Below are 144,179 nucleotides of genomic sequence, written 5' to 3' on the forward strand. Positions count from 1 at the left end.
CGCCGCCGCCACCCTGCTGGCGGCGGCCTGTGCGGCGGGGCGAGGGCGCTGCCCTCGCCTACAGGCGGCACGCCCGCTGGCGGCGATGCCGCTGCTGGTGGGCGCCCCCTTCGGGCGCCGCTGCCTCCGCAGGTGGTGCTGTCCCGCCGGGCGGCCGCCCCTGTGGGGGGAGTTCCGCCCGCGGGAGCAGCGGTGGCAGACGCCGCTTCCTTTCGGCGGCAGGCGCCGCTGCCCTGCGGCGCCTCTGCCCGTGGGTTGCTAGCCCCGCCGGCGGCAAGCCTGCTGCAAGCAGGCCGCCGGCCGGCTGCTGCAGGCACAGCGCTTGCGCATGCGCAGGCGCTGTGCTGCCTGGCTGCGGCTGCGGCTGCCGCTGCAGGTGGCTGCAGGCATGCAGATCGAGGGCAGCAACTGTTGCTGCCCTTCCTCGCTTTTGCGTCAACGATTTTGACGTCAAAATTCTTCCTAAACACAATACACGCAGTTCAAAACCAATCATTCGCACGAACAACCTGGCTCTGATACCACTGTTGGGAAATCATTGGGGGGCGACATCATATGCGCAGCGGAAGAACAAGAAAACAAAAATCCCTGATTCCCAAAAAGATGTTCGTTGTCGTGCGAAGATTGGTGCGCAAAAATCCGCAAAACACAAAACTGCGTATAGAGATTATGTTACCTAGGGAGATCGTATATCCCTGTTTTCTTGCAGATCCTTAGGAGAGGGTGAAGGAGGTCAAGCGTCCTCCTCTCTAGCGGTGATCCACACAGCAGGGTTGCGACGACGCTCCTCAAAACTCGAGGCCTACTCTGAGGTGGAGAGGGAGAGAAGAATAGGAAAGGCAAGCAAAGACTCTAGCCTATGAGGCTGTGAATCCCTCCTATTTATAGAGATCCCATGTCAAACCCTAATGGGTCCTTCCCTAGTGGGTATTGGATCTGCATCCAATAAGACAAGGGCTCCGTCGGATATCTCATATCCGAACCTCTACTCATCGCAATGCCTACCATATGTGTGTGACCCTCTAGGCCTAATATCGAGCTGGCCGTGAGTCATACCTGTCAGAACTCCTTATGACTGAGTGAATTATTATCTCTGTAATAATTCACTTGACTCATCGACTACGGACGTACTAGGCCACTACGCCGTAGTCCCCAGACGATACAGGGGAATCCAATCCATTGGACCTGTCTGTCCTCAGTTACCATGTACCTATAGTCCCTCATCCATCTAATATCCCAGAGACCGTATATCGAGCATGGTGCTGTCAGACCCATACGGTTTCTACTCGAGTCTCGCTCTAATCGGATTCTCCCGGAGAACTCTTTCTCTCTCAACCCGAATGACCCTGGCCAGGGATTTGTCTGAGCAAGAACACATAGGATATTCCTCTCATGACACCGAGAGTGGATGATCCTCTATTGACACTCAATAGCCCTCGTAAGGTCGACTACCACTCCCAATGACCAGTTGTACTAGATCTGGGAACAGCCAAACCTATAAGAGTGGTATCAAAGAGTGGAGCACTCATACAGGACATCCTTGGTGTCTCAAGTCTAAGGACCAGATACACCACTAGGACTACGGAATCGCTGTCTGACAATAAGGCATCATCAACCATCCAGCATTTCGTAAGCGGATCAATCAGTGAACTCATTCTCCAATGAGCACCTGTACTGTATCCCTAGTGTCCCTACACGAGCAGCTATGAGACCAGCTGCATCCATCATATGGACGGGTATACAGCACACCAGTCTATCCGGTTATCACGATGTCCTTCTCGAGTAACCTATGACCGGGATTATTTAGGATATGTGTTTAAAAGTGAATCGATCTCATTATCGTGATCTCATCAGGATCCGATTCCCATTGCACAAATCCAAGGACATCACAATATATGTATGCATTTATGCAATAGTTATAAAGTGATATACGCCAAAATATAATAAGCAAAAAGATTATGCATCAAGTCACACGTGCCATCACTCACGTGATTGGCTTGCTGGGCACCTATGACTAGCAAGATTAGTGGATCTCTATTCAATAATCTCTCATTGGCTCTTATTGGATCTCAATCATAGGATCCAATAATTCATAGGCTTATTGGATATCCATTAAGATAAGGGCTCCGATGGATATCTCATATCTGATCCTTTACTCGTCGTAATGCTTACCATGTGTGTGTGTTAGGACTCTAGTTAGGAGAGTCCTAATTGAGAGGGATATTCATGTAAAATCTACCTAAGCCGACCCTTATTAAAGAGGTGAAGAGGTCGGCTAGGGTTAGGAGGTTGATTCTTAGAGAAGAATTAAGAGTTGTAAAGGAATATGAGTCTTGAGTAGGAGTTCTATTAGGAGTTAGGGTCAGCCATGTATTCTTCCTTTTTTTATAACAATAGATAAATCTTTTTTGCAGCCTTTGAGCAACAACTAGGAGGGAGGAACCCCTATAGAGTTCCAAGGAGGTCGATCCCCTAAAGAGATCAACCCCAAGTTTAGAATCTGCAAGGGTTCTACCACCTGGTATCATAGCACTATTCTTGGTATTTCGCTACCCTTCCACATCCATCCATCAGCCCTATACAGCCACCCAAAGCAATTCTCACAATTGCTTAAAAGGTCGTCGCCAAATTCCGCTGTCATCTCCATCATCGCGGATCATCCTTTGATCTCCCCGTGAATTGTAATAGGTTCTAGTTTCCTACCTTACTACTACTGCAATTTAGTTATCCTTATTTTAAAATATAGCAGATTGGACATAAAATATAAGTAGTTTATATTGAGAATATTTTGACAAAACTAAAAGTAAATCTACTATTAGGAAGTGTCCAAGCTATCATAAAAATTTTGTAGAGATTTGGATAGAAAAACATAGTATCAAGATCAAAAAAGCAGTGGTATACGGCTGAAATTTTACAGTACAGATTTTCAAGTATAGCAAATTAGACATAAAAGATCAATAGTTTATATTGAGCATTTTTTAACAGAACCAAAGAAAAATTTGCTGTTAGGAAGTGTCAAAGCTGTCATAAAAATTTTGCACAAATTTGGATAGAAAAAATGTAGTAGCAAGATCAAACAGACTATGCTACGCGGCTGGAATTCTGCAATGTATCTTTCGTCGTAGAGATGAAAACTTTATGACGAAAAGTTTATGCAGCAATATAGTATTCATACAGGACTGTGATGTAGTGGCCTAGTACATCCGCAATCGATGAGTCGAGTAAATTATTATGAAGATAATAATTCATTGAACCAGAAGGAGTTATGATAGGTATGACTCACGGTTAGCTCGATATTGGGCCTAGAGGGTCACACACATATGGTAGACATTGCGACGAGTAAAGGTTCAAATAAGTCCGATATCAAAGAATGAAGTATTCATACAGGACATCCTTGGTGTCTCAAGTCTAAGGACCAAGTACACCATTGGGACAACGAAATCGTTGTCTGAAAATGAGATATCATTAACCATCAAACATTCTGTGAGCGAATCAATCAGTGAACTCATTCTCCAATGAGCACCTACATTGTATTCCTAGTATTCCCACACGAGCAATTATGAGACCAGCCACCTCCATAAAATGTTTGGGTATCTTGTATACTAGTCTGTCCGGTTATCTCGATGTCCCTCTCGAGTAACCTATGACCAAGATTATTTAGGATCTATGTTTAAAGATGAATCGGTCTCATTATCATGATCTCATCACGATCCGATTCTCATTGCACAAATCCATGGATATCACAATATATTCATGCAATAGGCAATATAAAGTGATAAAATACTAAATAATAATAATAAATAAAAAGACTGTGCCAAGTGACATGTGTCATCACTCACGTGATTGGCTTGTAGGGTACCTATGACTAGTAAAATCATCTTGACTTGAATGAGCATATTGAAGAACCTATTTGTCAAGGACTTAGGAATTTAAAGTGCAAGCACTAAGAATCATCCCCACATTTAATGAGTCTTATCAAAAGGTTAGGGGATCGATATTGTAATGAGAGAATACCTCAACTATAAAGCATATGAAGTGTTGCAATCATGAAGCATCATTAACTCAACACCGATCAAAAATCACTTTTAAAGAAGAAGAGGTGAAGCTCAACCTTAGCACAATAATGCTCTCATCGTTTTTATCTGAATGATAAATGATTTAGTCAAAAGGATCATGATTGACATAAGTAGTTATATTAAGATATTTTATTTTAATATCTTCTCAAAGATTAGTTTGACAACTAATGATCTTGCCTCGATGTCCTTCTTATCCTTGATGGAGTTAACTAGCAACTTAATCTTCTCCTAACATTTCTACCCTCCATGAAATGTTCACGTTAGACCCTTGTGAAGTGACGAGATTCTTTATGGTCAATATCCCATCAACCTACAATGGTATCATTGGTCCACATACGTTGAATTGACTATGAGAGATGGTGTTGACTATAAGATATCTATCGAAGCCTCTATCTTATTGAATATCCAATAAGCCCATAAATTATTGGATCCTATGGATGAGATTTAATAAGAGCCGATGAGAGATTATTGGATAGAGATTCACTAATCTAGGAGGCTTGGGTAGTTGGATAGAGATCTAATACCCAATATGATAGGATCCATTAGGGTTAAGTTGACAAAAGACCTCTATAAATAGGAGAGAACCAAAGGATCATAAGCTAGAGCTTCTCTTGGTTGCCATCTCCTATTCTCCTCTCCCCTTCTCCTCCTCAGATAGTAGGCCTGGAGATTTAAGAAGCATTATCGTAGCCCTATTGTGTGGATCATTATTAGAGAGGAGGACACTTGACCTCCTTCATCATCTCCTATAGATCTGCAGGGATTTAGGGATATTCAATCTCTTTAGGTAAAATATAATCTTTCATATATGTATAATGAGGAGCTCAAGTTCACCATCACTTGAGCTTATGCTCGAGTGGTCTGCGATTGTTCTTAGTTCGAAATCCTTCCTGTTCTTTGGAAGGTTGTTCTCAAATTCGTTTTGTGCACTTCATAGATTATCTTAGCTTTCATCTAAGGTTAATCGATTGAGGAATTCATCTCTAAAAATGATTTTGAGTTACTGTAAATTTTCGTCGTAAACTACTGAAATTTTTCGACGAGAATTCTGCTATCGCAACTTGTACCAATTTTCTTGCTGTTACTGCCAAAATTTTCTTGATTAAATTATACATCCTTGATGTCATAAAAACTGAGATTTTGCTGTCAATTCCCTCCTTAAATTTCTCAAGTTTTTGGTAGAAATTTCATCGAGAAACTACTGTTTCTTCAACGATAATTCTGCTCTTACAAGACAACACAATTCTGCAGCAAACTTCCACCGATTTCTATCAAACCTTTGCTGCCATCTACTACAGATTTAAAACTTTCATCCAGAGCCCTAAAACTCCACTAAACCATACCCTTAAACTGCACCTAAAACAGCCACAAAACAAGCCTAAACCGCAGCCTACATCCACCAATCCACCAACCCTTTCGACCATCACTTCTCTCACCCTATACATGCCTTTAATCCGAAAACAAAAGAGAGATCTTAACATCACAGATTTGGAAGCATATACTATGGCATTTAAGGAGGCAATCAATGCTAAATTCGAAACCTTCAAGGCACAAATGGAAGATAAGATTCAGACTCTCTTTACCGAACTCAGTTTGGGCCGACCACTAAGCTCGAAGAAACCACATCAAGGGGAGAGCTCTAACCAATCGCACCAAGCCCAAAGAGATGACTTCCAAGAGAGAGGAGGCTCTATTACTGATCCTAGCTATCCATGCATGAGGATGGATTTCCCTAGGTGGGAAGAAGGAGACCCGATTGGTTGGATCTCATAGGCAGAGCGATATTTTTGGTACCACAAAACCACGGACACATCTATGGTAAAAATTACAGCTATACATCTTGAAGGAGATGCCATATAGTGGTTTGACTAGTTTGAATACACTCATGAAGTCCTCTCATGGGGACAATTCAAAGAAGGACTACTGATCCGCTTCAGACCAACCAATTACGAGAACATTGACGGATAACTAGCAAAGATCCAGCAAACCTCCACCATTCAAGAGTACCAAACCAGGTTTGAAAGGTTATCTAATCAAACTCATGATTGGTTTCAAAAACAACTATTGGGGACCTTTATTGAGGGCCGAAAGCCAGAGATCCGGGGAGAAGTTTAAGTGCGACGACCGTACACACTTATGGCAGCCATCTCTTTCGCACGATTTCAAGTGGAGCGATTGAACCATAAAGCCTGGAGGACTAGGGTTGCTCACCAATTAGCAATACTGAAGCCCTCAGCCCCCCCTACTATCAACCGAGTCCTTGCACCAAAAAGTTTGACAAGAGAAGAACTCCGGGAGTGATCTGCGAAGGGGTTATATTGGCATTACGACGAGCCGTGGAGTCATGAACATCGCTGTAGTAAAGGGAGACTTCTTATGATTGAACCAGTAGAAGAAGAGGCCATTGAACATCTAGAAGAGAGTCTTAAACATGAATTAGAAGATGCAGAAGAAGAGCCACAACTGACCGAAGTTATGGTACATGCACTAGCTGGCTACTCAAACCCGCAAACGATGAAAGTTGGAGGCCTTCTCAAATAACAACCGATCACTATTCGCATCGACACGGGAAGTACTAATAACTTACTAAACAATAAGGTTGCTGTCTAGATGGCCTTACCTATCAAGAATTGTAGTAGGTTTGACGTTAAGGTTGCCGACGGATGGATTTTGAAGTATGATCATAGGCTCCCGCAAGTGAAACTTTTGCTGCAGGACCAAGAGATAATTACATATTTCTCCCTCCTCCCTCTTGATGATCATGAGGCCATGCTTAGAATTGAATGGTTGATGACATTAGGTGATATTTCCTGTAATTTTATGAAACTAATTATGAAATAGTGATACTGTATAGGAAACGTGGGGGCGACGTAACGAGGATTTGCACACAACAAATGGAGAAGGTTTTGCATAAAGTATGCAGCAGCTTTTTGGTACAACTTAAGCAGAAAACTAAGGGAGAGCTAATAGAATTTGAAGATCCAAATCTACTTCCTTTGCTTACTGATTTTTTAGATATATTTGACGAACCACACAACCTACCTCTTACCCGTCAGCATGATCATTATATAACGATTCTTCCAAGCAAACCTCCAGCAAATACTCGGCTATATCAGTATCTATATCTCCAGAAGGATGAAATAGAAAGGATTGTAAAAGAGATTCTCAAAACAGGAGTTATTCGGCCAAGTTACAACCTCTACTCCTCACCGGTGCTACTTGTACGCAAGAAGGACGGAACATGGCGAATATGTGTTGATTACCAAGATCTCAATGGCACAATCATCAAGGATAAATACCCTATTCCAGTAGTAGATGAATTGTTAGATGAAAGGGAGCACAAATCTTCACAAAGCTGAACCTTCGATCCGGGTATCATCAAATATGAGTGTGCGAAGAAGACATACCGAAAATCGCCTTTCGAACACACAACGACCACTACGAATTTTTGCTTTCTTCAACAAAAGGTGGAATATCTTGAGCATATCATATCAGATGAAGGTGTGATAGTGGACCCCTCCAAAATAGAAGCAATGCAGAACTAGCCAACCCCGAGGAACATAAACTTGCTACGTGACTTTCTCGGTTTAATAGGCTACAACCGCAAGTTCATGAAAAACTATGGAAAGATCAGTGCACTACTCACTTCTCTATTGAAAAATGATACCTTCTAATGGTTGGACAAAGCCTTCCCAGCCTTCGACAAACTTAAGGTAGCCATGACGACGATACCGGTGCTAGCGCTACCAGATTTCAACTGACCCTTCATCATTAAGGCCGATGCATCTGGAGTCGGAATTGGAGATGTTCTCATATAAGATAGTCGACCACTCACATACACTAGCATGGCATTGTCTCCCTCCTATCAAAACATGTCAACATATGATAAGGAGATGCTCGCCATTGTGCACGAAACAACGAGGTGGAGATCATACTTGATCGGGCGATGCTTTCAAATCAAGATCGACCATAAAAGCCTAAAATATTTCTTGGAGCAGAAGATATCTTCCCCCAAGCAGCAAAAATGAGTAACAAAGCTTCTTGGATATAATTATGAAATAACTTACAAAAAGGGGAAAGAGAATGTTGTTGCAGATGCGCTTTCACGGCTACCTAAGCAAGCTACATTTTTGGTCATTTCACTTTCGACTAGTGACTTCCTTGAGGATATTAAAAGGGAATGACAGGAAGATCCAAAGACTAGTAAGATCATAAAAAAATTAGAGGAAGCACCAAGCTCTGTGACTCATTACAATTGGGACTTAAAAGAATTATGCTATAAGGGACACATTGTGCTTGTAACAAATTCTACTTGCATCTTCACGAGCAAATTTTGGACAAAGTTATTCCATATGCAGGGTACTAAATTGAAAATGAGTATGACATATCACCCATAAATCGACGGCTAGATGGAAGTTGTAAATAGATGCTTGGAGACAGCTCAAAGCCACCCATCAAATATGACTACCTAAGGAGAACTCCAGACCCAACCAAGTATAATTATTAATCGACGGATTATGACTCGACGATGATGACCCACTACTGATGTACTAATACAGTGGGTGAACCTATCAACATAAGATGCCACTTGGGAGAACTATGACGACTTGAAGATCAAATTCCCAGAATTCATGAATCATCAGCCTCAAGGACAAGGTTGATTTGAAGAGGGTGGGTCTGTTAGGACTTTAGCTAGGAGAGTCCTAATTGAGAGGGACATTAATGTAAAACCTACCTAACCTGAACCCTATTAAAGAGGTAAAGAGGTCGGCTAGGGTTAGGAGGTTGTTGTTAGGATCGAGAGCACTAAGAGGGGGGGGGGTGAATTAGTGCAGCGGATAAATTTCAGCGATTAAAAACGAAAGCTGCGTTCATTTGATAAAAACTATTTTGATGCAAAAGCCGATTCTAAGAATACTTATGATTAAGTACAGTTTATGTCTTAAACACAGTTTGCGTCTAAGCGTAGTTTACGCAGTTTGCGTCTAAATGTAGTTTGCGTCTAAATGCAGATTGCGTCTAAGCGCAGTTTGCGTCTAAGATCAGATTGCGTCTAAGCGCAGTGCAGTTTGCGTCTAAACGCAGTTTTACGTCTAAACACAGTTTTACGTCTAAACGTAGTTTTACGTCTAAACGCAGTTTGCGTCTAAGCGTAGTTTTACGTCTAAACGTAGTTTTACGTCTAAATGCAGTTTGCGTCTAAACGCAGTTTTACGTCTAAACGTAGTTTTACGTTTAAAAGTAGTTTATGTCTAAAACACAGTTTTAAAGGGATCTGAACTTAGAAACTTCGTTCGTAAAAGCGCAGAAGATAGTTTTGCAGAATCAAAACGTAAACGTAAACTATAACGTATGAAAACACCGATTTACGTCTGAATGCAGATTCGGAAAGATCAGCACTTAGAAACTTGTTCGTAAAGGCGCAGAGAGCAGTAGCTATGTAGGAGGTTTGCAGTAATGATAAAGTGCTCAAAATAAACGCAAACCAGAGATTTAGAGTGGTTCGGTCAGTCTTGACCTACTCCACTTTTGGCTTCCTCCACCGACGAGGTCACCGACGTCAACTAGAGGCCTTCCTTCAATAGGTGAAGGCCAACTGCCCTTTTACAGATTCACTCCTTTTGATGGGCTCAGGAGACAACCCTTACAGGACCTTTCTCTCCTCTCTTTATAACTCAAGACTTGAAGAACAGAAAGAGGAGAACTTTAGGACTTTACACAAATTTGAGCTCTTAGAATCACAGAAAAGATCAAGAATTCGGTGTAGGTCTGTATCTTTTCAGTGCTGAATGGGTGGGGTATTTATAGGCCCCAACCCAATTCAAATTTGGAGCTCAAAACGATCAAATCCCGGAATTCCGGGATCAGGCGGTTGTACCTCCTGACTAGAGAGGTTGCACCGCCTGGCAGAGCTCGAAGACTGAGCCCAGGCGGTGCCACCTCTTGACTGAGGCGGTTGCACCTCTCTGCCAGAGCTCGAAGACCGAGCTCAGGCGGTGCCACCTCTCTGTCAGGGAGGTTGCACCGCCCAGTCTAGCTCGAAGACTGAGTTCAGGCGGTGCCACCTCTCTGTTAGGGAGGTTGCATCGCCCAGTCTAGCTCGAAGACTGAGCTCAGGCGGTGCCACCTCTTGGCTGGGGAGGTTGCACCGCCCAGTCTCGCTGGGAGGCTTAGCCCAGGCGGTGCCACCTCCTGGCCTAGGCGGTTGCACCTCCTGGTGCAATCAGGGTCCGAATGGTTAGCTCCATTCGGCCCAATTTCAGTCTTTCAGGGGCCCAATTGCCCCAAGATTAAGCTAATGGGATCACCTCCCATTTTCCAACTTAATCAGTGTGCTAACTACGATTAGATCTAAGACAATTTCTGCAGCTTTGCTTCGGTGCGTCAATCGCTTCTTCCGGCGAGTTTCCGGCGAACTTCCGTCGATCATCCGATGAACCCTCGGTGATGCTTCTGCGGACTTCCGACAAACTCCTGGACTTTGCGACAATCCACTTGGCGAGTTCCAACGAGCTTCGCTTGGCAAGCTTCTGGACTTCTCGGATATGTTCTCGCAGAACCTCCGACGACCGTCCGAACTTCCGTCGAACTCTCGAACTCCCAACGTGATCATGATCTTGACTCCGGCACAACTCCTGCTGCTTGTCTAACTTTCATCGTAGTTAATCCTGCACACTTATCTCAATACATAGATTAGACAACAAATGACAATTGACTTCATCATCAAAATCCGAGATTCAACAATCTCCCCCTTTTTGATGATGACAATCAATTGATAATGGAGTTATCCTTAACTCCCCCTGTCTATATGCTATAGTTGAGATAAGTCAACCTTGAATTCAAGACCTAAGAATTCAAGTGACGTATTGATAAGTTAGATCAGTTAAACTTATCAATACTCCCATCATGATACTCATCATGATGTATCACTTCAAAGATGATGTCAAGGCTTGACATACATCATCAAGTTTGTATGATTGTGTTTGTAACTATTCATCATGTAGTTTGAACATTATCATATAAAGCTATGAAGCACTATTACATGATGCACACATTTGAAATATTCTAGCAAGTTTTGCATTTTCTTCACATGATAAGATATCAACTCAGGGCATAATGCAAACTTTAGCACATGTTCATATATCTCTTGGTGATGCAAGGATGGCACAACCATAGCAGTGTTTATAGCATCACATAGCAGTGTTTATAGCATCTCTCATAGTATTTCTAATCATGGCAGTGTTTATCAATTCATATATCTCCCCCTTTGTCATCAACAAAAAGCATAGTAATTATGATGCCAGGAAAATAATAATAGCAAGCTTATAGAGGAATTTTACATGGATTGCTTTAAATACTTCTTCCCCTTTTTGTTATAATCAATTGTCTATGTAAAGATTTTGCAGGATGGAATACATACACATGAATCACTTCATCAAATCTATTTCAGAAACTTATTTCTCATGAAGGTGTACGAGAAAATCTGTTTTATAGCATTCGAATAAATAAGATGCATTCGGACAAGATTTTGTTGCAGATTTTCACATATAATCATAGAAACATGGCAATCAAGTGATTTGATCATTCAATATAGTCCGAAAAATAATTTTAACAAATTTATCTATTCGGACACATCAACATTCCTAATTCTCTTCGAATGAAATCAAATTGTTCTTCACTTAGAGGTTTTGTAAAAATGTCAGCTAGTTGATGTTTAGTATCAATGAACTCTATGGTTACGTCATGATTAGTGACATGATCTCGTATAAAGTGATATCTAATATCAATATGTTTTGTTCTTGAGTGTTGTATAGGATTCTTAGTTAAGCATATTGCACTCGTGTTATCACATTTAATGGGAATATCTTTAAGATTAACTTTGTAATCTTCTAAAGTGTTTTTCATCCATACAACTTGTGCACAGCATGCACTTGCTGCAATATATTCAGCTTCGGTTGTTGATAGAGCAACCGAGCTTTGTTTCTTAGATGACCAGGAAACAAGGGCATGTCCTAAAAATTGACATGATCCTGATGTGCTTTTTCTATCTAGTCTACAGCCAGCGAAGTCCGCATCAGCATAAGCTGTTAACTCAAAATTTTCTGATTTTGGGTACCATAATCCTAGATTTGTGGTTCCATTAAGATATCTAAGTATTCTTTTAACTGCTTTGAGATGAGATATCTTAGGGTTTGATTGAAATCTAGCACAAAGTCTTACACTGAACATGATGTCTGGTCTGGTGGCAGTGAGGTAAAGTAAACTTCCTATCATGCCCCTATAAGTTTTTTGATCAAAGCTTTCTCCACTTTCATCAATTTCTAACTTAGTGGAGGTGCTCATAGGAGTGTTACTAGCCTTTGAGTTGTTCATATTAAACCTTTTTAATAAATTCATGGCATATTTAGTTTGACTAATAAAGATGCCATTGCTTAGTTGTTTGATTTGTAAACCTAAGAAGAATGTTAATTCTCCCATTAAGCTCATTTCGAATTCAAGACTCATAGTTTTAGCAAAAGATTCACAAAGAGATTCATTTGTAGAGCCAAAGATGATATCATCAACATAAATCTGAACAATGAGAAAATTATTTTCAAAATTCTTGATAAACAATGTAGTATCAACCTTGCCTTTTGTAAAGTTATTTTTGATAAGAAAAGAACTAAGTCTCTCATACTAAGCCCTTGGGGCTTGTTTTAAACCATAGAGAGCTTTAGTTAATCTAAACACATGATTAGGGAGACTATTATTTTCAAATCCAGGAGGTTGTTCAACATAAACTTCTTCGGAAATAAAGCCATTTAAAATAGCGCTTTTAACATCCATTTGAAATAACTTAAAATTATTACTACTAGCGTAGGCAAGGAGCATCCTTATGGCTTCCAATCGAGCCACAGGTGCGAAGGTTTCTTCGTAATCGATACCTTCTTCTTGGTTGAAACCTTTGGCCACTAATCTAGCCTTGTTTCTAACCACGATACCATTTTCATCTTGCTTGTTTCTAAAAACCCATTTAGTACCAATTACTAAATGGTCATTTGGCCTAGGAACAAGCGTCCACACCTCATTTCTCTCAAATTGATTCAATTCATCTTGCATTGCGATAATCCATGAATCATCTTTCATGGCTTCATCAACACATTTGGGTTCAATTTGGGAGAGAAAGGCGGCGTTGGCACAAAAATTTTTAAAAGAAGATCATGTTTGAACCCCCTTTGATGTGTCTCCTAATATTAGCTCCTTAGGATGAGCATCTACATACTTCCAATCCTTGGGTAAGGATGTTTCGGAAGTGGATGCATCCAAGTTACTAGTTGGAGAAGGGGTTTCATTTAAATTTAAGGAATCAAAATTAACATCATCATCAAGATCATTTGTCTTAATTTCGGAAATCTCATTGAAAACAACATGAATGGATTCTTCAATAATTAAAGTTCTTTTATTGAAGATACGAAAAGCTTTAGAAACCGAAGAATAACCAAGAAAGATTCCTTCATCGGATTTAGCATCAAATTTTCCTAAGTTATCCTTTTCATTTAAGATAAAACACTTACACCCAAAGACTTTAAAATATGAAACATTGGGTTTTTTGTTATTCCATAACTCATAAGGAATTTTGGTGAGTAAGGGTCTTACTAGTACTCTATTCAAAATATAGCATGTAGTGTTTACGGCTTCGGCCCAAAAGTATTTGGGTAGGCTGTGTTCATTCAACATGGTTCTTGCTATTTCTTGTAGATTTCGATTTTTTCTTTCTACTACCCCATTTTGTTGAGGATTTCTTGGAGTAGAGAAATTATGGTTATATCCATTGAGTTCACAGAATTCTTGGAAATCGTGGTTTTGAAATTCTCCACCATGATCGCTTCTTATTGACGAAATCATAGAACCCTTCTCATTTTGAACAAGTTTACAGAACTTGGTAAAATATCTAAAGCATTCATTTTTTTGTTTTAAGAAGTAGGTCCATGTATATCTGCTATAGTCATCAACAATGACAAAGGCGTATTTGCTACCTCCTAGACTTGATGAAGAGATTGGTCCGAACAAGTCCATATGGATCAATTGTAAGGGCCTAGAGGTGCTTATTTGATTTTTAGTCTTGAAACTACCCTTAATCTGTTTACCTAATTGGCAAGCATCACATACATTATCTTTGATGAACTTGATATGAGGAATTCCTCTTACAAGTTCTTTAGATGATATTTGAGTGATTAGTTTCATGCTAGTATGACCTAATCTTCTATGCCATAGCCAAGCATCCTCATTTAAAACCGAAAAACACATTTCATTACACAAATCATTGATGTCAATAGTGTATATGTTATTTTGTTTTAATGCAATCATATACATATTTTTATGGGGTTTTTCAATGATACAAGCATTAGATTCGAATTTAACAATGTATCCTTTATCATATAATTGACTAATGCTCAAGAGGTTATGTTTTAAACCATCAACTAACAAAACATCTTCAATAAAGAAGTTGGATTTGTTACCTATGGTTCCTTTGCCAATGATTTTACCCTTGTTGTTGTCTCCGAAGGTAACATAGCCTTCATCTATGCTAGTGAGCTTAGAGAATTGAGATGGATCTCCGGTCATATGCCTTGAGCGTCCACTATCAAGGTACCATCTCTTGCTCCTAGCTTGGGATGGTGTGGGTTTCTACAAGAAAGGATAATTTTTAGGTACCCATTTGCTTTTGGGTGCCTCAAAGATAGATCTACATTGTTTATCATGTTGCATAGAGTTTATCATGGTTCCTTTAGGAACCCAAATCAATTTATTTGGACTAATTTTCTTGAATGGACAATAATGTGTCTTGTGTCCAATTTTGCAACAAAAGTTGCATTTTGCTTGGTGTTGAACATGTAAGATGGAGCCTTTTATAAAAGTGGTTGGATTTAGGTGAGGACTTCTCACAAATCCAATTCCACTTCTTTTTGGAATGTGACCCTTGTTTGCAAGGATCATGTTCAATGACTTGCTACCAACCTCGAATTTCTTCAAGGTGTCCTTGAGTAGCAAGTTTTCTTTTTGGAGAGTTTCTAAATCATGACATTTGATACATGAATTTAAACTATCATGATGTTCAACTTTTAACTTGTCAAACTCACAAGTAAGACTGTCATGCACCTTTTTCAGCAATTTGTATTTTCTACTGATACTCTTGCATTCATCAAATAGGTCATTGAAAGCATTTAATAATTCATCGAAAGATAAATCAGGATTTAATGAATTCGTTACCTCCTCTCCGATAGCCATTAAGGCGTAATGAGCAACTTGCTCGGTGTTGGACTCCTCTTCCTCAGATGCGCTCGAATCATCCCATGTTGCTTTGAGCGCCTTCTTCTTTGTTGTTCTCTTTTTGGCTTGGGGACAATCACTCTTGTAGTGTCCCGGCTTTTTGCACTCATAGCAAAATAACTTGATCCTTCTTGGGTTCAAGTTTATTTTTAGTATCATTCTTAAACTTGTTTCTTTTAATGAATTTTTAAAATTTTCTAGTTAGAAGTGCCAAGTCATCGTCACAGTCCTCATCACTTGAGTTTTCTCTCAAGTGATCTTCCAAAGTTCTAAGTGCCATATCCTTCCTGTTCTTTGGAAGGATGTCTTCTTGCTCTTCATGAGCTTTGCAAGTCATCTCGTAGGTAATTAATGACCCAATTAGTTCTTCAAGAGGGAAGTTGTTTAAATCTTTTGCCTCTTGAATAGCAGTGACTTTAGGATCCCAACTCTTAGGAAGGGATCTTAGTATCTTATTTACGAGCTCAAAATCCGAAAATCTTTTTCCGAGTCCTTTTAGACCGTTGACAACATCCGTGAAGCGGGTAAACATGTCGCCAATAGTCTCACTCGGTTTCATCCGAAAAAGTTCAAAAGAGTGTAACAAAAGATTGATTTTTGACTCTTTCACTCTACTTGTGCCTTCATGAGTCACTTCGAGTGTGTGCCAAATATCAAATGCAGTTTCACAAATCGAAACACGATTAAATTCGTTTTTGTCAAGTGCGCAAAATAAGGCATTCATAGCCTTTGCATTAAGAGCGAAAGCCTTCTTTTCCGAATCGTTCCAATCGATCATTGGAAGAGAAGACTTTGAAAAACCATTCTCAACAAGATTCCAGAGTTCTACGTCCATAGAAATAAGGAAGATCCTCATTCGGGTCTTCCAATAGGTGTAGTCCGTCCCATTAAACATGGGTGGACGTGTAATGGAATGGCCCTCTTGGTTTCCGACGTAAGCCATATCTCTTGGATTTTAATCCGTTTGAGAGTTAACCGGGCTCTGATACCAATTGTTAGGATCGAGAGCACTAAGAGGGGGGGGGGTGAATTAGTGCAGTGGAAAAATTTCAGCGATTAAAAACGAAAGCTGCGTTCGTTTGATAAAAACTATTTTGATGCAAAAGCCGATTCTAAGAATACTTATGATTAAGTGCAGTTTATGTCTTAAACACAATTTGCGTCTAAGCGCAGTTTACGCAGTTTGCGTCTAAATGCAGTTTGCGTCTAAATGCAGATTGCGTCTAAGCGTAGTTTGTGTCTAAGAGCAGTTTGCGTCTAAGATCAGATTGCATCTAAGCGCAGTGCAGTTTGCGTCTAAACGCAGTTTTACGTCTAAACACAGTTTTACGTCTAAACGTAGTTTTACGTCTAAACGCCGTTTGCGTCTAAGCGCAGTTTTACGTCTAAACGTAGTTTTACGTCTAAACGCAGTTTGCGTCTAAACGCAGTTTTACGTCTAAACATAGTTTTACGTTTAAAAGTAGTTTACGTCTAAAACACAGTTTTAAAGGGATCTAAACTTAGAAACTTCGTTCATAAAAGCGCAGAAGATAGTTTTGCAGAATCAAAACGTAAACGTAAACTATAACGTATGAAAACACCGATTTACGTCTGAATGCAGATTCGGAAAGATCAGCACTTAGAAACTTGTTCGTAAAGGCGCAGAGAGCAATAGCTATGTAGGAGGTTTGCAATAATGATAAAGTGCTCAAAATAAACGCAAACCAGAGATTTAGAGTGGTTCGGTCAGTCTTGACCTACTCCACTTTTGGCTTCCTCCACCGATGAGGTCACCGACGTCAACTAGAGGCCTTCCTTCAATAGGCGAAGGCTAATTGCCCTTTTACAGATTCACTCTTTTCGATGGGCTCAGGAGACAACCCTTACAGGACCTTTCTCTCCTCTCTTTACAACTCAAGACTTGAAGAACAGAAAGAGGAGAACTTTAGGACTTTACACAAATTTGAGCTCTTAGAATCACAGAAAAGATCAAGAATTCGGTGTAGGTCTGTATCTTTTCAGTGCTGAATGGGTGGGGTATTTATAGGCCCCAACCCAATTCAAATTTGGAGCTCAAAACGATCAAATCCCGGAATTCTGGGATCAGGCGGTTGTACCTCCTGACTGGAGAGGTTGCACCGCCTGGCAGAGCTCGAAGACTGAGCCCAGGCGGTGCCACCTCTTGACTGAGGCGGTTGCACCTCTCTGCCAGAGCTCGAAGACCGAGCTCAGGCGGTTCCACCTCTCTGTCAGGGAGGTTGCACCGCCCAGTCTAGCTCGAAGACTGAGCTCAGGCGGTGCCACCTCTCTGTCAGGGAGGTTGCACCGCCCAGTCTAGCTCGAAGACTGAGCTCAGGCGGTGCCACCTCCTGGCTGGGGAGGTTGCACCGCCCAGTCTCGCTGGGAGGCTTAGCCCACGCGGTGCCACCTCCTGGCCTAGGCGGTTGCACCTCCTGGTGCAATCAGGGTCCGAATGGTTAGCTCCATTCGGCCCAATATCAGTCTTTTAGGGGCCCAATTGCCCCAAGATTAAGCTAATGGGATCACCTCCCATTTTTCAACTTAATCAATGTTCTAACTACGATTAGATCTAAGACAATTTTTGCAGCTTTGCTTCGGTGCGTTAATCGCTTCTTCCGGTGAGTTTCCGGCGAACTTCCATCGATCATCCGATGAACCCTCGGTGATGCTTCTGCGGACTTCCGGCAAACTCCTGGACTTTGCGACGATCCACTTGGCGAGTTCCAACGAGCTTCGCTTGGCAAGCTTCTGGACTTCTCGGATCTGTTCTCACAGAACCTCCGACGACCGTCCGAACTTCCGTCGAACTCTCGAACTCCCAACGTGATCATGATCTTGACTCCGGCGCAACTCCTGCTGCTTGTCTAACTTTCATCGTAGTTAATCCTGCACACTTATCTCAACACATAGATTAGACAACAAATGACAATTGACTTCATCATAAAAATCCGAGATTCAACAGTTGTTTCTTAGAGAAGAATTAGGAGTTATAAAGGAATAGGAGTCTTGAGTAGGAGTCCTATTAGGAGTTGGTTAAAAGTAGGAGTCTTGAGTAGGTGTTCTATTAGGAGTTAGGATTTAGAAGCCCTATAAATAGATATGTATTCCTCCTCTTTTGATAAACAATAGATAAATCTTTTCTGTAGCCTTTGAGCAGCAACTTGGAGGGAAGAACCCCTATAGAGTTACAAGGAGGTCGATCCCCTAAAGAGATCAACCCCAAGTTTATATTATGCAAGAGTTCTAATAGTGTGTGACCCTCTGAGCCCAATATCGATCCTGGTTATGAGTCATACCTATCAGAACTTCTTCTGGCTCAGTGAATTATTATCTTCATAATAATTCACTCGACTCACTACGGACGTACTAGGCCACTATGTCGCAGTCCCTAAACAATACAAGAGATTCCAATCTTTTGAACCTATCTATCCTCGGTTACTATATATCTATAGTCCCACATCTATCTAATACTCCAAAGCCCATATACCGGGCATGATACTATTAGCCCTATACAGTTTCTGCTTGAGTATCGCTCTATTCAAATTCTCTCGAAGAACTCTTGCTCTCTCAATCTAAATGACCTTGGCTAGGGATTTGTTTGAGCAAGAACACATGGGATATCCCTCTCATGACACCGGGAGTGGATGATCCTCTATTGATACTCAATAGTTCTTGTAAGGTTGGTGCGACTCCCAATGACCGTATGTACTAGATTTGAAACTTCTAAGCCTATAAGTATGGTATCAAAGAGTGGAGTACTCATATATGACATCCTTAGTGTCTCAAGTTTAAGGACTAGATATATCATTTGGATGACAGAATCACTGTTTGATAATAAGATATGGACTTTTATCTTAATTTACTCCCACTATTTTTTTGGCGAGTCACGCGATACCCTCAGCACATGAAACGAAAGTCTCTGGTAGACTTATAGTGGGGTTCGGGATCCAATCATCATCTTAGTGTAACCTCGAGGGACTCAACCAATCACACTAAGCCCAGAAGATCAGCAACTCTTACCGATCATAACTCCTTATGATTCCCATCCTGTTCGGCCTTCGAACCATCATGGCCTCGAGGGACTTGACTAACCATGATATTCAGTTAAGTCAATACCTTTATTAAAAGATGAGTCTGATTTGATGATATACCCTCGAAGGACCCGACCAAGCATACCATGTCCTTAGGTCACCGGTGACATCTCTATGTTGTAGGCAAGATAATGAATCACGACATAGGTGAGCCTCGAGGGACTCGACCAACTCAACCTATATTGGGATCTGGTCCTTACCTATAACGATGGAAGGCCACTTGGGTTAATCTAATTTGATTCGATCTCCTAATTTAACGTGTCACACACATATATATTTAATATATACATACATTGCATGCAAATATATATACATATCTAGTAGGTATATAATCAATCACACATCATATGAGCAATCATACTAGATGATTATGGACCACATCCTAATATGATCAAGCTTGAGCCAGTGAGCTTGATCACTCACATCAAGATCTATATGTGCAACAACGTATCTCCATGCCCTGTGATCATCCATCTCGTTATCGTCGGTTCCATCGGCATCTCGATGCATCTTCATGCGTTGCGATCGTCCGTCTCGGTCTTGTGGGTTCTACTATCACTTCTACGCTCCCACTGTGCCTTCTTATGTAATTACAACTTAATCATAGCATGCAGACCCAATAGTAAACAAGAAATAAATTGGATGATCGTAGGCCCCAATAAGAATAATAATCATATCACATGTACACACACATCACACGATCCATGATCATCCATCCACATCATACATCACATGTACACATCACCATGTAAGTTTACTAGATAATAATAATTAATTAAACTATTTTAATTAATTATATGTAGTATTTTTGGAACACTACCATAGGGTGCCCCACATGACAGGTTCCCCATATGGCAGGTAGTTCATTCTTAAGCAAGAAAATCATATCATATAGAGACTGCCCAAAAATCAAGAATCCTAGGCCACTAGATTGTCTTGCATGCTTAGAAAACCCTAGCCACCAAGTAATCCCTTGCAACCAGGAAAATATGGTTGCAGGGCTGTCATGGGCTGTAGGTGTTGAATCTCGGATTTTGATGATGAAGTCAATTGTCATTTGTTATCTAATCCATATGTTGAGATAAATGTGCAGGATTAACTATGATGAAAGTAAGACATGCAGCAGGAGTTGCACCGGAGTCAAGACTATGATCACGTTGGGAGTTCGAGAGTTAGATGGAAGTCCGGATGGTCATCGGAGGTTCTACGAGAACAAATACGAGAAGTCTAAGAGTTTGCCAATAAAAGCTCATCGGAACTCGCCAAGTGGATCGTCACAAGTCCAGGAGTTTGTCGGAAATCCGTCGGAGCATCGCCAAAGGTTCGTCGGAAGTTCATCGAAAGTTCGCCGGAAGCTCGCAAGAAGAAGCGATTGACGCACTGGACCAAGCTGTAGTAAATGTCTTAAGAAATGTCTTAGTTACCATGTAGATTAAGTTAGGAATGGAAGGTGATCCCATTAACTTAATCTAAGGGAAATTGGGCCCTTAACAGACCCAAATTGGGCCGAATGGATCAACCCATTTAGACTAGAATTCTTGCTATGTGGTGGCACCACTAGGGTCGGCGGTGGCACTGCCCAGGAGAAGGTCTCCCAGGAAAGCTGGGTGGTGCAACCGCCCTAGGCAGGCGATGGCACCACTTGGGCTCATTCTCCGAGAGAGACTGGGCGGTGCAACCGCCCCTGACAAGCGATGGAACCGCTTGAGCTCGGTCTCCGAGCTTTGCTAGGTGGTGCAACTGCCCGAATCATGTAGTGGCACCGCTAGGGCTCAGTCTTTGAGTAAGATTGGGTGGTGCAATCGCCCCTGTCAGGCGGTGGCATCGCCTAGAGGCTTAGTCTCCGAGCTGCCAGGCGGTTGTACCGCCTCAGTTAGGAGGTGGTACCGCTAGGACCCCAGAAATCCGGGAAAAGATATTTTTGAACTCCAAATTCAAACTAGTTTGGGGCCTATATATACCCCACCCTTTTCTGCATAAAAGGGCACCGAAAATCCAATCTTACTCTATGATTTTTAGAGCTCAAAAGTATTGTAAAGGCTAGAAGTTCTCCTCCCTCTTTTTCCAAGTTTTGATCTTTCAAGAGAGGAGAGAAAAGTTTGTAAGGGTTGTCTCCTAAGCCCGTCAAAAGGAGTGAAACTGAAAAAGGGTGGTTGGCCTTTGCCTATTGAAGGAAGGCCTTTAGTGGACGTCGGTGACCTCGTTGGTGGAGGAAGCCAAAAGTGGATGTAGGTCAAGATTGACCGAACCACTCTAAATCTCGGTTTGCATTTACTTTGAGCATCTTATCTTTATTGCAAACCTCCTCAATAGCTTACTACCTTCTGCTCATTTACGAACGTATTTCATAGTTAAGTATTTTTTGAATCGGCGTTAAGACGAAAATCGGTTTTATTGTACGAATATCATATTTCAGTTTGCGCTTACATTCTGATTTCTATCTTAACTGCAAACTGCCTTCCTAACTTTTCTTCAAATACGTTTCCATAAGCTTTCAAAGTTATTATCTGCATGAAATGATTTTTATGTCGGAATCGGATTTCAACGTACGAACGCAGTTGTAATTGTAATCGTCGAAAGTTTTCCGCTGCACTAATTCACCCCCCCCCCTCTTAGTGCTCTTGATCCTAACAATTGATATCAGAGCCGGGTTAACTCTCAAACGGATTAAAACCCAATAGAGATGGCATACGCCGGAAACCAAGAGGGCTACTCTATTACACATCCACCCATGTTCAATGGGATGAACTACACCTATCAGAAGACCCGAATGAGGATCTTCCTTATTTCAATGGATTTTGAACTTTAGAATCTTGTCGAAAATGGATTTTTGAAGTCTTCTCTTCCAATGATCGATTGGAATGAATTGGAGAAGAAGACTTTCGCTCTTAATGCAAAGGCTATGAATGCCTTATTTTATGCGCTTGATAAAAATTAGTTCAATCGTGTTTTGGTTTGTGAAACCGCATTTGATATTTAGCATACACTCGAAGTGACTCACGAAGGCACAAGTAGAGTGAAAGAGTCAAAAATCAATCTTTTGATACATTCTTTTGAACTTTTCCGATTGAAATCAAGCGAGACTTTTGGCGACATGTACACCCGTTTCACGGATGTCGTCAATGGTATAAAAGGACTCGGCAAAAGTTTTTTGGATTTTAAGCTCATAAATAAGATTCTAAGATCCCTTCCTAAGAGTTGGGACCCTAAAGTCACTGCTATTCAAGAGGCTAAAGATTTAAACAACTTCCCTCTTGAAGAACTAATCGGGTCATTAATGACCTATGAAATGACTTGCAAGGCTCATGAAGAGCAAGAAGACATCATTCCAAAGAATATGAAGGATATGACACTTAGAACTTTAGATTACCACTTGAGAGAAAACTCAAGTGATGAGGGCTGTGACGATGACTTGGCACTTCTAACAAGAAAATTCAAAAAATTCATTAAGAGAAACAAGTTTAAAAGTAACAAAAAATAAACTTGAACACAAAAAGGACCAAGTTATTTGCTACGAATGCAAAAAGTCGGGACACTACAAAAGTGATTGTCCCCAAGCCAAGAAGAAAACATCAAAGAAGAAGGCGCTCAAAGCAACGTGGGATGACTCGAGCGCGTCCGAAGAAGAGGAGTTCAACACTGAGCAAGTTGCTTATTACGCCTTAATGGCCATCGGAGAAGAGGTAACAAATTTAATTGATACAGATTTATCATTTGATGAATTATTAAATGCCTTCCATGACTTATTTGATGAATGTAAAACAATTAGTAGAAAATATAAATTACTGAAAAATAAGCATGATAGTCTTGTTAACAATTTTGATAAATTAAAAACTGAATATCATGATAGTTTAGCTCAATGTGAAAAATGTCATGATCTAGAAACTCTCCAAAAGGAAAACTTGCTACTTAAGGACACCTTGAAGAAATTCGAGGTTGGTAGCAAGTCTTTGAACATGATCCTTGCAAACAAGGGTCACGTTCCAAAAAGAAGTGGAATCAGATTTGTGAGAAGTCCTCACTAAAATCCAACCACCTTTATAAAAGGCCCCATCTTACATGTTCGACACCAAAGCAAATGCAACTTTTGTTGCAAATATGGACACAAAACGCATTAGTGTCCATTTAAGAAAATTAGTTCGAATAAATTAACTTGGGTTCCTAAAGGAACCATGATAAACTCTATGCAACATGATAAATAATGTAGATCAGTTTTTGCGGCACCCAAAAGTAAATGGGTACCTAAAAATCACCCCTTCTTGTAGAAACATACACCATCAAAAGCTAGGTGCAAGAGATAATATCTTGCTTTTTGGGTACTCGATATTCATGACTCGAGATCCAAAAGAACACGTAATGCTCTCTAGCCTAAATAGTAAAAAGAGGATTAGAAAATTAATATTGCAGAGTGATACTAATACAATCCTGTTTAATCCCTCAGATTTTGAAACTCATAATTCTCCCTTCACATACCCTCTGGATTTCTGAACTCATCGAATTGATTTCTTCTTTACCTTCATATCCAACTATATCATGAACTTACGTCTTGCAAGCAAAGTTTGTCATAAACTTGCGAAGCTTACCAACTTGGATAATAAGTCATGAATGTTGGGAAATCTTGGGGGCGACATCACATGCGCAGCGGAAGAACAAGAAAACAAAATCCCCGATTCCAAAAGAGATGTTCGTCGTCGTGCGGAGATTGGTGCGCAAAATCCGCGAAACTTAAAACTGCATATAGAGTAGATTGTGTTACCTAGGGAGATCGTATATCCCTGTTTCCTTACAGATCCTTAAGAGAGGGTGAAGGAGGTCAAGCATCCTCCTCTCTAGTAGTGATCCACACAGTAGGGCTGTGACGACGCTCCTCAAAACTCCAGGCCTGCTCTGAGGTGGAGATGTGGAGGAGAATAGGAGAGGCAAGCAAAGGCTCTAGCCTATGAGGCTTTGAATCCCTCCTATTTATAGAGGTCCCCTATCAAACCCTAATGGATCCTCGCCTAGTGGGTATTGGATCTGCATCCAATAACCCAAGCCTTTTAGATTAGTAGATCTCTATCCAATAATCTCTCATGGGCTCTTATTGGATCTCGTCCATGGGATCCAATAATTCAGGGGCTTATTGGATATCCAATAAGACAAGGGCTCTGTCGATATCTCATATCTGAACCTCTACTCATCGCAATGCCTACCATATGTGTGTGACCCTCTAGGCCCAATATCAAGCTGGCTGTGAGTCATACCTGTCAGAACTCCTTCTAACTCAGTGAATTATTATCTTTCTAATAATTCACTTGACTCATCGACTACGGACGTACTAGGCCACTACGCCGTAGTCCTCAGACGATACAGGGGAATCCAATCCATTGGACCTATCTATCCTTAGTTACCGTGCACCTATAGTCCCTCATCCATCTAATATCCCAGAGACCGTATATCGAGTATGGTGCTGTCAGACCCATACGGTTTCTACTCGAGTCTTGCTCTAATCGGATTCTCCCAGAGAACTCTTTCTCTCTCAACCCGAATGACCCTGGCTAGCGATTTGTTTGAGCAAGAACACATGGGATATTCCTCTCATGACGCCAAGAGTGGATGATCATCTATCGACACTCAATAGCCCTCGTAAGGTCAACTACCACTCCCAATGACCAGCTATACTAGATCTGGGATAGCCAAACCTATAAGTCTGGTATCAAAGAATGGAGCACTCATATAGGACATCCTTGGTATCTCAAGTCTAAGGACTAGATATACCACTAGGACTACGGAATCGCTGTCTGACAATAAGGTATCATCAACCATCCAGAATTTCGTAAGCGGATCAATTAATGAACTTATTCTCCAATGAGCATCTGTACTGTATCCCTAGTGTCCCTACATGAGCAGCTATGAGACCAGTTGCATCCATCATATGGACGGGTATATAGCACACGATTCTGTCCGGTTATCACGTTGTCCCTCTTGAGTAACCTATGACCGAAATTATTTTCGTGATCTCATCACGATTCGATTCCCATTGCACAAATCCAAGGACATCACAATATATATATATGCATATATGCAATAGTTATAAAGTGATATATGCCAAAATATAATAAGCAAAAATATTCTGTATCAAGTCACACGTGCAATCACTCACGTGATCGGCTTGCTGGGCACCTATGACTAGCAATCTCCCACTTGACCTAAAGCCATTCACCTATGTGTCTGATCTCCATCAGACCCCTGTGACGCTCAAAGATAATCTAAGACAACGACTTTGTTAGTGGATCTGCAATGTTATCTTGGGATGGAACTCTTTCCACTACTACATCTCCTCGGGTTACGATCTCTTTGATAAGCTGGAATCTTCTCAGAACACTTCTGATAAGACCCGGGTTCCCTTATTTGAGTAATCGCCCCATAGTTGTCGCAATATAAGGAAGTCGGCTTCTCGCTACCCGGCACGACTCTCAAATCTGTGATGAACTTCTTCACCCAGACTCCCTCCTTTGCTGCATCTGATGCAACAATGTACTCCGCCTCTATGGTCGAGTCAGCAGTAGTATCTTGCTTGGAATTCTTCTAGCACACTGCTCCTCCATTCAAGGTATACACATACCCTGAATTTGACTTGCTATTATCAATATCAGACTGAAAACTTGAGTCTGTGTAGCCTTCAACCTTAAGGCTACTACCTCCATATACTAGTAAAAGATCCTTAGTCATTCTCAAGTACTTAAGGATACACTTTACTGCTTTCAAGTGCTCCAAGTCTGGATCCACCTGATACCTGCTCGTGACACTCAAAGCATGCGCTATATCAGGCCTAGTACATAGCATGACATATATGATAGACCTTATTGCTGAGGCATAAGGTATCATATCCATGTTCGCCCTTTCTTCTAGAGTTTTTGGGGACATACTCGTAGAAAGCGATATCCCATGTCTCATCGGTATGAGACCTCTATTGGAATTTTCCATGCCAAACCTTTTGACAATTGTTTCTATGTACCTAGACTAGGACAAGCCAAGCATCCTTTTGGATCTATCTCTATAGATTCGAATCCCTAAGATATAGGATGCTTCCCCTAAGTCCTTCATGGAGAAGTGTCTAGATAACCAAGCCTTTACTGTGGATAGCATTCCTACGTCATTCCCAAGGATCAGGATGTCATCCACATATAACACCAAAAAGGTGATAACGCTCCCACTTACTATACACACAAGGCTCATCTTCGTTTTTAACGAAGTCAAAAGATCTGATTGCATCATCAAATCTTATGTTCCAACTTCGAGAAGCTTGCTTTAGTCCATAAATGGATCTAAGCAACCTATACACCTTATCTAGGCAGTTCTTGGACACGAATCCCTCAGGATGCATCATATACACCTCCTCCTCAAGGTTCCCATTGAGGAATGCAGTTTTCACATCCATCTGCTAAATCTCATAATCATAGTGTGCTGCAATACCCAATAGAATTCTGATGGATTTTAGCATTGTTACGGGTGAGAAGGTTTCGTCATAGTCAATACCTTGCCTTTGACGATACCCCTTAGCCACTAGCCTTGCTTTATAGGTCTCTACCTTTCCATTTACTCCAATCTTTTTCTTAAAGATCCACTTGCAACCGATGGGTACAATACCTTCGGGTCTATCAACTAGGTTTCAAACCTTGTTGAAGTACATAGAATCCATCTCAGAATTCATGGCTTCTTGCCACTTCCAGGAGTCTATACTCATAATAGCCTCCTCATAGGTCTGAGGATCAATATCCTCAACATCCTCTCCTCTAATATGTCCCACATATCTCTCAAGAGGATGGGATACTCTATCAGACCTATGTAAAGTTGAAACTTGTGTATTAAGTACTTGAACAGACTCGGGCTATAGAGTGGTGCTTGAGCTTGGTTCCCCAACCTCGCTCAACTCTATCATGCTCCCACTATCTCCGCCAAGAATGTGTTCCTTCTCAAGGAATACTGCTCTCTTAGCTACAAAGACCTTTTGGTCCTCTAGATGATAGAAATAATACCCATAAGTTTCCTTGGGGTATCCCACAAATTTGCATCGCTCTGTCCTTGATTCTAACTTATCGGGGTTGTGTCTTTTAACGTGGGCAAGGCAACCGCAAATCTTAACAACTTTAAGATCAGGCTTCTTCCCTTTCCATATCTCATATGGTGTAGGCACTACCGACTTAGTTGGAACTCTGTTCAGAAGGTAAGCTACGGTCTCTAGGGCATATCCCTAGAATAAGATGGGTAGGTCAGCGAAACTCATCATGGACCGTACCATATCTAACAGCATACGATTCCTCCTTCCAGAGGCACATAGAGCTGAGGTGTATAAGGAGGTGTCCATTGGGATAATATCCCATGGTCCTTGAGGAACTGAGGAAACTCTGTACTTAAGTACTCACCTTCTCAATCTAATCGAAGAGTTTTGATACTCTTTCCAGTCTGGTTCTCTGCCTCATTCTTATACTCTCTGAATTTCTCAAAGGCCTCGGATTTGTACTTCATTAAGTACACATATCCATTCCTTGAGAAATCATCAGTAAAGGTAATGAACTAGGAGTAACCACCAATGGCATGAGTTGACATGGATCCACATACATCACTATGTATGAGTTCCAACAACTCAGTGGCTCTCTCTCCAATTCCACTAAATGGAGAGTTGGTCAGTTTTTCACGAAGGGAAGGCTCGTAAGTTGCATATGACACATAGTCGAATGGATCTAGATATCCATCATTTAGCAACTTTTGAATCCTTCTTTTATGGATGTGACATAGTCTACAATGCCACAAGTATGCACTGTTCATCTCATCTCATTTCCTCTTGGACACAGTTACATTCATGATATGTGGAGTAGTGTCTAGCATAAACAAACCTTTATGCAATATTCCTCTCGCCAATCTCCCCTCGGCTTTGCTAGAATTTACACTAAATTGTAGATGTGATAAGCAATACTGGTATCAAATACCAATGCACTATCACAAAAATCTGACAATTGGAGATTGATCATGAATGTACCTGAAGCTTCTCCAAGCTTCTATTCGCCCTCTCTGCATGGTACTCTTTGTAGTTCCTCTTCTAATGCCCATCTTTGTTATAGTGAAAACACTGGCCTTTGTCCTCTGTTGGGTCTTTCTTAGCAACCTTTGCTTTACATGGTCTGCCCTTACCCTTTCCCTTTTTAAGGAACCTTTCTGCTTTCCTTTTCTTTCTGGTATCACCAGTGTAGAGAACTGACTTCTCTTTCTTAATAGTACTCTTTGCCTCCCTCAACATTTTGAGGAGCTCTAGGAGAGTCACCTCAAGCTTGTTCATATTAAAATTCATTATGAACTGTAAAAAGTAATATGGTAGGGACTAAAGCACAATGTCTACACACAAGTTATCCTCTAGGACCATTCCTAGACCTGTGAGTTTCTCTATCCACTCAATCATCTTTAGGATATGGTTTTGAACCGGTGTCCCCTCAGTCATCCTAGCGCGGAAGAGGCTCTTGGATATCTCATATCGCTGAGTCATTCCCTGTTCCTTAAACAATATACAGACATGTAGGAGAATAGATCTGGCATCCATCTTTTCATGTTGTCTCTGTAACTTAGGAGTCATAGAGCCCAACATATAGCATTGAGCAAGAGTGGAGTCATCAATGTACTTCACGTAGCGAGCGATCTCATCCTCGCTTGCCCCTTCTTCGGGCGCAGGCATCACTGTATCAAAGACGTACACGATTTTCTCTGCCGTGAGAACAATTCTCAAGTTACAGAGCCAATCCGTATAATTTGGACCAGTGAGGCGGTTGACATCAAGTATGCCACGTAAGGGATTTGAAAGCGATATTTTTCTAAAAATAAAGATGCAGAAGAAATGAATAACATGCAGATTTTGCAAGAAATAAACTATCAAGATATGGACTTCTATCTTAATATGCTCCCATTATTTTACTAACGAGTCACGCGACACCCTCAGCACATGAAACGGAAGTCTCCGGTAGACTTCTAGTGCGGATCAGGATCCAATCAGCGTCTTAGTGTAACCTCGAGGGACTCGACCAATCACACTAAGCCTAAAAGGTAGGAAACTCTTGCTGATCACAACTCCTTGTGATTCCTGTCCTGTTCGGCCTCCGAATCACCATGGTCTCGAGGGACTTGACCAACCATGATGCTCGGTTAAGTCAACACATTCGTTACAAGATGAGTCTGATTTGATGATATACCCTCGAGGGACTCGACCAAGCAAACCATGTCCTCATGTCACCGGTGATATCTCTATGTCATAAGCAAGATAGTGAATCGTGATATAGGTGAGTCTCGAGGGACTCGACCAACTCAACCTACACCGGGAATCGGTTCCTACTTATAATGATGGAAGGCCACGTGGGTCAATCTAATTGCCTCACGTTTACTGACTTAATATTATCGAGAGAGATGTTTCTATGATTTGGTCTCCTAATATGATATGTCACACATATACATATTTAATATATATCTACATCGCATGCAAATATATATATATATTTAGTATGTGTATAAGCAATCACACCAGATGATCATGGACCACAACCTAATGTGATTAGGCCTGAGCCAATAGGCTTAATCACTCACATCAAGATCTATATGTGCAATGGTACATCTCCATGGCCTGTGATCGTCCATCTCATCCTCATCGGTTCCGTCGACATCTTGATGCATCTTCATGCATCGCGATCGTCCGTCGCGTGGGTCCCGCTATCGCATCCACGCTCCCGCTGCGCCTCCTCATGTGATTACAACTTAATCATAGTGTTAGAACCCTTACAAATTCTAAACTTGGAGTTGATCTCTTTAGGGGATCGGCCTCCTTGGAACTCTATAGGGGTTCCTCCCTCCAAGTTGCTGCTCAAAGGCTGCAGAAAAGATTCATCTATTGCTTATCAAAAGAGGAGGAATACATGGCTATTTATAGGGTTTCTAAACCCTAACTCCTAATAGGACTCCTATTCTAGACTCCTACTTCTAACCAACTCCTAATAGGACTTCTACTCAAGACTCCTATTCCTTTACAACTCCTAATTCTTCTCTAAGAAACAACCTCCTAACCCTAGCCGGCCTCTTTACCTCTTTAATAGGGGTTGGCTTAGGTAGGTTTTACATGAATGTCCCTCTCAATTAGGACTCTCCTAGCTAGAGTCCTAACAAACCCGCCCTCTTCAAATCAGCCTTGTCCTCGAGGCTGACGATTCATGAATTTTGGGAATTTGATCTTCAAGTCGTCATAGTTCTCCCAAGTGGCATCTTCTGTTGGTAGGTTCACCCACTGTATTAGCACTTTAGTAGTGGGTCGTCGTCGTCGAGTCACGATCCGTCGATCAATAATGGTACTTGGCTGGGTCTAGAGTTCTCCTTGGATAGTCATTTTTGGTGGGTGGCTTTGGGCTGTCTCCAAGCACCTATTTACAACTTTTGTCTGGCCTCGATTTGTTGGTGATATGTCATACTCCTTTTCAATTTAGTACCCTGCATATAGAATAACTTTGTCCAAAATCTGCTCGTGAAGATGCAAGTAGAATTTATAATAAGCACAATGCGTCCCTTATAGTGTAATTTTTTTGAGTCCCAATTGTAATGAGCCACGGAGCTTGGTGCTTCCTCCAAATATTTTATAATCTTACTAGTCTCTGAATCTTCCTACCATTCCATCGTAATATCCTCAAAGAAGTCGCTGGTCGTAAGTGAAACGGCCGAAACTTCAGCTTGCTCAAGTAGCTATTTTTGCTGCTCAAGGGATGATATCTTTCGCTCCAGAAAGTACTTGAGGCTTTTATTGTCGATTTTAATTTGAAATCGTCGACCAATCAAGTAGGGTTTCCACCTCGTTGCTGCGCGCACAATGGCGAGCATCTCCTTATCATATATTGATTTATTTTGATGGGAGGGAGATAATGTCTTGCTAGTGTATGCGAGTGGTCGACCATCTTGCATAAGAATGGCTCCAATTCTGACTCTAGATGCATGAGCCTCAATAATAAAGGGTCGGTTGAAATCTAGTAGTGTTAACACTGGCGTCGTTGTCATGGCTGCCTTAAGTTTGTCGAAGGAAGCGGAGGCTCTGTCCAACCATTGGATGACATCTTTTTCTAGTAAGGAAGTAAGTGATGCATTAATCTTTCTATAGTTTTTCATGAACTTGTGGTAGTAGCCTGTTAAACCCAGAAAGCCATGTAGCAATTTTATATTTCTCGGGGTCGGGCAGTTTTGCATTGCTCCAATTTTGAAGGGGTCCACTGCCACACCTTCCTCTGATATGATATGGCCAAGATATTCCACCTTCTGTTGAAGAAAGCAAAAATTCATGGTTGTTGTGTGTTCAAAAGGTGGTTTTCCATATGTCTTCTTCGCACGCTCGTATTTGATGATACCCAGATCAAAGGTCCAGCTTTGTGAAGATTTATGATCCCTTTCATCTAGTAATTCATCTACTATTGGAATAAGGTATTTGTCCTTGATGGTTATGCCATTGAGAGCTCGGTAATCAACACATATTCGCCTTGTTCCGTCCTTCTTGCATACAAGTAGCACCGATGAAGAGTAGAGATTGCAACTTGGCCAAATAACTCCTGTTTTGAGCATCTCTTTTACAATCCTTTCTATTTTATCCTTCTGGAGATGTGGATACTGATATAGCTGAGCATTTGCTGAAGATTTGCCTGGAAGAATCATTATACAATGATCATGCCGACGGGTAAGAGGTAGGTTGCGCGGTTTATCAAATATATTTAAAAATTCAGCAAGCAAAAGAGGTAGATTTGGATCTTCAAATTCTGTTGGCTCTCCCTTATTTTGCTGCTCAAGTTGTACCAAAAAGCCGCTGCATGCTTTATGCAAAACCTTCTCCATTTGTTGTGTGTAAATCATTGTTATGTCGCCCCCACGTTTCCCGTGCAATGTCACTTGTTTCTCCTTACTGTAAAATTTCATAATTAGTTTCATAAAATTCCAGGAAATATCACCTAATGTCGTCAACCATTTAATTCTGAGCATAGCCTCATGATTGTTAAGAGGGAGAAGGAAGAAATCTGCAATTATCTCTTGGTCCTACAGCAATAGTTTCTCCTGCGGGCGCCTACGATCACAATTCAAAATCCGTCCGTCGGTGACCTTAACATCAAACCTGCAGCGATTCTCGATAGGTAATGCTATCCGAATAGCAAGCTTACTATTTAGGAAGTTAGTAGTACTGCCCGTGTCGATGAGAACAGTGATCGGTTGTTGTTTGAGAAGGCCTCCAACTTTCATCGTTTGCGGGTTTGAGTAGCCGGCTAGTGCGTGTACTATAACGTCAATCGGTTGTGACTCTTCTTCCGCATCTTCTTTATGTTCAAGGTTCTCTTCTGAATGTTCAAGGACCTCTTCTTCTATTGGTTCAATCATAAGAAGTGTCCCTTTACTACAGCGATGCTCACGGCTCCACGGTTCGTCACAATGCCAACATAACCCCTTCGCATATTGTTCCCGAAGCTCTTCTCTTGTTAACCTCTTTGGTGTAGGGACTCGGTCGATAGTAGGGGGGGCTGAGGGATTCAATATTGCTGGTTGAGGAGCGACCCTAGTCCTCCGAGCTTCATGGTTCAATTGCTCCTCTTGATGTCGTGCGAAAGAGATAGCTGCCATAAGCGTGTACGGTTGTCGTGCTTTAACTTCTCCTCGGATCTCTGGCTTCAAGCCCTCAATGAAGGTCCTCAATAGCTATTTTTGAGACCAATCATAATTTTTATTAGATAACCTTTCAAACCTGGTTTGGTACTCTTGAATGGTGGAGGTTTGTCGGATCTTTGCTAGTTGTCCATCAATATTCTCGTAATCGGTTGGTCTGAAGCGAATCAACAGTCCTTCTTTGAATTGTCACCATAAAAGAACTCCATAAGTATGTTCAAACTAGTCAAACCACTGTATAGCATCCCCTTCAAGATGTATAGCTGTAATTTTCACCATAGATACATCCACGGTTTTGTGGTACCGAAAATATCGCTCCGCACACGAGATCCAACCAATCGGGTCTCCTTCTTCCCATCTAGGGAAGTCCACTCTCATGCGTGGATAGTTGGGGTCAGTCATAGAGCCACTCCTCTCTTGGAAGTCATCTCTTCGGGCTTAGTGTGATTGGGCAAAGCTCTCTCCTTGATATGATTTCTTCGGGCTTAGTGGTCGGCCCAATCTGAGTTCAGTAAAGAGCGTCTGAATCTTATCCTCCATTCGCGCCTCTAAGGCTTTGAATATAGCATTGATTGCCTCCTTAGATGCCATAGTATATGCCCCCAAATCTATGATATTAAGATCTTTCTTTTGTTGTTGGGTTAAAGGCATGTATAGGTTGAGAGAAGTGATAGTTGAAAGGGTTGGTGGATTGGTGGATGTAGGCTGCAGTTTAGCCTTGTTTTGTGGCTATTTTGGGTGCAGTTTGAGGGTATGGTTTGGTGAAGTTTTAGGGCTGTAGATGAAAGTTTTGGATCTGTGTTAGATGGTAGCAAAGGTTTGATAGAAATAAGTGGAAGTTGCAGCAAGTATGCGTTATCTTGTAAGAGTAGAATTGTCATCGAAGAAACAACGGTTTCTCGACGTAATTTTCACCAAAACCTTGAGAAAATTGAGGAGGGAATTGATAGCAAAATCACAGTTTATATGACAGCAAGGATATCTAATTTAATCAAGAAAATATCTGTAGTATAACAGTAAGAAAATTGGTGCAAGTTGCGATTGCAAAATTGGTGCAAGTTACGAAAATTTGCAGCAATACAAAATCGTTTTTAGAGATGAATTTCTTAATAGATCAATCTTAGATGGAAGCCAAGATGATCTATGAGGTGTATAAGAAATTTCATTAAAAAAAAATTGCAAATAGATGGGTTAAGGCAACAATATGCGGCTAAAATTTTCTACAGCACAGATTTTTAAGTATAGCAGATTGGACGTAAAAGATCAGTAGTTTATATTGAGAATTTTTTGATGAAACCAAAGGAAATTCCATTGTTAGGAAGTGTCAAAGCTATCATAAAAATTTCTTAGAGATTTGGATAGAAACAACGTAGTATCAAGATCAAACAAACAGTGCTATGCGGTTGAAATTTTACAATGCAGATTTTCAAGTATAGCAGATTAGACGTAAAATATCAATGGTTTATATTGAGAATTTTTTGACAAAACCAAAGGAAATCTGCTGTTAGGAAATGTCAAAGATGTCATAAAAATTTCATAGAGATTTGGATAGAAAAAACACAACAGCAAGATCAAACAGATGATGCTATACGGTTGGAATTCTGTAATGTATCTTTCGTCGTAGAGATGAAAACTTTATGACGAAAAGTTTATGCAGCAATATAGGAATAATTTTTTTTGTGATTTTCAAATAAGGATAACTAAATTGCAGCAGCAGTAAGGTAGAAAACCAGAACCTGTTGCAATTCACGGGGAGATCAATGGATGATCAGTGGTGGTGGAGATGACGGTGGAATTTGGCAACGATCTCTTAAGCAATTGTGGGAATTGCTTTGGGCGGTTGTGGAGGGTTGATGGATTGCTGTTGAAGGGCAGCGAGACGCCAAGAACGTTGCTCTGATACCAGGTGTTAGAACCCTTGCAGATTCTAAACTTGGGGTTGATCTCTTTAGGGGATCGGCCTCTTTAGAACTCTATAGGGGTTCCTCCCTCCAAGTTGCTGCTCAAAGGCTGCAGAAAAGATTCATCTATTGCTTATCAAAAGAGGAGGAATACATAACTATTTATAGGGTTTCTAAACCCTAACTCCTAATAGGACTCCTATTCAAGACTCCTACTTCTAACCGACTCCTAATAGGACTTCTACTCAAGACTCCTATTCCTTTACAACTCCTAATTCTTCTCTAACAAACAACCTCCTAACCCTAGCCGGCCTCTTTACCTCTTTAATAAGGGTCGGCTTAGGTAGGTTTTACATGAATGTCCCTCTCAATTAGGACTCTCCTAGCTAGAGTCCTAACACATAGGCACACAGGCCCGACAATAAACGAGAAATATAATGGAGGCTCGCAGACCTCAATAATAATAATCACAAGTACACACATCACACGATCCATGATCATCCGTCCACACATCATACATCACATGTATAAATAATCATCATCATGTAGGACTACTAGATAATGATAAAAATAATAATCAACTAAACCTTTTAATTAATTAATATTTTATGAAATCAGGGACATATAGGAAATTTCTGAATTCATAGGGGTATTTTCGTAATTTGGATAAAGGACAAAAACTAGAATTTCTCAAATTCAAAGAGGCAAAACTATCTTTTTGCCCAAAAACCCTAAGCCCCTCTCCCTCTTCATTGCTGCTGCTGCCGTCGCCACCCTGCCGACGGCAGCAGGTGCAATAGGGCCGGGGCGCCGCCCCCGCAGGTGGGCGCCCCCGTGGGTAGCGCTGCCCCCGCGGGCGGTTTTGCCCGTGAGGCAGCGTCTGCAGGCGGTGCTGCCTCGTCGGGGTTTTGCCACTACTCTAGCGGTGCTGCCTCGTCGGGGTTTTGCCCGCGGGAGTAATGGCCACAAGCATCGTTGCCTTGCGGCGCGTCACCCCGCGTGACCAATGGTCGCAAGCGTCGCTGCCCTACGGTACCTCTACCCGTTGGCTGCCAGCCCCGCCAACTACAAGCCTGCTGCAGGCACAGTGCTTGCGCATGCGCCGGTGCTGTGCTACCTGGCTGCGGTTGCCATTGTAGGTGGCTGCAGGCACACAGATCGAGGGCAGCAACTGTTGCTACCCTTCCTTGTTTTTGCATCAACGATTTTGACGTCAAAATTCTTCCTAAACACAACACACGCAGTTCAAAACCAATCATTCGCATGAACAACTTAGCTCTAATACCACTGTTGGGAAATCTTGGGGGCAACATCACATGCGCAGCGGAAGAACAAGAAAAAAAAATCCCCGATTCCCAAAGAGATGTTCGTCGTCATGCGGAGATTGGTGCGCAAAATCCACGAAACTTAAAACTGCATATAGAGTAGATTGTGTTACCTAGGGAGATCTTATATCCCTATTTCCTTACAGATCCTTAAGAGAGGGTGAAGGAGGTCAAGCGTGCTCCTATCTAGCAGTGATGCACACAGCAGGGTTGCGACGACGCTCCTCAAAACTCAAGGCCTGCTCTGAGGTAGAGAGGGGAAGGAGAATAGGAGAGGCAAGCAAAGGCTCCAACCTATGAGGCTCTGAATCCCTCCTATTTATAGAGGTCCCCTATCAAACCCTAATGGATCCTGGCCTAGTGGGTATTGGATCTGCATCCAATAACCCAAGCCTTTTAGATTAGTGAATCTCTATCCAATAATCTCTCATGGGCTCTTCTTGGATCTCGTCCATGGGATCCAATAATTCAAGGGCTTATTGGATATCCAATAAGACAAGGGCTCCGTCGGATATCTCATATCTGAACCTCTACTCATCGCAATTCCTACCATATATATGTGAACCTCTAGGCCCAATATCGAGCTAACCGTGAGTCATACTTGTCAGAACTCCTTCTAACTCAGTTAATTATTATCTTTGTAATAATTCACTTGACTCATCGACTACGGACGTACTAGGCCACTACGCCGTAGTCCCCAGATGATATAGGGGAATCCAATCTATTGGACCTGTCTGTCCTCAGTTACCATATACCTATAGTCCCTCATCCATCTAATATCCCATAGACCGTATATCGAGCATAGTGCTGTCAGACCCATACGATTTCTACTCGAGACTTGCTCTAATCGGATTCTCCCGGAGAACTCTTTCTCTCTCAACCTGAATGACCCTGGTCAGGGATTTGTCTGAGTAAGAACACATGGGACATTCCTCTCTATGTCAAGAGTGGATGATCCTCTATTGACACTCAATAACCCTCGTAAAGTCGACTACCACTCCCAAAGACCAGCTGTACTAGATCTGGGACAGCCAAACCTATAAGTCTGGTATCAAAGAGTGGAGCACTCATACATGACATCCTTGGTGTCTCAAGTCTAAGGACCAGATATACCACTAGGAGTGCGGAATCGCTATTTGACAATAAGGCATCATCAACCATCCAACATTCCGTAAGCGGATCAATTAGTGAACTTATTCTCCAATGAGCACCTGTACTGTTTTTCTAGTGTCCCTACATGAGCAGCTATGAGACCAGCTGCATCCATCATATGGATGGGTATACAGCACACCAGTCTATCCGGTTATAATGATGTCCCTCTCGAGTAACCTATGACCGGGATTATTTAGGATATGTGTTTAACGGTGAATCGATCTCATTTTCGTGATCTCATCACGATCCGATTCCCATTGCACAAATTCAAGGACATCATAATATATATATGCATATATGCAATAGTTATAAAGTGATATATGCCAAAATATAATAAGCACAAAGATTCTGTATCAAGTCACACGTGCCATCACTCACGTGATTGGCTTACTAGGCACCTATGACTAGCAATGAACTTGTCTAAAATTGTGTACGACATTTAAAGTAGAATATGCGCATCACAAGATCTATCTTGAATGTACGAAATTTCTCATCTTAAAATGGAAACTCTTACATAATTACGAAAGTAAAGTTGAGTGCTCCACAAATGAAAACTCTCCTCAAGTTGAAAACATCCAAATTAGACCATACAACCCCCAAACAAGTGCTCACCGCCTATAGGTGGTGGCACCGCCCAGCTAGCGGTAGCACCGTCGGTTGTCACGGGTTGCAAGCGGTTGCACCGCCCCAGCCAGTGGTGCAACTACCCGCAATCTTGCCCCCTTTTAAACCGAGCTAGGGCCGGTGGTGAAACCGACCCCAACTCACTCCCTTCCCCTCTTTACACCACCAAAGCTTCTCCACCTCCATTTCTCCCATCTTAGCATCCCAAATACTCCTCATTTCAAAGCAAAAGATCAGCAATCTCTCCTTCTCTTAAGGTATTCTCTAAGAAGCCTTTAAATTCTGTTTTTGAGTCATTTACTCTTGCTCATTACTATCTTCTTAAATAGTAGTAGTTATGGGCTCTAGAAGATCCTCTAGGGACAAAGGGAAGAGGAGATTGAAGAAGACTTTGATCTTATCATTTTCGATTCAAAATATCATGTTGAAAAATTTTTTTCCTTCGAATTTAGAAGAGTCAATAAGGGAAAACATGTAGATCTAGATGAACTAAGAGACTTAGAGACAATCCAATGGTTTGCAAACTTAGATCTACTCCCAATTTTACAAATTAGTGAACCCATATATCCAAGACTTGTTAGATTGTTTTACAACAATCTACAAGTAAATGAAGAATAAAGAGTGTCTACCTATCTCTTAGGATAACACATCTCAATTACGAATATATTCATTTGTGACATGATAGGCATTCCCGTAAAAAATATAGGTCTTTATTTTAGAGGATCGTGGGATAATGAAACAGTTGGGACAACATATGTTGAAGCCATAGGAACAATTTTCGGTAATCCCAACTTAGTGATAGTTCCTAAAAGCTGTGAACATCTACTACCACTAAATACTAAGGTACTTCATCATATCATAACTAGCCTCATTCTCCCTAAACAATACCACCATGATGAAGTAAGTCAAATGGAATTAGGAACCATGTATTGGATCGTGAAAGGACATAACATCTATTTTGGTTACCTTATCCAACAAAATATGATAGAACTATTTAAGAAAGACATGATGCTTCCATATGGTAGTATAATCACTAGAATACTTAAAGCCTACGATATTCTAATACCACCCGACGAAGAAGTGATGAAAGTAGACAGGTTTAGCATAATAAATAAAAATCTACTTCACCGATTGAGATGTTTTTATAGAAACGATAATTGGGTTAGAATGCCTAGAAGAACCGATCCCCCTCAACCTGAACCAAAATCCGAAACACTAGTCTTTAGGGGTACTCAATCTCCTTTGATCTGTCCCTTTGAGGAAACACATCCATTTGAGCAAGCTCCTACATCATCTATCGAAGACATTGGGATTCAGATGGATCGATTTGAACAAAGACAAGATCGGCTTGAACATCGACAAGATTAAATCCTATTTGAGATATAGCAAATTCATCGACAATTTGACTCCTTATTTAGGCATTTTAATTTTCCACCTCCTGAATAAACTTGTATATGTGGACACAATCACCTCTTGTTGTAATAATTACGTTGGTGTAAACTCTTTATGTTACTCACCTTGATCACAATGCCTTGATGACTACAAAACTTTGATATGGTTACTTCATGTATTAATTGGTGAGAATATGCAGGTTACGTTGCTTAATCTTATTACTCATTGTCGGATTTCACGTTGAAATTCAATGTTTCTATAATGCCTACTTTGAAAACCTTGTGTCTTGGTTTCCATGATAAATATGATTTAAGAAAGTAATATAGCCATGAAATTGATGTGTCATTTCCATGATGTTAATGTGTCATGATATTACCATGATGTTGATGTATTGCCATGATGTTAATGTGTTATTATATTGCCATAATACTAAACATCAACTATATGATATTTTTAAAACCTCTAAGTGAAGAACAATTTGATTTCATTAGAAGAAAATTATGAATGTTAATGTGTCCGAATGCATAAACTTGTTAAAATCATTTTTCGGACTTTATTAATTGAATGATCAAATCACTTGATTGCCATTACATGCCTAAAATTACATGTTGGAAATTATGTTTTTTGGATATAAAATTTTTCATAATAATGAGCATGTTTTGTCTTCATGATTGTATTTGAAAATCTATAGTATAGTCTTGTCCGAATGCATGATAGTGTTAATTTCATTTTCGGATTCTCTTAACTAGTGGTATCCTAACAATCGGATTTTCTCGATACATTATCTTTTTCTGAACTTAATAAGCATATGTTATATCAAGTTTGATTCTCATCATTGATTTTTGACATATGAAATCAACTAGCAAAAACATCTCTCATACACTTATCATGTGAAAAATATTTTTTTGAGAAATGGATTTGATAAAATGATTCCTACTTGTAAATTCCTTCTTGAAATATGGATGCTAGTGTTTTTACTTGCAAAGATTTGTTTTACATACATATCTTGATCCTGGTAAAAATGGAGTATGATTTAATCTCTCATCGATTTTAACTTTATTCAAAGTAAACTCACAAATAGCTGGTATCACAAATAGCCTTCCTCCTTCATACAAAAAGATAATAACAAATAAAAAGGAAGAAGTATTAAAAGCTATCTCCATGTCATATTTTCCTTGAGATGTTTGTATAATTGGTATCCTATCACTCACTATTGGAAAATGACATGAATCTAGTTATGGCATGAATAAATACCGCACTTATACTTAAAATTTGCTTATATCGTTCTCCTTTTTGTTGATGACAAAGGGGGAGAGATATATGAATTGATGCTATGAGTATTGATGCTATGATTATGCCATGCTTGCACCATCGAAAATATATGAATTGATGATAACTATGATTGTCATATTTGCATTATGCCATGTTTGCATCATAATTTTACGTGTTGATATCTTACCATGTGATTAAATGCTACGATTGCTAAACACTTGAAATTTTTGCTTTACGTTATGATATCAAAAGCTTAAATTGTAAATTTACATGTTGATATCTTATGTTGAACTGCTACCATCATTCATATTTGAAATGTAAAACTTGAGAATGGATGTCAAGTCTTGACATCATTTTCTATAAGATACATCATGATAGGAATCATGATGGGAGTAATTGATAAGGTTAAGAGTTCTTAACTTATCAATAAGTCTATTAAATTCAAAGGCCTTGAATTCAAGAATGACTTATCTCAAGTACGGCATATAGATAGGGGGAGTTAAGGTTAACTCCGTTACCAATTGATTGTCATCATAAAAAAGGGGGAGATTATTGAATCTCGAATTTTGATGATGAAGTCAATTGTCATTTGTTATCTAATCTATATGTTGAGATAAATGTGCAGGATTAACTATGATGAAAGTAAGACATGCAGCAGGAGGTGCGCCGGAGTTAAGACTATGATCACGTTGGGAGTTCGAGAGTTCGACGGAAGTCTGGACGGTCGTCGGAGGTTCTGCGAGAACAAATCCGAGAAGTCTAGGATCTTGCCAAAAGAAGCTCGTCGAAACTCGCCAGGTGGATCGTCGTAAGTCTAGGAGTTTGTCGGAAGTCCGTCGGAGTATCGCCGAAGGTTCGTCGGATGTTCACCGGAAGTTCGCCAGAAGCTCGCTGGAAGAAGCGATTGATGCACCGGAGCAAGCTGTAGTAAATGTCTTAAGAAATATTATAGTTAGCATATAGATTAAGTTAGGAATGGGAGGTGATCCTAGTAACTTAATCTGGGGGCAATTGGGCCCTTGACAGACCTAAATTGGGCTGAATGGATCAATCCATTCGGACCAGAATTCTTGCTAGGTAGTGGCACCGCCAAGGTCGGCGGTGGCACCGCCCAAGAGAAGGTCTCCTAGGAAAGCTGGGCGGTGCAACCACCCTAGGCAGGCGGTGGCTCCGCTTGGGCTCAGTCTCCTAGCAAGACTAGGTGGTGCAACCTCCCTTGTGAAGCGGTGGCACCGTCCAAAGGCTTAGTTTCTGAGCTGCCAGGCGTACCGCCCTAGTCAGGAGGTGGTACGGCCAGGACCCTGGAAATCTAGGAAAAGACATTTTTGAGCTCCAAATTCAAACTAGTTTGGGGCCTATATATATCCACCCTTTCTTGCATGAAAGGGCACCGAAAATCTAATCTTACTCTGTGATTTTTAGAGCTCAAAAGTGTTATAAAGGCTAGAAGTTGTCCTCCCTCTTTTTTCAAGTTTTGATCTTTTAAGAGAGGAGAGAAAAGTTTGTAAGGGTTGTATTTTAAGCCCGTCAAAAGGAGTAAAACTGTAAAAGGATAGTTGGCCTTCGCCTATTGAAGGAAGGCCTCTAGTGGACGTCGGTGATCTCATTGGTGGAGGAAGCCAAAAGTGGATGTAGGTCAAGATTGACCGAACCACTCTAAATCTCGGTTTGCATTTACTTTGAGCATCTTATCTTTACTGCAAACCTCCTCAATAGCTTACTGCCTTCTGCTCATTTACGAATTTGTTTCATAGTTTAGTATTTTCCGAATTGGTGTTAAGATGGAAATCGGTTTTATCGTACGAACATCATATTTCAGTTTGTGCTTACATTATGATTTCTATCTTCACTACAAACTACCTTCCTTACTTTACTTCAAATACGTTTCTGTAAGCTTTCAAAGTTATTATCTGCACGAAATGACTTTTATGTCAGAATCGGATTTCAACGTACGAACGCAGTTTTAATCGTTGAAAGTTTTCCGCTGCACTAATTCACCCCCCCACTCTTAGTGCTCTTGATCCTAACAGCAGGTGCCCCATGCGGCCATAACTCATGGCCACTTGCACAACCCTTGTGGCCAAGAAACCCTGGCCGCTAGGGGTGCCCCTTGTAGCTAGGAAACCTAGCTGTAGGGGCTACCATGCAGTAGGTTGAGGGCAACCATGTTGCTCTCGTTCCTGTTGCTCTTGGCCAAGCCAAGAGCAACAAATTGGTGCTCTCAACCAAGACTGCAATTTGCCTTCGGCCCTATCTAAACACCTCTTAACAACAAGAAAAAGTGAAGTATGTTGAATCTCATATTTTGATGATGAAACCAATTGATAATTATATTTATGTTTTAATTTGCGTTTTGAGTGATGTAGGATGCTTCGATCAGGATGAGACAATTAAAGCCAAAAAAATCATGTTGTGCCGGAGGAACATGTCAGTGTTAGGATCGAGAGCACTAAGAGGGGGGGGGGTGAATTAGTGCAGCGGAAATCTTTCAGTGATTAAAAACGAAAGCTGCGTTCGTTCGATAAAAACTATTTTGATGCAAAAGCCAATTCTAAGATTACTTATGATTAAGTGCAGTTTATGTCTAAACACAGTTTGCGTCTAAGCGCAATTTACGCAGTTTGCAGTTTGCGTCTAAATGCAGACTGCATCTAAGCGCAGTTTGCATCTAAGCACAGTTTACGTCTAAACTCAGATTGCGTCTAAGCGCAGTTTGCGTCTAAGCGCAGTTTGCGTCTAAGCACAGATTGCGTTTAAGCGCAGTTTGCGTCTAAGCGCAGTTTACGTCTAAAATCAGATTGCGTCTAAGCGTAGTGCAGTTTGCGTCTAAACGCAGTTTTACGTCTAAACACAGTTTTACGTCTAAACATAGTTTTACGTCTAAACGCAGTTTGCGTCTAAACGCAGTTTTACGTCTAAACGTAGTTTTACGTCTAAATGCAGTTTGCGTCTAAACGCAGTTTTACGTCTAAACGTAGTTTTACGTTTAAAAGTAGTTTACGTCTAAAACATAATTTTACGTCTAAACACAGTTTGCGCAGTTTACGTCTAAACGCAGTTTTAAAGGGATCTGAACTTAGAAACTTCGTTCGTAAAAGCGTAGAAGACAGTTTTGCAGAATCAAAACGTAAACGTAAACTGTAATGTATGAAAACACCGATTTACGTCTGAATGTAGATTCGGAAAGATCAGCACTTAGAAACTTGTTCGTAAAGGCGCAGAGAGCAATAGCTATGTAGGAGGTTTGCAGTAATGATAAAGTGCTCAAAATAAACACAAACCAGAGATTTAGAGTGGTTCGGTCAGTCTTGACCTACTCCACTTTTGGCTTCCTCCACCGACGAGGTCACCGACGTCAACTAGAAGCCTTCCTTCAATAGGCGAAGGCCAACTACCCTCTTACAGATTCACTCCTTTTGACGGGCTTAGGAGACAACCCTTACAGAAGTTTTCTCTCCTCTCTTTACAACTCAAACTTGAAGAATAGAAAGAGGAGAACTAGCAGTTGTGAGCTCTAAGAAACATAGAAAGATAGCAAGATTTCGAGTGTGTGTTCTTTGCTTTCAGTGCTGAATGGGTGGGGTATTTATAGGCCCCAACCCAGTTCAAATTTGGAGCTCAAAACGATCAAATCTCGGAATTCCGGGATCAGTCGGTTGCGCCTCCTGACTGGAGAGGTTGCACCGCCTGGCAGAGCTCGAGGACTAAGCCCAGGCGGTTGCACCTCTCTGTCAAGGGCGGTTGCACCGCTTGAGTCTGGCTCGGAGACTGAGCCCCAGGCGGTGCCACCTCTTGACTGAGGCGGTTGCACCTCTCTGCTAGAGCTCGAAGACCGAGCTCAGGCGGTGCCACCTCTCTGTTAGGGAGGTTGCACTGCCTAGTGTAGCTCGAAGACTGAGCTCAGGCGGTGCCACCTCCTGGCTGGGGAGGTTGCACCGCCCAGTCTCGCTGGGAGGCTTAGCCCAGGCGGTGCCACCTCCTGGCCTAGGCGGTTGCACCTCCTGGTGCAATCAGGGTCCGAATGGTTAGCTCCATTCGGCCCAATTTCAGTCTTTCAGGGGCCCAATTGCCCCAAGATTAAGCTAATGGGATCACCTCCCATTTTCCCACTTAATCAATGTGCTAACTATGATTAGATCTAAGACAATTTCTGCAGCTTTGCTTCGGTGCGTCAATCGCTTCTTCCGGTGAGTTTCCGGCGAACTTCCATCGATCATCCGATGAACCCTCGGTGATGCTCCTGCGGACTTCCGGCAAACTCCTGGACTTTGCGACGATCCACTTGGCGAGTTCCGACGAGCTTCGCCTGGCAAGCTTCTGGACTTCTCGGATCTGTTCTCGCAGAACCTCCGACGACCGTCTGAACTTCCGTCGAACTCTCGAACTCCCAATGTGATCATGAACTTGACTCCGGCGCAACTCCTGCAGCTTGTCTAACTTTCATCGTAGTTAATCCTGCACACTCAAAACAAAAACTTCGATCGAGACAATTAATCCTAAGCAATTAACCAAGTTGTCCGGCATGTCATTGGTCCCTCGACGCTTCGTCCGATTCTTCGGCGCATCGTCCTTTCCTGCGGCCTATTGCCCAATCGGCCAATTGGCTCTGCAACTCCGATATCCTTGGCACAGTACCCGCTCTTCTTGGCCCGATGCCCGAGTCCACGGCCCGAAGCCTTCTGTCGATACGTCGACCGATCCACCGGCCCGACGTCCAATCTTCTGACATGTTCCTCCGGCACAACATGATGTTCTTGCTTTAATTGTCTCATCCTGATCGAAGCACCCTGCGTCACTCAAGACGCAGATTAAATCATAAACATATATCAAGTATTTTCATCATCAAAATACGAGATTCAACAATCTCCCCCTTTTTGATGATGACAACTACTTGATGACGGAGTTAAACTTAACTCCCGGAGTTTAAACAAACTCCCCCTATCAATATGCCATATTGATAGAAACTCTTAGATTCAAAAATCTAAGCAACATGTCATCATAAACGGAGTTAACCTTAACTCCCAGAGTTTAAACATACTCCCCCTATCAATATGCCATATTGATAGAACCTTGAATTCAAACTGAATTCAAGTCATTGCAATATTCATCATGAATACTTACAACACGTTATCATGAACTTATGCATAAACTTATGCATGTCATGTCATCAAATACTTATGCATGTCATGTCATCAAATACTTCTCCCCCTTTGTCATCAACAAAAAGGAGAAGTACCACAATCAAGTGTTTGTGATATTGGTTCAACTCATTGCATGAAAAACATAATATCAAGTTTTATCATCATGCAGTTTTGAAGCCGGAAAATTTAGCAAATGTTACATCATGCTTAGAACATTCAAGCTATCAAGTTTTGGATATGCAAGTTTTACAGCATAAAAGATAGCACTTTTATAACATGCAAGCTAGCAATGTTGCAACATTTTAGAACTTGCAAGCTAGCAATTTAGAGATGTTCAAGAAGGCAACTCTTGCTTCTTGAAATATGCAAGTTGCAAGCTAGCAAATTTTTACGATATGCAAGTTTTGCTTCTTGAGATAGGCAAGATAGCACTTTTGCAATTTTTGTTTGGCAAGCTTGTGATGTTTCAAGATAACAAGCTCTTTCTTCTCTTTTGAGAAGTGTCATTTTTGCTTTTGTTGCAAAGTGCAAGCTAGCAAAATGCCAAACTAGCAAGAGATAATGTTTTACATGAGGCAAGCAAACAATTTGGCAAGTGTTACATTTGCATCTTCTCTTTAGATGTGCAAGAAAATAAACAAGTTTTTGCATTTTCTTGACATTTCAAGCTAGCAATTATCGGTGATGTTCAAGATAGTAATTTCTTCTCTTTTGTAATTTTTGCCTTTTTCTTGAATTGTGCTAGCAATCTATCTCCCCCTTTGTCATTGTCAAAAAGAAGGGAAAAACCCTTTACATCAATTTCTAAATCATGACAAAGGTAAGTAATCATTCTTATTTGTGCATCATTATAGTTTCAATGCACAAATTCATTAACATTACATTTCATTTTTTTATGCATGATACCGAAAAATCAATCATCATCATGAGCATATCAAACATGATATTCAAGCATTCATGATACATCATTTTGGCAACATAATCATAGATATTCAAACGATGGTATCTAAATGTCAGAATTCATTACATCCTATTATGCATGATCATTGACTCCTCATTTGTATTTCATGCATTATTTCATTTCATCTCATAAGCAATATCAAGAAGAGTTATTGGATGATGAGATAAATATTTTATGAATACACGGAATATCATAAGTGTTTCATGTATTCATATTATCACATGAAGCATATTATCATTTTTAAGATTCATAACATGAATAACGTTATTACTATTTCATCAAAATCAATTTCGAGATTCACACAATATCATGAAATCATTAATCTCGATAAGATGGGAAAAGCATTTTCTTTTTAAATGATTCTTTTAACACATCATAAAAAACTCATTCATAATTCAAGTGATTTACAAGATATCATAAATGAATTTATCACTTGTATTTCATCAAAATCGAGAACTCTAGAGATAGAAAATGATTGAAGCATTTAACATGATTGATGCATGATTCATATTTAAAGTGTATCTTATGTCATAAATACGAATCAAGCATTTGTCAAATCTGAAATCATCCTCAAAATTACATTCAATAAATTCATGTATGACAAGCATAGATTTATTGAAAAATTAATAAGATAGAGGATTACATTTCAAGTGTTCATCAATTGTAGCATTTCATCATATGGTAAGATATCAATGCGTAAAACTGTGAAGCAAGATTTTGTTTGATATCTTGATACAGGGCATGATGTACACATTTCGAATATTTTAGCAAGTGTAGCATTGCATCACATGGTAATATATCAGCTCGTATGATGCAAATTTTTGTTTGATATCTTGATACAGGGCATATAGCAATGATAGCAATCATATATTTCTTGGTGATGCAAGCATGGGATAATCATAGCATAGTGTTTATAGCATCAATTCATATATTTCTCCCCTTTTTTTTTAAGTGTTTCATCTTAAGTGATCGATTTCATGTTAGCATGCCTTTTCATTTATGTCAAATGAAAACATACATCAACATTTAGGATCGTGAAATGAATTTCATCATAAAACCATCAATCACAAAAATCATCATGTATAACTTTAAAATCTCAAATCTTTATTCTTATGTCAAAATCATACATCATATTTAACAAACAAAGACAATGAAAAATATCAAGCCTTCCAGACAAAAGCCATGTATCGTCATTGAAAAGCAATATGAAAATCATCAAAATATACATTCTTGCTTCTCAAGCACATAAATAAGATTTAATCTCACTAGGTGTACAATCATTAGATTTCTATCTTGCATTAACATAAGACATGCAATTTTCATTATCATTTTCAAAATTACAAGCATGATCATATTTTTGCATTTTCATTATTAAATTATTAAAAATGTAATTTTCAAGAAAATTTAAAGAAAAAGAAAAATGCATCATGAAAAACATCATGTAATTTCGAAGTAAATTAAAGGCATTTTGATTACCTTAGCGTCGAAAGGCGTAAAGGCGTAGTTTGCCACCTCGCCTTTGTTGATTTTCTCCTCGTCTTCAGAGGAGCTCGATTCATCCCAATTTTTGTTCTTCTTCTTGCGTTCAAAGCAAGTAGTTCCGTTCTTTTTACTTTTTAATTTTTGTTTCATTTGTAGTTTAAGTTCACCATCACTTGAGCTTATGCTCGAGTGGTCTTCAAATGTTCTATGTCCCAAATCCTTCCTGTTCTTTGGAAGGTGGTTCTCAAGTTCTTCACGTGCATTGCACGTCATTTCATATGTGATCAATGAACCAATTAGTTCTTCAAGTGGAAATTGGTTCAAGTTTTTCGATTCTTGAATAGCAGTTACTTTTGAATCCCAAGTTTTAGAAAGTGAGCGCAAAACTTAGTTAACGAGTTCAAAATCCGAAAAGCATTTACCAAGTGATTTTAAACCATTGACGACATCCGTAAAACGGGTGTACATGTCAACAACGGTTTCGCTTGGTTTCATATGAAAAAGCTCGAAATCATGCAGTAAAACATTAACTTTCGAGTCTTTGACTCTACTAGTTCCCTCGTGCGTGATTTCAAGAGCGCGCCAAATATCGAAAGCCGTTTCGCACAAAGAAACCCGATTGAACTCATTTTTGTCCAAAGCGCAAAATAAGGCATTCATAGCCTTTGCGTTTAAAGAAAAATACTTCTTCTCTAAATCCGACCATTCATTCATCGGTTTAGAGGGAAGTTGAAAACCGTTTTCAACGATATTCCATAAATCCAGATTTAGAGAAATCAAGAAAACTCTCATTCGAGTTTTCCAATAAGTGTAGTCCAATCCGTTAAAGAACGGTGGACGAAAGACCGAAAAGCCCTCTTGAAGAGCCATTTCTCTCGGGTGTAAATCCAAAATGAGAAATACCCCGCTCTGATACCAATTGTTAGGATCGAGAGCACTAAGAGGGGGGGGGTGAATTAGTGCAGCGGAAATCATTCAGCGATTAAAAACGAAAGCTGCGTTCGTTCGATAAAAACTATTTTGATGCAAAAGCCAATTCTAAGATTACTTATGATTAAGTGCAGTTTATGTCTAAACAAAGTTTGCGTCTAAGCGCAATTTACGTAGTTTGCAGTTTGCGTCTAAATGCAGATTGCGTCTAAGCGCAGTTTGCATCTAAGCACAGTTTACGTCTAAACTCAGATTGCGTCTAAGCGCAGTTTGCGTCTAAGCGTAGTTTGCGTCTAAGCACAGATTGCGTTTAAGCGCAGTTTGCGTCTAAGCGCAGTTTACGTCTAAAATCAGATTGCGTCTAAGCGTAGTGCAGTTTGCGTCTAAACGCAGTTTTACATCTAAACACAGTTTTACGTCTAAACGTAGTTTTACGTCTAAACGCAGTTTGCGTCTAAATGCAGTTTTACATCTAAACGTAGTTTTACGTCTAAACGCAGTTTGCATCTAAACGTAGTTTTACGTCTAAACGTAGTTTTACGTTTAAAAGTAGTTTATGTCTAAAACACAATTTTACGTCTAAAAACAGTTTGCGCAGTTTACGTCTAAACGCAGTTTTAAAGGGATCTGAACTTAGAAACTTCGTTCGTAAAAGCGCAGAAGACAGTTTTGCAGAATCAAAACGTAAACGTAAACTATAATGTATGAAAACACCGATTTACGTCTGAATGCAGATTCGGAAAGATCAGCACTTAGAAACTTGTTCGTAAAGGCGCAGAGAGCAGTAGCTATGTAGGAGGTTTGCGGTAATGATAAAGTGCTCAAAATAAACGCAAACCAGAGATTTAGAGTGGTTCGGTCAGTCTTGACCTACTCCACTTTTGGCTTCCTCCACCGACAAGGTCACCGACGTCAACTAGAAGCCTTCCTTCAATAGGCGAAGGCCAACTACCCTCTTACAGATTCACTCCTTTTGACGGGCTTAGGAGACAACCCTTACAGAAGTTTTCTCTCCTCTCTTTACAACTCAAACTTGAAGAATAGAAAGAGGAGAACTGGCAGTTTTGAGCTCTAAGAAACACAGAAAGATAGCAAGATTTCGAGTGTGTGTTCTTTGCTTTCAATGCTGAATGGGTGGGGTATTTATAGGCCCCAACCCAGATCAAATTTGGAGCTCAAAACGATCAAATCCCGGAATTCCGGGATCAGGCGGTTGCACCTCCTGACTAGAGAGGTTGCACCGCCTGGCAGAGCTCGAGGACTGAGCCCAGGCGGTTGCACCTCTCTGTCAGGGGCGGTTGCACCGCCTGAGTCTGGCTCGGAGACTGAGCCCCAAGCGGTGCCACCTCTTGACTGAGGCGGTTGCACCTCTCTGCCAGAGCTCGAAGACCGAGCTCAGGCGGTGCCACCTCTCTGTCAGGGAGGTTGCACCGCCCAGTCTAGCTCGAAGACTGAGCTCAGGCGGTGCCACCTCCTGGCTGGGGAGGTTGCACCGCCCAGTCTCACTGGGAGGCTTAGCCCAGGCGGTGCCACCTCTTGACTGAGGCGGTTGCACCTCTCTGCCAGAGCTCGAAGACCGAGCTCAAGCGGTGCCACCTCTCTGTCAGGGAGGTTGCACCGCCCAGTCTAGCTCGAAGACTGAGCTCAGGCGGTGCCACCTCCTGGCTGGGGAGGTTGCACCGCCCAGTCTCGTTGGGAGGCTTAGCCCAGGCGGTGCCACCTCCTGGCCTAGGCGGTTGCACCTCCTGGTGTAATCAGGGTCCGAATGGTTAGCTCCATTCGGCCCAATTTCAGTCTTTCAGGGGCCCAATTGCCCCAAGATTAAGCTAATGGGATCACCTCCCTTTTTCCCACTTAATCAATGTGCTAACTATGATTAGGTCTAAGACAATTTCTACAGCTTTGCTTCGGTGCGTCAATCGCTTCTTCCGGCGAGTTTCCGGCGAACTTCCGTCGATCATCCGATGAACCCTCGGTGATGCTCCTGCGGACTTCCGGCAAAGTCCTGGACTTTGCGACGATCCACTTGGCGAGTTCCGACGAGCTTCGCCTAGCAAGCTTTTGGACTTCTCGGATCTGTTCTCGTAGAACCTCCGATGACCGTCCGAACTTCCGTCGAACTCTCGAACTCCCAACGTGATCATGAACTTGACTCCGGCGCAACTCCTGTTGCTTGTCTAACTTTCATCGTAGTTAATCCTGCACACTCAAAACAAAAACTTCGATCAAGACAATTAATCCTAAGCAATTAACCAAGTTGTCCGGCATGTCATTGGTCCCTCGACGCTTCGTCCGATTCTTCGGCGCATCGTCCTTTCCTGTGGCCTATTACCCAATCGGCCAGTTGGCTCCGCAACTCCGATATCCTTGGAACAATACCCGCTCTTCTTGGCCCGATGCCCGAGTCCACGGCCCGAAGCCTTCTGTCGATATGTCGACCGATCCACCGGCCTGACGTCCAATCTTCTGACATGTTCCTCCGGCACAACATGATGTTCTTGCTTTAATTGTCTCATCCTGATCGAAGCACCCTGCGTCACTCAAGACGCGGATTAATTCATAAACATATATCAAGTATTTTCATCATCAAAATACGAGATTCAACAATCAAAAGATTGGACGTCGGGCCGGTGGATCGGTCGACATATCGGCAGAAGGCTTCGGGCCGTAGACTCGAGCATTGGGCCAAGAAGAGCGGGTATTGTGCCAAGGATATCGAAGTTGCAGAGTCAACTGACCGATTGAGTAATAGGCCATAGGAGAGGATGATGCGCCGAATAATCGGACGAAGCGTCGAGGGACCAATGACATGTCGCACAACTTGGTTAATAGCTTAGGATTAATTGTCTCAATCAAAGTTTTGTTTTACATGTGCAGGATTAACTATGATGGAAGAAAGACATGCAGTAGGAGTTGCGCTGCAGTCAAGACTATGATCACATTGGGAGTTCGAGAGTTCGACGGAAGTTCGGACGATCGTCGGAGGTTCTACGGGAACAAATCCAAGAAGTCCAGGAGCTTGCCAAAGAAGCTCATCAGAACTCACCAAGTGGATCGTCACAAGTCCAGGAGTTGGTCGGATGTCCGTCGGAGCATCGCCGAAGGTTCATCGGATGTTCACTGGAAGTTCGTCGGAAGAAGCGATTGACGCACCGGAGCAAGTTACAGTAAATGTCTTAAGAAATATCGTAGTTAGCATGTAGTTTAAGTTAGGAATGGGAGGTGATCCCATTAACTTAATCTGGGGGCAATTGGGCCCTTGATAGACCCAAATTGGGCCGAATGGATCAACCCATTCGGACCAGAATTCCTACTAGGTGATGGCATCGCTAGGGTCGGCGGTGGCACCGCCCAGGAGATGGTCTCCCAGGAAAGTTGGGCGGTGCAACCGCCAAGGTCAGGCGGTGGCACCGCCTGGGCTCAGTCTCCGAGCGAGACTCGGCGGTGCAACCACCCTTGTCAGGCGATGGAACCACCTAGAGGCTCAGTCTCCGAGCTGCCAGGCAGTTTTACCGCCTTAGTCAGGAGGTAGTACCACCAGGACCCCGGAAATCCGAGAAAAGATACTTTTGAGCTCCAAAATCAAACCAGTTTGGGGCCTATATAAATCCCACCCTTTCCTGCATGAAAGGGAAACCAAAGACACAGAAAATCCAATCTTACTCTGTGATTTTTAGAGCTCAAAAGTGTTGTAAAGGCTAGAAGTTTTCCTCCCTCTTTTCTTCCAAGTTTTGAGCTTTCAAGAGAGGAGAGAATTTCTGTAAGGGTTGTCTCCTAAGCCCGTCAAAAGGAGTGAAACTGTAAAAGGGTGGTTGGCCTTCGCCTATTGAAGGAAGGCCTCTAGTGGACGTCGTTGACCTCATCGGAGGAGGAAGCCAAAAGTGAATGTAGGTCAAGATTGACCGAACCACTCTAAATCTCGGTTTGCATTTACTTTCTGTTCTCTATCTTAACTGCAAACTGCCTCCATAGCTTTACTTTAACTACACTTCGCCTAATCTAAGTTAAAGCAATTTTCGAATCGGCTTATATACTGAAATTGCTTTTATCGTACGAATATCGTTTTAAATCGTCGAAAGTTTTCCACTACACTAATTCACACCCCCCCCCCTCTTAGTGCTCTTGATCCTAACACAGCACAGATTTGAAAAATACAACAAAAAAATCATAGCAATCGAGCAAAACAATTTCAACGTGATTGAACCCAACATACTCAGTTTAAAAACTACTCTTTTGCATGAGCAACCTGCATTTGATATCACTATTGGGAAATTTAGGGTGATATCACATGTGTAGTGGAAGAAGAGAAAAAACAAGATCTCATAATTCTTATAGAAAAAATGATTTCATCGACGTGCAAAAGTTGGTGTGTAAAAACTGACGAAACCGAAAAAAATTACGCATAATAGATTTACCTAGGGACATCGTATATCTTTGAAAATCAATAGATTTTTGGGAGAGGATGAAGGAAGTCAACTATCATTCTCTCTAACGGTGATCTATGTTTGGACTGAAATCAGAACCAAGAGGGGGGGTTGAATTAGTACTTACGAAAATATTACATCGAATTGAAAATTTTGTTTCAATCTAAACTCGCATCAGAAATGCATTAATCATAAAGAACGTGTGAAGGGGAGTAAGCAACCAAGTAAATAAGCAATATGAAGAAAAGGCAGAATAGAAATGAAAAAGTAGAGATCACACCGGATTTATAGTGGTTCGGTCATTGTGACCTACCTCCACTACCGATTCCTCTTCTGTTGAGGCCACCAACATCCACTAACGGTCTTCCTTCAATGGGTGAGGACCAACTACTCTTAAAACTCTATTCTCTTTTTGACAAGCTCAGGAGAGAACTTTTATACCCCCACTCACTCCTCTCTTAAACAGAATTCAACACTTAGACTAGAGGAGGTGAATTCTCATAAGATTTGTTAGAACCCTTATAGATTCTAAACTTGGGATTGATCTCTTTAGGGCATCAGCCTCCTTGGAACTCTATAGGGGTTCCACCCTCCAAGTTGTTACTCAAATGTTGTAGAAAATATTCATCTATTGCTTATCAAAAGAGGATGAATACATAGCTATTTATAGGGTTTCTAAACCCTAACTCCTAATAAGACTCCTACTCAATACTCCTAATAGGACTCTTGAGACTCTTACTTAAGATGCCTATTCCTTTACAACTCCTAATTCTTCCCTAAGAAATAACCTCCAAACCCTAGCCGACCTTTTCACCTCTTTAATAGAGGTCAGCTTAGGTAGGTTTTACATGAATGCCCCTCTCAATTAAGACTCTCCTAGCTAGAGTCCTAACAGACTCGCCCTCTTTAAATCAGCCTTATCCTCGAGGCTAATGATTCATGAATTCTGAGAATTTGATCTTCAAGTCATCATAGTTCTCCCAAGTGGCATCTTCTATTGGTAGGTTCGCCTACTATATTAGCACTTTAGTAGTGGGTTGTCATCGTCGAGTCATAATCCATTGATCAATAATGGCACTTGATTGGGTCTGGAGTTCTCCTTGGGTAATCATATTTGGTGGGTGGCTTTGGGCTATCTCTAAGCACCTATTTACAACTCCCGTTTGGCCGTCGGTTTGTGGGTGATATGTCATACTCCTTTTCAATTTAGTAACCTGCATATGGAATACCTTTGTCCAAAATTTACTCATAAAGATACAAGTAGAATTTGTCACAAGCATAATGCGTCCCTTATAGCATAATTCTTTTGAGTCCCAATTGTAATGAGCCACGGAGCTTGGTGCTTCCTCTAATTTATTTATGATCTTGCTGGTCTTTGGATCTTCTTCTCATTCCCTCTTAATATCCTTAAGGAAGTAACTAGTCAAAACTGAAATGGGCAAAAATTCAGCTTGCTTGGGTAGTCATGAAAGTGCATCTGCAACAATATTCTCTTTCCCCTTTTTGTAAGTTATTTCATAATCATATCCAAGAAGCTTTTTTACCCATTTTTACTGCTCGGGGGAAGATATCTTCTGCTCCAAGAAATATTTTAGACTTTTATGGTCGATCTTGATTTGAAAGCATCACCCGATCATGTACGATCTCCACCTCGTTGCTGCATGCACAATGTCAAGCATCTCTCCTTGTCATATGTTGACATGTTTTGATGGGAGGGAGACAATGCCTTGCTAGTGTATGTGAGTGATCGACCATCTTGCATAAGAATGTCTCCAATTCCAACTCTAGATGTACCGACCTCAATGATAAAGGGTCGGCTGAAATCTGGTAGCGCTAACACCGACATCGTCGTCATGGCTGCCTTAAGTTTGTCGAAGGCAGCGAAGGCTTTGTCCGACCATTGGAAGGTATCATTTTTTAGTAGAGAAGTGAGTGGTGCACTGATCTTTCCATAGTTTTTCATGAACTTGTGATTGAAGCCTATTAAACCGAGAAAGCCACGTCGCAATTTTATGTTCCTCGAGGTCGGCCAGTTATACATTGCTCCAATTTTGGAGGGGTTCACTACCACACCTTCCTATGATATGATATGCCTAAGATATTTCACATTCTGTTGAAGAAAGCAAAAATTCATAGTGGTCATTGTGTGTTCAAAAGGTGGTTTTCGGTATGTCTTCTTCACACACTCATATTTGATGATACCCAGATCAATGGTCCAGCTTTATAAAGATTTGTGCTCCCTTTTATCTAGCAATTCATCTACTATTGAAATAGGGTATTTTTCCTTAACGGTTATGCCGTTGAGAGCTCTGTAATCAACACACAATTACCATGTTCCATCCTTCTTTCATACGAGAAGCACCGGTAAAGAGTAGGGGCTGCAACTTGGCTGAATAACTCCTGTTTCGAGCATCTCTTTTACAATCCTTTCTATTTCATCTTTTTGGAGATATGGATACTGATATGGCAGAGTATTTACTAGAGATTTGCTTGGAAGAATCGTTATACAATAATCATGCCGATGGGTAAGAGGTAGGTTGCACGGTACGTCAAATATATCTAAAAATTCAGCAAGCAAAGGAAGTAGATTTGGATCTTCAAATTCTATTAGCTCTCCCTTAGTTTGCTACTCAAGTTGTACTAAAAAGCCACTGTATACTTTATGCAAAACCTTCTCCATTTGTTGTGCGCAAATCATCGTTACGTCGCACCCACATTTCCCGTGCAGTATCACCTGTTTCCCCTTAGTATAAAATTTCATAATTAGTTTCATAAAATTCTAGGAAACATCACCTAATGTCATTAACCATTCAATTCTAAGCATGGCCTCATGATCATCAAGACGGAGGAGGAAGAAATATGTAATTATCTCTTGGTCCTGCAGCAACAGTTTTACTCACGGGCGCCTACGATCATACTTCAAAATCCATCCGTCGGCGACCTTAACATCAAACCTGCTACAATTCTCAATAGGTAAGGCCATATGGACAGCAACCTTACTATTTAAGAAGTTATTAGTGCTGCCCGTGTCGATGAGAACAGTGATCGATTATTATTTGAGAAGGCCTCCAACTTTCATCGTTTGCGGGTTTGAGTAGCCGGCTAGTGCATGTACCATAACTTCAGTAGGTTGTAGCTCTTCTTTTGTATCTTTTTCTTCATGTTCAAGGCTCTTTTTTAGATGTTCAGTGACCTCTTCTTCTACTGGTTTAATCATAAGAAGTCTCTATTTACTACAGCAATGCTCACGGCTCCACGACTCATCACAATGCCAACATAACCTCTTTGCAGATCGCTCCCGAAGTTCTTCTCTTGTCAAACATTTTGGTGCAGGGACTCGGTTCATAGTAGGGGGGGCTAAGGGCTTCAGTATTGCTGGTTGGGGAGCAACCCTGGTCCTTTGGGCTTCATGGTTCAATCGCTCCTCTTGAAATCACGCAAAAGAGATAGCTGCCATAAGCGTGTATGATTGTCGTGCTTTAACTTCTCCCCAGATCTTCGGCTTCAAGCTCTCAATGAAGGTCCCCAATAGCTATTTTTGAGACCAATCAAGAGTTTGATTAGATAACCTTTCAAACCTGGTTTGGTACTCTTGAATATGGAGGTTTGTCGGATATTTGCTAGTTGTCCGTCAATGTTCCTGTAATCGGTTGGTCCGAAGTGGATCAACAGTCCTTTTTTGAATTATCACCATGAGAGGACTTTATGAGTATGTTCAAACTAGTGAAATCATTGTATGGCATCCCCTTCAAGATGTATAGGTATAATTTTCACCATAGATGCGTCCGCAGTTTTGTGGTACCGAAAATATCGCTTCGTGCACGAGATCCAACCAATCAGGTCTCCTTCTTCCCATCTAGGGAAGTCTACTCTCATGCGTGGATAGTTGGGGTCAGTCATAGAGCCTCTCCTCTCTTGGAAGTCATCTCTTTGGGCTTGGTGCGATTAGTTAGAGCTCTCTCCTTGATGTGATTTCTTCAGGTTTGGTGGTCGGCCCAAACTGAGTTTGGTAAAGAGAGTCAGAATCTTATCCTTCATTCGTGCCTCGAAGGTTTCGAATTTAGCATTGATTACCTCCTCAGATGCCATAGTATATGCCTCCAAATCTGTGATATTAAGATCTCTCTTTTGTTATCGGGTTAAAGGCATGTATAGGTTGAGAGAAGTGATGGTTGAAATGTTAGGATCGGAGCGGCACTAAGAGGGGGGGGGTGAATTAGTGCAGCGGATTAAAACTTCGATTTTAATCAAAATCTTTCGTACGTTAAGAATGAAACTTGAGAAATTTAACTTGAAGGCGTATTCTTAAAGTTGCGCAGCAAGAGTAATAAGGAACTAAAGCAGTAAGAAGATTTGCAGTAATGTAAATGACAATAATAAAAAGCAAACCAGAGATTACGCCGATTTTTAGAGTGGTTCGGTCAAATGACCTACTCCACTTGCGAGGCCCCTCTTCGATGAGGCTCCCACCTTCCACTAGCAAGTCTCTTGAAATGGAAGGGTAAACACCCCTCTTACAACCTTTTACAAGCAGCTCAACCTCTTACAAATTTTCAATAAGAAAGAAGGAGGAGAACTCTCTAGCAAATTGAAAACAAGACTTGCTAAGACTTTCTAAGACTTTTCTCTCAATCAAAATGCTTCTCAAAAGTTGTAACCTCAGCTGAGATTTGAGGGGTATTTATAGGCCTCAAGAGGATTCAAATTTTGGGCTCCAAAATTTGAATTCTCTTAGGGTTCCCGGTGCTGGCGGTTCCACCGCCCAGCCAGGCGGTGCCACCGCCCAGCGCTCGGGTGCTGGACGGTGCAACCGCCCAGCCAAGGAGGTGTCACCGCCCAGCACTCGGGTGCTGGGCGGTTTCACCGCCCAGCCAGGCGGTTCCACCGCCTGGCTTTCCGATTCATTGGTTTGGCTTATTTTTCGCCCAAACCAAATTTGACTTTGGGCCCAGTTGGCCCCTAACCAGGATATAGGATTATCTCTTAATCCTAATCCTAATTACAGGTGAACTACATAAAAAAAAAAACATCCTAAGCAAGTTTTTTAACCGCGAACGTCGAGTCTTGTTCCGGCGAGCTTTCCGACGAACTTCTTCCGACGGACTCCCTGCAAGCTCCCAATCTTTGTGATGACTTTAACGAGTAGCCGAGCCTTCTTGGTGATCTCCGCGAGCCTCCGACGATTTCTTCGGCGAACTTCCGACACGTTCCCGATTTCTTCTCGGACGGTTCCGGCAGCATCTCCGATGATTCTTCGGTCTCTTAAACGTCCATCGAGCTCGACTCCGGTATCCTTGCTTTATGTTTTCTGATTATCGTAGTTAATCCTGCACACTTAACTCAATAATATGGATTAGATCAATTAACCCACCAATTGATTATATCATCAAAATCCGAGATTCAACAATCTCCCCCTTTTTGATGATGACAATCAATTGATGACGGAGTTAAACATAACTCCCCCTATCTATATGCCATATTATGAGAAAACGAAAAAACACTTGAATTCCATCCCATTGGATTCAATCATAACCCGATAAGTTCTAATCGTGGAACTTTATCGTTATCCTCATTAAACAATAGTGAGTACGAAACTTCGATGAAAATCATAAGTTAAATGATACGGGACGAGTTTTGCTACGATAGAAGATAAAGATTTTCAATATAAATTTCATGATATCAATCTTGTGATATTTTCAAGGATTTGCAAGTCATATAAGACATTCATATCACAAATTCATATTAGCCATGCTATCGTTCTGGTGTAAGTCATCACTTCTCCCCCTTTGTCATCAACAAAAAGAGACAAGCCAGCTAATTGATGATCATAGAAAAAGGTTTAGCATTTATCAAAGTTCTTCATTCAAATTTTCCAGAAATAGTTTGTCCAAAAGACATCATCATCTATGCAGATTAAGACAGTAGTTATCTAAAGGAAAGATCAGTTATCGTACAATCGATGACAAACATGAACTTGTTTTTTAACAGCAAACAGGACAGAATAAAAAGATACATCAATTTAATCCTTAGGAGGTAATCCACAGTGCTGATACATGATATCTATTTTTTCATTCATCTGTCGTAGTGTCTTCAAAATTTCAACTTGTTGATTCTGAATTTGTTTTTGCTGTGATTTGATCTGAGATAGCTCCGCCATAATGATATCTTCAGAGGAGGAAACAGGAGCTGAAGGTGCTGCTCCAAAGGGACTAGGAGGAGGAGATTCATTTCCCATAAGAATTGGTGTTTCGGGTTGTTCTATTGGTATAGGAATTGGATCCGTCCTTCTAGGCTGCCTAACCCATATGCCATTGCTAAAAGTGCACCTAAGTTTTTTTAGCAGGTTTTTATTATGTTATATCGATCATTTTGAATAGATTCTTCATCGGGTGGAATGCAAATGTCATAGGTATGAAGAATTCTAGTGATTAACCTCCCATACGGCAATATAGTATCCTTAGTCATAATTTCCTGCATGTGTTGGCGAATCAAGTACCCGAAACAATTATGCTGACCTGTCATAATCCAATACATGGTTCCTATCTCTAATTGACTTACTTCGTCAAGATGAAATTGTTTGGGGAATATGATGCTCGTGATAATGTGATGAAGAATTTTAGAGTTGAAAGGCATTAAGTGTTCACAGCTCTTGGGTAGGAAGTCAAGGTTTGGATTTGCAAAAATTGTTTTCACGGCTTCGGAATAGGTTGCTCCTATTTTTTTGACGTCTCATTTACCTTTAAAATAGCATCCCCTATCTTTTTCAGTTATGCCAATTAGCTCACAAATGGTGCTGTCAAAAATTCTAATGGGTGTTCCTAGAATGTAAGTGCTTAGGCTATCATTGTCTTCATATAGGTTGGTATAGAACAATCTCACTAACCGTGGATAGATTGGTTCATCTATTTGTAGTAGAGGTAGAGCTTCTAGTTGAGCAAACCATTTAATTGGATCTAAGTCTTCTAGTTCATCCAAATCAATGTATTTTCCCTTATGGACACATCGTGTTTCAAATTTTGGAAAGCTAAGGGCTACCTCTTTTGATCTAAAAAGGTCATGGTTATATGAATCTCCTTGAATCCTTATTCCTTTTGATCTCTTTGGAGCCATTTTCTAGACAGGATGATGATACCAATTGTTAAAAATAAGCAAGAGAAAGAGAAAAGAAAGGAGGGATTTCAAGAGTTACCTTGTGGAGATTATGTTGAGAGATGGAAGGCTTGGACCACCAAGAATCCTTCTCCAATGTTTCTAAGAGTTAGAATGAGGGTTAGAGGAAATGGGAGTGGGTTTTGAGAACTCTCTCTTCGGGTTGGGGGCGGTGTCACCGCCGGCCCTAACCCCTTGGGTTAATAAGGGTCGCTCGGTCGGTGCCACCGCCAAACCGAGCGGTGTCACCGCCTGGCGCCCGAGCGCTCAGGCGGTGCAACCGCCAAATCTGGCGGTGCCACCGCTGGCATCCCGTGGAGGAAAAAATTTTCTTCCTCACCCTCCCCTTTTTTTTTTGTTTGCTTCCCTCAAGATAATAAGTTATACTTTAATGGATCATTTTGAATTGAAGAAGAAATCAAATCCATAAAAGAAAGGAAAAGAACGAGTCATTTTTCGTGAAGCTCATTTTAGGGACAATTTAACATGCCTAATTCCCTTCTAATGAATTCAAATTGATCTTCGTTTAGAGCTTTTGTGAATATATCTGCTAATTGATGCTTTGTGTCAATGAATTCTAGAACAACATTATTGTTAAGGACATGATCGCGTATGAAATGATGCCTAACGTCGATGTGCTTAGTTCTAGAATGCTGAATTGGATTTTTAGTAAGACATATGGCACTAGTATTATCACATTTTATGGGAATATTTTTAAAGTGAATTCCATAGTCTTCTAATGTATTTTTCATCCAAATGACTTGTGCACAACATGCACTTGCAGCTATGTATTCGGCTTCTGCCGTAGATAGTGCAACTGAATTTTGTTTCTTGGAAGTCCAAGAAACAAGTGCATGTCCTAAAAATTGGCATGTTCCGGATGTACTTTTTCTATCTATTCTGCATCCGCCAAAATCGGCATCCGCATAGGCTATTAAATCAAAATTTTCAGATTTTGGATACCACAATCCTAAATTTGAAGTTCCTTTAAGATACCTAAATATTCTTTTAACACTCTTAAAATGAGATAATTTAGGATTAGATTGAAACCTAGCGCAAAGTCCTACACTAAACATAATATCCGGTCTAGTCGCAGTGAGGTAGAGTAGACTACCTATCATTCCCCTATATGTTTTTTGATCGAAACTTTCACCATTTTCATCCATATCTAACTTAGTCGCAGTACTCATAGGGGTGTTTATTGCTTTTGAATTATCCATGTTAAATCGTTTTAACAATTCTAATGTATATTTGGATTGGTTAAGAAATATACCATCACTAAGTTGTTTGATTTGTAATCCCAAAAAGAAAGTTAATTCACCCATTAAACTCATTTCAAATTCAAGACTCATACATTTGGCAAATGATTCACATAGTGATTCATCCGAAGAGCCAAACACAATATCGTCAACATAAATTTGCACAATAAGAAAATTATTTTCAAAATGTTTAATAAACAATGTAGTATCAACCTTGCCTTTGGTAAAATTATTTAAAATAAGAAAGGAACTAAGCCTTTCATACCAAGCTCTAGGAGCTTGTTTTAAGCCATAGAGAGCTTTAGTCAATTTGAATACATGATTAGGAAGAAGAGAATTTTCAAATCCGGGAAGTTGTTCGACAAATACTTCTTCGGAAATAAAACCATTCAAGAAAGCACTTTTAACATCCATTTGAAATAGTTTAAAATTATTACTACTAGCATAGGCAAGGAGCATCCTTATGGCTTCTAATCGAGCCACGGGAGCGAAGGTTTCTTCGTAATCGATACCTTCTTCTTGGTTGAAACCTTTGGCCACTAATCTAGCCTTGTTTCTAACCACAATACCATTTTCGTCTTGCTTGTTTCTAAAGACCCACTTAGTACCTATGACTAAGTGGTCACTTGGTCTAGGAACAAGCTTCCATACCTCATTCCTCTCAAATTGGTTCAATTCTTCTTGCATTGCAATGATCCAAAAATCATCTTTTAAGGCTTCGTCAATGCATTTAGGTTCAATTTGAGAAAGGAAGGCGGCGTTAGCACAAAAATTTTTGAAAGAAGAACGAGTTTGAACCCCTTTTGATGTATCTCCTATAATTTGCTCTTTTGGATGAGCATCTACATACTTCCATTCTTTTGGTAAAGAAATTTCGGAAGAAGATGCATTCAAATGGCTATTTTGAGGAGAGGGTTCATTTAAATTCAAATTATCAAAACCAAGATCATCATCAAAATCATTTTTCTTTAAATCGGAAATTTCATTAAAAACTACATGAATAGACTCTTCAATTACTAAAGTTCTTTTATTAAAAACCCGAAAAGCTTTAGAAACGGAAGAGTAACCAAGAAAGATGCCTTCATCGGATTTAGCATCAAATTTTCCTAAAGCATCCCTTTCATTTAAAATAAAGCATTTACAACCAAAAACTTTAAAATAGGAGATGTTTGGTTTTTTGTTATTCCATAATTCATAGGGAGTTTTGGATAAGGATGGTCTTATTAGGACTCTATTCATAATGTAGCAAGCCGTATTTACAGCTTCGGCCCAAAAGTACTTAGGTAAACTTTGTTCATTCAACATAGTTCTTGCCATTTCTTGTAGGTTTCTATTTTTCCTTTCAACTACTCCATTTTGTTGAGGATTTCTTGGAGTTGAGAAGTTGTGATTGTACCCATTACTTTCGCAAAAATTTTGAAAGTCACGGTTTTGGAATTCACCACCGTGATCACTCCGAATTGATGAAATCATGAAGCCTTTTTCGTTTTGAGTGAGTTTACAAAATTTAGAGAAACACTTGAAGCAATCACTTTTGTGAGCTAAGAGATAGGTCCAAGTGTATCTAGAGTAGTCATCCACAATCACAAAAGCATACTTGCTTCCACCTAGACTTGTTGTATCAATTGGTCCAAATAAGTCCAAATGGATCAATTGTAATGGTCTAGTAGTGCTAATTTGATTTTTTGGTTTGAAGCTTGTTTTTATTTGTTTGCCTAGTTGACATGCATCGCATACTTTGTCCTTAATAAACTTTAAATTTGGAATTCCTCGTACTAATTCTTGAGATGAGATCTTAGATATTGTTTTCATGCTTGCATGGCCTAATCTCCTATGCCAAAGCCAAGCATCATCATTTACGACGGAGAAGCACATTTCATTACTTAGTTCATCAAGATTGATGGTATAGACATTATTTTGTTTTAAAGCAATCATAGTCATGTTATGATTTGGTTTTTCAATAATGCACATATTTGATTCAAACTTAACGATATAACCTTTATCGCATAGTTGACTTATACTTAAGAGATTGTGTTTCAATCCATCAACTAGTAAAACATCATCAATGGAAAAACTAAATTTGTTACCAATAGTTCCCTTGCCAATGATTTTGCCTTTGTTGTTGTCTCTGAAGGTGACGTACCCTTCTTCTTTGCTAGTGAGCATAGAGAAATGAGATGGATCTCCAGTCATATGTCTTGAGCATCCACTATCGAGATACCATCTCTTACTCCTAGCTTGTGGGTTTTTCTACAAAAGAGGATGATTTTTAGGTACCCATTTGATTTTGGGTGCCTCAAAAATTGACCCACTAACTTTGTTATTTATTATCGAATCCTTTATAGTTCCTTTAGGAACCCATATTAATTTTTGTGAACTCATTTTCCTAAAAGGACATTTGTAGGCAATATGTCCGGATTTGCAACAGAAGTTGCATTGCATATAAGAGGAAACATGTAATGTAGGTCCTTTTATGAAAGTGGTAGGATTTTGATGTAATCCTTTTACAAATCCAATTCCATTTCTATTTGCGATGTGACCCTTGTGTGCAAGGATCATATCTAATCCTTTGCTACCAACCTTAAACTTGTTTAAGGTTTCTTTAAGAAGCAAATTTTCATTTTTTATTGCTTCTAAATGCTCACACTTAGAGCATGGAGGAGTTTGAATATTATCAAACTTATCTTGTAGCAAAGCATGCTCTTTCTTTAAGATACTTAACTTCTTGCTAACAGTTCTACATTCATCAAATAATTCATGAAAAGCGATAGAGAGTTCTTCAAAAGATAAATCTTCATTAAGTAAATCACATACCTCTTCTCCTAAAGCCATTAGCGCGTAATGAGCAACTTGCTCGGTGTTGGACTCCTCTTCTTCGGATGCGCTTGAATCATCCCACGTTGCCTTGAACGCCTTCTTCTTTGATGTCCTCTTTTTGGCTTGAGGACAATCGTTCTTGTAGTGTCCCGGTTTTTTGCATTCATAGCAAATCACTTGGTCCTTCTTTTGTTCAAATTTATTTTTTGTATTATTTTTAAATTTGTTCTTTCTTAAATATTTTGAAACTTTTGAGTCAAAAGTGCAATGTCATTGTCACTGTCCTCATCACTTGATGTTCCTTTCAAGTGGTCTTCTTGTGATTTGAGTGCCATATCCTTCCTGTTCTTTGGAAGGGGGTTCTCGAGCTCGTCATGAGCTTGACATGTCATTTCGTAGGTCATTAGAGACCCAATGAGTTCTTCAAGAGGGAATGCTTTAAGGTCTTTGGCCTCTTGAATGGCCGTAACTTTTGGATCCCAACTTTTAGGGAGGGATCTTAAGATTTTAGTTACTAGTTCAAAGTTAGTAAAATCTTTACCAAGAGCTTTGAGTCCATTGATGACATCCGTAAACCGGGTGTACATGTCTCCGATGGACTCACTTGGTTTCATTCGGAAAAGTTCGTAAGAGTGCACAAGGATGTTGATTTTGGACTCTTTCACTCGGCTAGTGCCTTCATGAGTGACCTCAAGAGTTCTCCAAATATCAAAAGCCGAATCACACATTGAAACACGATTAAATTCATTTTTGTCTAGTGCACAAAACAAGGCATTCATAGCCTTTGCATTTAAAGCAAAAACCTTCTTCTCCGATTCATTCCATTCGCTCATCGGAAGAGAAGATTTTTGAAATCCATTCTCGACAATAGACCAAAGCTCAAAGTCCATAGAAATGAGGAAGATTCTCATGCGAGTCTTCCAATATGTGTAATCCGACCCATTAAACAAAGGTGGTCGTGCAATAGAATGGCCCTCTTGCATGCCGGAGTAAGCCATCTCTCTTGGGTATTAAACCAAATATGAGAGATAACCTTGCTCTGATACCACTTGTTAGGATCGGAGCGGCACTAAGAGGGGGGGGGTGAATTAGTGCAGCGGATTAAAACTTCGATTTTAATCAAAATCTTTCGTACGTTAAGAATGAAACTTGAGAAATTTAACTTGAAGGCGTATTCTTAAAGTTGCGCAGCAAGAGTAATAAGGAACTAAAGCAGTAAGAAGATTTGCAGTAATGTAAATGACAATAATAAAAAGCAAACCAGAGATTACGCCGATTTTTAGAGTGGTTCGGTCAAATGACCTACTCCACTTGCGAGGCCCCTCTTCGATGAGGCTCCCACCTTCCACTAGCAAGTCTCTTGAAATGGAAGGGTAAACACCCCTCTTACAACCTTTTACAAGCAGCTCAACCTCTTACAAATTTTCAATAAGAAAGAAGGAGGAGAACTCTCTAGCAAATTGAAAACAAGACTTGCTAAGACTTTCTAAGACTTTTCTCTCAATCAAAATGCTTCTCAAAAGTTGTAACCTCAGCTGAGATTTGAGGGGTATTTATAGGCCTCAAGAGGATTCAAATTTTGGGCTCCAAAATTTGAATTCTCTTAGGGTTCCCGGTGCTGGCGGTTCCACCGCCCAGCCAGGCGGTGCCACCGCCCAGCGCTCGGGTGCTGGACGGTGCAACCGCCCAGCCAAGGAGGTGTCACCGCCCAGCCAGGCGGTTCCACCGCCTGGCTTTCCGATTCATTGGTTTGGCTTATTTTTCGCCCAAACCAAATTTGACTTTGGGCCCAGTTGGCCCCTAACCAGGATATAGGATTATCTCTTAATCCTAATCCTAATTACAGGTGAACTACATAAAAAAAAAAACATCCTAAGCAAGTTTTTTAACCGCGAACGTCGAGTCTTGTTCCGGCGAGCTTTCCGACGAACTTCTTCCGACGGACTCCCTGCAAGCTCCCAATCTTTGTGATGACTTTAACGAGTAGCCGAGCCTTCTTGGTGATCTCCGCGAGCCTCCGACGATTTCTTCGGCGAACTTCCGACACGTTCCCGATTTCTTCTCGGACGGTTCCGGCAGCATCTCCGATGATTCTTCGGTCTCTTAAACGTCCATCGAGCTCGACTCCGGTATCCTTGCTTTATGTTTTCTGATTATCGTAGTTAATCCTGCACACTTAACTCAATAATATGGATTAGATCAATTAACCCACCAATTGATTATATCATCAAAATCCGAGATTCAACATGAAAGGGTTGGTGGATTGGTAGATGTAGGCTGCGGTTTAGGCTTATTTTGTGGCAGTTTTGGGTGCAGTTTAAGGGTGTGGTTTGGTGGAGTTTTAGGGGTATGGATGAAAGTTTTAGATCTGTAGTAGATGGCAGCAAAGGTTTGATAGAAATCAGTGGAAGTTTGCTGTAGAATTATGTTGTCTTTTAAGAGCAGAATTATCGTCGAAGAAACAGGGGTTTCTCAATAAAATTTCCACCAAAAACTTATGAGATTTGAGGAGGGAATTGATAGAAAAATCTCAGTTTATATGACAACAAGAATGTCTAATTTAATTAAGAAAATTTTGCCACTATAATAGCAAGGAAATTGGTGCAAGTTGCGATAGCAGAATTCTCGTCGAAAAATTTCAGCGGTTTGTGATGAAAATTTACATCAACACAAAATCATTTTTAGAGTTGAATTCCTTAATAGAATAATCTTAGATGGAAGCTAAGATGATCTATGAAGTGTATACAAAATTTTGTTCGAAAAGGATTACAAATAGATCAGTTAAGGCAACAATATGTGGCTGAAATTTTCTACAGATTTTCAAGAATAGCAGATTGGACGTAAAAGATCAGTGATTTATATTGACAATTTTTCAACAAAACTAAAGAGAAATCTACTGTTTGGAAGAGTCAAAGCTATCATAAAAATTTTGTAGAGATTTGGATAGAAAAAACGTAGTAGCAAGATCAAACAAACTGTGCTTTGCGGCTGAAATTTTACAGTGCAGATTTCCAAGTATAGCAGCTTAGACGTAAAAGATCAATAGTTTATATTGAGAATTTTTTAACAAAACCAAAGGAAAATCTGCTATTAGGAAGTGTCAAAGCTGTCATAAAAATTTCGTAGAGATTTGGATAGAAAAAATGAAGTAGCAAGATCAAACAATCTATGCTATGTGGCAGGAATTTTGCAATGTATTTTTCGTTGCAGAGATGAAAACTTTGTGACGAAAAGTTTATGCAGCAATTTTGGAATAATTTTTTTTTTTTGGATTTTTGAATAAGGATAACTAAATTGCAATAGTAGTAAGGTAGGAAACCAGAACCTATTGCAATTCATGGGGAAATTAAAGGATGATCTACGGTGGTAGAGATGACAGTGGAATTTAGTGACGATCTTTTAAGCAATTGTGGGAATTGCTTTAGGCATCTATGGAGGTCTGATGGATGGCGTCGAAGGGTAGTGAGATGCCAAGAATGCTGCTCTGATACCAGGTGTTAGAACCCTTATAGATTTTAAACTTGGGGTTGATCTTTTTAGGGGATCGGCCTCCTTGGAACTCTATAGGGGTTCCTCCCTCCAAGTTGCTGCTCTAAGGTTGCAGAAAAGATTCATCTATTGCTTATCAAAAGAAGATGAATATATGGCTATTTATAGGGTTTCTAAACTCTAACTCCTAATAGGACTCCTACTTAATTAAGACTCCTACTCAAGACTCCTAATAGGGACTCCTACTTAAGACTCCTATTCCTTTACAACTCCTAATTCTTCTCTAAAAAATAACCTCCAAACCCTAGCCCACCTCTTCACCTCTTTAATAGGGGTCAGATTAGGTAGGTTTTACATGAATGCCCCTCTCAATTAGGACTTTCCTAGCTAGAGTCTTAAAAAGATTACAATAGTATTTTCCCTTATTTTTGTTCTTAATTCTTATATTTGCTGAGCAGAGATGAGAGGGATATTTATAGGCCACAAATGAATTCAAACTTGGAGTCAAAAAGTGTCTTATCCCCGATTTTTGAGGTACTGACGGTACTATCGTCTGACACTATGACACTTGGCAGTACCATCGCCTAGTCTAGCAATACTACCACTTGACAGAGCCTTAGAGACTAGGCTCTAGTGGTGTCACTGCCTGACAAGGCGATACCACTGCTTGACAGTATTAACTACCGATAGTATCTCCACCCAGACCTCTAAGGAGGTTGAGCCTTAAGCGGTTTCATCGCCTACCTTGGGCGGTGCCATCGCCTGACGTGTCTTCTATTAGGATCAAGAGTCGGCACTAAGAGGCGGGTGAATTAGTGTAGCGGTAAAATAACGTCGGTTTAAAAATTCATTGCGATAAAAACTGATTTCGACGAAAATCGATTTTGGAAGCTTAATAACTTGGAAGCATATGGAAGCATAGTGACTAAGTAAAGTAGTTTGCAGTATATAAATGGTAAGAATAAAATGCAAACCAGAGAACACAGCAGTTTTAGAGTGGTTCGGTCAACGTGACCTACATCCACTTTCGGCTTCCTCCTCCGACGAGGTCACCGGCGTCCGCTAGAGGCCTTCTTTCAATAGGCGAAGGCCAATCACCTTTTATAAACCTCTTCTCCTTTTACCGGGTTTAGGAGATAACCCTTACAAGCACTCACTCCTCTCAAACTATTCTAACACTTAGACTCAAAGAGGAGGATTCTCACAAGAGATTACAATAGCGTTTTTCCCTCTTTAAATTCTAACCAGGGATGAGAGGGGTATTTATAGGCTTCAAGTTGATTCAAACTTGGAGCCTAAAACTTTCCCATCCTGAGTTCCCCAGGCACGGGCGGTACCACCGCTTATGCTGGGTGGTACCATCGCCCAGTGTTAGTTTGACACTAACATTGCCCTAGGTGGTACCACTGCCTAGGGGGTAGTGCTGGGTGGTACCACCACCTAAACTGGCAGTACCATCGCCTGGCACCCTGCTAGGGGCAGTACAACTGCCCAAACTGACGGTACCATCGCCTAACACAGTCTCTAAGACTATGCCACGACGATGAGACTTCTTGGAGCATTGTTTGGGCCTCTTATTGGGCCCAACATAGTTCTTACATGGGCCTAGCTGGCCCCTAATTAGGTTGGCCGAAATCCAAGCCCAAGTACATGTTAACTACGAAATCCTAAGACATTTGCTAAGCTAAACAAGTCCCTATGTCTATTCTTCCGGCGATCTTCCGGCGAACTTCCGACGATCTCTCGGCAATGTTCTGGCGGACTCCTGGGAAGCTCCTGGACTTCATGATGATCTTCTTGGTGAGTTCCGGTGAGCTTCTCTAGCAAGCTCCAAGACTTCTCGACTGGTTCCACCAAAACTTCTTATGAACGTCCGGACTTCCGATGAACTCTCGAGCTCCCAACGAAGTCGCTTCCTTGACCCCAGGACTTCATTTTGCTTCATGCCTTGCTATCATAGTTAATCCTACACATATAAGACACACTTTGATCTAGACAATTAATACTAAGCATTAATCAAGTTGTCCGGCATGTCATTAGTCCCTCGACGCTTCGTTCGATTCTTTGGCGCATCGTCCTCTCTTGCGGCCTATTGCCCAATCGGCCAGTTGACTCTGCAACTCCGATATCCTTGGTGCAATATCCTCTCTTCTTGGCCCGATGCCCGAATCCACGGCCCGAAGCCTTCTGTCGATACGTCGATCGTTCCTCCAGCCCGACGTTTAATCTTTTAACATGTTTTCCCCCAGCACAACATGATTTTTCCTACTTTAATTGTCTCATCCTAATTGAAGTATCCTGAGTCACTCAAAACATAGATTAAAATCATAAACAATTATCAATTGGTTTTATTATCAAAATACGAGAATTAACCGGTTCGGGTCACTGAATGGGCATTTCTCTTAACCCAAATCCTTTGGGTCTATCTGTCCTTAGTTACTATGTATCTATAGTCCCTCATCTATCTAATACCCTAGAGACCATATATCGGGTATGGTATTGTCAGGCCCATATAGTTTATACTCGAGTCTCATTCTAATCAGATTCTCTCGAAGAACTCTTTCTCTCTTAATCTAAATGACCATAGCTAGGGATTTGTTTAAGTAAGAATATATGCGATATTTCACTCATGACAAGAGCAGATGATCTTATATCGACACTCAATAGCCGTCATAAGGTTGGCTACCACTTCCAATGATCGGTTGTGTTAGATTTGGAACCTCTGGACCTACAAGTCCAGTATCAAAGAGTAGAATACCCATACATGACATACTTGAAAACCTAGGGAAATTGTATATCCTTGAAGACCTATATATATGTGGAAGAGGATGAAGGAGATCAATTACCATTCTCTCTAGTGGTGATCCATGTTAGGACCGAAATTAGCACTAAGAGGGGTGGGGAGTGAATTAGTGTTTATAAAAATATTACGTCGAATAAAAAATTTTGTTTTAATTTAAATCCGTATCGAAAATGCATTAATCATAAAGAATGTGTGAAGAGGAGTAAGCAGCCAAGTCAATAAGCAACATGAAGAAAAGGAATAATAGAAATGAAAAAGTAGAGATCACAGTAGATTTATAGTGGTTTGATCGTCGTGACCTACATCCACTACCGATTTCTCTTCCGTCGAGTCCACTAGCATCCATTAACGGTTTTCATTCAATGGGTAAGGATCAACTATCCTTACAACTCTATTCTCCTCTTAACATGCTCAGGAGAGAACTTTACACCCCCACCCACTCCTCTCTTAAATAGAAATCAACACTTAGACTAGAGGAGGAGAATTCTCACAAGATTACAATAGAGTTTTCCCTTATTTTTGTTCTTAGTTCTCGTGTTTGCAGAGCAGATATGAGAGAGATATTTATAGGCCCCAAATGGATTCAAACTTAGAGCCAAAAAATGTCTCAACCCCGATTTCCGGGGTACTGGTGATACCACCGCCAGTATTGGGTGGTACTACCGCCTGACACTCTGACACTAGGCGGTACCATCACCTAGTCTGGTAGTACTACTGCTTGACAGAATCTTGGAGACCAGGCTTTGATGGTATCACCGCTTGGCAGCATTAACTATTGACGGTACCATCGCCCAAACCTCCTAGGAGGCTGAGCCTCAAGTGGTTCCACCACTCACCTTAGGTGGTGCCATTGCTTGACGTGGCTTCGGGTCACTCAATGTGCATTTCTCTTAGCCTAAATCCTTTGGAACTATCTGTCCTTAGTTACCATGCATCTATAGTCCCTTATCCATCTAATACCCTAGAGACTATATACTAGGTATGGTACTGTCAGGCCCATATAGTTTATACTTGAGTTCTAATCAAATTCTCCCGGAGAACTCTTTCTCTCTCAATCCGAATGACGCTAGCCAGAGATGTGTCTAAGCAAAAATACATGGGATATTTATCTCATGACACTAAGAGCAGATGTTCTACTATTGACACTCAATAGCCCTTGTAAGGTTGGCTACCACTCCCGATGACCGGCTGTGCTAGATCTATAACCTCTAGACCTATAGGTCTGATATCAAAGAGTGGAGTACTCATATAGGACATCCTTGAAAACCTTGGGAGATCGTATATTCCTAAAAAGCTATATATTTGTAGGAGAGGATGAAGGAGGTCAAATATCCTTCTCTCTAATGGCGATCCATGTTAGGACCGAAATCAACACTAAGGGGCGGGAAGGAGGGGGGGGGAGGGGGGGGTGGTTACTAGCGGTACCACCGCTAGTACTGGGCGATACTACCGCTTGATACTCTGATACTAGGTGATACCATCACCCAATTTGGTGGTACTATCGCCTAACAGAACCTTGAAGACTGGGCTCTAGTGGTATCACCGCTTGATAGGGTGGTACCACTACTTGGCAGCATTAACTGCCGATGGTACCACCGTGTAGACATCTTGGGATGTTGAGCTTCAAGCGGTTCCACCACTCACCCTAGGTAGTGCCATCGCCTGACGTGGCTTCGAGTCACTGAATGAAATTTCTCTTGGCCTAAATCATTTGGACCTATCTATCCTCAGTTACCATTTATCTATAGTCATTCATCCATCTAATACCTAGAGACCATATATTGGGCATGGTACTGTTAGGCCCATATAGTTTATGCTCGAGTCTTGCTCTAATTAGATTCTCCCAGAGAACTCTTTCTCTCTCAATCTGAATGACCCTAGCCAGGGATTTGTCTGAGCAAGAATACATGAGATATTTCTCTCATGACACCGAGAGTGAATGATCCTCTATTAAGACTCAATAGCTCTCGTAAGGTTGGCTACCACTACCGATGACTGGCTATGCTAGATCTGGAACCTCTAGACCTATAAGTCCAGCATCAAAGAGTAGAGTACTCATACAGGACATCCTTAGTGTCACAAGTTTATGGACCAGATACACCATTGGGATGACAAAATTACTGTTTGACAATATGGCATCATCAACCATCCAACATTCCGTAAGCAAATCAATTAGTGAACTTATTCTCTAATGAGCACCAACACTGTATCCTTAGTGTCCCCACATGAATAGCTATGAGACTAGCTACATCCATTATATGGACGAGTATACAACACGCTAGTTTGTCCGATTATCTCGAGTAACCTATGACTAAGATTATTTAAGATATATGTTTAAAAGCAAATCAATCTCATTATCGTGATCTCATCATGATCCGATTCCTATTTCACGAATCCATGGACATCACAATATATTCATGTAATGGTCAATATAAAGTGATAAAATACCAAATAATAATAATAAGCAAAAAGATTGCGTGTCAAGTTATACGTGTCATCACTTACATGATTGGCTTGTAGGGCACCTATGACTAGCAGTCTCTTAGAATTTTCCATGCCAAACCTTTTGATGATGGTGTTTATGTACCTGGACTAGGATATGCCAAGCATCTTCTTGGATCTATCGAGATAGATCCGAATTCTTAAGATATAAGATGCTTTCCCTAAGTCCTTCATGGAGAAGTGTCTAGATAACCAAGCCTTTATTATGGATAGTATTCTTACATCATTCCTAATGATCAGGATGTCATCTATATATAACACCAAGAAGGTGTTAGCACTCCCACTTACCTTTCTATACACACAAGGCTCATCTTCGTTCTTAAAGAAGTCATAAGATCTGATCGCCTCATCAAAACTTATGTTTCAACTTTGGGAAGCCTGCTTCAGTCCACAAATGGACCTAAGCAATCTACACAACTTATCTAGGTAGTTCTTGGACATGATTCATTAAGGCTATATCATATACACCTCATCCTCAAGGTTGCCATTAAGGAATGTGATTTTCATATCCATTTGTCAGATCTCACAATCATAGTGTGCTGCAATAGCCAGCATAATTCGAATGGATCTCAGCATAGTTACGAGTGAGAAGGTTTCATCATAACCAACACATTGCCTTTGATGATACCCCTTAGCCATTAGCTTACTTTATAGGTCTCTACCTTTCTATCTACCCCAATCTTCTTCTTAAAGATCCACTTGCAACCAATGTGTATAATACTCTCAAGTGCATCAGCTAGGTTCCAAACCTTGTTGGAGTATATGAAATCAATAATAGAATTCATGGCTTCTTGCCACTTCTCGGAGTCTATACTTGTAATGCATCCTCGTAGCTCCAAGGATCAATATCCTCAATGTTCTCTCCTCTAATATGTCCCACATATCTCTTAGGAGGATGAGATACTCTATCGGACCTACATAAAATTAGAACTTGTATGTTAAATACCTAAATAGACTCAGGCTGTGAAGTGGTGCTTGAGTTAGGATCTCTAACTTCACTCAACTTTATCACGCTCCTACTATCTTCGCCAAGAATGTGTTCCTTCTCAAGGAACACCACTCTCTTGGCTACAAAATCCTTTTGGTCCTCGAGATGATAAAAATAATACCCAAAAGTTTTCTTAGGGTATTCCACATCCTTGTATCGCTCCATCCTCGATTTCAACTTATCTAGGTTGTGCCATTTAACGTAGGCAGATCATCCCCAAATCTTTACAACCTTAAGATTAACTTCTTCCATTTCCATATCTCATATGGTGTAGATACTACCGACTTATTTGGAAATTTGTTTAGAAGGTAAGCTACGGTCTCTAGGGCATATCCCCATAATGAGATGAGTAGGTCGGCAAAGCTCATCATAGACTGCACCATGTCTAATAATATATGATTCCTCCTTTCAGATACACCATTGAGCTGAGGTGTATAAGGTGTCCATTGGGATAGAATCCCATGGTTCTTGAGGAACTAGGTGAACTTTGTACTCAAGTACTCACCTCCTCGATCTGATCGAAGTGTCTTGAAACTCTTTCTAATCTAGTTCTCCACTTCATTCTTATACTCTTTGAATTTCTCAAAGGTCTCGAACTTGTACTTCATCAAGTACACATGTCCATACCTTGAGAAATCATTAGTAAGAGTAATAAAGTAGGAGTAACCACCTATGACATGAGTTGACATAGGTCCACATACATCACTATATATAAGTTCCAGTAGCTTAGTGGTTCTTTCTCCAGTTTCACTAAATGAAGAGTTGGTCAGTTTTCCACGAAGGCAAGGCTAGCAAGTTGCATATAACTTATAGTCAAATAGATCTAGATATACATCATTTAGCAACATTTGAATCCTTCCCTCATAGTTGTGACCTAGCCTACAATGCCACAAGTATGCACTGTTCATTTAATCTTGTTTCCTCTTGAATACACTTACATTCATAATGTGTGAAGTAGTTTCTAGCATAAACAAACTACTAAGCAATGTTCCTCTCGTGATAATCTCATTATCTAATAATATTGAACAATCATTATTTTTAAAAACTAATTTATATCCATTAACTGTCAAACATGAAATGAAAATAATATTTTTGATAATAAAAAGAATAAAATAACATACATCTACTGTAATAATGTGTTAGGACTGTAGTTAGGAGAGTCCTAATTAAGTTTTATTGAAAGGGACATTCATGTAAAATCTACCTAGCTGACCTCTATTAAAGAGGTGAAGAGGCCAGCTAGGGTCAGGATTAGTTGGGAGGTAGCTTTTTATAGTATGAGTCTTATTAGGAGTTGGTTAGAAGTAGGAGTCTTGAGTATAAGTCCGATTAAGAGTTGGGGTTTAGTGTTATGACTCTAGCTAGGAGAGTCTTAATTAAGTTTCATTGAAAAGGGCATTCATGTAAAATCTATCTAGCCAACCCCTATTAAAGAGGTGAAGAGGCCGGCTAGGGTTAGGGTTAGATGGGAGGTTACTTCTTAGAGTAAGAGTCTTATTAGAAGTTGGTTAGAAGTAGGAGTCTTGAGTAGGAGTCCAATTAGGAGTTGGGGTTTAGAAGCCCTATAAATAGTCATGTATTCATCCTCTTTTGACAAGCAATAGATGAATATTTTTAGTAGCTTTTGAGCAGCAACTTGGAGGAAGGAACCCTAATAGAGTTCTAAGGAGGTCGATCCCTTAAAGAGATCAACCCCAAGCTTAGAATCCACAAGGATTCTAACACTTGGCATCATAGCAGCATTTTTGGTGTCTTGCTGCCCTTCCACAGCCATCCATCAGCCCTCCACAGCTACCCAAAGCAATTCCCACAATTGCTTAAAAGATCATCGTTGAATTCTGTCGTCATCTCCACCATTACTGATCATCCTTTGATCTTTCTATGAATTGTAATAGGTTTAGGTTTCCTACCTTACTGCTGCAGAAATTTAGTTATCCTTATTCAAAAATCCAACTATCCATCAGCCCTCCACAGCCACCCAAAGTAATTTCCACAATTGCTTAAAAGATCGTCACTGAATTCTGCCATCATCTCCACTACCATGAATCATCCTTTGATCTCCCCATCAATTACAATAGGTTATAGTTTCCTACCTTATTGCTACTACAATTTAGTTAACCTTCTTTAAAAATCCAAAAAAAATTATTCCTATATTGTTGCATAAACTTTTCATTGTAAAGTTTTTATCTCTACGATGAAAGATGCACTGCAGAATTCCAACCACATAGCACAGTTTGTTTTATCTTGCTACTACATTTATTTTGTCCAAATCTCTACGAAATTTTTATGACAACTTTGAAACTTCCTAACAGTGGATTTTCCTTTAGTTTCATTAAAAAATTTCCAATATAAACTATTGATCTTTTATGTCTAATCTGCTAGATGCACTGTAGAATTCTAACCGCATAGCACAGTTTGTTTGATCTTGCCACTGCATTTTTTCTGTCCAAATCTTTACAAAATTTATATGATAGCTTTGAGATTTCCTAACAGTAGATTTCTCTTTGGTTTTATCAAATGATTCTCAATATAAACTATTGACCTTTTACGTCCAAACTGCTACACTTTAAACGTAAAAATCTGTTGTAGTACCTTTCCGTGATCCTAAATTTTTCCGAACCTTCCACCACCCCATGCCATTAACCCATCAACAGAAAAAAAATATGGACATCTCTGATCTATAGGCATATGCTATGGCTTCTCAAGATCCATTTGATGCCAAATTTGAGGCATGGAAATCTTGGATTGAATCATGGCTTGAATTACGCTTGGAGGACAAATTGCGCATTTTATTTGTAGAATTCAAAATTGGACAACCGCTGAGTCTAACCAAATTTCAACAAGGAGAGAGTTTAGAAAGGCCTCTAGAGAAGAAGGGAAAGCCCTCGGACATGCTTCAGTGATGCATAAGGGTGGCTTCCCACGATGGGAAGAAGGAGACCTGGCGGGGTGGATTTCGCGCGTCGAACGTTACTTTCGCTACTACCGAATGTCGGATGATGCTATGGTGAAAATTATTGTCATCCACCTTGAAGGAGATACTATTCAATGGGATAATTGGTTGAAATACAATCATGGGGCTTCGACGTGGAATAAATTTAAGAATGCATTGCTAAATCATTTTGGACATACGAAGTATTAAAATATCGACGGCCACCTCACAAAGATTTGACAAACCTCTATGATTCAAGATTACCAAACTAGGTTTAAGAAGCTATCCTATCATACTCGTGATTGGACTAATCATTAACTGCTAGGAACATTCATCGAAGGACTCAAGCCAAAGATAAATGGGGAAGTTAAGGCGCGGTAGCCCCATACCGTAACAGCTACGATTTCTTTCACCTGAATACAAGAAGAACGACTCAACCAAGATGCTTGAAGAATGAGAACTTCTCCTCGGCCCACGACATATAAACCTCCTTCTGCTCCCCACTGTCTTTCGCTGCCAAAAATATTGACAAGAGAAGAACTACGTGACAAGAGAAGAACCATGATCATCGCTGCAAAAGGGGCCGCCTCCTAGTGATTGAACCTCTTGAAGACATAGAGGAGGAGGTCCAGGAGCATCATGAGGAAGAGGTCATAGATGAAGAACAGCAGCCGGTCGATATTATGATGCATTCCCTTGCCAGTTACGTGTTAGTACCCTAGCAGATTCTAAGCTTGGGGTTGATCTCTTTAGGAGATCGACCTCCTTGGAACTCTATAGGAAGATTCATCTATTGCTTGTCAAAAGAGGATGAATACATGTCTATTTAGAGGGCTTCTAAACCCTAACTTCTAATAGGACTCCTACTCAAGACTCCTACTTCTAACTAACTCCTACTCTAAGAAGCAACCTCCCAACTAACCCTAACCTTAGCTAGCCTCTTCATCTCTTTAATAGGGGTCGGCTAGGTAGGTTTTACATGAATGCCCCTTTCAATAAAATTTAATTAGGACTCTCCTAACAAGAGTCATACCAGACCCTATTCAAATCACCCTTATCCTCAAGGCTGACGATCCATGAATTCTGGAAATTTGATCTTGAAGTCGTCATACTTCTCCCAAGTGGCATCTTCTGCTAGTAGATTCACCCACTATATTAGCACTTCAATAGTAGATCTCCGTAGCCGAGTCACGATTCGTTGATCAATAATACAACTCGGCTGGGTCTAGAGTTATCCTTGGGTAGTCATATTTGGTAGATGGCTTTGGGCTGTCTCATTTTGTCCCAGCTTAAGCTTTAAACATGACACATGGAAGCTTGGATGGATTTGAGAGTTGGCGGGTAAGTCTAATCTCTATGCTACTACTCCTATGCGCTCCAAAATTTGGTAGGGTCCATAGAACCGAGGTGAAAGCTTCATAGATGCTTTGGTCTGGATTGATATTTGCTTGTATGGCTGGAGCTGTAGGAAGACTCAATCTCCTACTGAAAATTCTCTTTCACCTTTGTGTTGATCATATTCATGTTTCATCCTTGCTTGAGCTTTTCCTTGTTATGAGGGAAGCCCTTCGATGAAGTCCATCGATATATCAGTCCATATTGAGTCTAGGATGGGTAAGGGTTGTAGCTTTCCAGGTCTTGCCACTGTCTCGCCTTTATGTTATTGACATACATCACATTGTGCCACAAATTTAGCAATAATATTTTTCATCCCTTCTCAATAAATTTTTTTCTTAATTCTCTTATAGGTTCTAAGGAACCCAAAGTGCCTAGCCATAGGTGTCGAATGCATCTCTTAAAGGATGGTCTTTATGCAAGTAGAATTTGGCACAAGCACAATACGTCCTTTATATCATAATTCTTTTTAGTCCCATCTATAATGAGCCACGGAGTTTGGTGCTTCCTCTAATTTTTTTATGATTTTACTGGTCTCCGGATCTTCCTACCATTCTCTCTTAATATCCTTAAGGAAGTCACTGATCGGAAGTGAAATGGTCGAAAATTCAACTTGCTCGGGTAGTTGTGAAAGCACATTTACAACAACATTCTCTTTCCCCTTTTTGTAAGTTATTTCATACTCATATCTAAGAAGCTTTGTTACCTATTTTTACTACTCGGGGAAGATATCTTCTACTCTAAGAAATATTTTAGGATTTTATGATCGGTCTTGATTTGAAAGCATCGCCTGATCAAGTAAGGTCTCTATTTGGTCACCGCATGTACAATCGCGAGCATCTCCTTATCGTACATAGTCATCTTGAGATGGGAAGGAGATAATGTCTTATTGGTATAAGCAAGAGGGTGACCATCTTACATTAGTATAGCACCGATTCCGACTCCGGAGGCATCGGCTTCAATAATAAAAGTCATGCCGAAGTTAGGTAGCGCTAGTATGGGCGTTATCGTTATTGTGGCTTTAAGTTCGTCGAAGGTGGTGGTGGCTTTGTCTGACCATTGGGAAGCATCTTTTTCTCAGCAAAGAAGTAAGGGTCACACTGATCTTTCCATAGTTTTTCACGAACTTGTAGTAGTAGCCTGTTAAACTGAGAAAGCCGCATAGCGATTTTATGTTCCTCGGGGTCGGCCAGTTCCGCATTGCTTCAATTTTGGAGGGCTCCACCGCCATACCTTCCTCTGATATAATATGCCCAAGATATTCCACCTTATATTGAAAAAAGTTGTACTTCAATTTTTTGATAAAAAGAGCATGTTCTCGTAAAATCGTCAAAACAAGTCGTAAGTACTGAAAATGACTTTCAAGAGAAGGGTTGTAAATAAGGATATCTTCGAAGAAAACCAGCACAAACTTATGAAGATAATTCTAAAAAATATCATTCATTAGGCTCTAGAAGGTGGAGGGAATATTGGTGAGACCAAAGGGCATTACCAAAAATTCGTAGTGGTCGTTGTGTGTTCGAAATCTGATTTTCGGTATGTCTTCTTCGCGCACTCATATTTGATGATACCTAGATCAAAGGTCTAGCTTTGTGAAGACTCATGCTTCCTTTAATTTATCAAGCAATTCATCTACTACTAGAATAGGGCATTTGTCCTTGATGTTCATGCCATTGAGAGCTCGGTAATCAATGTACATTCATCATGTTTCGTCCTTTCGTACGAGGAGCACCGGTGAAGAGTAGGGGCTGCAACTTGCGTGAATAACTCCTGTTTCGAGCATCTCGTTTATAATCCTTTCTATTTCATCCTTCTGGAGATGTGGATACCAATATGACTAAGTATTTGCTGGAGATTTGCTCGGAAGAATTGGTATATAATGATCATGCCGATGGGTAGGAGATAGGTTGTGTGGTTCATCAAATATATATAAAAATTCAGCAAGCAAAGGAAGTAGGTTTGGATCTTCAAATTTTTTTGGCTCTCCCTTAGTTTGCTGCTCAAGTTGTACCAAAGGACCGCTACATGCTTTATGCAAAACCTTCTCCATTCGTTGTGTGCAAATCATCGTTATGTCTCCCCCACGTTTCCTATATAGTATCACCTGTTTCCCCTTACTATGAAATTTCATAATTAATATCATAAAATTTCAGAAAATATTACCTAATGTCATTAGTCATTTGATGCTGAGCACAGTCTCATAATCATTAAGAGGGAGGAGGAAGAAATATGTAATTATCTCTTGATCCTATAGTAATAGTTTCACCAGCGGGCACCTATGATCACACTTCAAAATTCGTCCGTCGACAACCTTAACATCAAACCTGCTACAATTCTAAATAGGTAAGGCCATCTAGATAGCAATCTTGCTATTCATAAAATTATTAGTGCTCCCGGTGTCAATAAGAATGGTGATAGATTGTTGCTTCATAAGTCCTCCCACTTTTATCGTTTGTGGGTTCGTGTGTCGATAAAAATTGCATGGGATGCTGAGATCTATTGTAAGTGACTGTGATAGGGTCTTCATAAGCATATTTTGGATATAGTTATTCCAGATGTAGGGAACTAAATTGAAAATGAGTATGGTATATCATCGAAAAACCGACGGAAAGACTAAAGTGATGAATAGGTGCTTGGAGACATACCTCATATGCTTCACCAGTGACTAGCCAAAAGAGTGGACAAAGTGGCTTCCCTGGGCCGAGTGATGGTATAATACAACTTATCATTCATCCATAAAATATACTCCCTATGAGGCTATGTATGGCTGACTTCCCCATGTGATCTCAAAATATATGTTGGGCAACTCTAAAGTAGAACAAGTAGACAGGGAACTATAGGACAGATAAAATGCCGAAGTTACTAAAAGAAAATATCACTACAGCCCAAGTAAGGATGAAACAAAAATATAATCAACACAAAGGCGAAATAAAATTTTCAGTAGGAGATTGGGTCTTTCTACGGCTCCAGCTATATAAACAAACATCAATCCATACCAGAGCATCTATGAAGCTATCATATCAGTTCTATGGACTCTACTAAATTTTGGAGCGCATAGGAGCGGTAGCATACAGATTGGACTTACCCGCCAACTCTTGAATCCATCCAATCTTCCATGTGTCATGTTTAAAGCTCAAGTTGGGACAAAACGAGATAGCCTAAAGCCATCTACCAAATATGACTATCCAAAGAGAACTCCAGACCCAATCGAGTGCTATTATTAATCGACGGATCGTGACTAAACGATGACGACCGACTACTGAAGTGCTAATACAGTGGGCGAACCTACCAGTAGAAGATGTCACTTGGGAGAACTATAACGACTTGAAGATCAAATTCACAAAATTCATGGATTGTCAGCCTCGAGGACAAGGCTGATTTGAAGAGGGAGAGCCTATTATGACTCTAGCTAGGAGAGTCCTAATTAAATTTTATTGAAAGGGGCATTCATGTAAAACCTACCTAGCTGACCCCTATTAAAGAGATGAAGAGGCCGACTAGGGTTAGGGTTAGTTGGGAGGTTGCTTCTTAGAGTAGGAGTCTTATTAAGAGTTGGTTAGAAGTAGGAGTCTTGTGTAGGAGTCCTATTAGGAGTTGGGGTTTAGAAATCCTATAAATAGTCATGTATTCATCAGCTTTTGATAAGCAATATATAAATCTTATTTGCAGCCTTTGAGTAGCAACCTGGAGGAAGGAACCCCTATAGAGTTCCAAGGAGGCCGATCCCCTAAAGAGATCAACCCTAAGTTTAGAATCCGTAAGGGTTCTAACACTTTCTATCAAAGCAGCATTCTACATATCTCGTTGCCCTTCCACAGCCATCCATCAACCCTCCACAACCCCCCAAAAAAATTCCTACAATTACTTAATAGATCGTCGTCGAATTCTATCGTCATCTCCACCACCGTAGATCATCCTTTGATCTCCCCATGAATTGTAACAGGTTCTGGTTTCCTACCTAACTACTACTGTAATTTAGTTATCCTTATTCAGAAATCCAGCCATCCATTAGCCCTCTATAGTTGCCCAAAGTAATTCCCACAATTGCTTAAAAGATCATCGCTGAATTCCATAGTCATCTCGACCACCGCGGATCATCCTTTGATCTTCCCATGAATTGCAACAGGTTCTGGTTTTGTTAGAACCCTTGCAGATTCTAAGCTTTGGGTTGATCTCTTTAGGGGATTGGCCTCCTTGGAACTCTATAGGGGTTCCTTCCTCAAAATTACTGCTCAAAGGCTGTAGAAAAGATTCATTTATTGCTTGTTAAAAGAGGATAAATACATGACTATTTATAGGGCTTCTAAACCCTACCTCCTAATATGATTCCTTTACAACTCCTAATGCTTCTCTAAGAACAACTACTAATAGGACTCTTACTCAAGACTCATATTCCTTTACCACTCCTAATGCTTCCCTAAAAAATAATCTCTTAACCCTAGCTAGCCTCTTCATCTCTTTAATAGGGGTCGACTAGGTAGGTAAACATGAATGCTCCTCTCAATTAGGACTCTCCTAACTAGAGTCCTAACAGACCCGCCCTCTTTAAATCAGCCTTGTCCTCAAGGTTGGGATTCCATGAACTTAGGAAACTAGGTCTGCAGCTCCTCATATGATTCCCAAGTAGCGTCTTCAAGTGGTAAATTATTCCAATACATTAGTACTTCAGTAGAGGGATGTCGACGACGCATCATGATCCTGTGGTTGAGGATGGCTTATGGTTGGGCTTAAATAACTCCATCCTCAATGGTATTGGGCAGTTGGATCTAGGGTGACTAGTGTGCTCCCTACTTGGGCTTCAAGCATGACACATAGAAGACAGGGTAAATTTTGGCATCTTTAGGCAATTTAAGTCTGTACGCCACGGCTCTAGTACACTTTGTGATTAGATTGGCCCCATAAAAATGTGGGGATAGCTTCATAGAGGCTTGATTGTTGATGGAGAGTTACTTGTATAGCTGTAGGCGAAGCTAAACCCAATCTCCTACTAAAAATTTTCTTTCGCTTCATCGTGTGTCGGCTTGCTGCTTCATTCTAGCTTGAGTGATTGAGAGATTATCCTTTAATAGTCGTAGGAGTTTGTCCCTGTTAATCAATTTTTGGTCGACCTGATCTACCTTAGTCGAGCCAATTATATACTTTGGAATCATAGGGACCGGCCGACCATATAGTGCTTCATAAGGGGCACATTTGGTAGATGAATGATATATAGTATTATACCACTATTCAGCCTAGGGAAGCCATTTCGCCCACTCCTTTGATGGGTCACTAGCGAAACACTGAAGGTACATCTCTAAACACTTGTTTACTACGTCTGTTTGGCCGTTAGTTTGTGGATGATACGCTGTGCTCATCTTGAGTTAGGTGCCTTGTAACTGAAATAACTCAGTCCAAAATTTACTAGTGAAGATCCTATCACGATCACTTACAATGGACCTTAGCATCCCATGTAGTTTAATAATATTTTCTATGAAAATCTAGGTAATATACTAGCAGTAGTGTAGGGATTTCGCACAGCACAAAAATGAGCATATTTCGTAAGTCGATTAAATACCACGAGAATTGTGCTTTTACCTTTGGAAGGTGGCAGCCCTTCGATGAAGTCCATGGAGATGTCAGTCCACACCGAGTTTGGTATGTGTAGTGGTTGTAGCTTTCTTGGACTTGCCACTGTTTCACTCTTGTGCTGTTGACATACATCACATTGTGCCACATATTTAGCAATAATTTTTTTCATCCCTCTCTAATAAAAATTTTGCTTCACTCTTTTGTAGGTTCTCAGGAATCCAGAGTGCCTTGCTGAAGGTGTGGAGTGCATTTTATACAGGATGATTTTGATGCAAGGGGAGTCAGGTATAAGCACAATGCGACCTTTGTAACGTAAATCTCTCGAATCTCAAGTGTAGTGGCTATTACACTTGGATCCTCTAATTTTTTTATGATATTGCTGATCTCTGGATCCTTTTTTTATTCTTCCCTAATGTCCTCAAGGAAACTGGTGGTAGGAAGGGAGATGCCTGAAAACTTAGCTTGCTCAAGTAGCCGTGTGAGTGCATCTGCAACAACATTTTCTTTCCCATTTTTATAAATAATTTCATAATCAAATCCAAGAAGTTTGGTTACCCATTTTTGCTGCTTAGGAGATGATATCTTTTGCTCCAAAAAGTGCTTGAGGCTTCTATGGTAGGTTTTAATTTGAAATCGCCGACCGATCAAGTAGGGTCTCCACCTTGTTACTTTGTGCACAATGGTGAGCATCTCCTTATCATATATTGATATATTTTGATGAGAGGGAGATAATGCCTTGCTGGTGTATATAAGTAGTTGACCATCTTGCATGAGAACGGCTCCAATTTCGGCTCTAAATGCGTCAACCTCAATGATGAAGGTTCGATTGAAATCTTGTAGTGCTAGCACTGGCGTCGTCGTTATGGTTGCCTTAAGTTTGTCGAAGGCAGTGAAGGCTTTGTGCGACCATTAGAAGATATCTCTTTTTAGTAGAGAAGTAAGGGATGTGCTGATCTTCCTATAGTCCTTAACAAATTTTCGGTAGTAGCCCGTTAGTCCAAGGAACCCACGCAGTAATTTCACATTTGTAGGTTTCGGCCAGCCTTGCATTGCTTCAATTTTTGTTGGGTCTATTGCCACTCCTTCTGATATTATGTGCCCAAGGTAGTCTACTTTTTTCTAGAGAAAACTACACTTTGGCTAATTAACAAAAAGAGTATTCTCCCGAAGGATCGTCAAAACAACCCATAAATACTGAAAGTGAGTTTCAAGAGAAGGGCTATAAATGAGAAATATGATAAAAAAATGCCAGCACAAATTTATGAAGAAAGCTCTAAAAAATATCATCCATTAGAATTTGGAAGGTTGAAGGAGCATTAGTGAGTCTAAAAGGCATTACCAAGAATTCATAATGGCTGTTATGTGTACGTAATGTAGTTTTTGGAATGTCATCTTTATATACCCGAATTTGGTGGTAACCGGATCGGAGGTCCAACTTCGTGAAGACTTGAGCTCCTTTTAACTCATCAAGAAGTTCATTCACTATTGGTATTGGGTACTGATCCTTAACGGTGATGCCATTTAAAGCTCGGTAGTCAATGCACATCCGCCAAGTTCCGTTCTTCTTGCATACAAGTAGCACCGGTGAAGAATAAGGGCTGCAACTTGGCCGAATCACCCCTGTTTCAAGCATCTCCTTTACGATCTTTTCAATTTCATCCTTCTAGAGGTGAGGATATTGGTATGGCTGAGTGTTTACTGGTGGCTTGCCCGGAAGGATTAGAATCCAATGGTCGTGTTGCCGAGTAGGAGGAAGACCACGCGGCTTAGCAAAAATATCAGCAAATTCAGCAAGCAATTGGGTGAGATTTTGATCTTCAATTTCTATTTTCTTCCCCTCTGGTTGCTGTTGGAGATGCATCGAAAAGCCACCATTTACCTTATGCAAAACTTTCTCCATTCGTTGGGTCGAAACGGTGGTTACGTTGCTTCCGCGCTTCCCACATAGGATGATCTGTTTGCCTTTGCAGTAGAATTTCATAACTAATTTGGAGAAGTTCCAAGAGACATCACCTAGCATCATCAGCCATTCTATGCCAAGCAGGGCCTCATATTTTCTTGGTCTTGTAGTAATAGTTTCACCTGCAGACATCTTTGGTCGCACCTTAGGATTCTTCCGTCGGCGATCTTTACGTCGAACTTCGAACTTGTTGCAACCTTCGATGTGGAGCATCATCCAAGCAACAACCTTACTATTTAGGAAGTTATTAGTGCTGCCTGTGTTGATGAGAATAGTGATCGGTTGTTGTTTGAGAAGGCCTCCAACTTTCATCGTTTGCGGGTTTGAGTAGCCGACTAGTGCGTGTACCATAAAGTCGGTCAGTTGTGGCTCTTCTTCTGTATCTTCTTCTTCATGTTCAAGGTTCTCTTTTGGATGTTCAATGACCTCTTCCTCTACTAGTTCAATCATAAGAAGTCTCCCATTTTTACAGCGATGCTCGTGGCTCCACGGCTCGTCGTTGTGCAAACATAACCCCTTCGCATATTGCTCCCAAAGCTCTTCTCTTGTCAACCTTTTTGGTGTAGGGGCTCGGTTGATAGTAGGGGGGGCTAAGGGCTTCAGTAATACTAGTTAGGGAGTGACTCTAGTCCTCCAGGCTTCAAGGTTCAATCACTCCTTTTGAAGTCGTGCGAAAGAGATGGTTGCCATAAGCGTGTATAGTTGTCACGCTTTAACTTCTCCCCGGATCTCTAGCTTCAAGCCTTCAATAAAGGTCCCTAATAGCTATTTTTCAGACCAATTATGAGTTTGATTAGATAACCTTTCAAACATGATTTGGTACTCCTGAATGGTGGAGGTTTGTCGGATCATTGCTAGTTGTCCGTCAATGTTCTCGTAATCGGTTGGTCTGAAGCGGATCAGCAGTCTTTCTTTGAATTGTCGCCATGAGAGGACTCCATAAGTGTGAGTGTGTTTAAAATAGTTAAACTACTGTATGGCATCCCCTTCAAGATGTATAACCATAATTTCCACCATAGATGCGTCCACGATTTTGTGGAACCGAAAATATCACTCCGCGCACGAGATCCAACCAATGGGTTCTCCTTCTTCCCATCTAGAGAAGTCCACCCTCATGTGTGGATAGTTAGGATCAGTCATAGAGCCCCCTCTCTCTTGGAAGTCATCTCTTTGGGCTTGGTGTGATTAGTCAGAGCTCTCTCCTTGATGTGATTTCTTCAGGCTTGGTGGTCAGCCCAAACTGAGTTCGATAAAGAGGGTCCGAATCTTATCCTCCATTCGTGCCTCGAAGGCTTCAAATTTAACATTGATTGCCTCCTCAGATGCCATAGTATATGCCTCCAAATCTGTAATGTTAATATCTCTCTTTTGTTGTCAGGTTAAGGCATGTATATGTTGAGAGAAGTGGTGGTTGAAAGGGTTGGTGGATTGGTGGATGTAGGCTACGATTTAGGCTTATTTTGGATGCAGTTGGAGGGTGTGGTTTAGTGGAGTTTTAGGGCTATGATGGTAGTGGATGAAGGTTAGGGAAAAAAGTTTTAGATCTATGGCAGATGGCAGCAAAGTTTTGACAGAAATCAGTGGAAGTTGCTATAGATATGTGTTGTCTTGTAAAAGTAGAATTGTCATCGAAGAAACAGCAGTTTCTTGATGAATTTTCAAGTAAAAACCAAGATATTTTAGGAAAGAATTTGATAGAAAAATCTTAGTTTATATAACAGCAATGATGACTATTGAATCTCAAATTTTGATGATGAAAGTCAATGTTAGGATCAAGAGCACTAAGAGGGGGGGGTGAATTAGTGCAGCGGAAAACTTTCGACGATTAAAACTGCGTTCATACATTGAAATCCGATTCCGACGTAAAAGTCATTTCGTGCATATAATAACTTTGAAAGCTTACGAAAATGTATTTGAAATAAAGTAAGGTAGGAAGTTTGCAGTTAAGATAGAAATCGGAATGCAAACTGAAATATGATGTTCATAGGATAAAACCGATTTCCAACGTAAAACCGTTTTTGGAAACTTAACTTGAAAGTGAGTTTGTAAAATAGTGTAGCAAAAGTAAAGAGGAAGTAAAGCACATATGGAGGTTTGTAGTAAGGTAAGCAACAAGAATAAATGCAAACTAGAGAGCACCGCAATTTTAAAGTGGTTCGGTCAATCTTGACCTACATCCACTTTTGGCTTCCTCCTCCGACGAGGTCACCAACATCCACTAGAGGCCTTCCTTCAATAGGCGAAGGCCAACCACCCTTTTACAGATTCACTTCTTTTGACGGGCTTAGGAGACAACCCTTACAAAATTTCTCTCCTCTCTTAAAAGATAAAAACTTGGAAGAAAAGAGGGAGGAGGACTTCAAGCCTTTAACAACACTTTTGTGCTCTAAAAATCATAGAGTCAGATTGGATTTTCGGTGCCCTTTCATGCAAGAAAGGGTGGGGTATATATAGGCCCCAAACTAGTTTGAATTTGGAGCTCAAAACTGTCATTTCCCGGAATTTCGGGGTCTAGTGGTTGCACCGCCTAACTGGGGTGGTTGCACCACCTGGCAGAGCTCGGAGACTGAGCCTCTAGGCAGTGCCACCGCCTGACAGGGGCGATTGCACCTCCTGCTAGAGCTCGAAGATCGAGCTCAGGCAGTGCCACCGCCTAACTAGGGCGGTTGCACCACCCAGCCAAAGCTCGGAGATCGAGCTCAGGAAGTTGCACCTCTATCAAAGGCGATTGCACCGCATAGCCAGAGACTAAGCCCTGGGCGGTGCCACCACCGACCCAGGCGGTGCCACCACCGACCCAAGCGGTGCCACCTATGGCAAAGTAATCTGGGTCCGAATGGGCTGATCCATTCGGTCCAATTTGGGTCTGTCAAGGGCCCAATTGCCCCAAGATTAAGTTAATGGGATCACCTCCCATTTCTAACTTAATCATTGTGTGAACTACGAATTTCTTAAGACATTTACTACAACTTGCTCCGGTGCGTCAATCGCTTCTTCCGGTGAGCTTCCGTCGATCATCCGATGAACCGTCGATGATGCTCCTGCGGACTTCCGACAAACTCCTAGACTTGCGACGATCCACTTGGCATGTTTTGATGAGCTTCTTTTGGCAAGCTCTTGGACTTCTCGGATTTGTTTCCGCAGAACCTCCGACGACCGTCCGGACTTCCATCGAGCTCTCGAACTCGCAACGTGATCATAGTCTTTGACTCCAGCTCAACTCCTGCTGCATGTCTTACTTTCATCATAGTTAATCCTGCATACTTATCTCAACATATGGATTAGATAACAAATAACAATTGACGTCATCATCAAAATCCGAGATTCAACAATCTCCCCCTTTTTGATGATGACAATCAATTAATAACAGAGTTAATCTTAACTCCCCCTATCTATGTGCCATAATTGAGATAAGTCATTCTTGAATTCAAAGCCTTTGAATTCAAGAGACATATTGATAAGTTAAAATCATTTAACCTTATCAATACTCTTATCATGATTCTCATTATGATGTATCTCTCTGAAAATGATGTATGATGTCAAGGCTTGACATTCATTTTAAAATTTCAAATGTGAGTGATGGTAATGATAGCAATTCATCATATGGTAAGATATCAACATGTAAAATTTTGAAGTAAGATTTTGATATCTTAATATAATGCTCACATTTCAAGTATTTTAGCAATCATAGCATTTCATCACATGGTAAGATATCAACACGTAGGACTACGATGCAAGTTCTTGATATCTTAACATGATGCAAATATGGCATATTGCTAATATGGCAATCATAGTTATCATTAATTCATATATTTTCGATGATGCAAGCATGGCACAATCATAGCATCAATTCATATATCTATTTTTTTTTTAACATAATATGGCATTTATAGCATCAGTTCATATATTTCTCCCCATTTGTCATCAACAAAAAGGAGAACGATATAAACAACTTTTAAATATACGTGTGATGCCATATATAGGTTTCATGTCATTTATCTATATAGAGTGATAGGAAAAACATCTCAACATGACATGAAGATTATAGAGTAAAAACTTCTTCCTTTTTATTTGTTATTATCTTTTTGCATGAAGGAGGAAAGTCATTTGTGTAATTCAAATAGATAGGTTATTAAAGCATGCTTTACAAGGATCAGGATATTTATGTGAATCAAATCCTTGTACATAAAAATATCTTCCTTTTATAAGAAGGAATCATCAAATATATTTCTCAAAGAGAATATTTTTCACATGATAAGTCTAAAAGATATGCATTTGCTAGATGATTCTATTTGTCAAAAATCAATGATGTGAATCAAACTATATTTGTCATATGTTTATTAAGTCCGAAACAGAATAATGTATTCATGAAATCCGATTGGAACTGAAAATTTAACACTTTCATACAATCGGACAAGACTATACAATCATGAAGATATGCTCATTGTTATGGAAATTTTTGTATTAATTTCTAACATGTTATTTTAGGCATATAATGGTAATTAAGTAATTTGATCATTCAATCAATAAAGTCCGAATAATAATTTTAACAAGTTTATGCATTCGGACACATCAATATTCCTAATTCTCTTCTTATGAAATCAAATTGTTCTTCACTTAGAGGTTTTGTAAAAATATCAGCTAGTTGATGCTTAGTATCTATGAACTCTATGATTAATCATGATTAGTAATATGATCTCGTATAAAGTGATGTCTAATATCAATATGTTTTGTTCTTGAGTGTTGAATGAGATTCTTTGTTAAATATATTGCACTCGTGTTATCATATTTAATGAGAATGTTTTTAAGATAGACTTTATAATCTTCTAAGGTGTTTTTCATTCACACAACTTGTGCATAACATGCACTGGCTGCAATATATTCAACTTCGGTTGTTGATAGTGCAACCGAGTTTTGTTTCTTAGATGATCAGGAAATAATGGAATGTCCCAAAAATTGACATGTTCCTGATGTGTTTTTTCTATCTAGTCTACACCCAGCAAAATCCACATCAGCATAAGCAATTAACTCAAATTTTTCGATTTTGGATACCATAATCCTAGATTTGTGGTACCTTTAAGATATCTAAGTATTCTTTTAACCACTTTAAAATTAGATATCTTAGGATTCGATTGAAACCTAGCACAAAGTCCTACACTGAACATGATATCTGGTCTAGTTGCAGTGAGGTAAAGTAAACTTCCTATCATACCCCTATAAGTTTTTTGATCGAAGCTTTCTCCACTTTCATCAACTTCTAACTTAGTGGAGGTGCTCATAGGAGTGTTAATAGCTTTTGGGCTATTCATATTAAATCTTATTAGTAGATCTAAGGCATATTTAGTTTGACTAATAAAGATGTCATTGTTTAGTTGCTTAATTTGTAAGCCTAAGAAAAAGGTTAATTCTCCAATCAAACTCATTTCAAATTCGAGACTCATGGTTTTAGCAAAAGATTCATAAAAAGATTCATTCGTAGAACCGAAGATAATATCATTAACATAAATCTGAACAATGAGAAAATTATTTTCAGAATTTTTGATAAACAGTGTAGTATCGATCTTACCTTTTGTGAAATTATTTTCAATAAGAAAAGTACTTAATCTATCATACCAAGCCCTTAGGGCTTGTTTTAAGCCACAGAGAGCTTTGGTTAATTTAAATACATGATTAGGGAGGCTTTTATTTGCTAGTCATAGGTGCCCAGTAAGCCAATCACGTGAGAGATGGCACGTGTGACTTGATACAGAATCTTTTTGCTCATTATATTTTGGCGTATATCACTTATAACTATTGCATATGTGCATATATATATTGTGATGTCCTTGGATTTGTGCAATGGGAATCGGATCGTGATGAGATCACGATAATGAGATCGATTCACCTTTAAACACATATCCTAAATAATCACGGTCATAGGTTACTCGAGAGGGACATCGTGATAACCAAACAGACTAGTGTGCTGTATACCCATCCATATGATGGATGCAGCTGGTCTCATAGCTGCTTGTGTAGGGACACTAGGGATACAGTACAGGTGCTCATTGGAGAATGAGTTCAATGATTGATCCGCTTACGGAATGCTGGATGGTTGATGATGCCTTATTGTCAGACAGCGATTCCGTAGTCCTAGTGGTGTATTTGATCATTGACTTGAGACACCAAGGATGTCCTATATGAGTGCTCCACTCTTTGATAACAGACTTAGAGGTTTGGCTATCCCAGATCTAGTATAGCTGGTCATTGGGAGTGGTAGTCGACCTTACGAGGGCTATTGAGTGTCGATAGAGGATCATCCACTCTCGGCGTCATGAGAGGAATATCCCATGTGTTCTCACTCAGACAAATCCCTGGCCAGAGTCATTCGGGTTGAGAGAGAAAGAGTTCTCCGGGAGAATCCGATTAGAGCGAGACTCGAGTAGAAACCGTATGGGTCTGACAACACCATACTCGATATACGGTCTTTGGGATATTAGATGGATGAGGGACTATAGGTACACGGTAACTAAGGACAAACAGGTTCAATGGATTAGATTCCCCTGTATCGTCTAGGGACTTTGGCGTAGTGGCCTAGTACGTCCGTAGTCGATGAGTCGAGTGAATTATTACAGAGATAATAATTCACTGAGTTAGAAGGAGTTCTGACAGGTATGACTCACGGCCAGCTCGATATTGGGCCTAGAGGGTCACACACATATGGTAGGTATTGCGGTGAGTAGAAGTTCGGATATGAGATATCCGACGGAGCCCTTGTCTTATTGGATGCAGATCCAATACCCACTAGGGGAGGACCCATTAGCGTTTGACACGGGACGTCTATAAATAGGAGGGATTCAGAGCCTCATAGGCGAGAGAGCTTTTGCTTGTCTTTCCTATTCTCCTCTCCCTCTCCACCTCAGAGCAGGCCTGGAGTTTTGAGGAGCGTCATCGCAACCTTGCTGTGTGGATCACCACTAGAGAGGAGGACGCTTGACCTCCTTCACCCTCTCCTAAGGATCTGTAAAGAAACTGGGATATACGATCTCCCTAGGTAACATAATCTACTCTATACGCAGTTTTAAGTTTCGCGGACTTTGCGCACCAATCTTCACATGACGACGAACATCTCTTTGGGAATCGGGGATTTTGTTTTCTTGTTCTTCCGCTGCGCATATGATGTCGCCCCTAAGATTTCCCAACAGTGGTATCAGAGCCAGGTTGTTCATGCGAATGATTGGTTTTGAACTGTGTGTGCTGTGTTTAGGAAGACTTTTGACGTCAAAATCGTTGACGCAAAACCAAGGAAGGGCAGCAACAGTTGCTGCCCTCGATCTGCGTACGTGCAGCGCAGCCGAAGGCGGGCAGCACAGGGGTTGCGTCTACAGTAGCCGGTCGGCGGCCTGCTTGCAGCCGGCTTGCGTCCGGCGGGGCTGGCAGCCCACGGGTAGAGGCGCCTGCGGCCACTTCTCCCGCGGGGTGAGGCGCCGCAGGGCAGCGGCGCTTGCCGCCGCTTCTCCCTCGGGCGAAACCCCCCCCCCCCCCCCCCCCCCACATAGGGGCGGCCGCCCGGCGGGATAGCACCGCCTGCGGGCGTTGCCCCACCAGCAGAACCGCCCGCGGGGGTGCCCACCTGTAGCGGCAGCGCCGCCAGTGGGCGTGCCGCCTGCAGGCGAGGGCAGCACCCTCGCCTCGCCGCACAGGCCACCGCTAGCAGGGTGGCGGCGGCGGTAGTAGTAAGAGGGAATTAGGGTTTTGGGTAAAAGGATAGTTTTGCCCTTGTGAATTTGAGAAATTCCAGTTTCTATCTTTTTATGAAAATACCCTTAGGAATTGAGAAATTCCCTACATGTCCCTGAATTCAAAAAATATTAATTAATTAAAAGGTTTAGTTGATTATTATTTTTATTATTATCTAGTTGTCCTACATGATGATGATTATTTATACATGTGATGTATAAATGTGTGGACGGATGATCATGGACCGTGTGATGTGTGTACTTGTGATTATTATTATTGAGGTCTACGAGCCTCCATTATATTTCTCATTTATTGTCGGACCTGCGTGCCTATGATTAAGTTGTAATCATATGAGGAGGCACAGCGGGAGCATGGATGCGATAGTAGGACCCACGAGACGGACGATCATGATGCATGAAGATGCATCAAGATGTCGACGGAACCGACGAGGACGAGATGGACGATCACAGGGCATGAAGATGCACCGTTGCACACATAGATGTTGATGTGAGTGATTAGGCCTACTGGCTAAGGCCTAATCATATTAGGTTGTGGTCCATGATCATCTGGTGTGATTGCTTATACACATACTAGATATGTATATATATTTGAATGCGATGTAGATATATATTAAATATGTATATATGTGACATGTCATATTAGGAGACCAAATCATAGAAACATCTCTCGATAATATTAAGTCAGTAAACGTGAGGCAATTAGATTGACCCACATGGCCTTCCATCGTTATAAGTAGGAACCGATTCCCGGAGTAGGTTGAGTTGGTCGAGTCCCTCGAGACTCACCTATATCGCGATTCGCTATCTTGCTTACGACATAGAGATGTCACCGGTGATCTGAGGGCATGGTATACTTGGTCGAGTCCCTCGAGGGTATATCATCAAATCAGACTCATCTTGTAACGAAGGTGTTGACTTAACCGAGCATCATGGTTGGTCGAGTCCCTCGAGGCCATGGTGATTCGGAGGCCGAACAGGATGGGAATCACAAGGAGTTGTGATCGGCAAGAGTTGCCTACCTTTTAGGCTTAGTGTGATTGGTCGAGTCCCTCGAGGTTACACTAAGACGCTGATTGGATCCTGATCCCCACTAGAAGTCTGCCGGAGACTTCCGTTTCACGTGCTGAGGGTGTCGCGTGACTCGTTAGTAAAATAGTGGGAGCATATTAAGATATAAGTCCATATCTTGATAGTTTATTTCTTGTAAAATCTGCATGATATTCATTTCTGCTGCATCTTTATTTTCAGAAAATGTCGCTTTCAAATCCCTTACGTGGCATACTTGATGTCAATCGCCTCACTGGTCCAAATTATACGGATTGGCTCCGTAACTTGAGAATTGTTCTCATAGCGAAGAAAATCGTGTACGTCCTTGATATAGTGATGCCTGTGCCCGAAGAAGGGGCAAACGAGGAAGAGATCGCGCGCTACGTGAAGTACATTGATGACTCCACTCTTGCTCAGTGCTATATTTTGGGCTCTATGACTCCTGAGTTACAGAGACAACATAAAAAGATGGATGCCAGATCTATTCTCCTACATGTCCGTAAATTGTTTAAGGAACAGGGAAGGACTCATCGATATGAGATATCTAAGAGCCTCTTTCGCACTAGGATGACTGAGGGGACACAGGTTCAGAACCATGTCCTAAAGATGATTGAGTGGATAGAGAAACTCATAGGTCTAGGAATAGTCCTAGAGGATAACTTGTGTGTGGACATTGTGCTTCAGTCCCTACCAGATTCCTTTTCACGGTTCATAATGAATTTTAACATGAACAAGCTTGAGGTGACTCTCCCAAAGCTCCTCAATATGTTGAGAGAGGCAGAGAGTACTATTAAGAAAGAGAAGCTAGTTCTCTACACTGGTGAGACCAAAAAGAAAAGGAAAGCAGAAAGGTCCCTTAAGAAGGGAAAGGGCAAGGGCAAACCAGGTAATGCAAAGGTTGCTAAGAAAGACCCAGCAAAGGACAAAGGCCAGTGCTTCCACTGTGGTAAAGATGGGCACTGGAAGAGAAACTGAAAAGAGTACCTTGCAGAAAGGGCGAAACAAAAGCTTGATGAAGCTTCAGGTACATTCATGATCAGTCTCCATTTGTCAGACTCTTATGATAACACATGGGTATTGGATACCGGTAGTGCTTACCATATATACAATTCGTTGCAGGTTCTGGCAAGGCCTAGGAGACTAGAGAGAGGCGAGATGGACCTCAAGATGGGTAATGGAGCAAAAGTTGCTGTAGTAGCTGTTGGTGAGGTCGCCCTACATCTGCCTAGTGGAGCTTTTATTGCATTAGATGCATGTTATTTTGTTCCTTCTATTATCAAAAACATTATCTCCATTTCATGTTTAACAGTTAGTGGATATAAATTTGTTTTTGAGAACAATGGTTGTTCGATATTATTAGATGATAAGATCATCACGAAAGGAACATTGCATAATGGTTTATTTATGTTAGACACTACTCCACATATCATGAATGTAAATGTGTCCAAAAGGAAACGAGATGAGTTGAACAGTGCATACATGTGGTATTGTAGGCTAGGTCACATCCATGAAAAAAGGATTCAAAAGTTACTAAATGATGGATATCTAGATCCATTCGACTATGTGTCATATGCAACTTGTGAGCCTTGCCTTCGTGGAAAACTGGCCAACTCTCCATTTAGTGGAACTGGAGAGAGAGCCACTGAGTTGTTGGAACTCATACATAGTGATGTATGTGGACCCATGTCAACTCATGCCATTGGAGGTTACTCCTACTTCATTATATTTACTGATGATTTCTCAAGGTATGGATATGTGTACTTAATGAAGTACAAGTCCGAGGCCTTTGAGAAATTCAGAGAGTATAAGAATGAGGTGGAGAACCAGACTGGAAAGAGTATCAAAACTCTTCGATCAGATCGAGGAGGTGAGTACTTAAGTACAGAGTTTACTCAGTTCCTCAAGGACCATGGGATATTATCCCAATGGACACCTCCTTATACACCTCAGCTCAATGTTGTCTCTGAAAGGAGAAATCGTACGTTATTAGATATGGTATGGTCCATGATGAGTTTCGCTGACCTACCCATCTCATTCTGGGGATATGCCCTAGAAACCGCAGCTTACCTTCTAAACAGAGTTCCAACTAAGTCGGTAGTGTCTACACCATATGAGATATGGAAAGCGAAGAAGACTGATCTTAAGATTGTTAAGATTTGGGGCTGCCCTGCCCACGTTAAAAGACACAACCCCGATAAGTTAGAATCAAGGATAGAGCGATGCAAATTTGTGGGATACCCCAAGGAAACTTGTGGGTATTATTTCTATCATCTCGAGGACCAAAAGGTCTTTGTAGCTAAGAGAGCAGTGTTCCTTGAGAAGGAACACATTCTTGGTGGAGACAGTGGGAGAATGATAGAGTTGAGCGAGGTTGGAGAACCAAGCTCAAGCACCACTCTACAACCCGAGTCTGTTCAGGTACCTAATACACCAGTTTCGACTTTACGCAGGTCTGATAGAGTATCCCATCCTCCTTAGAGATATGTGGGACATATAAAAGGAGAGGATTTTGAGGATATTGATCCTCAGACCTACGAGGAGGCTATTATGAGTATAGACTCCAGGAAGTGGCAAGAAGCCATAAATTCTGAGATGGATTCTATGTACTCTAATAAGGTTTGGAACCTAATTGATGCATCCGAAGGTACTGTACCCATCGGTTGCAAGTGGATCTTTAAGAAAAAGATCGGAGTAGATGGAAAGGTAGAGACCTATAAAGCAAGGCTAGTGGCTAAGGGGTATCGTCAAAGGCAAGGTGTTGACTACGACGAAACCTTCTCACCCGTAGCAATGCTAAAATCCATCAGAATTCTATTGGCTATTGCAGCACACTATGATTATGAGATTTGGCAGATAGATGTGAAAACCGCATTCCTCAATGGGAACCTCGAGGAGGAGGTGTATATAATGGAACCTGAGGGATTCGTGTCCAATAACTGCCCAGATAAGGTGTGTAGGTTGCTTAGATCCATTTATGGACTAAAGCAAGCTTCCCGAAGTTGGAACATAAGATTTGATGAGGCAATCAGATCTTATGACTTTGTTAAGAACGAAGATGAGCCTTGTGTGTACAGAAAGGTAAGTGGAAGCGCTATCACCTTTTTGGTGTTATATGTGGATGACATCCTCATCATTGGGAACGACGTAGGAATGCTATCCACAGTAAAGGCTTGGTTATCTAGACACTTCTCCATGAAGGACTTAGGGGAAGCATCCTATATCTTGGGGATTAGAATCTATAGAGATAGATCCAAGAGGATGCTTAGCTTGTCCCAGTCCAGGTACATAGAAACCATTGTCAAAAGGTTTGGCATGGAAAATTCCAAGAGAAGTCTCATACCGATGAGACATGGGATATCGCTTTCTACGAGTATGTTCCCAAAGACTCTAGAAGAAAGGGCAAACATGAATATGATACCTTATGCCTCAACAATAGTGTATATCATGTATGTCATGCTATGTACTAGGCCTGATATAGCGCATGCTCTGAGTGTCACGAGCAGGTATCAAGTGGATCCAGGCTTGGAGCATTGGAAAGCAGTAAAGTGTATCCTTAAGTACTTAAGAAGGACTAAGGATCTTTGACTATGGAGGTAATAGCCTTAAGGTTGAAGGCTACACAGACTCAAGTTTTCAGTCTGATGTCGATGATAGCAAGTCGAATTCAGGGTATGTGTACACCTTGAATGGAGGAGTAGTGTGCTGGAAGAGTTCCAAGCAAGATACTACTGCTGACTCGACCACAGAGGCAGAGTATATTGCTGCATCAGATGCAGCAAAGGAGGGAGTCTGGTTGAAGATGTTCATCATAGATTTGGGAGTCGTTCCGGATAGCGAGAAGTCGACTTCCTTATATTGCGACAACTATGGGACGATTACTCAAATAAGGGAACCCGAGTCTCATCAGAAGTGTTTTGAGGAAATTCCAACTTATCAGAGAGATCGTAACCCGAGGAGATGTAGCAGTGGAAAGAGTTCCATCCGAAGATAACATTGCAGATCCACTGACAAAGCCGTTGTCTCATTTTGTCTTTGAGCGTCATAGGGGTCTGATGGGGATCAGACACATAGGTGATTGGCTTTAGGTCAAGTGGGAGATTGCTAGTCATAGGTGCCCAGCAAGCCAATCACGTGAGTGATGGCACGTATGACTTGATACAGAATTTTTTTACTTATTATATTTTGGCGTATATCACTTATAACTATTGCATATGTGCATATATATATATTGTGATGTCCTTGGATTTGTGCAATGAGAATCAGATCGTGATGAGATCACGATAATGAGATCGATTCACCTTTAAACACATCCTAAATAATCCCAGTCATAGGTTACTCGAGAGGGACATCGTGATAACCGGACAGACTGGTGTGTTGTATACCCGTCCATATGATGGATGTAGCTGATCTCATAGCTGCTCATGTAGGGATACTAGGGATACAGTACAGGTGCTCATTGGAGAATGAGTTCACTGATTGATCCGCTTATGGAATGCTGGATGATTGATGATGCCTTATTGTCAGACAGTGATTCCGTAGTCCTAGTGGTGTATCTTGTCCTTAGACTTGAGACACCAAGGATGTCCTGTATGAGTGCTCCACTCTTTGATACCAGACTTATAGGTTTGGCTATCCCAGATCTAGTATAGTTGGTCATTGGGAGTGGTAGTTGACTTTACGAGGGCTATTGAGTGTCGATAGAGGATCATCCACTCTCGGCGTCATGAGAGGAATATCTCATGTGTTCTCGCTCAAACAAATCCCTGGCCAGGGTCATTCGGGTTGAGAGAGAAAGAGTTCTCTGGGAGAATCCGATTAGAGCGAGACTCGAGTAGAAACCGTATGGGTCTGACAACACCATGCTCGATATACAGTCTCTGGGATATTAGATGGATGAGGGACTATAGGTACACGGTAACTGAGGACAGACAGGTCCAATAGATTGGATTCCCCTATATCGTCTGGGGACTATGGTGTAGTGGCCTAGTACGTCCGTAGTCGATGAGTCGAGTGAATTATTACAGAGATAATAATTCACTGAGATAGAAGGAGTTCTAACAGGTATGACTCACGGCCAACTCGATATTGGGCCTAGAGGGTCACACACATATGGTAGGTATTGCGATGAGTAGAGGTTCGGATATGGGATATCCGACGGAGCCCTTGTCTTATTGGATGCAGATCCAATACCCATTAGGGGAGGACCCATTAGGGTTTGATAGGGACCTCTATAAATAGGAGGGATTCAGAGCCTCATAGGCGAGAGAGCTTTTGCTTGCCTTTCCTATTCTCCTCTCCCTCTCCACCTCAGAGCAGGCCTGGAGTTTTGAGGAGCGTCGTCGCAACCCTACTTTGTGGATCACTGTTAGAGAGGAGTACGCTTGACCTCCTTCACCCTCTCCTAAGGATATGCAAGGAAACAGGGATATACGATCTCCCTAGGTAACACAATCTACTCTATACGTAGTTTTAAGTTTCGCGGACTTTGCGCACCAATCTTCGCATGACGACGAACATCTCTTTGAGAATCGGGGATTTTGTTTTCTTGTTCTTTCGCTGTGCATATGATGTCGCCCCTAAGATTTCCCAACATTATTTTCAAATCCGGGAGGTTGTTCAACATAAACTCCTTCAGAAATAAAGCTATTAAGAAAAGCGCTTTTAACATCCATTTGAAATAACTTAAATTATTATTACTAGCATAGGCAAGGAGCATCCTTATGGCTTCTAATCTAGCCACAGGAGCGAAGGTTTCTTAATAATCAATACCTTCTTCTTGGTTGAAACCTTTGGCCACTAATCTAGCCTTGTTTCTAACCACGATACCAGATTCATCTTGCTTGTTTCTAAAGACCCATTTAGTACCAATAACTAAATGATCATTTGGCCTAGGAACAAGCTTCCATACCTTATTTTTCTCAAATTGATTTAACTCATCTTGCATTACAATAATCCATGAATCATGTTTCATGGCTTCGTCAATACATTTAGGTTCAATTTGGGAGAGAAAAGCGGCGTTGGCACATAAATTTTTAAGAGAAGAACGTGTTTGAACCCCCTTAGATGTGTCTCCTAGGATTAGCTCCTTAGGATGAGCATCTACATACTTTCAATCCTTGGGTAAGGATGTTTCAGAAGTGGATGCATCCAAGTTGCTAGTTGGAGAAGGGGTTTCATTTAAATTTTAAGAATCGAAGTTAACATCATCATCAAAATTGTTTTTCTTGATTTCAGAAATCCCACTTAAAACAACATGAATGGATTCTTCAATAATTAAAGTTCTTTTATTGAAGATACGAAAAGCTTTAGAAACTGAAGAATAACCAAGAAAAATTCCTTCATCGGATTTAGCATCAAATTTTCCTAAGGTATCTTTTTCATTCAAGATGAAACACTTACACCCAAAAACTTTAAAATATGAAACATTGGGATTTTTGTTGTTCCACAACTCATAAGGAGTTTTAGTGAGTAGGGGTCTTACTAGAACTCTATTCAAAATATAGCATGTAGTGTTTACGGCTTCATCCCAAAAGTATTTGGGTAGGCTATGTTCATTTAACATGGTTCTTACCATTTCTTGTAAATTTCTATTCTTTCTTTCTAGTACTCCATTTTGTTGAGGATTTCTTAGAGTAGAGAATTTGTGGTTGTATCCATTAGATTCACAAAATTCTTGGAAATCATGGTTTTGAAATTCTCCACCGTGATCACTTCGAATTGATGAAATCATAAACCCTTTTCATTTTGAACAAGTTTACAAAACTTAGTGAAATATTTAAAGCATTCATTTTTGTGTTTCAAGAAGTAAGTCCATGTGTATCTACTATAGTCATCTACAATGACAAAGGCATATTTGCTACCTCCTAGGCTTGATGTAGAGATTGGTCCGAAGAAGTCCACATGGATCAATTGTAAGGGCCTAGAGGTGCTTATTTGATTCTTAGATTTGAAACTACTCTTAGTTTGTTTTCCTAATTAACAAGCATCACACACGTTATCTTTGATGAACTTGATATGAGGAATTCCTCGTACAAGTTCTTTGGATGATATTTAAGTAATTAGTTTCATGCTAGCATGACCTAACCTCCTATGCCAAAGGCAAGCATCCTCATTCAAAACTGAGAAACACATTTCATTGCAAAGATCATTAATGTTAATGGTGTATACGTTATTCTATTTTAATGATGCAAACACAGTTCTTTGGATGTTTTTGTGTGGTTTTTCAATGATGCAAGCATTAGATTTGAATTTGACGATATATCCTTTATCACATAATTGATTAATACTTAAAAGGTTATGTTTTAAACCATCAACTAACAAAACATCTTCAATAAAGAAGTTGGATTTGTTACCTATGGTTCCTTTGCCAATGATTTTACCTTTATTGTTGTCTCCGAAGGTTACATGGCCTTCGTCTATACTAGTGAGCTTAGAGAATTGAGATGGATCGCTGGTCATATGCCTTGAGCATCCACTATCAAGGTACCATCTCTTGCTCCTAGCTTGTAATGGTGTATGTCTCTACAAGAAAGGATAATTTTTAGGTACCCATTTGCTTTTGGGTGCCTCAAAAACCGATCTACATTGTTTATCATGTTGCATAGAGTTTATCATGGTTCCTTTAGGAACCCAAATTAATTTGTTTGGACTAATTTTCTTGAATGGACAATAATGTGTTTTGTGTCCATGTTTGCAACAAAAGTTGCATTTGCTTTGGTGTTGAACATGTAGGATGGGGCCTTTTATGAAGGTGGTTGGATTTTGGTGTGGATTTCTCACAAATCCGATTCCACTTATTTTGGGAACGTGACTCTTGTTTGTAAGGATCATGTTCAAAGACTTGCTACCAACCTCGAATTTCTTCAAGGTGTCCTTAAGTAGCAAGTTCTCCATTTGGATAGTTTCTAGATCATGTCATTTTATACAAGAACCTAAATTATCATAACATTCAGTTTTTAACTTATCGAAGTTACAAGTAAGACTATCATGCTCCTTTTTTAGCAATTTGTATTTTCTACTAATAATCTTGCATTCATCAAATAAGTCATGGAAGGCATTTAATAACTCATCAAATGATAAATCTACATCAATTAAATTTGTTACCTCCTCTCCGATGGCCATTAAGGCGTAATGAGCAACTTGCTCGGTGTTGGACTCCTCTTCTTCGGATGCGCTCGAGTCATTCCACGTTGCTTTGAGCGCCTTCTTCTTTGATGTTCTCTTCTTGGCTTGGGGACAATCACTTTTGTAGTGTCCCGGCTTTTTGCACTCGTAGCAAATAACATGGTCCTTTTTGGGTTCAAGTTTATTTTTTGTGTCGTTTTTAAACTTGTTTCTCTTAATGAATTTTTTGAATTTCCTTGCTAGAAGTGCCAAGTCATCGTCATAGTCCTCATCACTTGAGTTTTCTCTCAAGTGGTCATCTAAAGTTTTAAGTGTTATATCCTTCGTGTTCTTTGGAAGGATGTCTTCTTGCTCTTCATGAGCCTTGCATGTCATTTCATAGGTCATTAATGACCCGATTAGTTCTTCAAAAGGGAAGTTGTTTAAATCTTTAGCCTCTTGACTAGTAGTGACTTTAGGGTTCCAACTCTTAGGAAGGGATCTTAGAATCTTATTTACGAGCTCAAAATCCGAAAAACTTTTGTCGAGTCCTTTTAGACCATTGACGACATCCGTGAAATGGGTGTACATGTCGCCAATAGTCTCGCTCGGTTTCATTCAGAAAAGTTCAAAAGAGTGTATCAAAAGATTGATTTTTGACTCTTTCACTCTACTTGTGTCTCGTGAGTAACTTCGAGTGTATGCCAAATATCAAACGCGGTTTCACAAACTGAAACACGATTAAACTCATTTTTATCAAGCGCACAAAATAAGACATTCATAGCCTTTGCATTAAGAGCGAAAGTCTTCTTCTCCAATTCATTCCACTCGATCATTAGAAGAGAAGACTTTGAAAATCCATTTTCGACAAGATTCCAAAGTTCAAAATCTATTGAAATAAGGAAGATCCTCATTCGAGTCTTCCAATAGGTGTAGTCCATCCTATTGGACATGGGTGGACGTGTAGTAGAATGTCCCTTTTGGTTTCCAGCGTTTGCCATCTCTCTTGGGTTTTAATCTGTTTGTGAGTTAACCCCGCTCTGATACCAATTGTTAGAATCAAGAGCATTAAGAGAGGGGGGGGGGGTGAATTAGTGCAACGGAAAACTTTCGACGATTAAAACTGTGTTCGTACGTTGAAATCCGATTCTGACGTAAAAGTCGTTTCATGTAGATAATAACTTTGAAAGCTTACGGAAATGTATTTGAAGTAAAGTAAGGCAGGAAGTTTGCAGTTAAGATAGAAATCGAAATGCAAACTGAAATATGATGTTCGTACGATAAAACCGATTTCCAACATAAAACTGTTTTCGGAAACTTAACTTGAAAGTGAGTTCGTAAAAGATTGCAACAAAAGTAAAGAGGAAGTAAAGCACATATGGAGGTTTGCATTAAGGTAAGCAGCAAGAATAAATGCAAACTAGAGAGCACCGCAAATTTAAAGTGGTTCAGTCAATCTTGACCTACATCCACTTTTGGCTTCCTCCTCCGACAAGGTCACCAATGTCCACTAGAGGCATTCCTTTAATAGGCGAAGGCCAACCACCCTTTTACAGATTCACTCCTTTTGACGGTCTTAGGAGACAACCCTTACAAAATATCTCTCCTCTCTTGAAAGATGAAAACTTGGAAGAAAAGAGGGAGGAGGACTTCTAGCCTTTTCAACACTTTTGAGCTCTAAAAATCACAGAGTAAGATTGGATTTTCGGTGCCCTTTCATGCAGGAAAGGGTGGGGTATATATAGGCCCCAAACTAGTTTGAATTTGGAGCTCAAAACTATCATCTCTCGGAATTCCAGGGTCTGGCGGTTGCACCGCCTGATTGGGGTAGTTTCATCGCTTGGTAGAGCTCGGAGACTGAGCCTTTGGGTGGTTGCACCACCGCCTAACAGGGGCGGTTGCACCTCCTGCCAGAGCTCGGAGACCGAGCTCAGGCGGTGCCACCGCCCAGCTAGAGCTCAGAGACCGAGCTCAGGCGGTTGCACCTCTATCAGAGGCGGTTGCGCCACCTAGCTAGAGCTCGGAGACTGAGCCTTGGGCGGTGCCATCTCTGGCCAAGTAATCTGGGTTCGAATGGGCTGATCCATTCGGCCCAATTTGGGTCTGTCAAGGGCCCAATTGTCCCAAGATTAAGTTAATGGGATCACCTCCCATTTCTAATTTAATCATCGTGATAACTACGAATTTCTTAAGACATTTACTGCAACTTGCTCCGATGCGTCAATCATTTCTTTCGGCAAGCTTCCAGCGAGCTTCCGTCGATCATCCGATGAACCCTCGGTGATGCTCCTGTGGACTTCCGGCAAACTCCTAGACTTGCGATGATCCACTTGGCGAGTTCCGACGAGCTTCTTTTGGCAAGCTCCTGGACTTCTCAGATTTGTTCCCGCAGAACCTCCAGCGACCATCTGAACTTCTATCGAGCTCTCGAATTCCCAACATGATCATAGTCTTTGACTCCGGCTCAACTCCTACTGCATGTCTTACTTTCAGTGTAGTTAATCCTGTACACTTATCTCAACATATGGATTAGATAACAAATGACAATTGACGTCATCATCAAAATCCGAGATTCAACAGTCAATTATCATTTGTTATCTAATCCATATGTTGAGATAAGTGTGCAGGATTAACTACGATGAAAGTAAGACATGTAGCTGGAGTTGTGTAGGAGTCACGTTAGGAGTTCGAGAGTTCGACGAAAGTCCGGATGGTCGTCGGAGGTTCTGCGGGAACAAATCCGAGAAGTCCAAGAGCTTGCCAAAAGAAGCTCGTCGGAACTCGCCAAGTGAATAATTGCAAGTCCAGGAGTTTGCCGAATATCCGCAGGAGCATCACCGAGGGTTCATCGGATGATCGACGGAAGTTCGCCGGAAGCTCGCCGGAAGAAGCCATTGATGCACTGAAGCAAGTTACAGTAAATGTCTTAAGAAATATTGTAGTTAGCATGATAATTAAGTTAGAAATGGGAGGTGATCCCATTAACTTAATCTTGGGGCAATTGGGCCCTTGATAGACCCAAATTGGGTCGATTGGATTAGCCCATTCGGACCCATATTTCTTGGCCAGCGGTGGTACCGCCTGGGTCGGTGGTGGCACCTCCTAGGGCTCAGTCTCCGAGCTAGGCTGGGCGGTGCAACCGCCCTTGACAGGCGGTGGAACCGCTTGAGCTCGGTCTCCGAGCTTTGCCAAGCGGTGCAACCGCCCCAGTTAGGCGGTGGCACCGCTTGGGCTCAGTCTCCGAGCGAGACTGGGCGGTGCAACCGCCACAGTCAGGCGGTGGCACTGCTTGGGCTCAGTATCCGAGCGAGACTAGGCAGTGCAACCGCCCTTGTCAGGTGGTGGCACCGCCTAGAGGCTCAGTCTCCGAGCTGCCAGGCGGTTGTACCGCCCCAGTCAGGAGGTGGTATCACCAGGACCCCGGAAATCCGGGAGGTGACATTTTTGAGCTCCAAATTCAAACCAGTTTGGGGCCTATATAAACCCCAATCTTTCCTGCATGAAAGGGCAACAAAAGGCACCAAAAATCCAATCGTACTTTGTGATTTTTAGAGCTCAAAAGTGTTGTAAAGGTTAGAAGTTCTCCTCCCTCTTTTTTTCCAAGTTTTGAGCTTTCAAGAGAGGAGAGAAATTCTGAAAGGGTTGTCTCCTAAGCCCATCAAAAAGAGTGAATCTGTAAAAGAGTGGTTGGCCTTCACCTATTGAAGGAAGGCCTCTAGTGGACATCGGTAACCTCGTCGGAGGAGGAAGCCGAAAGTGGATGTAGGTCAAGATTGACCGAACCACTCTAAAATTGTGGTGCTCTCTGGTTTGCATTTATTCTTGCTGCTTACCTTACTGCAAACCTCCATATGTGCTTTACTTCCTCTTTACTTTTGCTGCACTCCTTTATGATCTCGCTTTCAAGTTATGTTTCCGAAAACGATTTTACGTCGGAAACGATTTCATCGTACGAATGCAGTTTTAAACGTCGAAAGTTTACTGCTGCACTAATTCACCCCCCCCCCCCCCCTCTTAGTGCTCTTGATCCTAACAGTTGGTATCAGAGCGGGGTTAACTCTCAAATAGATTAAAACCCAAGAGAGATGGCATACGTTGGAAACCAAGTGGGCCACTCTATTACACATCTACCCATGTTCAGTGGGAAGGACTACATCTATTGGAAGACCCGAATGAGGATCTTCCTTATTTCAATGGTTTTTGAACTTTGAAATCTTGTTGAAAATGGATTTTCGAAGTATTCTCTTATAATGATCGATTAGATTGAATTGGAGAAGAAGACTTTCGCTCTTAATGCAAAGGCTATGAATGCCTTATTTTGTGCACTTGATAAAAATGAGTTCAATCATGTTTCGGTTTGTGAAACCGCGTTTGATATTTGGCATACACTTGAAGTGACTCACGAAGGCACAAGTAGAGTGAAAGAGTCAAAAATCAATCTTTTGATATATTCTTTTGAACTTTTCTGAATGAAACCGAGCGAGACTATTGGCGACATGTACACCCATTTAACGGATGTCGTCAATGGTCTAAAAGGACTCAGCAAAAGTTTTTCAGATTTTGAGCTTGTAAATAAGATTCTAAGATCCCTTCCTGAGAGTTTGGACCCTAAAGTCATTGCTATTCAAGAGGGTAAAGATTTAAACAACTTCCCTCTTGAAGAACTAATCGGGTCATTAATGACCTATGAAATGACATGCAAGGCTCATGAAGAGCAAGAAGACATCCTTCCAAAGAACACGAAGGATATGGCACTTAGAACTTTAGATGACCACTTGAGAGAAAACTCAAGTGATGAGGACTGTGATAATGACTTAGCACTTCTAACAAGGAAATTCAAAAAATTCATTAAGAGAAACAAGTTTAAAAGTGACATAAAAAATAAACTTGAACCCAAAAATGACCAAGTTATTTGCTACGAGTGCAAAAAGTTAGGACACTACAAAAGTGATTGTCCCCAAGCCAAGAAGAGAACATCAAAGAAGAAGGCGCTCAAAGTAATTGTTAGGATCGAGAGCACTAAGAGGGGGGGGTGAATTAGTGCGGCGGTAAACTTTCTGCGATTAAAACAAAACAGCGTTCGAATGATAAAAACGATTTCTGTGTAAAATCCAATTCTAAGCAAGATGATATTAAAGTTAATCTAGGCAGTTTGCAGCTATGATGAAAACCAGAATATAGGCGTAAACTGAAATCCGACATTCGTACGAAGAAACTGATTTACGTCTAAATGCTGATTCGTAAATCACTTGATTAGGCAAGATGCAGTTTAAGCAAGAGTATGAAGGCAGTTTGTAGTTATGGTAAAGTTCAAAACAGAAACGCAATCTGGAATATGATGATCGTACGAAAAAGGCAGATTTACGTCTAAACGCTGATTCGGAAAGAAAAAGGCTGGAGACCCGATCGTAAAAGCGCAGAAGGCAGTAAGCTTCAGAGGAGGTTTGTAGTAAAGATAATATGCTCAAAGTAAATGCAAACCGAGATTTAGAGTGGTTCGGTCAATCTTGACCTACTCCACTTTTGGCTTCCTCCACCGACGAGGTCACCGACATCAACTAGAGGCCTTCCTTCAATAGGCGAAGGCCAACCACCTTTTTACAGTTTCACTCCTTTTGACGGGCTTAGGAGACAACCCTTACAGAAATTTTCTCTCCTCTCTTTACAACTCAAAACTTGAAGAGCGGAGGGAGGAGAACTTTTGGCCTTTACAACAATTTTGAGCACTAAGAATCACAGAAAGATGTCAAGATTTCGAGTGTTAGTTACTTCCTTTCAGTTCTGAATGGGTGGGGTATTTATAGGCCCCAACCCAGTTCAAATTTGGAGCTCAAAACTGTCAATTCCCGGAATTCCGGGATCAGGCAGTTGCACCTCCTGACTGGGGCGGTTGCACCGCCTGGCAGAGCTCAAAGACTGAGCCTCTAGGCGGTGCCACCTCTGTCAGGGGTGGTTTCACCTCTCTGCTAGAGCTCGAAGACCGAGCTCAGGCGGTTGCACCTCCTGACTAGGGCGGTTGCACCGCTTGCCAGAGCTCGAAGACCGAGCTCAAGCGGTGCTACCTCTTGTCAGGAGAGGTTGCACTGCCCAGTCTCGCTTGGAGACTGAGCCCAGGCGGTTGCACCTCTTGGCTGGGGTGGTTGCACCGCCCAGTCTCCCTGGGAGACTTAGCCCAAGCGGTGCTACCTCCTGGCTTGGGCGGTTGCACCTCCCACAGTAATCAGGGTCCGAATGGGTAGATCCATTCGGCCCAAATTGGGTTTTTCAGGGGCCCAATTGCCCCAAGATTAAGCCAATGGGATCACCTCCCATTACCAACTTAATCATTGTGCTAACTACGATAAATCCTAAGACAATTTCTGCAGCTTGCTCCGGTGCGTCAATCGCTTCTTTCGGCGAGTTTCCGGCGAACTTCCGTCGATCATCCGATGAACCCTCGGTGATTCTCCTGCGGACTTCCGGCAAACTCCTGGACTTGCGACGATCCACTTGGCGAGTTCCGAGAGCTTCTTTGGCAAGCTTATGGACTTCTCGGATTTGTTCCCGCAGAACCTCCGACGACTGTCCTAACTTCCGTCGAGCTCTCGAACTCCCAACGTGATCATTGTCATAACTCCGGCGCAACTCCTGCTGCATGTCTTACTTTCATTGTAGTTAATCCTGCACACTTATCTCAACATATAGGTTAGACAACAAATGACAATTGACTTCATCATCAAAATCCGAGATTCAACAGTAATGTGGGGTGACTCAAGCGCATCCGAAGAAGAAGAGTCCAACACCGAGTAAGTTGCTCATTACGCCTTAATGGCCATCAGAGAAGAGGTAACAAATTTAATTGACGCAGATTTATCATTTGATGAATTATTAAATGCCTTCCATGACTTATTTGATGAATACAAAATAATTAGTAGAAAATATAAATTACTGAAAAATAAGCATGATAGTCTTGTTAACAATTTTGATAAATTAAAAACTGAATATCATGATAGTTTAGCTCAATGTGAAAAATGCCATGATCTAAAAACTCTCCAAAAGGAAAACTTGCTACTTAAGGATACCTTGAAGAAATTCGAGGTTGGTAGCAAGTCTTTGAACATGATCCATGCAAATAAGGGTCACGTTCCCAAAAGAAGTGGAATCGGATTTATGAGAAGTCCTCATCAAAATCCAACCACCTTCATAAAAGGCCCCATCTTATATGTTCGACACCAAAGCAAATGCAACTTTTGTTGCAAACATGGACACAAAATGCATCAGTGTCCATTCAAGGAAATTAGTCCAAACAAATTAATTTAGGTTCCTAAAGGAACCATGATACACTCTATGCAATATAATAAACAATGTAGATCAATTTTTGAGGCACCCAAAAGCAAATGGGTACCTAAAAATTATCCTATCTCGTATAGACGTAAACCATCACAAGTTGGGAGTAAAAAATAATATCTTGCTCTTTGGATACTCGATATTCATGACCCTAGATCCAAAAAGAACACGTGATGCTCCCTAGACTAAATAACAAAAAGAGGATTAGAAAATTAAAATTACAATAGCAATACAGATACAATCTTATTTGATCCCTCATAATTGGAAACCCATTATTCTCCCTTCACATATCCTCTGGATTTCTGAACCCATCAAATTGATTTGGTCGTTACTTTCGAATCCAACTATATCATGAACTTACGTCTTGTAAGCAAAGTTTGTTATGAACTTGCAAAGCTTACCAACTTGGATAATCTATCCTAAACATGTGTATGACATTTGAAGTAAAGTATGCACGTCACAAGATCTATCTTGATCATGCAAAATTTCTCATGTTAAAATGAAAATTCTTACATAATTACGTAAGTAAAGTTGATTGCTCCACAAATGAAAACTCTTCTCAAGTCAAAAACATTCAAATCAGACCACACAGCCGTCAAAACAAGTGCTCACCGCCTGCAGGCGGTGGCACCGCCGGCTGTCATGGGTTGCAAGCGGTTGCACTGCCCAGCCAGCGATGCCACCGCCTGCAACTTTGCCCCCTTTTAACCCGAGCTAGGGCCGGTGGTGGAACCGACCCCAACTCACTCCCCTCTCCTTCTAGCAGCTCCAACACTTCTCCACCTCCATTTCTTCCCTTTAGCTGCCCAAATACTGCCAATTTCAAAGCAAAGATCAACAATCTCTCCTTCTCTTGAAGATATCACTTAATGTATTCTCTAAGAAGCCTTTAAATTCTGTTTTTGAGTCATTTACTCTTGCTCATTACTATCTTCTTAAATAGCGATAGTTATGGGCTCTAGAAGATCCTCTAGGGACAAAGGGAAGAGGAGATTAGAAGAAGACTTTGATCTTACCCTTTTCGATTCAAAATATCATGCTGAAAAATTTTCTTCCTTCGAATTTAGAAGTGTCAATAAGGGAAAACATGTAGATCTAGATAAACTAAGAGACTTAGAGACAATCCAATGGTTTGCAAACTTAGATCTACTCCCAATTTTACAAATTAGTGAACCCATCTATCCAAGACTTATTAGATTGTTTTACAACAATCTACAAGTAGATGAGGAAGAAAGAGTGTCTACCTATCTCTTAGAACAATACATCTTCATTACGGATAGATTCATTTGTGACATGATAGGCATTCCCATAAAAAATAGAGATCTTTATTTTATAGGATCGTGGGATAATAAAACAGTTGGGACAACATATGTTGAAGCCTTAGGAACATTTTTCGGTAATCCCAACTTAGTGATAGTTCCTAAAAGCTGTGAACATCTACTACCACTAAACATTAAGGTACTTCATCATATCCTAACTAGCATCATTCTCCCTAAACAATACCATCATGATGAAGTAAGTCAAATGGAATTAGGAACCATGTATTGGATCATGAAAGGACATAACATCTGTTTTGGTTACCTTATCCAACAAAACATGATAGAACTATTTAAGAAAGACAAGATGTTTTTCATATGGTGGTATAATCACTAGAATACTTAAAGCCTACAATATTCCAATACCACCCGACGAAGAAGTGATGAAAGTAGATAGGTTTAGCATAATAAATAAAAATCTACTTCATCGATTGAGATGTTTTTTTAGAAATGGTAATTGGGTTAGAATGCCTAGAAGAACCGACCACCCTTAACCAGAACCAGAACCCGAAACACCAATCTTTAGGAGTACTCAATCTCCTCCGATCTGTCCCTTTGAGGAAACACATCCATTTGAGCAAGCTCCTACATCATCTATCGAAGACATTGGGATTCGGATGGACCGATTTAAACAAAGACAAGATCGGCTTGAACATCGACAAGATCAAATCCTATCTGAGCTGCAACAAAATCATTGACAATTTGACTCCTTGTTTCGGCATTTTAATTTTTCACCTCCTGAATAAGCTTGTATATGTATATGTGAACACAATCACCTCTTGTTGTAACAATTACGTTGTTGTAAACTCTTTATGTTACTCACTTTGATCACAATGCCTTGATGACTACTAATCTCTGATATGGTTACTTGATGTATTAATTGGTGAGCATATGCAGGGTTACGTTGTTTAATCTCGTTACTCATTGTCAGATTTCACGTTGAAATTAAATGTTTCTATAATGCCTACTTTGAAAACCTTGTGTCTTGGTTTCCATGATAAATATGATTTGAGAAAGTAATATAGCCATGTAATTGATGTGTCATTACCATGATGTTAATATGTCATAATATTACCGTGATGTTGATGTATTGCCATGATGTTAATGTGTCATTGTATTGCCATAGATACTAAGCATCAACTAACTGATATTTTTACAAAGCCACTAAGGGAAGAACAATTTGATTTCATTAGAAGAGAATTAGGAATTTTAATATGTCTGAATGCATGAACTTGTTAAGATTATTTTTTAAATTTTTTAATGATCAAATCACTTAATTGCCATGATGATTTTTCATAATTACATGCCTTAATTACATGTTGGAAATTATGTGTTTTGGATACAAAAATTTCCATGATAATAAGCATGTTTTATCATCATGATTGAATTTGAAAATCTATAGTAAAACCTCGTCCGAATGCATGAAAGTGTTAAATTTCATTTTCGGATCTTCTTGATCCTAACAATCGGATTTTCTCGATACATTATCCTCTTCCGAACTTAATAAGCAAACATCATATCGAGTTTGATTCTCATCATTGATTTTTGACGTATGGAATCAACAAGCAAATACATCTCTCATACACTTATCATGTGAAAAATATTTTTTGAGAAATAGATTTGATGAAATGATTCATGCTTGTAAATTCCTTCTTATATAGATGATAGTGGTTTTACTTGTAAGGATTTGTTTCACATACATATCTTGATCCTTATAAAAATGAAGTATGATTTAATCTCTCATCGATTTTAACTTCATTCAAAGTAAACTCACAAATAGCTGGTATCACAAATAGCCTTCCTCCTTCATGCAAAAGGATAATAACAAATAAAAAGGAAGAAGTATTCAAAGCTATCTCTATGTCATGTTTTCCTTGAGATGTTTGCATAATTGGTATCCTATCACTCACTATTGAAAAATGACATGAACCTAGTTATGGCATAATTACCGCACTTATGCTTAAAATTTGCTTATATCATTCTCATTTTTGTTGATGACAAAGGGGGAGAAATATATGAATTGATGCTATGAGTGCCATATTTGAATGAGAAATATATGAATTGATGCTATGAGTGCCATACTTGCACTATGTTATTGCCATATTTGCACTATGTTATTACCATATCATGATAAGATATCAAGAACTTGCATAGCAACTTTACTTGTTGATATCTTGCCATGTGATGCTACGATTGCTAAACACTTGAAACGTTTGTATTATGTTAAGATTTCAAGAACTTACATCGCAGTCTTACATGTTGATATCTTACCATATGATGAATTGCTACGATTGCTATCTCTCACATTTGAAATATAAAACTTGAGAATGGATGTCAAGTCTTGACATCATTTTCAGTAAGATACATCGTGATAGGAATCATGATGGGAGTAATTGATAAGGTTAAGAGTTCTTAACTTATCAATAAGTCTATTGAATTCAAAGGCCTTGAATTCAAGAATAACTTATCTCAAGTATGGCATATAGATAGGGGGAGTTAAGGTTAACTCCGTTATCAATTGATTGTCATCATAAAAAAGGGGGAGATTGTTAAATCTCAGATTTTGATGATGAACTCAATTGTCATTTGTTATCTAATCCATATGTTGAGATAAGTGTACAGGATTAACTATGATGAAAGTAAGACATGCAGCTAGAGTTGCGCCGGAGTCAAGACTATGATCACGTTGGGAGTTCGAGAGTTCGACGAAACTCCGGACGGTCGTCGGAGGTTCTGCGGGAACAAATCCGAGAAGTCTAGGAGCTTGCCAAAAGAAGCTCGTCAGAACTCGCCAAGTGGATCATCGCAAGTCCAGGAGTTTGCCGAAAGTCTACAGGAGCATTACCGAGGGTTCATCGGATGATTGATGGAAGTTCGCCGGAAGCTCGCCGGAAGAAGCGATTAACGCAACGGAGCAAGTTGCAGTAAATGTCTTAAGAAATATCGTAGTTAGCACGATGATTAAGTTAGAAATGGGAGGTGATCCCATTAACTTAATCTTGGGGCAATTGGGCCCTTGACAAACCCAAATTGGGCTGAATGGACCTGCCCATTCGGACCCAGATTTATTGGCTAACGGTGGCACCGCCTAAGGCTCAGTCTCCGAGCTAGGCTGGGCGGTGCAACCACCCCTGACATGCGGTGGAACCACCTAAGTTGGGTCTCTAAGCTTTGCCAAGCGGTGCAACCTCCCAAGTCAGGCGGTGGCACTGCTTGGGCTTAGTCTCCGAGCAAGACTAGGCGGTACAATCGCCCCAGTCAGGCGGTGGCACCGCTTGGGCTCAGTCTCCGAGCGAGACTGGGCGGTGCAACCGCTCCTGTCAGGCAGTGGCACCGCCGAGGGGCTTAGTCTCTGAGCTACCAGGCGGTTGTACCACCCCAGTCAGGAGGTAGTACCGCTCGGCCCTCGGAAATCCAGGAGATGACATTTTTTAGCTCCAAATTCCAACCAGTTTGGGGCCTATATAAACCCAAACCTTTCCTACATGAAAGGTCAACAAAAGGCACCGAAAATCCAATCTTACTCTATGATTTTTAGAGCTCAAAAGTGTTATAAAGGCTAGAAGTTCTCCTCCCTCTTTTCTTCCAAGTTTTGAGCTTTCAAGAGAGAAGAGAAATTCTGTAAGGGTTGTCTCCTAAGCTTGTCAAAAGGAGTAAACTGTAAAAGGGTGGTTGGCCTTCACCTATTGAAGGAAGGCCTCTAGTGGACATCGGTAACCTCGTCAGAGGAGGATGCCAAAAGTGGATGTAGGTCAAGATTGACCGAACCACTTTAAAATTGCGGTGCTCTCTAGTTTGCATTTATTCTTGCTGCTTACCTTACTACAAACCTCTATATGTGCTTTACTTCCTCTTCACTTTTGCTGCACTCCTTTACGAACTCACTTTCAAGTTAAGTTTCCAAAAATGGTTTTACGTCGGAAACGATTTCATCGTACGAATGCAGTTTTAAACGTCGAAAGTTTTCTACTGCACTAATTCACACACCCCCCCTTCTTAGTGCTCTTGATCCTAACAATGAATAATTTAATCAAGAAAATTTTGGTAGTATAACAGCAAGGAAATTGGTGCAAGTTACGATAGCAGAATTCTCGTCAAAAAATTTCAACGGTTTGCGAAGAAAATTTGCAGCAACACAAGAACGTTTTTAGAGATGAATTCCTCAGTAGATCAATCTTTGATGGAAGCCAAGATGATCTATGAAGTGTATAAGAAATTTCATTCAAAAAGGATTGTAAATAGATCGGTTAAGGCAACAATATGTGGCTGAAATTTTCTGCAGCAATCCTTCATTCGCAAAGATGATAACTTTTGCGACGAAAGGAATTCGCAGGAATATAGGAATGATTTTTTTTGGATTTTCGAATAAGAGTAACTAAATTGTAGTAGTAGTAAGGTAGGAAACCAAAATCTATTGCAATTCATGGGGAGATCAAAGGATGATCCGCGGTGGTGGAGATGACGGTAGAATTTGGCGACGATCTTTTAAGCAATTATGGGAATTGCTTTGGGTAGCTGTAGAGGGCTTATAGCGTTGAATCTCGAATTTTGATGATGAAACCAATTGATAGTGTTTGTGATTTAATGTGTGTTTAAGAGATGCAAGGCTAACGTCAATCAGTAAAGGCAAATTGATTAAAGTAGGAGGAATCAAACATTAGGCCGAAGCAAACATGTCAAAAGATTGGACAACAGACTGAAGGAACAGTCGACGTATCGGCATAAGACTTTGAGCCATGAATTCAGGTATCGGGCAAGAAGATCGGACATTGCGCTAAGAAGATCAAACATTGTGCCAAGAAGATCGGATGTTGCGAGAAGACAACATACTGATTGGGCAATACACAAAAGGAGTGGACAATGCACCAAAGGATCAAATGAAGCGTCGGAAGAACCAATGACATATTGGATAATATAGGATTTGCTTGTAATCAATTATGTCTAGATTGAGTTAGTTTAGAGTCTAATTAAGTCGATTTAGAATGTAATTAGGCAAACTCAATTAATGGCCAACTAGGCCCAAAATAGTATTGTTTTGGGCCAAGAGAAAGGCCCATTCAGTGAACCAAGTTTAGGATGTGTTGGGATAAGTGAAAAGCCCAAACATTGACCAAACAGGTGAAACCATCGTGGCACAGTCTCCGAGACTATGTCAAGCAATGGTACCACACAAACATAGTCTCCGAGAGACTGTTAGGCGATGGTACCACCCAGTGTCAAGGTGTCAGGCAGTGGTACCACCCAGTGTCAATGCTACAAGCGGTTGTACTGCCTAGCACAGGCGGTGGTACCGCCCGTCCTTGAGAAACCAAGGATGAGACATTTTTAGACTCCAAGTTTGAATCAACTTGAAGCCTATAAATACCACTCTCATCTCAGGTTAACATACACAAGATTTGAGAGTGAAAAAGAAATAAAACGCTGTTGTAATCTTATGTAAACTCCTCTCAAAGATCTAAGTGTGGTGGCCTCAACGAAAGCGGAATCGGTGGAGTCGATGTAGGTCATGATGACCGAACCACTATAACTCGATTTGCATTTACTTCTTGCAATTTATATTTACAGCAAACTGCCCTTCTTTACTCTGCTGCTCTACTTCCTCATTACATGCTTACATAAGTGTTTTGAAGTTAAACATAATTTTGATCGGTTTTAATTGTACAAAGATTTTTTAAATCAACGTTATTACTATTGCACTAATTCACCCCCCCCCCTCTTAGTGCCAACTCATTCCTAACAGATGGATGGCTATGGAAGGGCAGTGAGATGCCAAGGACACTGTTCTGATACCAGATGTTAGAACTCTTGTAGATTCTAAGCTTGGGGTTGATCTCTTTAGGGGATCGACCTCCTTAGAACTCTATAGGGGTTCCTTCCTCCAAATTGCTACTCAAAGGCTGCAGAAAAGATTCATCTATTGCTTGTTAAAAGAGGATGAATACATAGCTATTTATAGGGCTTCTAAACCCTAACTCCTAATAAGACTCCTGCTCAAGACTCCTATTCCTTTACAACTCCTAATGCTTCTCTAAGAACAACTCCTAATAGGACTCTTACTCAAGACTCATATTCCTTTATAACTCCTAATGCTTCCCTAAGAAATAACCTCCTAATCCTAGCCGGCCTCTTCACCTCTTTAATAGGGGTTGGCTAGGTAGGTTAACATGAATGCCACTCTCATTTAGGACTCTCCTAGCTAGAGTCCTAACAGGTTTCCTACCTTACTACTGCTACAATTTAGTTATCCTTATTCAAAAACCCAACAAAATCATTCCTATATTATTGTATAAACTTTTCGTCATAAAGTTTTTATCTCTACGACAAAAGATGCACTACAGAATTCCAACCGCATAGCATAGTTTGTTTGATCTTACTACTGTATTTGTTCTATCCAAATCTCTATAAAATTTTTAGGACAGCTTTAACACTTCATAACAGCAGATTTTCCTTTGATTTCATCAAAAAATTCTCAATATAAATCACTGATCTTTTATGCCCAAGCTGCTATATTTTAGATGTAAAAATCTACTACAGTACCTTTTTGTGATCCTCAATTTTTTCAAACCTTCCACCACCCTATGCCATTAACCCATCAATAGAAAAAAGACAGGAACATATCTGACCTACATGCATATGCTATGATGGATTGAATCGTTGATTGAATTGCGCTTTGAGGATAAATTACGCACTTTGTTTGCAGAATTCAGAATTGGACAATCGCCGAGTCCAACCAAATTTCAGCGAGGAGAGAGTTTAGAGAGGCCTCCAAATAAAGAGGGATAGCCCTTAGACATGCTTCAGCCATGCTTGAGGGTGGACTTCCTATGATGGGAAGAAGGAGATCCGACGGTGTAACACCCCTCATTTCCGAATTTTCGTATAAATTTCTGGTGATAATGTAAGCATTTATTTTAAATTGACAAAAGAAATAGAGTATAAATCAGAGGTAACTTATTTTTAAGATTTGGGAGATCTGTTCAAAAAAAAAAAAAGAAAAAGAAAGAATCTGAGGACCTATATGTAAACCCTAAGGACCTAATCGTGAATATGATAAAAACAAGGACTAAACTGCAAAACGCACAAAATGACAAATTCCACCATTTAAGCCTCTCTGCCTTCGTTCTTAAGGAAGCAGAGAAGGCAGCTCGTGGGTGATCAAAGAAAGAAAGAAAGAAAGAAGAAGAAGAAGAAGAAGAAGAAGAGAAAAAAATTTGGGGCTTTAAGGGTTCTTGCCCAAATCCTTTCACTTAGGGTCAAAATTCCCAAAGACAAGTGTTCTAACCCCATCCTACAGAATTTTTAGTCTCTGTTTTTATGTTGATTCAAAATAAATTGAAGGATTTCTATTTAGGAACTGATATGTCTCTCTTTGGACATAGAACCATGGATTCTGAAGTTTTTTCGGTAAACTGACCCCTATACACTGTTTCAGCTATAAGTTTTAGTACAAAATGTGAATTCGGGCAGGAGCTATTTTGTTTGAAATTATACTCTTATATCTTCCTTTTGACACTGATTTTGTAGATTTTGGACACCGAATACTTACCCAAACATCTATTTCAAATGAGCCTATAGACGCTGTAAAACAGCGTTCAAGATTTCTGACCTGTCGATACTAAAATGCCTATAACTCCCTGTTAAAAATTCTGATTTGTACCAAACTGATTTTATTTGAAACTAGACTTGAAAATATTTCTTTCGACATATAGTTTGAAAATTTTCGAATTCAATTGCCTACCCTATTATCTGTTGAATCCGACCCTATAAATTCTGCAAAACAGTGATTGTGTTTTTGACCTTGTGTTACCAAATCAAAGGTAACTCCGTGTTGGGAACCCTGTTTCATATGAAATTTGTTCCATCAGAATATAGATTGATATATGGTTCGACCATAGCTTTCTTATGGGTATTGGAGCATAATTGATATTCTGAAATATTTGTTTGATGTGCCACTGGAATTCTGTCCGAAATCGAGCTTTGGTCGATTTCGCGTATTCTGTTCCATTCCTTTGGATATTTGAATTCGTCTAACCTTCTTATTGGAATTGAGTTAAATATGATTGCTTGGAATCCCTGTACACTCTTGTTTTCATTTCATTCCAAATCTGAATACGTTTGTGATAGATTTGTTCTTTGTTTCGTATTGTTTCGAAAAGGCACATGTACGTTTTGTTGTTCCGCGTGTGCTTCCAATATATGCTACTTATTGTTGAAACTGCCCTCTTGTACTCCGGTGTGTGGGATTGTCTGGACCTTTGCCAGAAATGGTAAAGGGTATGCGCTTATTGCCCTCTATGTGGGGTCCCGCTATGTGGGATATTCTGGACCTTTGCCAGAAATGGTAAAGGGTATGTGCTTATTGCCCGCTATGTGGGGTCCCGCTATGTGGGATATTCTGGACCTTTGCCAGAAATGGTAAAGGGTATGTGCTTAGAGCCTGCGATGCTCTGCCGGCCCCTCTGACTTCACCTAGACGTGGGTGGATGGAGCTCCCAGACGTGGGAGACTTTTGTCAGGTGGTCATTCAGAAATGGATGAATCACATTCTGACTGAGATCCCACTACACCTTCTATATGTTTGATATGACATCCAGAGTTTTGGTGAGTTGTTTTTGTTCATGCTCTGGATAAGAATGATATGATTGCGACGTCAAGGACGACGTTTGAGCTTCTGTACGATATTTGTTTTTGATATGCTCTAAAATACTTCATTCATTAATGATTTTGCTTCAAAATGTTCCATATGCCGTTGATATGCTTCGGAACATTTTATATGCCATTGATAAGCTCCGATATGTTTCCTTTGTTACTGATATGCTCCAATTACTCTATGCCCCATCTGTCAGGAACCAAATATGTAAGATTGAAAGGACAATTGTGTTTCTGCTCCTAATGATATTATGTCTATGAAATCGTATATTCTGCCTTGTATTTTGAAACTGTATCTCTTTGGAAATTGTACTATTTTGATATGGATATGTTAGTCACTTGCTGAGCTCTTTATGCTCACCCCGTTTGTTGATAAATTTTTCAGGATAGCGTATTGCTTGCTTAAATGTTAAGATTGGGCTGAGGCGGTGGAAAGTTTAGAAGATTTTGGGCAAATCTTTGTTAGCATATGTGTATTTGTTGTATAAGATACTCTGCATCTTATGAAATGTGACGATGAATCTAAACCTGTGGATTTTGTGTAAGATAAAGGATCCCTCATGTATAGGATTTTGGAATGTTAAGTTAAATTCATGTAATGATATGATCTTATGGTAATCATTGGTTTGGTGACTACATAGACTTCCCCACTTGTGAAATTATGTTGGGGTTATTATTTTGATGAGTTAAGTTCAATTTGTTTGAATTATTGAGTGATGTGTGGGATGTTTATAAACTGCACAGGGTTATGAATTTGTAGACTATAGAGGTGAAATTTTTTTATCCGAATGTTTTCTTAGTGACCTCAAATGTGTGTTTGGATCCTGGGTTAGTTATGATGAAAATTTTAAATATTGTCGATATTTTGAGGGGCGTGACAGACGGGGTGGATTTCACGCACCGAACATTACTTTCGCTATTTCCGAACGTTGGATGATGCTATGGTGGAAGTTGCTATTATCCACCTTGAAGGAGATGCTATTCAATGGTACAATTGGCTAGAATAGATGTAATCAATTTAAGAACGCACTGCTGAATCGTTTCATACCTATGGAGTATGAAAATATCGATGGCCAACTTGCAAAGATTCGATAAACCTCTACGATTCAAGAGTACCAAACCAGATTTGAGAGGCTATCGTATCTTGCTCATGATTGGACTGACCATCAATTGTTATGAACATTCATCGAAGGACTCATGCTAGAGATAAAAGGGGAGGTTATGGCACGGCAGCCCCGTACCGTGACAGCTACGATTTCATTCACCCAAATACAAGAACGGCTCAACCAAGATGCTTGGAGGATGAGAACCTCTCCTAGACCCATGGCATATAAACCTCCTTCTGCTCCTAACCATCCTTCTGTTAGGATCAAGAGCGGCACTAAGAGGGGGGGTGAATTAGTACAGCGGTAAAATAACGTCGGTTCAAAAACTTTCATACGATAAAACCATCTTTGAAGTAAAACCATTTTCAGAAACTTAATTTGAAAGCGAGATCATAAAAGTATTGAAGGCAGTAAGCTATTGAAGAGGTTTGCAGTAAGGTAATAGCAAGAATAAATGCAAACCAGAGAAGACAGCTATTTATAATGGTTCGGTCAATCGTGACCTATATCCACTTCTCTTATTCCTTTTCCGTCGAGGCTGTTAGGATCAAGAGCACTAAGAGGGGGGGGGTGAATTAGTGCAGCGGAAAACCTTCTACGATAAAAACTGCGTTCGTTCATTAAAAGAGATTTCGGTAAGAAAGCCAATTCGTAAATCACTTTAACTTTTGTTTAAGCGAGATGCAACAAAGATATAAATGCAGTTTGCAGTTATGATTCAAATCCGATAGTAGGCGCAAACTGAAATATGATATTCGCATGAAGAAACAAATTTATGTCTAAATGCTGATTCATAAATCACTTGATTAGGCGAGATGCAGTTTAAGCAAGGATATAAAGGCAGTTTGCAGTTATGATAGAAATCAAAACGTAAACGCAAACTGAAATATGATGATCGTACGAAAAAACATATTTACGTCTAAACGCTGATTCGGAAAGTGTAAAGCTTGAAACCTGATCGTATATGCGCAGAAAGCAGTAAGCTTTAGAGGAGGTTTGCAGTAAAGATAATATGCTTAAAGTAAATGCAAACCGAGATTTAGAGTGGTTCGGTCAATCTTGACCTACTCTACTTTTGGCTTCCTCCACCGACGAGGTCACCGACCTCAACTAGAGGCCTTCCTTCAATAGGCGAAGGCCAACCACCCTTTTACAGTTTCACTCCTTTTGACGGGCTTACGAGACAACCCTTACAGAATTTTCTCTCCTCTCTTTACAGCTCAGAACATGGAAGAAAAGAGGGAGAAGAACTTTTTGCCTTTACAACAATTTAGAGCTCTAAAAATAATAGAACAAAATCAAGATTTCGGTGTGTGTTCAGTGCTCTTTTAGTGCTGAATGGGTGGGGTATTTATAGGCCCCTACCCAGTTCAAATTTGGAGCTCAAAACTGTCAATTCCCGGATTTCCGGGATCAGGCGGTTGCACCTCCGACTGGAGCGGTTGCACCGCTTGGAAGAGCTCGAAGATTGAGCCTCTGGGCGGTGCCACCTCCTGTCAGGGGCGGTTGCACCTCTTGCCAGAGCTTGAAGACCGAGCTCAGGCGGCCCAACCTCCTGACTGAGGCGGTTGCACCGCTCAGCCAGTGCTTGGAGACCGAGTCCAAACGGTGCCACCTCTTGTTAGGGGAGGTTGCACCGCCCAGTCTCGCTCGGAGACTGAGCCCAGGCAGTGCCACCTCCTGGCTGGGGCGGTTGCACCGCCCAGTCTCGCTCAGAGACTTAGCCCAGGCGGTGCTACCTCTTGGCTTGGGCGGTTGCACCTCCCGCTAGAAATCAGGGTCTGAATGGGTTGATCCATTCAGCCCAATTTGGGTTTTTCAAGGGCCCAATTGCCCCAAGATTAAGTTATTGGGATCACCTCCCATTTCCAACTTAATCATTATGCTAACTGTGATTTTTCCTAAGACATTTATTGTAACTTGCTCCGGTGCGTCAATCGCTTCTTCCGGCGAGCTTCCGGCGACCTTCCGTCGATCATCTGATGAACCCTCGGTAATGCTCCTGCGGACTTCCGGCAAACTCCTGGACTTGCGACGATCCACTTGGCGAGTTTTGACGAGCTTCTTTGGCAAGCTCATGGACTTCTCGGATTTGTTCCCGTAGAACCTCCAACGACTGTCCGAACTTCCGTCGAACTCTCGAACTCCCAACGTGATCATTGTCTTGACTCTGGCGCAACTCCTGCTACATGTCTTTCTTCCATCGTAGTTAATCCTGCACACTTAAAACAAAACTTTGATCGAGACAATTAATCCTAAGCAATTAACCAAGTTGTCCGGCATGTCATTGGTCCCTCGACGCTTCGTTCGATTCTTCGGCGCATCGTCCTCTCCTGCAGCCTATTGCCCAATCGGCCAGTTGACTCCGCAACTCTGATATCCTTGGCACAATACCCGCTCTTTTTGGCCCGATGCCCCAGTTCACGGCCCGAAGCCTTCTGTCGATACGTCGACCAATCCACCGGCCCACGTCCAATCTTCTGACATGTTCCTTCGGCACAACATGATTTTCTTGCTTTAATTGTCTCATCCTGATCGAATCATCCTCCGTCACTCAAAATGCAGATTAAATCATAAAATATGTCAAGTGGTTTCATCATCAAAATACGAGATTCAACAATCTCCCCCTTTTTGATGATGATAACTACTTGATGACGGAGTTAACCTTAACTCCCGGAGTTTAAACAAACTCCCCCTATCAATATGCCATATTGATAGAATCTTGAATTCAAACTGAATTCAAGTCATTGCAATATTCATCATGAATACTTGCAACACGTCATCATGAACTTATGCATAAACTTATGCATAACATGTCATGTCATCAACATACTTCTCCCCCTTTGTCATCAACAAAAAGGAGAAGTACCACAATCAAGTGTTTGTGATATTGGTTCAACTCATTGCATGAAAAACATAATATCAAGTTTTATCATCATGCAAGTTTGCTATTATCAAATATCAACATGTAAAATTGTGATGCAAGCTTTTGATATCATAACGCAAACATTTCAAATGTTTATCAATTGTAGCATTTCATCACATGGTAAGATATCAACGCGTAAAATTACGATACAAGTTCTTGATATCTTAACGCATGATGCAAACATGGCATAATGCAAATTTGGCAATCATAGCATCAATTCATATATCTCTTGATGATGCAAGCATTGCAAATATGGCATTCATATTAATTCATATATCTCTTGATTATGCAAGCATGGCATGATCATAGCATCAGTGTTCATAGCATCAATTTATATATTTCTCCCCCTTTGTCATCAACAAAAAGGAGAACGATAGGATATCAATTCATATCATTTTCCAATAGTGAGTGATAGGATATCAATTATACAAACATCTCAAAGAAAACATGACATGGAGATAGCTTTGAAAACTTCTTCCTTTTTATCTGTTATTATCTTTTTGCATGAAAGAGGAAGACTATTTGTGATACATGCTATTTGTGAGTTTACTTCGAGTGAAGTTAAAATCGATGAGAGATTAAATCATACTTCATTTTTACAAGAATTAAGATATGTATGTGAAACAAATCCTTGCAAGTAAAAATACTTTCATCCATATTCATCAAATCCATTTCTCAAAAAGATATTTTTCACATGATATGTGTATGAGAAATGTATTTGCTAGTTGATTACATATGTCAAAAATCAATGATATGAACTAAACTTGATATGACATATGCTTGTTAAGTTTGGAAGAGAGTAATGTATCGAGAAAAAATGATTGTTAGGATCAAGAAAATCCGAAAATGAAATTTGACTCTTTCTTGCATTCGGACAAGGTTTTGCTATAGATATTCAATTACAATCATGAAGGTAAGGCATGCTCATCATCATGGTAGTACGATGACAAGTTTACAATTTTAAGACACGCAAGCTAGTAATTTTGAGATGTTCAAGAAAGCAATTCCTTTTCTTTTGAGAAGTGTAACTATTTTCTTTCTCCTTTTTTTTTGAATTATATGAGCTAGCAAATTAGCTTTCAAGCATGTTTTGCTCCCCCTTTGTCATTGTCAAAAAGAAGGGAAGACCCTTTACGTTGATTTCTAAATTATGACAAAGGTAAATAACATTGATGAAAATCCAAGTCTTGAATGTCAAAACAATTATTTTATCATGAATATTTCATCATTGCATGCATCATTATCATCATATATATTTTTAAAATATATAAACTCATTATTAGATGATTCCAAATCATCATTCCTATTATTTCAATCATTGTTTCAATCATCTTTATAGCTTATCATGCACAATATATCAAACAATCTAACATTATAGAAACATTTATTTTCAAAGTATTTATCACTATTTTCATGTATGATAATAAAGTGTTCGTGATACCGAACATTAAATCAATATTTTTTAAGTATTTATCACTTCATTTTGATTATGATACCAAACATTCATCATTTAGAGCATTCATGACATTAAATCAACATTTATAATACTTCATTTTAGCAACAACTCATAGCATTTTAAATCATTATTCACATCATATGCAATACATCACATCATAATTAAAAAGCTCAAGTATTGCGTGCATCATTGCAAATCATAAATGTTTCGTATCATGATGGTATCAATTTTATTAAATTATATCCTACCATGTATGATCATAACTTTTTATTTGTATACATCAAAATAAATTAATGAATATTTGATGTATTCATATCATCACATAAGGAATATCAAGAAGAAAATAATTAGGTGATGAGATAAACCTTTCATGAATACAAAGAATCATATCATGAATACAAGGAATACAGGTCACAATCATTCAAGAGAAAAATCATCATTCATTTTCAATTCATTCAATTTGACAAATCATGATCACGATTTTGATAAAACTCATTTCAAATTTAAATCATCAAAATCATTTTTATGGCTCATAAAATTTATAACATAAATAGATTCATGATTTCATTGATAATATATTTTTCCCCCTTTTTTTACTTGTTTCATCTTAAGTGATCGATTTCATGTTAGAATGCCTTTTCATCTATGTCAAATCAAAACATGCATCAATTTTTAAAGCCACTGTTATTATCATGAAAATCGATAATCCATAATTATCAAGAATCATCATACATAATTTCAAAAATATATACTCATTAATCATAACTTCAAATTAAACATGATTTAATATACTCAAAATGAAGAAATAACAATGGACATCAACATGATACACATTATTACTTCTTAACCATGATTTCATATTTTCAATCAAAATCATTTTGTTTGTTTATCATAAAATATGCAATATTATCATTTTTGAAATTACTAGCATGATCATAATATTTTTTTAAACATTAGTTCTAAACTAAAAAAGAAAATACATCATGAAAGCATCAAGTAATTTCAAAATAAATTAGGGGGATTTCGATTACCTCATCATTGAAAGGCGTAGTTTGCCACCTCGCCTTTCTTGATTTTCTCCTGGTCTTCGGAGGAGCTCGATTCATCCCACTTTGTGTTCTTCTTCTTTGGCCTCTTCCTTCGTTCAAGTTTATTATTTATTTTAGATTTTATTTTATAAACTTATTAAGATTTAGTGTTCGAAGTTCAAGTTCATCATTGTTCTCATCACTGGAGTCATCGCTCAAGTGGTATTCATTTGTCTGGAGTTCCAAATCCTTCCTGTTCTTTGGAAGGTGATTTTGTTCATCATGTGCATTGTGCACCATTTCATATGTCATCAACGAACCAATTAGTTCTTTAAGTGGTAAGTTGTTTAGGTTTTTAGCTTCCTGTATTGTAGTTACTTTTGAATCCCACTTCTTAGAAAGAGAACGCAAAATCTTATTTACGAGTTCAAAATCCGAAAAATATTTTCCAAGAGCTCTTAAACTATTAACGACATCCGTGAAACGGGTGTACATGTCGCCTATAGTCTCGCTTGGTTGCATTCGAAAAAGCTCAAAATCATGCAATAAAATGTTAACTTTCGAGTCTTTGACTCTGCTAGTTCCCTCGTGCGTGATTTCAAGTGCTCGCCAAATGTCAAAAGCCGTGTCACACATAGAAATCCGATTGAACTCATTTTTGTCCAAAGCACAAAATAAGGCATTCATAGCCTTTGCGTTTAAAGAAAAATACTTCTTCTCCAAATCCGACCATTCGTTCATCGGTTTAGAGGGAAGTTGAAAACTATTTTCAATGATATTCCATAAATCCAAATTCATAGAAATCAAGAAAACTCTCATTCGAGTTTTCCAATAAGTGTAGTCCAATCCGTTAAACAACGGTGGACGAACAACCGATATGCCCTCTTGAAAGCCATGAAGAGCCATTTCTCTCGGGTGTAAATCTGAAATGAGAAATACCGGGCTCTGATACCAATTGTTAGGATCAAGAGCACTAAGAGGGGGGGGGGGGGTGAATTAGTGCAGCGGAAAACCTTCTACGATAAAAACTGCGTTCGTTCGTTAAAAGTGATTTCGGTAAGAAAGCCGATTCGTAAATCACTTTAACTTTTGTTTAAGCGAGATGCAGCAAAGATATAAATGCAGTTTGCAGTTATGATTCAAATCCGATAGTAGGCGCAAACTAAAATATGATATTCACACGAAGAAACTAATTTACGTCTAAATGCTGATTCGTAAATCACTTGATTAGGCGAGATGCAGTTTAAGCAAGGATATAAAGGCAGTTTGCAGTTATGATAGAAATCAAAACGTAAACGCAAACTGAAATATGATGATCGTATGAAAAAACAAATTTACGTCTAAACGTTGATTCGGAAAGTGCAAAGCTTGAAACCTGATCGTATATATGCAGAAAGCAGTAAGCTTTAGAGGAGGTTTGCAGTAAAGATAATATGCTCAAAGTAAATGCAAACTGAGATTTAGAGTGGTTCGGTCAATCTTGACCTACTCCACTTTTGGCTTCCTCCACCGACGTGGTCACCGACGTCAACTAGAGGCCTTCCTTCAATAGGCAAAGGCCAACCACCCGTTTACAGTTTCACTCCTTTTGACGGGCTTACGAGATAACCCTTACAGAATTTTCTCTCCTCTCTTTACAGCTCATAACTTGGAAGAAAAGAGGGAGAAGAACTTTTGGCCTTTACAACAATTTAGAGTGCTAAAAATCACAGAACAAAATCAAGATTTCGGTGTGTGTTCAGTGGTCTTTCAGTGCTGAATGGGTGGGGTATTTATAGGCCCCAACCCAGTTCAAATTTGGAGCTCAAAACTGTCAATTCCCGGAATTCCAAGATCAGGCGATTGCACCTCCTAACTGGAGCGGTTGCATCGCTTGGCAGAGCTCAAAGACTGAGCCTCTGGGCAGTGCCACCTCCTGTCAGGGGTGGTTGAACCTCTTGCCAGAGCTCGAAGACTGAGCTCAGTCGGTGCAACCTCCTGACTGAGGCAGTTGCACCGCTCAACTAGTGCTCGGAGACCGAGCCCAAGCGGTGCCACCTCCTGTCCGGGGAGGTTGCACCGCCCAATCTCGCTCGGAGACTGAGCCCAGGCAGTGCCACCTCCTGGCTGGGGCGGTTGCACCGCCCAGTCTCGCTCGGAGACTTAGCCCAGGCGGTGCTACCACTTGGCTTGGGCGGTTGCACCTCCCGCTAGAAATCAGGGTCCGAATGGGTTGATCCATTCGGCCCAATTTGGGTTTTTCAAGGGCCCAATTGCCCCAAGATTAAGTTAATGGGATCACCTCCCATTTCCAACTTAATCATTATGCTAACTACGATTTTTCCTAAGACATTTATTGCAACTTGCTCTGGTGCGTCAATCGCTTCTTCCGGCGAGCTTTTGGCGAACTTCCATCGATCATCTGATGAACCCTTGGTGATGCTCTTGCGGACTTCCGGCAAACTCCTGGACTTGCGACGATCCACTTGGCGAGTTCCGACGAGCTTCTTTGTCAAGCTCATGGACTTCTCGGATTTGTTCCCGCAGAACCTTCGACGACTGTTCGAACTTCCGTCAAACTCTCGAACTCCCAACGTGATCATTGTCTTGACTCCGGCGCAACTCCTGCAGAATGTCTTTCTTCCATCGTAGTTAATCCTGCACACGTAAAACAATACTTCGATCGAGACAATTAATCCTAAGCAATTAACCAAGTTGTCCGGCATATCATTGGTCCCTCGACGCTTCGTCCGATTCTCCGGCGCATCGTCCTCTCCTGCAGCCTATTGCCCAATCGGCCAGTTGACTCCGCAACTTCAATATCCTTGACACAATACCCGCTCTTTTTGGCCCGATGCCCGAGTCCACGGCTTGAAGCCTTCTGTCGATACGTCGACCGATCCACCGGCCCGACGTCCAATCTTCTGACATTTTCCTTCGGCACAACATGATTTTCCTGCTTTAATTGTCTCATCCTGATCGAAGCATCCTGCGTCACTCAAAACGCAGATTAAATCATAAACATATATCAAGTGGTTTCATCATCAAAATACGAGATTCAACAGAGGCCATCGACATCCACTAGAGGTCTTCCTTCAATAGGCGAAGACCAACTCCTTCTTACACCCCTCTTCTCCTTTTCACGAGTTTAGGAGACAACCCTTACAAGCACTCACACTCCTCTTATAGAATTCTAAACTTAGAGTAGAGGAGGGAACTTCTAAAGTGATTTCTACAGCGTTTCTTTCCTTTTTTGCTCTTTGTGCTTATGTGCTTTAACCAAGGATGAGAGGGGCGGTTCAAGTTGATTTAAACTTGGAGCCTAAAAACATCTCATCCCGGGTTCCCCGGGCACGGGCGGTTCCACCGCCTGCGCTGGGCGGTACCACCGCTTGAGAGGCTATGCTGGGCGGTACCACTATCCAGACTAATGGTACCACTGTTTGGCACCTTGATAGGGGCGGTACTATTGAATCTCGGATTTTGATGATGAAGTCAATTGTCATTTGTTATCTAAACTATATGTTGAGATAAGTGTACAGGATTAACTACGATGAAAGTAAGATATGCAACAGGAGTTGCGCCGGAGTCAAGACAATGATCACGTTGGGAGTTCGAGAGTTCGACGGAAGTTCGGACAGTCGTCGAAGGTTCTGCGGGAACGAATCCGAGAAGTCCATGAGCTTGCCAAAAGAAGCTCGTTGGAACTCGCCAAGTGGATCGTCGCAAGTCCAAGAGTTTGCCGGAAGTCCGTAGGAGCATCACCAAAGGTTCATCGGATGATCGACGGAAGTTCGCCGGAAGCTCGCCGGAAGAAGCGATTGACGCACTGGAGCAAGTTGTAGTAAATATCTTAGGAAAAATCGTAGTTAGCACAAGGATTAAGTTGAAAATGGGAGGTGATCCCATTAACTTAATCTTGGGGCAATTGGGCCCCTGAAAAACCCAAATTGGGCCGAATGGATCAACCCATTCGGACCCTGATTTCTGCCAAGCGGTTGAACCGCCCAAGCCAGGAGGTGGCACCGCCTGGGCTAAGTCTCCGAGCGAGACTGGGCAGTGCAACCGCCCCAGCCAGGAGGTGGCACCGCCTGGGCTCAGTCTCCGAGCGAGACTAGGCAGTGCAACCTCCCCTGACAGAGGTGGCACAGCTTGGGCTCGGTCTCCGAGCTCTGGCTGAGCGGTGCAACCGCCTTAGTCAGGAGGTGACACCGCCTGAGCTCGATCTTCGAGCTCTAGCAGGAGGTGCAACCGCCCTTGACAGGAGGTGGCACCGCCTAGAGGCTCAGTCTTCGAGCTCTGCTAGGCGGTGCAACCGCTCCAGTCAGGAGGTGCAACCGCCAGATCCCGAAATTCCGGGAATTGATAATTTTGAGCTCCAAATTCAAACTGGGTTGGGGCCTATAAATACCCCACCCATTCAGCACTGAAAGGGCACAGAATATACACCGAAATCCTGATCTTGTTCTGTGATTTTTAGAGTTCAAAATTATTGTAAAGGCCAAAAGTTCTTCTCCCTCTTTTCTTCCAAGTTCCGAGCCTTAAAGAGAGGAGAGAAAATTCTGTAAGGGTTGTCTCCTAAGCCCATCAAAAGGAGTGAAACTGTAAAAGGGTGGTTGGCCTTCGCCTATTGAAGGAAGGCCTCTAGTTGACATCGGTGACCTCGTCGGTGGAGGAAGCCAAAAGTGGAGTAGGTCAAGATTGACCGAACCACTCTAAATCTTGGTTTGCATTTACTTTGAGCATATTATCTTTATTGCAAACCTCCTCTAAAGCTTACTGCTTTCTGCACGTATACGATTGGGTTTCAAGCTTCACACTTTCCGAATCGACATTTAGATGTAAAACTGTTTCATCGTACGATCATCATATTTCTGTTTGCATTAACGTTTTGATTTCTATCATAACTGCAAACTGCCTTTATATCCTTGCTTAAACTGCATCTCACTTAATCAAGTGATTTACGAATCAGATTTAGACATAAATCAACTTTTTTGTACGAATATCATATTTTAGTTTACGCCTACTATCTGATTAGAATCATAATTGCAAACTGCATTTATATCTTTGCTACATCTCGCTTAAACAAAAGTTAAAGTGATTTACGAATTGGCTTTCTTACCAAAATCACTTTTAACGAACGAACGTAGCTTTTATTTTTCGTAGAAGGTTTTCCGCTGCACTAATTCACCCCCCCCCCCCCCCCCTCTTAGTGCTCTTGATCCTAATAGGTACAACTGCCGAGACTAGCGGTACCACTGCTTGACACAGTCTCGAAGATTATGCTACGGTGGTGAGTCTTCTTGGGACACTGTTTGGGCTTCTAATTGTTGAATCTCGTATTTTGATAATGAAACTACTTGATATATATTTATGATTTAATATGCGTTTTGAGTGACGCAGGATGCTTTGATCAGGATGAGACAATTAAAGCAGGAAAATCATGTTGTGCCGGAGGAACATGTCAGAAGATTGGACGTCGGGCCGGTAGATCGGTCGACGTATCGATAGAAGGCTTCGGGAAGTGGACTCGGGCATCGGGCCAAGAAGAGTGGTTATTGTGCCAAGGATATCGGAGTTGCGGAGTCAACTGGCCGATTGGGCAATAGGCCGCAGGAGAGGACGATGCGCCGAAGAATCAGACGAAGCGTCGAGGGACCAATGACATGTCGGACAACTTGGTTAATTGCTTAGGATTAATTGTCTCGATCGAAGTTTTGCTTTAAATGTGCAGGATTAACTATGATAATGATGAAGACATAAAGCAAAACAAAGTGTCGGAGTCAAGCGCGAAGGATTTGTTGCAAGTTCGAGAGTTCGACGGAAGTCCGAAGGTTCATCGGGAATGCTACCGGAACTAGCCGAGAATGAGTTGGGAGCTTGCCGAAGGATTTTCGGAAGCTCGCCGGAAGGTTCATTGGAAGTTCGCGGAGCTCGCCGAGAAAGATCGGAGCTTGCCGAAGAAGCTCGTTGGAACTCGCTAAGATCAAATCGTGAAGTCTAGGAGCTTGCCGGGAGTCCGCAGAATGGTTTCCGAGAGTTCATCGGAAGACCGCCGGAAGTTTGCCGAAAGCTCGCCAGAAGAAGTCTTGACTTACGGACTTTGTAATAGCTTAGAAAATATCTTTAAAATCATAGTTAGCACATTAATTAGGGTTAGGATTAGGTGTTAATCCTATAACCCAAGTAGGGGCCAATTAGGCCCAAGTTCGGACTGGTTTGGAGCCAAACCAAGTGAGCTGAAATAGTGAAAGAGGTGGCACCGCCAGGGTTGGAGGTGGCACCGCCCAGGAGAGGATCTCCCAGCGAAGCTGGGCAGTGCAACCGCCCCAGGCAGGAGGTGGCACCGCCTGAGCTCAGTCTTCGAGCAAGACTGGGCGGTGCAACCTCCCTGACAGAGAGGTGGCACCACCTGAGCTCGGTCTTCGAGCTCTAGCAGAGAGGTGCAACCGCCTCAGTCAAGAGGTGGCACCGCCTCAGGCTCAGTCTCCGAGCCAGACTCAGGAGGTGCAACCACCCCAGACAGAGAGGTGCAACCGCCTGGGCTCAGTCCTCGAGCTTTGCCAGGCGATGCAACCTCTCCAGTCAGGAGGTGCAACCGCCTGATCCCGGAATGCCGGGATTTGATCGTTTTGAGCTCCAAATTTGAACTGGGTTGGGGCCTATAAATACCCCACCCATTCAGCACTGAAAGCACAGAACACACACTCGAAATCTTGCTATCTTTCTATGTTTCTTAGAGCTCAAAACTACTAGTTCTCCTCTTTCTATTCTTCAAGTTTGAGTTGTAAAGAGAGGAGAGAAAACTTCTGTAAGGGTTGTCTCCTAAGCCCGTCAAAAGGAGTGAATCTGTAACAGGGTAGTTGGCCTTCGCCTATTGAAGGAAGGCTTCTAGTTGACGTCGGTGACCTCGTCGGTGGAGGAAGCCAAAAGTGGAGTAGGTCAAGACTGACCGAACCACTCTAAATCTCTGGTTTGCGTTTATTTTGAGCACTTTATCATTACTGCAAACCTCCTACATAGCTACTGCTCTCTGCGCCTTTACGAACAAGTTTCTAAGTGCTGATCTTTCCGAATCTGCATTCAGACGTAAATCGGTGTTTTCATACATTACAGTTTACGTTTACGTTTTGATTCTGCAAAACTGTCTTCTGCGCTTTTACGAACGAAGTTTCTAAGTTCAGATCCCTTTAAAACTGCGTTTAGACGTAAACTACGCAAACTGTGTTTAGACGGAAAACTGTGTTTTAGACGTAAACTACTTTTAGACGTCAAACTACGTTTAGACGTAAAACTGCGTTTAGACGCAAACTGCGTTGAGACGTAAAACTACGTTTAGACGTAAAACTGTGTTTAGACGTAAAACTGCGTTTAGATGCGAACTGCACTGCGCTTAGATGCAATCTGATTTTAGACGTAAACTGCGCTTAGACGCAAACTGCGCTTAAACGCAATCTGCGCTTAGACGCAAACTGCGCTTAAACGCAATCTGAGCTTAGACACAAACTGCGCTTAGATGCAAACTGCGCTTAGACGCAATCTGCATTTAGACGCAAACTGCAAACTGCGTAAATTGTGCTTAGACGCAAACTGTGTTTAGACATAAACTGCACTTAATCATAAGTAATCTTAGAATTGGCTTTTGCATCAAAATAGTTTTTATCGAACGAACGCAACTTTCGTTTTTAATCGCTGAAAGATTTCCGCTGCACTAATTCACCCCCCCCCTCTTAGTGCTCTCGATCCTAACAATTGGTATCAGAGCGGGGAATTTCTCATTTCGGATTTACACCCAAGAGAAATGGCTCTTCAAGAGGGCTTTTCGGTCTTTCGTCCACCGTTCTTTAAAGGATTGGACTACACTTATTGGAAAACTCGAATGAGAGTTTTCTTGATTTCTCTAAATCTGGATTTATGGAATATCGTTGAAAACAGTTTTCAACTTCCCTCTAAACCGATGAACGAATGGTCGGATTTAGAGAAGAAGTATTTTTCTTTAAACGCAAAGGCTATGAATGCCTTATTTTGCGCTTTGGACAAAAATGAGTTCAATCGGGTTTCTTTGTGCAAAATGGCTTTCGATATTTGGCGCGCTCTTGAAATCACACACGAGGGAACTAGTAGAGTCAAAGACTCGAAAGTTAATGTTTTACTGCATGATTTCGAGCTTTTTCATATGAAACCAAGCGAAACCGTTGTTGACATGTACACCCGTTTTACGGATGTCGTCAATGGTTTAAAATCACTTGGTAAAAGCTTTTCGGATTTTGAACTCGTTAACAAAGTTTTGCGCTCACTTTCTAAAACTTGGGATTCAAAAGTAACTGCTATTCAAGAATCGAAAAACTTGAACCAATTTCCACTTGAAGAACTAATTGGTTCATTGATCATATATGAAATGACGTGCAATGCACGTGAAGAACTTGAGAACCACCTTCCAAAGAACAGGAAGGATTTGGGACATAGAACATTTGAAGACCACTCGAGCATAAGCTCAAGTGATGGTGAACTTAAACTACAAATGAAACAAAAATTAAAAAGTAAAAAGAACGGAACTACTTGCTTTGAACGCAAGAAGAAGAACAAAAATTGGGATGAATCGAGCTCCTCTGAAGACGAGGAGAAAATCAACAAAGGCGAGGTGGCAAACTACGCCTGTACGCCTTTCGACGCTGAGGTAATCAAAATGCCTTTAATTTACTTCGAAATTATATGATGTTTTTCATGATGCATTTTTCTTTTTTTCAAATTTTCTTGAAAATTACATTTTTAATAATTTAATAATGAAAATACAAAAATATGATCATGCTTGTAATTTTGAAAATGATAATGAAAATTGCATGTCTTATGTTAATGCAAGATAGAAATCTAATGATTGTACACCTAGTGAGATTAAATCTTATTTATGTGCTTGAGAAGCAATAATGTATATTTTGATGATTTTCATATTGCTTTTCAATGACGATACATGGCTTTTGTCTAGAAGGCTTGATATTTTTCATTGTCTTTGTTTGTTAAATATAATGTATGATTTTGACATAAGAATAAAGATTTGAGATTTTAATGTTATACATGATGATTTTTGTGATTGATGGTTTTATGATGAAATTCATTTCACGATCCTAAACGTTGATGCATGTTTTCATTTGACATAAATGAAAAGGCATGCTAACATGAAATCGATCACTTAAGATGAAACACTTAAAAAAAAAAGGGGGAGAAATATATGAATTGATGCTATGATTATCCCATGCTTGCATCACCAAGAAATATATGATTGCTATCATTGCTATATGCCCTGTATCAAGATATCAAACAAAAGCATCATACGAGCTGATATCTTACCATGTGTTGCAATGCTACACTTGCTAAAATATTCGAAATGTGTACATCATGCCCTGTATCAAGATATCAAACAAAATCTTGCTTCACAGTTTTACGCATTGATATCTTACCATATGATGAAATGCTACAATTGATGAACACTTGAAATTTAATCCTCTATCTTATTGATTTTTCAATAAATCTATGCTTGTCATACATGAATTTATTGAATGTAATTTTGAGGATGATTTCAGATTTGACAAATGCTTGATTCGTATTTACGACATAAGATACACTTTAAATATGAATCATGCATCAATCATGTTAAATGCTTCAATCATTTTCTATCTCTAGAGTTTTCGATTTTGATGAAATACAAGTGATAAATTCATTTATGATATCTTGTAAATCACTTGAATTATGAATGAGTTTTTTATGATGTGTTAAAAGAATCACTTAAAAAGAAAATGCTTTTCCCATCTTATCGAGATTAATGATATTGTGTGAATCTCGAAATTGATTTTGATGAAATAGTAATAACGTTATTCATGTTATGAATCTTAAAAATGATAATATGCTTCATGTGATAATATGAATACATGAAACACTTATGATATTCCGTGTATTCATAAAATATTTATCTCATCATCCAATAACTCTTCTTGATATTCCTTATGAGATGAAATGAAATAATGCATGAAATACAAATGAGGAGTCAATGATCATGCATAATAGGATGTAATGAATTCTGACATTTAGATACCATCGTTTGAATATCTATGATCATGTTGCCAAAACGATATATCATGAATGCTTGAATATCATGTTTGATATGCTCATGATGATAATTGATTTTTCGGTATCGTGCATAAAAAAAAAATGAAATGAAATGTTAATGAATTTGTGCATTGAAATTATAATGATGCACAAATAAGAATGATTACTTACCTTTGTCATGATTTAGAAATTGATGTAAAAGAGTTTTTCCCTTCTTTTTGACAATGACAAAGGGAGAGATAGATTGCTAGCACAATTCAAGAAAAAAGCAAAAATGACACTTCTCAAAAGAGAAGAAAGAGCTTATTATCTTGAACATCACAAGCTTGCCAAACAAAAATTGCAAAAGTGCTATCTTGCCTATCTCAAGAAGCAAAACTTGCATATCGTAAAAATTTGCTAGCTTGCAACTTGCATATTTTAAGAAGTAAGAGTTGCCTTCTTGAACATCTTTAAATTGCTAGCTTGCAAGTTCTAAAATGTTGCAACATTGCTAGCTTGCATGTTATAAAAGTGCTATCTTGTATGCTGTAAAACTTGTATATCTAAAACTTGATAGCTTGAATGTTCTAAGCATGATGTAATAATTGCTAAATTTTCTGGCTTCAAAACTGCATGATGATAAAACTTGATATTATGTTTTTCATGCAATGAGTTGAACCAATATCACAAACACTTGATTGTGATACTTCTCCTTTTTGTTGATGACAAAGGGGGAGAAGTATGTTGATGACATGACATGTGATGCATAAGTTTATGCATATGTTCATGTTGACGTGTTGCAAGTATTCATAATGAATATTGCAATGACTTGAATTCAGTTTGAATTCAAGGTTCTATCAATATGGCATATTGATAGGGGGAGTTTGTTTAAACTCCGGGAGTTAAGTTTAACTCCGTCATCAAGTAGTTGTCATCATCAAAAGGGGGGAGATTGTTGAATCTCGTATTTTGATAATGAAACTACTTGATATATGTTTATGATTTAATATGCGTTTTGAGTGACGCAGGATGCTTTGATCAAGATGAGACAATTAAAGCAGGAAAATCATGTTGTGCCGGAGGAACATGTCAGAAGATTGGACGTCGGGCCGGTAGATCGGTCGACGTATCGACAGAAGGCTTCGGGCAGTGGACTCGGGCATCGGGCCAAGAAGAGCGGTTATTGTGCCAAGGATATCGGAGTTGCGGAGTCAACTGGCCGATTGGGCAATAGGCCGCAGGAGAGGACGATGTGCCGAAGAATCAGACGAAGCATCGAGGGACCAATGACATGCCGGACAACTTGGTTAATTGCTTAGGATTAATTGTCTCGATCGAAGTTTTGCTTTAATTGTGCAGGATTAACTATGATAACGATGAAGACATAAAGCGAAACAAAGTGTCGGAGTCAAGCGCGAAGGATTTGTTGCAAGTTCGAGAGTTCGACGGAAGTCCGAAGGTTCATCGGGAATGCTACCGGAACTAGCCGAGAATGAGTTGGGAGCTTGCCGAAGGATTTTCGGAAGCTCGCCGGAAGGTTCATTGGAAGTTTGCGGAGCTCGCCGAGAAAGATCGGAGCTTGCCGAAGAAGCTCGTTGGAACTCGCTAAGATCAAATGGTGAAGTCTAGGAGCTTACCGGGAGTCCGCAGAATGGTTTCCGAGAGTTCATCGGAAGACCGCCGGAAGTTTGCCGAAAGCTCGCCAGAAGAAGTCTTGACTTGCGGACTTTGTAATAGCTTAGAAAATGTCTTTAAAATCATAGTTAGCACGTTAATTAGGGTTAGGATTAGGTGTTAATCCTATAACCCAAGTACGGGCCAATTAGGCCCAAGTTCGGACTGGTTTGGACCAAGTTTGGAGCCAAACCAAGTGAGCTGAAATAGTGAAAGAGGTGGCACCGCCAGGGTTGGAGGTGGCACCGCCCAGGAGAGGATCTCCCAGCGAAGCTGGGTGGTGCAACCACCCCAGGCAGGAGGTGGCACCGCCTGAGCTCAGTCTTCGAGCAAGACTGGGTGGTGCAACCTCCCTGACAGAGAGGTGGCACCGCTTGAGCTTGGTCTTCGAGCTCTGGCAGAGAGGTGCAACCGCCTCAGTCAAGAGGTGGCACCGCCTGGGGCTCAGTCTCCGAGCCAGACTCAGGAGGTGCAACCGCCCCTAATAGAGAGGTGCAACCGCCTGGGCTCAGTCCTCGAGCTCTGCTAGGCGGTGCAACCTCTCCAGTCAGGAGGTGCAACTGCCTGATCCCGGAATTCCGGGATTTGATCGTTTTGAGCTCCAAATTTGAACTGGGTTGGGGCCTATAAATGCCCCACCCATTCAGCACTGAAAGCACAGAACACACACTCGAAATCTTGCTATCTTTCTATGTTTCTTAGAGCTCAAAACTGCTAGTTCTCCTCTTTCTATTCTTCAAGTTTGAGTTGTAAAGAGAGGAGAGAAAACTTCTGTAAGGGTTGTCTCCTAAGCCCGTCAAAAGGAGTGAATCTGTAACAGGGTAGTTGGCCTTCGCCTATTGAAGGAAGGCTTCTAGTTGACGTCGGTGACCTCGTCGGTGGAGGAAGCCAAAAGTGGAGTAGGTCAAGACTGACCGAACCACTCTAAATCTCTGGTTTGCGTTTATTTTGAGCACTTTATCATTACTGCAAACCTCCTACATACCTTCTGCTCTCTGCGCCTTTACGAACAAGTTTCTAAGTGCTGATCTTTTCGAATCTGCATTCAGACGTAAATCGGTGTTTTAATACATTACAGTTTACGTTTACGTTTTGATTCTGCAAAACTGTCTTCTGCGCTTTTACGAACGAAGTTTCTAAGTTCAGATCCCTTTAAAACTGCGTTTAGACGTAAACTGCGCAAACTGTGTTTAGACGTAAAACTGTGTTTTAGACGTAAACTACTTTTAGACGTAAAACTACGTTTAGACGCAAAACTGCGTTTAGACGCAAACTGCGTTTAGACGTAAAACTACGTTTAGATGTAAAACTGTGTTTAGACGTAAAACTACGTTTAGACGCAAATTGCACTGCGCTTAGACGCAATCTGATTTTAGACGTAAACTGCGCTTAGACGCAAACTGCGCTTAGACGCAATCTGCGCTTAGACGCAAACTGCGCTTAAACGCAATCTGAGCTTAGACGCAAACTGCGCTTAGATGCAAACTGCGCTTAGACGCAATCTGCATTTAGACGCAAACTGCAAACTGCGTAAATTACGCTTAGACGCAAACTGTGTTTAGACATAAACTGCACTTAATCATAAGTAATCTTAGAATTGGCTTTTGCATCAAAATAGTTTTTATCGAACGAACGCAGCTTTCGTTTTTAATCGCTGAAAGATTTCCGCTGCACTAATTCACCCCCCCCCCCTCTTAGTGCTCTCGATCCTAACACTAATTGGGCCCAACATAGTTCTTACATGGGCCTAACTGGCCCGTAATTAGGTTGGCCCAATCCAAGCCCAATTACGTGCTAACTACGATTCCAAAGACATATTCTAAGCTAAACTAAGCGTGTAAGTCTATTCTTCCAGCGTGCTTCCGGCGATCTTTCGACGAACCTCCGACGAACTCTCGGCAATGTTCCGATGGACCCCCGGCAAGCTCCTAGACTTGTGATGATCCACTTGGCGAGTTCCGATGAGCTTCTTTGGCAAGCTCCGTGACTTCTCGGCTGGTTCCCACAGAACTTCTGACGAACGTTCGGTCTTCCGACGAACTCTCGAACTCCCAACGTGATCGCGTCCTCGACTCTAGGACTTCATTTTGCTTTTTGCCTTGCTATCATAGTTAATCTGGCATATGTAAAATAAACTTCAATCTAGATAATTAATACTAAGCATTAATCAAGTTGTCCGGCATGTCATTGGTCCCTCGACGATTCGTCCGATTCTTCGGCGCATCATCCTCTCTTGCGGCCTATTGCCTAATCGGCCAATTGACTCCGTAACTCTGATATCCTTGGAATAATGTCTGCTCTTCTTGGCCCAATGCTCGAATCCATGGCCCGAAGCCTTCTATCGATACGTCGACCGATCCACTAGCCCGACGTCCAATCTTCTGACATGTTTCTTTGGCCCAACATGATTTTCCTACTTTAATTATCTCATCCTGATCGAAGCATCCTGCGTCACTCAAAACACAAATTAAAATATAAACACATATCAATTGATTTCATCATCAAAATCCGAGATTCAACAATCTCCCCCTTTTTTATGTTGATAACCAACTGACGACGGAGTTAACCTTAACTCCCAGAGTTTAACCAAACTCCCCCTATTGATATGCCATATTGATAGAAACTCTTGGATTCAAAAATCCAAGCAAACATGCCATGATCAAATCATGCATGTCATCAACATACTTCTCCCCCTTTGTCATCAACAAAAAGGAGAAGTACAATTCTCATGTGTTTAGAAGTAGGAGTTCAAATCGTTGCATAATAATCATCAAGGTTTATCATCATGCAAGCTAGCAAAAATTTGAGTTTTGCAAGTTTGTAAATTTTGCTAGATATGCAAGTTCAACATGTTTGTTTTGCAATGTTCAAGCTAGCAAGTGTTTAAAAAAGAAAGCAAGTTTTACAATATACAAGCTAGCAATAATTTAGAATTGTATAAGTTTGCAAATTTGCTTTTCTTTGCAATGTGCAAGATAGCAATTTTGCTTTTTTTGAGATAGCAACTCTTTGCTTTTCAAGATAGGCAAGCTAGTGATGTTCAAGATAGCAAGCTCTTTCTTCTCTTTTGAGAAGTGCCATTATTTTTGCTTTATTTGCAAAAATGTAAGATAACAGAATGTTACATTATTTTACAACATGGAAGCTAACAATTTGAGATGTTCAAGAAGCAAGTTCTTTCTTCTCTTTTGAGAAGTGCAATTTTTTGCTTTCTTCTTGAATTGTGCGAGCTAGCATCTTTTATCTCCCCCTTTGTCATTGTCAAAAAAAAGGGAAGACCCTTTATATCAATTTTCAGATTTTGACAAAGGTAAGTATCAATCTTATTTGTGCATCATTATATTTTTCAAATTAAAATATGTAAAATTTCAAAATCTTACATTTCATTTTTCATACATGATACCAAAAAATCAATCATCATTATGAGCATATCATACATGAAACTAAAAACATTAAATTTTTTAAGTATTTATCAACATTTTGATCATGATACCAAACATTTATCATTTAGAGCATTCATGATACATTATAAGCAATACATCACATACATCATTATAATAAGTATTGCATGCATCATTTCAAATTCTTGAATATTTCATGCATTCATATCATCACTATCAAGAAGAAAATAATGGGGTGATGAGATAAACATTTAATGAATACAAGGAATTGCATAAAAGTCATATCATGAAAGATTAGAACATGTGAATACCAAAAGGCATAATTCATTTTGACACATCTCCTCTTAAATAAATAACGTAAATAATTCTTAGGAGATCATGAAAAATCTTGATTCATATAAAAGATTTCGTGTAATAAATCTCGAGAAATCAAGATCGTGATTTCGATAGAACCCATTAAATTAAAACCATCAAAATCAATTTCATGGTTCAAGAGATTCATAAAGATGATATAAATAGATTCATTAATCTCATTTTTGAAAAAATCGATAAATTCAAAAAAATAAATTTTTCAAGGAGAAACCTTTCCACTTTTTAATTGTTTTAATTCATGTGATTTATTTCATACATGCATGTTCTTTTCTTTTATACCAAATAAAAACATGCAACAACGTTTAGGATCAAAAAATGAATTTTATCATAAAAACTATCAAGACCAATAAATCACAAAAATCATCATGTATAACTTTAAAATCTTATGTATAAAAATCGTCAATCATGGAATCAAAACATTTAATATTTTCATTACACCATTATGCATTACTTCAAATCAAACATGATTTCATTTAATCAAAATTGAGAAATGATTATGCAAATCAACATGATACACATTATTATTTCTTAGCATGATTTCATAAGGTATTTTTAATCAAAATCATTTTGTTTAGAATAAACATGCAATTTTCATAATTATTTTCAAAATTACTAGAATGATAAGAATGATTCTTAATTTTTACATTTTCATTATTAAATTATTAAACATGTAATTTTCAAGAAAATTAATTCTAAACTAAATAAAAGAGGAAAATGCATCATGAAAAACGTCATGTAATTTCGATGTAAATTAAAGTCATTTTGATTACTGTTAGGATCAAGAACACTAAGAGAGGGGGGGGGGGGTGAATTAGTGCAGCGGAAAACTTTCAACGATTAAAACTGTATTCGTACGATAAAAACCATTTTGGTAAGAAAGCCGATTCGTAAATCACTTTAACTTATAATCAAGCGAGATGCAGTTAAAGCAAATATATAGATGCAGTTTGTAGTTAAGATAGACAACAGAATCTAATAGCAAACTGGAATACGACATTCGTACGATAAAACCGATTTCCGTCGTAACGTCGATTCGGAAAATACTTAACTATAAAACACATTCATAAATGAGAAGAAGGCAGTAAGCTACTAAGGAGGTTTGTAGTAAAGATAAGATGCTCAAAGTAAATGCAAACCGAGATTTATAGTGGTTCGATCAATCTTGACCTACATCCACTTTTGGCTTCCTCCACCGACGAGGTCACCGACGTCTACTAGAGGCCTTCCTTCAATAGGTGAAGGCCAACCACCCTTTTACAATTTCACTCCTTTTGACAGGCTTAGGAGACAACCCTTATAGAATTTCTCTCCTCTCTTGAAAGATCAAAACTTGGAAGAA

At 40.5% G+C, this 144,179-nt stretch overlaps 2 pseudogenes; one reads left to right on the top strand and one right to left on the bottom strand.

The window, feature by feature from the left end:
* Window positions 1-25,942: 25,942 nt before the first annotated feature.
* Window positions 25,943-29,210, bottom strand: LOC135596695 (uncharacterized; annotated as a pseudogene).
* Window positions 29,211-36,079: 6,869 nt separating this feature from the next.
* Window positions 36,080-99,232, top strand: LOC135596441 (uncharacterized; annotated as a pseudogene).
* The last annotated feature ends 44,947 nt before the right edge of the window (window positions 99,233-144,179 follow it).

The sequence above is a fragment of the Musa acuminata genome, chromosome BXJ1-11 (assembly GCF_036884655.1).
Source record: "Musa acuminata AAA Group cultivar baxijiao chromosome BXJ1-11, Cavendish_Baxijiao_AAA, whole genome shotgun sequence".
NCBI lineage: Eukaryota > Viridiplantae > Streptophyta > Magnoliopsida > Zingiberales > Musaceae > Musa > Musa acuminata.